General features: G+C 38.7%; 14 protein-coding genes, 1 long non-coding RNA gene and 1 other non-coding gene across 43 annotated transcripts; 7 read left to right on the plus strand and 9 right to left on the minus strand.

The window, feature by feature from the left end:
* The first annotated feature begins 9,440 nt into the window (after positions 1–9,440).
* LOC103443277 (probable L-type lectin-domain containing receptor kinase S.5) lies at positions 9,441–11,698 on the plus strand. The gene has a single exon (XM_008382095.3). The coding sequence runs from the start codon at positions 9,572–9,574 to the stop codon at positions 11,552–11,554; it is 1,983 nt and encodes a 660-aa protein (XP_008380317.2). The 5' UTR covers positions 9,441–9,571; the 3' UTR covers positions 11,555–11,698.
* A 9,864-nt stretch (positions 11,699–21,562) lies between these two features.
* Positions 21,563–22,080, minus strand: LOC139189789 (uncharacterized). The gene is made up of 2 exons (XM_070809014.1): positions 21,675–22,080; positions 21,563–21,579 (listed from the first exon to the last, which is right to left on the minus strand). Exons 1-2 carry the CDS (start codon positions 22,078–22,080, stop codon positions 21,563–21,565), a joined length of 423 nt encoding a protein of 140 aa, XP_070665115.1.
* A 4,140-nt stretch (positions 22,081–26,220) lies between these two features.
* On the plus strand, positions 26,221–27,279 carry LOC139189790 (uncharacterized). Its single transcript, XM_070809015.1, has 3 exons — positions 26,221–26,423; positions 26,583–26,701; positions 26,744–27,279. Exons 1-3 carry the CDS (start codon positions 26,221–26,223, stop codon positions 27,277–27,279), a joined length of 858 nt encoding a protein of 285 aa, XP_070665116.1.
* Positions 27,280–36,423: 9,144 nt separating this feature from the next.
* Positions 36,424–40,507, minus strand: LOC103443135 (metal tolerance protein C2). Of its 2 annotated transcripts, none has more exons than XR_003767577.2 (10): positions 39,947–40,507; positions 39,744–39,852; positions 39,604–39,643; positions 39,024–39,100; positions 38,257–38,345; positions 37,523–37,592; positions 37,228–37,261; positions 36,981–37,131; positions 36,799–36,888; positions 36,424–36,687 (listed from the first exon to the last, which is right to left on the minus strand). XR_003767577.2 is itself a non-coding variant. In XM_008381922.4 (10 exons), the coding sequence occupies exons 1-10, from the start codon at positions 40,362–40,364 to the stop codon at positions 36,586–36,588; spliced, it is 1,185 nt and encodes a 394-aa protein (XP_008380144.2). In that variant the 5' UTR covers positions 40,365–40,506; the 3' UTR covers positions 36,424–36,585. The 2 variants fall into 2 exon arrangements, 1 of the variants encoding a protein (XP_008380144.2); XM_008381922.4 differs by having other exon boundaries at positions 37,228–37,266; positions 39,947–40,506.
* A 1,684-nt stretch (positions 40,508–42,191) lies between these two features.
* Positions 42,192–46,290, minus strand: LOC103411488 (nudix hydrolase 23, chloroplastic). Of its 16 annotated transcripts, none has more exons than XR_011574275.1 (9): positions 45,802–46,257; positions 44,977–45,108; positions 44,240–44,389; positions 43,746–43,822; positions 43,465–43,600; positions 43,222–43,313; positions 43,075–43,133; positions 42,790–42,857; positions 42,192–42,571 (listed from the first exon to the last, which is right to left on the minus strand). XR_011574275.1 is itself a non-coding variant. In XM_008350118.4 (9 exons), exons 1-8 carry the CDS (start codon positions 46,087–46,089, stop codon positions 42,797–42,799), a joined length of 1,044 nt encoding a protein of 347 aa, XP_008348340.1. In that variant the 5' UTR covers positions 46,090–46,264; the 3' UTR covers positions 42,192–42,571; positions 42,790–42,796. The 16 variants fall into 16 exon arrangements, 11 of the variants coding, with proteins under 11 accessions (XP_008348340.1, XP_070666227.1, XP_070666226.1 ...); XR_011574274.1 differs by having other exon boundaries at positions 42,192–42,565; positions 44,213–44,389; XR_011574273.1 differs by having other exon boundaries at positions 44,213–44,389.
* Positions 46,291–46,523: 233 nt separating this feature from the next.
* LOC139190200 (uncharacterized) lies at positions 46,524–57,133 on the minus strand. 6 transcript variants are annotated; one of them, XM_070810133.1, is made up of 5 exons: positions 57,008–57,133; positions 55,138–55,230; positions 47,197–47,326; positions 46,767–46,851; positions 46,524–46,659 (listed from the first exon to the last, which is right to left on the minus strand). In XM_070810133.1, the coding sequence occupies exons 1-5, from the start codon at positions 57,062–57,064 to the stop codon at positions 46,605–46,607; spliced, it is 420 nt and encodes a 139-aa protein (XP_070666234.1). In that variant the 5' UTR covers positions 57,065–57,133; the 3' UTR covers positions 46,524–46,604. The 6 variants fall into 6 exon arrangements, 4 of the variants coding, with proteins under 4 accessions (XP_070666234.1, XP_070666232.1, XP_070666231.1 ...); XM_070810131.1 differs by having other exon boundaries at positions 55,138–55,253; positions 56,968–57,127; XM_070810130.1 differs by having other exon boundaries at positions 56,942–57,127.
* Positions 57,134–60,958: 3,825 nt separating this feature from the next.
* Positions 60,959–63,843, plus strand: LOC103443130 (actin-like). Its single transcript, XM_008381915.4, has 5 exons — positions 60,959–61,082; positions 61,610–61,682; positions 61,793–62,186; positions 62,740–63,353; positions 63,503–63,843. The coding sequence occupies exons 2-5, from the start codon at positions 61,623–61,625 to the stop codon at positions 63,566–63,568; spliced, it is 1,134 nt and encodes a 377-aa protein (XP_008380137.1). The 5' UTR covers positions 60,959–61,082; positions 61,610–61,622; the 3' UTR covers positions 63,569–63,843.
* Positions 63,844–65,087: 1,244 nt separating this feature from the next.
* On the minus strand, positions 65,088–68,801 carry LOC103443131 (probable protein phosphatase 2C 68). The gene is made up of 4 exons (XM_008381916.4): positions 67,843–68,801; positions 66,595–66,959; positions 65,891–66,127; positions 65,088–65,793 (listed from the first exon to the last, which is right to left on the minus strand). Exons 1-4 carry the CDS (start codon positions 68,141–68,143, stop codon positions 65,551–65,553), a joined length of 1,146 nt encoding a protein of 381 aa, XP_008380138.1. The 5' UTR covers positions 68,144–68,801; the 3' UTR covers positions 65,088–65,550.
* Positions 68,802–72,087: 3,286 nt separating this feature from the next.
* LOC103411487 (uncharacterized) lies at positions 72,088–74,000 on the minus strand. Its single transcript, XR_011574280.1, has 2 exons — positions 73,436–74,000; positions 72,088–72,361 (listed from the first exon to the last, which is right to left on the minus strand). It is a non-coding gene; the product is annotated as an uncharacterized lncRNA (long non-coding RNA).
* Positions 74,001–75,288: 1,288 nt separating this feature from the next.
* Positions 75,289–84,623, minus strand: LOC103429235 (DNA polymerase delta small subunit-like). Of its 3 annotated transcripts, none has more exons than XM_008367381.4 (15): positions 84,482–84,623; positions 84,091–84,220; positions 79,246–79,352; positions 79,040–79,166; positions 78,469–78,576; positions 77,767–77,882; positions 77,595–77,678; positions 77,250–77,318; positions 77,096–77,167; positions 76,917–77,008; positions 76,679–76,806; positions 76,365–76,466; positions 76,179–76,246; positions 75,972–76,035; positions 75,289–75,560 (listed from the first exon to the last, which is right to left on the minus strand). In XM_008367381.4, exons 1-14 carry the CDS (start codon positions 84,545–84,547, stop codon positions 75,976–75,978), a joined length of 1,329 nt encoding a protein of 442 aa, XP_008365603.2. In that variant the 5' UTR covers positions 84,548–84,623; the 3' UTR covers positions 75,289–75,560; positions 75,972–75,975. The 3 variants fall into 3 exon arrangements, with proteins under 3 accessions (XP_008365603.2, XP_028946258.1, XP_028946259.1); XM_029090425.2 differs by having other exon boundaries at positions 75,289–75,579; XM_029090426.2 differs by having other exon boundaries at positions 75,289–75,880.
* Positions 84,624–84,661: 38 nt separating this feature from the next.
* Positions 84,662–84,734, plus strand: TRNAA-UGC (transfer RNA alanine (anticodon UGC)). The gene has a single exon. It is a non-coding gene; the product is annotated as a tRNA-Ala (tRNA).
* LOC103443129 (probable plastid-lipid-associated protein 13, chloroplastic) lies at positions 84,711–97,715 on the plus strand. Of its 2 annotated transcripts, XM_029090427.2 has the most exons (7): positions 84,711–85,204; positions 86,056–86,177; positions 86,262–86,345; positions 86,489–86,585; positions 87,198–87,414; positions 96,273–96,325; positions 97,395–97,715. In XM_029090427.2, exons 1-7 carry the CDS (start codon positions 84,923–84,925, stop codon positions 97,479–97,481), a joined length of 942 nt encoding a protein of 313 aa, XP_028946260.1. In that variant the 5' UTR covers positions 84,711–84,922; the 3' UTR covers positions 97,482–97,715. The 2 variants fall into 2 exon arrangements, with proteins under 2 accessions (XP_028946260.1, XP_008380136.2); XM_008381914.4 differs by lacking the exons at positions 96,273–96,325; positions 97,395–97,715 and adding an exon at positions 87,694–87,869 and having other exon boundaries at positions 84,800–85,204.
* A 3,889-nt stretch (positions 97,716–101,604) lies between these two features.
* LOC139189791 (uncharacterized) lies at positions 101,605–103,621 on the plus strand. The gene is made up of 3 exons (XM_070809016.1): positions 101,605–101,724; positions 101,836–102,321; positions 103,436–103,621. The coding sequence occupies exons 1-3, from the start codon at positions 101,605–101,607 to the stop codon at positions 103,619–103,621; spliced, it is 792 nt and encodes a 263-aa protein (XP_070665117.1).
* Positions 103,622–104,540: 919 nt separating this feature from the next.
* On the minus strand, positions 104,541–105,549 carry LOC103443128 (VQ motif-containing protein 17-like). The gene has a single exon (XM_008381913.4). The coding sequence runs from the start codon at positions 105,327–105,329 to the stop codon at positions 104,811–104,813; it is 519 nt and encodes a 172-aa protein (XP_008380135.2). The 5' UTR covers positions 105,330–105,549; the 3' UTR covers positions 104,541–104,810.
* A 12,860-nt stretch (positions 105,550–118,409) lies between these two features.
* Positions 118,410–122,261, minus strand: LOC103443127 (delta(12)-fatty-acid desaturase FAD2). 4 transcript variants are annotated; one of them, XM_008381911.4, is made up of 2 exons: positions 121,952–122,261; positions 118,410–119,709 (listed from the first exon to the last, which is right to left on the minus strand). In XM_008381911.4, the coding sequence occupies exon 2, from the start codon at positions 119,696–119,698 to the stop codon at positions 118,550–118,552; it is 1,149 nt and encodes a 382-aa protein (XP_008380133.2). In that variant the 5' UTR covers positions 119,699–119,709; positions 121,952–122,261; the 3' UTR covers positions 118,410–118,549. The 4 variants fall into 4 exon arrangements, with proteins under 4 accessions (XP_008380133.2, XP_008380134.2, XP_070666290.1 ...); XM_008381912.4 differs by having other exon boundaries at positions 118,410–119,734; positions 121,952–122,057; XM_070810189.1 differs by having other exon boundaries at positions 121,712–122,035.
* A 16,623-nt stretch (positions 122,262–138,884) lies between these two features.
* On the plus strand, positions 138,885–139,875 carry LOC103449704 (late embryogenesis abundant protein 46). The gene is made up of 2 exons (XM_008389034.4): positions 138,885–139,066; positions 139,278–139,875. The coding sequence occupies exons 1-2, from the start codon at positions 138,968–138,970 to the stop codon at positions 139,674–139,676; spliced, it is 498 nt and encodes a 165-aa protein (XP_008387256.2). The 5' UTR covers positions 138,885–138,967; the 3' UTR covers positions 139,677–139,875.
* Positions 139,876–140,998: the final 1,123 nt, after the last annotated feature.

The raw sequence follows: 140,998 nt of genomic DNA on the forward strand, positions 1-140,998 counted from the left end.
TCTTGGTGGGAGTCTAGCTCTCGAGATTTGGAGAGCGGTGCCTCTTCAATTTTTGAGAAAGCAATCCTGGTGGGAGTCTGGCTCTCAAGATTCGGAGAGCGGTGCCTCTTCGATTTTTAAGAAAGCAATCCTGGTGGGAGTCTAGCTCTCGAGATTCGAATGACGGTGCCTCTTCGTTGAGCAAGTAATCATGTTGGGAGTGTTTTCTCGATGTGAGTAAAGGTTGGGCATTTTTGTGAGTCTGCCTTGCCACGGAGCACAGAGGTTGACACGCATAGGGACTTTCTAGTTATCAAGCAGTGGTGCTGTTCCTTTACCCTTGTGGGTAATGGTAGGGTAGCTGGACCTTCAAAATTTATGTGTCTAAACTTTGTCAGAGATCTTTGGCAAAGTTATCTGTGGTACCCGAAGAGCTGATGTTGCGTGTGGGGATTGTTGACATATTTTACTCAGGAAAATCTGCTTCTCGAAATCCGGAGAGTGGTGCCTCTTCAATTTTTGAACAAATGGCCCTGCTGCCCTTTCTTTTATAGGGGCACCAATTGTATGCAAAAAGTACATTCAGAGAGTTATTGTTTATAGGAATTTTCCCTTTATTTTCGTACTTCAGAGATTTATTAGACCTTATTTCTCCTTCATCATTTCTGAAAATGTCTGGCCCATCTGACCGTCGTTTTGACTTGAACTTTGGTGAATAGGCATCCATGCCTCCTTAAGACAACATATGGCGCCCATCCTTCTTACCCCCTACTGGTCATCTTACCGTTGGGGACTCTGTGATGAAGAATGATATGACCGATGCGGTAGTGGCCAGGAACCTTCTCACTCCCAAAGATAACAGACTACTTTCCAAACGGTTTGATGAGTTGCCTGTTAAGGATTCTCTGGCTCTCAGTGTTCAGTGTGCAAGTTCTGTGTCTAATATGGCCCAACACCTATTTGCTCGAACCCGCCAAGTTGAATCATTGGCGGCTGAAGTGATAAGTCTCAAACAGAAGATTAGAGGGCTCAAGCATGAGAATAAACAGTTGCACAGGCTCGTTCATGACTATGCTACAAACATTAAGAAGAAGCTTGATCAGTTGCAAGAATCTGATGGTCGGATTTTACTTGATCATCAGAGGTTTGTGGGTTTGTTCCAAAGGCATTTATTACCTTCGTCTTCTAGGGTTGTACCGCGTAATGAAGCTCTAAATGATCAACCTCTGGTGCCTCCTCCTTTTGGGGTTCTGCCCAGTACTGAGGCTCCGAATGATCACCCTCTGGTGCCTTCTCTTTCTGGGGCTCTACCGACTGCTGAGACTTCTCCTTAGCAACCTTTGTGAAGACTCCCTCTTGTTTGTTTATTTTGATTCATGTATATGTACATAATTGTAACTTATCGGAGATATCAATAAATAAGCTTTGCTTCATTTCAACGTATTGTGTTAAACACACCAAAGCCTTCTTCACTAAGTTCTTTGAATTTTTTCTTTTGTTGAAGCTTGTATGTTGAAGCTTTATGAGTGAAGCATGTAGGTTGAGGTAGTGCTCCCTTAATTTCCCAAGTGAGGAAAACTTCTCGGTTAGAGACTTGAAAAATCCAAGTTACTGAGTGGTTGTGAAACTTCCGAGTATCAAGGTGCAGTAGCATATGGTAGGAGTCCCCCAAGTCTCCGGTCGAGGGAGTTGACGAAGGAGGTGTCGTCTTGCTAGTAGCCAAGTTTCCAAAGTAACAAAACTTCACCATTTTCCTTTCTAAGTGGTAGCCCAAAACTCCTCATTCATATATATTTGTTATTAAAGTTGTTAGGCCCAAAGAAGAGAAAGCCTAAGCAATTTTTTTTTTTTAATTTTCGATTTTTCGAATTTCAGAAAAAAAAAAAATATATATATATATATATTTTTTATTTTATTTTATTTTAAGCTTTATAGGTGAAGCTTTGTAGGTGAAGCTTTGGTGTTGAAGCTTTGTAGGTGAAGCTTTGAGGTTGAAGCTTTGTTGGGTACTATGAATTGATTTTGCTTCACACTATCTTGATCAAGAGTGTGTGAAGCTTTTGTAGGTGAAGCTTTTGTGTTGAAGCTTTGTAGGTGAAGCTTTTGTAGGTGAAGTTTTAGTGTTGAAGCTTTGTAGGTGAAGCTTTTGTAGGTGAAGCTTTAGTGTTGAAGCTTTTGTAGGTGAAGCTTTTGGGTTGAAGCTTTATAGGTGAAGCTTTTGTAGGTGAAGCTTTTGTGTTGAAGCTTTTGTAGGTGAAGCTTTTGGGTTGAAGCTTTGCAGGTGAAGCTTTTGTAGGTGAAGCTTTTGTGTTGAAGCTTTGTAGGTGAAGCTTTAGTGTTGAAGTTTTGTAGGTTAAGCTTTGGAGTTGAAGCTTTTGTAGGTGAAGCTTTGGAGTTGAAGCTTTGTAGGTGAAGCTTTTGTGTTGAAGCTTTGTAGGTGAAGCTTTTGTGCTGAAGCTTTGTAGGTGAAGCTTTGGAGTTGAAGCTTTTGTAGGTGAAGCTTTGGAGTTGAAGCTTTGTAGGTGAAGCTTTGGAGTTGAAGCTTTGTAGGTGAAGCTTTTGCAGGTGAACCTTTTGTGTTTAAGCTTTGTAGGTGAAGCTTTGGAGTTGAAGCTTTTGTAGGTGAAGCTTTGGAGTTGAAGCTTTTGTAGGTGAAGCTTTGGAGTTGAAGCTTTGGAGTTGAAGCTTTTGTAGGTGAAACTTTGGAGTAGAAGCTTTGTAGGTGAAGTTTTTGTGTTGAAGCTTTGTTGGTGAAGCTTTGGAGTTGAAGCTTTTGTAGGTGAAGCTTTGGAGTTGAAGCTTTTGTAGGTAAAGCTTTGGAGTTGAAGCTTTGTAGGTGAAGCTTTTGTGTTGAAGCTTTGTAGGTGAAGCTTTGGAGTTGAAGCTTTGTAGGTGAAGCTTTTGTGTTGAAGCTTTTGTTGGCACCATAAATTGGTTTTGCTTTACACTGTCTTGATCAAGAGTGTGTGAAGTTTTTGAGAATTGTAGTTGCCCTCCATTGATGAAGCTTTGTTGAATTTCCCAATTTCCCTTTTTTGATTTTTTTGTTTTTGGGAAAACTGGAAATTTGAAAATGTAGGAGAGACAACATATACAAGCCACACCTTGTAGTAGTCGAAGGTTTGGATGAACCATATAAATTGAATTTGCTTCGAACAGTCTTGATGAAGAGTGTGTGAAGCTTTCTACGAGTTGTAGTGTTTGCATAAGTGCTCCCCTAGTTGAGTTGTAAAGCTTGAGGGTTTTTTATTATTTGTGAATGCTAGGAGTTCACATGTATAAGTTGTACAACTCGTCTTCTAGTTGTTGGAATGAATGGTGAGTTGCTTTCATCACCTGGTTGATGGTACGAAGGTGAGTTCCTTCATCACATTTCATCACCAGGTTGGTGGCACGAAGATCAATTCCTTCTTCATCTAGTTGGTGCTAAGAGTGGCATGTTGCCAAATAATATTAGAGTACAGGCTGTACATTTCATCACCTGATTGGTGGCACAAAGGTGAGTTCCTTCTTCACCTGGTTGGTGATAAGAGTGGCAAGTTGCCAAATAATATTAGAGTACGGGTTGTACATTTCATCACCTGGTTGGTGGCACGAAGGTAAGTTCCTTCATCACCTAGTTGGTGAGAATAAGGGCAAGGTGCCAAGGCACATTGGAAGCATTTATGTTGAAGCTTTGACCCCGAGTGTTTCATTGCTAAGAATGTAAGAGGATTAAGACCGAGTTGTCTAAATCACCTCTTTATTGAATTCATGCCAAATGGTCTTTGTTACATAGGATGCTGAACGGCTGAAGCTTAACACTTGTACAATGTGAGTTTACTTGTAATAGTACTTCAAGTGATCAGCGTTCCATGGATGGCTAAGGGTCTTGCCATTGGAGCTTTTAAGCTTGTAGGAGTTAGGGCGACTGATGCCAATAACTTCAAACGGTCCATCCCAGTTTGGACTAAGTGTTCATTCACTCAGGACTCTGTCGCAGAGTAATCTTTTCTTCAATACCCAATCCCCCACTTTGAAATAACGAGGTTTGACCCTTGAGTCATAGTAGTTGGAGATTCGCTGCTTGTAGGCGACATCCCTTAAGTGAGCCTAGATGTCTTTTGAAGTTACTGGTTCCTTCATGTCGAGGATTGTTTGGATCTTCTCGGGATTAGCTTCAATGCCTCGTTGGCTAATCATGAAGCCCAAGATTTTGCCAGAGCCTACGCCGAAGGCACATTTGTTGGAGTTCAATCTTCATTCGATACCTCTTCAGAATGGTGAAAGTTTCAGATAGGTTGGTGATGTGTTGGTCAACATGTTTGATCTTGACTAGCATATCATCAACGTAAACTTTCATGCTCTTCCGAATCTGTTCAGTGAACATTGAATTGACAGTCTCTAATAAGTCGTCCCTGCATTCTTTAGGCCGAAGGGCATGACTTTATAGCAATATAGTCCCCTGTCAGTAGTAAAGGCTGTGTGTTCTTGGTCCGGAAGGTTCATGAGGATTTGGTTGTATCCTGAGTAAGCATCCATGAAGCTCAGGATTTCACACCCTGTTGTAGAGTCTATAAGTCTGTCAATGAGAGGAAGAGGAAAGCTATCATTCGGGCATCATTTGTTTAGGTCAGTGTAGTCGACACACATTCTCCACAAGACCTTTTGGAGCATGAGACTTTCTTTGGTCTGACTTTTTTTAACAATGACCACATTTACTACCAATGTTGGGTAATTGACTTCGCAGACGAAGCCTATGCCTTTGAGTTTTTCAACTTCTACCTTCATTGCCTTGTACCGTTCAGTGTCATAAGATCTTCGCTTTTGTCTCATTGCTTGGTCTTGGGGTCAATGCTTAAGCGATGACAAATGATATTGGGAGAGATGTCTGGCATGTCCTTGTATGACCAGGCAAAGACCTTAGTGTTCTATTGTAAAAAAGAGATCAATGCCAACCGAATGGGTGGTGACAAAGTGGTGTCAATCTTCACCATTCGATCCGGATAATCTTTTGAGATAGAGACCTTCTCCAACTCTTCAGCAGGTTGTGCTTGCTGGGTGAAAGAGTCATCTCGAGGATCGTCAGGTTGACTGTTGCCACCGTGAAGATCCAAGTTGGCTTCGTTTGGGCTGGTCTTTATGACTTAGTCATGTATAGAAAGGGTTTCCTTGGGCACAGGCAGATGTTGTTGCTCGACCGAAGTGTTGTAACATGATCGTGCACTAAGTTGCTCTCCTCTGATGTAACCATTGCCATAGGGGGTTAGAAATTTCATCAACAACATATGTGTGGATACCGTTGGGCAATCAACCACCAGGAAGTTAGTGGTAATGGTAGCTGTGTAAGGGCATGTACCAATGGTGAAAGGTAAGTGTATGCTTCCTAAAGGTTGCACGATATCACCAGAGAAGCTTATCAGAGGAGAAATCGAGCGATCGAGTAAGTGTTCAACTACATTAAGTGCCCTGAAAGCTTCAGCAAACATGATATTGACCAAAGCCCCCGTGTCTATCAAGATTCGTCGTACTTCAAAGTTCGCTATGTGAGCTTCCACGATCAGTCGGTCATTGTGAGGGTAGATGATACCTTTTTCTTTCTCAGGGTAGAAACATATTGGATCCTAGTTAGGCTTTTGAAACTTGCCTCCCCTGATGTCTTCCACGTGAAACACTTGGTGGCCAGGCCTTAAAGCTCGTTCGCTATTTTTCATGGCCCTGTTGGAAGATTTAGATATGGGTGTGCCGCCACTTATGGAATATATCACATTCACCTGGCATTGGTTACGGTTACCCTTTTGAGGGTGAAGGAGGAATTGATCAATTTTTCCTTCACGTGCCAAAGCTTCAATATGATCACGAAGGGTGATACACTTCTCGCCGTCATGACCGTTATGCTCGTGGTAGCAGCAAAATGTGCCCGTGTTTTTAGTGGGCTTGTAATCTGGGTGCCTCGACTTTGGCTTCGGTACCAGGTGTGCTATGCTGGGGTAAATGGCCACGCATGTGGCGTTCAAAGGTGTGTATGCCTCATACCTCGAGGTAGGGCTTGTCCTGACACGTGCTTGACCCGCTGTGTTGACTGCCTGGGGTCGGGGATTATCGTGGCGATACCTTTAGTTATCGCAGTAATGTCCCTTACTCCTTTTACTAAAATGAGACTGCTGAGGATGGAAATCTTTCCTTTTGCCCTGAGATTGATATGTCTGTTGACTTGGCAAAGTATTAAGTAAGGCAGGGGGAGGCACCGCTGCCGTTTGGAAGGTTGAGGTTTTCTCATTTTGGTGGGTCTGGCTTCCACTCCCCACTTGCTGATAGGGGATGGTTGTTGGGGGTTTCTCTTGGTATGTCCTTGCCTCGACAGAGGCATGGTTATAAGCCTGCGCCATCACCTCAGAGTAAGTCTTCCAAGTGTTGGCTTTGAGGGCTTTGAGGGCAGTCTTGTCGTCTGCCTCAGCACATCGGGAATACTCATGGCTAAAACAGCCAGCATACATACGTAATGACTCGTCTGGATTCTAGCGAATAGTGTATAAGTCATCCGTAGAGTGTAAGCGATCGGTCTGGAAAATATGTTGAGAAACAAACAGTTTCCTCAATTCCTCAAATGAGTTTACCATCTCAGGTGGAAGACGGCAATACCAGTTTAGAGTTTCGCCAGAGAGGGTGGAAGGGAAAAGAAGACATCGCTCTTCGTCGGTGTGCATCTGGTATGCCATGGTGAACTCAAAGAGGTTAAGGTGTTCAATCGGGTCCTCCTTTCCAGTATAGAGTTGCAAGCCAAGCTTCTTCTTTGTCTTTGCTTGGAGGGGGTGTTGAGGATCCTCCTTGTAAGAGGGCCAGGCCTAGGTTGGTTCCAATCAGGTATCTCAGCTTGTCGTTCAGCCTTCAACTTGTTTACTTCCTTACGGAGCTGTAGGACAAAGGGGTCCTGAGTGGAGTCATGTACCACTGGAGCTTTCTTTTGTAAATCTCCATCTCCTCTTGGAAGTAGGAAGGTTTGATCAAGAGCATGTGATTTTTCCCTGGACTCGCCGTACTGACTTCCAAGGTATGTCTGTCAGAACATCTCTGAGTCCCCTATACTTTCGTGTTTCTCTACGACTTGTTGCCCTTTCCCCAAATTGGTAGCCGGCCTAGGACATGGAAGGGGACCGAGTCTTTCAGAGACCTTAGGGTCATTGATCTTTGAGCTTACATGGATGAGATTGTCTCGACGTTGCTTTAGGAAGTCTCGACAGTCGCGAAAGACGGTTTTCGATCCTTCCACTCCTTCTGTAAGGAGGTGCATTCTTCCACTCATCATGCTTCGGGTCAAAGCAGTTAGGTTAAGAGAAGTATCATGTTGGTCGCCATTTCGATGAGTAGCTCGCTCCTCAACAGGAATACCCATGTCGAGGGCAAATGACCCTCCGTGTTGTAGGGCACCCAATTGATGGTTAACTTCCACAAGGGTGTTGAGTTCGTGTGTTTTAGTATATCTAGCCTCGTGGAGCATCTCGAAGACTTTCTCATACTGCTTTTGGAGGATCTCATTCTTCATCGCTATCTTGTTGTTCTGAGCAGCCAGCTCATCGACTTTAACCTGAAGAGCAAACTTCTTTTGTTCCTTCTTTCGTTGCTTCGCACCAGGTGCAAGAGGGGTGTCATTCTGCGTGTTGTGGCTTCCTTGGCTCCCCATGTTGGAGAGGGATGCCTGGTTAAAAGAGAGTGTACGAATGGTGGAAACCAGCTTGACAAAGCTGAAGATAGTGGGAATAAGTGTCGTTCCCACAGACGGCGCCAAATGTTGATGCACAAAATCAGTGAGGACTTTGGTACAACAGAAAGTGTTAAGTTTGTGACCTTCGCTAGATTGCTCCGGTCACTAGTGTGGATAAGTATGTAAATGGATAGAGACAGGGAAGCAAACATAAGATGTACGTGGTTCACCCAGATTGGCAACGTCCACGAAGTAGAGGAGTTCTCATTAATTGTGAAGGGTTTACCAAGTACACAGGTTCAAGCTCTGCTTTTGTGAGTACTAGTGAATGATTTAGTACAAATGACATTAGGAAATATTGTGGGAGAATGATCTCCTTTTATAGAAGAGAGTTTCTAGCTTTGTTCTGATATTGACATGTGTTGTGTTGTGATTGGCTTCTGATGTTGACACGTGTCGTGCTATGATTGGCTTCTGATGTCGACATGTGTCGCGCTGTGATTGGCCTCCTGGTTGGAGGGAAACTTTTATGGGTCCTTAACGGTATAACGTTGATCGGTGCTCAGTAGTTTCGGGATTGGTCAAGTACGGTACAAACAAAGCTAATACGTTATTCAAACTCAAACCGTTAAATTAATGGGTCACCCGTTAACACCCGTTCACACAAATCTACTGTTTAAATTAATGGGTCACCCGTTCACACAAATCTACTGTTTCACTTTGACAAACAAAAATCATAAAAATAGGTGAAACAACAAGAGGGGAAAGCATCGGGCTGGATTACTCTGTTTCTCTGACCATATGACATGATGACTTAAATAAAGTAGTCATAACAAGATTAGTATGTTTTAACCAACAAAGTGGAGATTGTGTGCTGCTAAACCAAATGATCGTGAGTAAGAGTACTTTGTCTAGTTGTTAGTCTGTTACAAGATCACTGTCATTGTGGCATCCTGGTAAACATAAGTCTTTTTCCTGTTACATTTACATGATTAACATTCATCTTGACTTTACTTTTTCCTCTAAATTTTTTTTTTCACCTTCTTCCTTATGAGTGAACTTTCCTTGTAAATTTCGTTAGGATAAAAAACAGGTTCATAAGTATAAAAAATGAAGAGAGCTGTTATTCCCACTCCAATGTCTTATCTTCTCACTCACCTTTTAATAAATTTTTTAATTACAAATTTGTCAATTTGTAATATGACTAATAAGGACCTTAGTTACCCCCTTTTGCATTACTTTTTTTTAATTAAAAAGAAAAAAGAAAAGTTTGGGCGTGATAACTCTCACGCTATGTTTAGACAATTTGTCTCCCTTAAACCCTAACTCATCATTCTCATCTCCTTTCATTCTGAGAAAGCAAAAGAATGAACTTAGAAGATGATGTTTCTATGGACGAAGTAGATGATTATGTTTCCGTCGAAGAGGTAAAAGAAGAGGTAAAAGATAATTTTATGTGGGTCATCTTGATTTGTCGACATCGTATAATTGAAGCATAGCTCTGTGACTTTTTATCTCTAAGTATATATATATATATATAAAGGGTTATTTTAGGAATAATAGTGGGTGAGAAAATAACATTTTAATTTTTTAACTTTTTATGGTGGGTGTAAATATAACGTGGGTGAGAAAATAAGACAAGGAGGTGGATCTAGCAGCTCTCAAAATGAATTCAGTTACCCCAGTTCTGTTGACTTTTCAATCCTCAAGTAACCATCATGATGCTAAATAATATGAGCAAAATACAATTCTCGATCGACGTCTCTTTCTAGTACAGGTCATTAAACTGACCTCAATCAGCTTAAATATATTGCAAAACTGTGTCCTCCTCCTACTTGAATTTTGAAATTAACCCTCACCTTCTTCCTTGGATTTCTTTCGATCTCTCGAACTCTGTACCAGAAAACCTTCATGAGTAGGATGCAAGTTTCTTCGATGCGAAGGTCTGCAGTCCTACTAGCCCTCTTGCACTTTTGTGCTGTTAATCCAGCAAGAAGCTTGAATTTTAGCTATACCCCATTTCGAGACCACATTAATGATAAGGATTTTCTATTCGAAAACTCTCGTATATATTTAAACGCCGTCCAGGTAACTCCTGATGTTAGTAACGAGGCCTCCATCATGAACCAAGCTGGAAGGTTTTTGTATAAAAAACGATTCAAACTTTGGGGGAAAGGCAAAGCTTCTTTCAATTCTACCTTTGTACTTAAAATCGATCCCAAAACCAATCCAAGTGGTGAAGGCTTGGCGTTTATCTTAACTGAAAGCCCCACTCTTCCGGAGAACAGCGAGGGTGAATGGCTTGGAATTGTAAATGCAACGTCAAACGGATCTGCTAAAGCTAAAATAGTTGCAGTAGAATTCGACACAAGAAAGAGCTACGCAGAAGATGTGGATGACAACCATGTGGGGTTGGACATAAACAGCGTTTACTCGATTCAACAAGTGCCTTTGCTTGGCTATGGTGTTAATCTATCAAGCGGAACAAATTACACAGTGAGAATTGAGTATGCCAACCAGAACATCACAGTCTTTGTTTCCCAGACCAATGAAACTAGGGAAGGAATGGAGAATGCTCTAGTTTTGTTTTACACTGTAAATCTCTCTGCCTATCTTTCGCAGGAGGTCTATGTCGGATTCTCAGCTTCCACAGGCAATAAGACTCAGCTAAATTGCATCCGGTCGTGGGAGTTCAACTCTTCGCATATAGATGAAGATTCAAACCTGCTGTGGGTTTGGATTATGGTCCCAGTAGTAGTACTACTTTTGGTAACTGGAGTTTCTTGTTACTTCTTCTGGACAAGGCGAGGTGAAAAGGAGGATGTGCTTCCGAGGATTCAAGATGAGATCCAAACAACTTCCATGGCTCCAACAAAATTCAAACTGAAAGAACTTCAAAGAGCAGCAGGCAGATTCAATCCCAAGAACGAGCTCGGAAAAGGTGGCTTCGGAACCGTCTATAAGGGACTCCTGGGAGATAAAGAGATAGCAGTCAAGCGAGTCTCAAAGAATTCGCGTCAAGGCAAGCAAGAATTCATAGCAGAAGTCACCACAATCGGCAGCCTTCGTCACAAAAATCTGGTCAAACTAATTGGATGGTGCTACGAAAGCCATGAGCTTCTTATCGTTTATGAGTTCATGCCAAATGGAAGCCTAGACAGATTTGTATACAGGGACGAGAGTCTTGGCACGGAGATGGGCAAACCAACACTGAGCTGGGAAAGAAGGCGCAGCATAATATTTGGAGTTGCTCAGGCGCTAGATTATCTTCACAATGGATGCGAGAAGAGAGTGCTTCACAGAGACATCAAAGCCAGCAATATCATGTTGGACTCAGATTTCATCGCGAGGCTGGGAGACTTTGGGCTTGCGCGTACCATTCAGCAGAGTAACTTGACTCACCACTCCACTAATGAGATTGCAGGAACGCCAGGCTACATGGCTCCGGAGACATTTCTTACTGGAAGGGCCACTGTTGAGACCGATGTTTATGCATTTGGTGTTCTTATGCTAGAAGTTGTCTGTGGACGAAGGCCTGGTAATCAAAACGAACAGAACAACTACAACAACAGCATAGTGTATTGGCTGTGGGATCTTTATAGCAGAGGAAGGATCCTTGAAGCTGTTGATTCAAGAATGGATGGAGACATTGACGAGGATGATATGGCATGCGTGCTGATGCTAGGGTTATCGTGTTGCCACCCTAACCCACATGAGAGGCCATCTATGAGAACCGTCCTTACGGTTCTTACAAGGGAAGATGATCCGCCAGCTTTGCCCCAAGAACGACCTGCTTTTGTGTGGCCAGCCATGCCTCCATCATTCAAAGACGATACAGAATCTAATGTGGCTGAAGGTCAAATGAGTCCACTCACAGACCTCAGCGGAAGATGATAAATTAATATAAACAGATCAGAAATCAAGAAAAGCCTTGGTCTTCTGGAAGTGTAAATCTGTAACAGAAATAAATAGTGTGTGTATGTGTTATGCTTGTTCATTTGTATCGTATCACGCAAGTTAATTAGTCATAGAAGTTTTACTGAAGCACTTGATTTACCCAAAACCCCTCAGATTTACGCTTCGTTCTTGTATTTATATCCGCTTACGAGAAGCCAAGGGCTCCTTTCCCTGCAGGCTGCAGACAATGCTACACTAATTATAACCTTCGCATGCATGGCATATATAAGAAACTTGATCTATGCAAAAAGGGAGGAACACATATCTGAGCTCTGTTGCAAAGCACATGTAGGTTTCCGAAGGCAGCTTCGAAAACCTTCCTCATATTTTTAGAGTTACCTCTAAATTGATGCAGTACAATACAACACGATAATATGTTTCAAAGTGAATGCTCAGAAAAGAGAAGTTATCAGGGTTCAATTCGTGGCGTACTATACTATGAGAACGCAAGCACTCCACTTGATGAGAAATTAACATGTATAACCAAGAAGGCATACAAAATTTAAAAAAAAAAAAAAAAAAAGGCAAATTCTTGGTTGAAGGTTGCATAAAAGATTACGAGATTAAGACAATTTTACATGAAATAAAAAAACATCCATATACTGCAAGTGTACAAACACAAACACCAACGAAATTTTCAACCTGCCATTGAACTGCAATGAGATCGAAACTTATTAAGCTATCCCGGACACCTCATCTGTTATCAAGGATGCTAAAAGCCTAAAAGCCCGTACGTTAAACTAAAATTCATCCCAAACTGGCTACAATTTCAGTGGCATGATCGACTGATAAAAAACGAACGACCAGCAAGGTAGGCACCAACACTGCAGATTTAGATTAGGGAACTTTAACGAAAAGCTCCCGGTACTGTTTACTTTAACGAAAAACCACATTTTTACACTAAAAAGTCAATCCTGGTACTATTCACTTTACCTTTTATTTTGTCTTTATCGTTAAAACTCAAAGTTTTCAAATCATTTTCATTAGTTTTCCTTTTAGATTATCCTCGGGGACAAAAGTTATGTCGTTCAATTAGCATTTAAACAGTACAAGATGAACTGATAAAATACGGAATAATGAACTATGCAGAAGGTAAAAATTCAGCAAGATATTATTTGGTAGTTTTAAGAAACTGAATGTAAACTACTTGATAGTTGTAAGAAAGAAACCAAAAGTTAAAATGCATGTAAAATTTAGTTGGAGAGAACTTTTTTACCCAACACCTTGGTGCCCCTAGAAGCTGTACCAAACGCAGCCTATGTTAATATTTTTTTTTGTGAAAGTAAAGAATTGCTTAGGACGTTATCGGTAAATTACATCATTTTTATAATGAATTACATGTAAGTTTATCATTTTTATAATAAAAATTAGTAATTGATTTAGAGCTTTAATACTCACACCCTTATTAAATTCCTAATTAATTTTCAATTCAAACATTTCCAAAATATAAATAAAACTACAATAAGTTTGTATAATCTTATATGCACCAATTCAATTTTTCACTATTCCATTTTTTAAACTTATATAGGTACATTCTATTTTATTGATTTACTATCATTTGTATCATTTCTATCCACCAACAAATGTGGATAAAAATAATATTTTTGTTGTAGAAATTGGAAGAGGGAGTGGGTTGATGTGGGCCCAGTTTGAAAATTTTGTTTTATTAGTATTGTTTTATCAAGTTCAAATGACACACCCCGATCCTAGAATCAAGGCGTGCTGGCCGTCACGTGAGTGTGACGTAACCAAAAGTGCGATGCGGAAGCAAAGGATATGAGAAATACGAAGGAATATAAACTAACTACTAGCAGTAATATCCAACTAGCATGCTAGAGTGAGTTTAAGTGTGCAGTACACAATTTCAGAGCATAAAAACTAGGTGCAATCAAGTAGGACTATAATTAAATTACAACACCCGCAGGTGAGTCCTACATGCAGGAAGTCTGTCAGAACGCCGAAGAAAACTTCGTGAGCCACCAACTGCTAACTAGAACCTGGAGGGGCGTAAAAACAAAATTGAGTGGGTCAGTAAAACCAAAGTTTTCCAAAACATTTCATTTAAAACATTTCTAACCCCTCACTGTAAAACCTGTATACTTTCCCATAAAATAACATAATAGTATATAAAACCTCATACGTCACAAATCACCAATCTATCACAAATCCAGGAATATGCCATGCCATAAATGTCAATAACAAAACATGGATGCATCAAAATAACATGTGACATAATGAATCAACCGGAGACCCTGCAGTTGGTCCTGTACGGTTAATTCCATAGCTCAATATCCAACCCAGCCGGAGTCACCACGGTGACCTGTACGGCACTACTCTGCACATAAGTCGGAACTACCTGAAGTAGTCTGTACGACAAGAATGGTGTAATGATACGCTCTAGTGCTTCTCTCATCAATCATCTGCGCGCATAATCTAAGGTCACCCACTAGTCGGAACCACCTCTAGTGATCTGTACAACTAGCATGTCGGAACCCTCTCATGGTCTGTACGACATGCACCTAATTGGATCCAAGGTGAGCGTGCGGTGCGGTGAATAATATAAGCACTAACACCATGGGTGCAGGTTATGAGCTCCCAACACAATTCACATCATCAATGATTCACATGAGTAACATAAAACTCACCTAATACTCACCTGTGCGTCCACAGCACCAATTCACATATATATATGCATCAATATCAATTCATATAATTCATAATATGCATGCATGGCATTTGAAAACATACTTTCATATAAATTCAATTTCTGGGAAAATCAATAGTATATAGGTATATACTGAAAACAAAACTGCCCACTCACTGGTAAGTCGATGGGTCGTAACCCCCGTGACGTCCCTAGATGCGCTCGTCCTCAGGATAGGTGTCACTTATATGCGAAACAATTATAACAACGTTAATTAAAGCACATAACCGACAATTTGAAATAACTTCTCATACGGTGCTCAATTTGGGTATATGAATATACCACATCGACCTACTCGACGTCACGGACGTCGAGAAATTTTTAGAAGAATTTTCTGAAGCCGCACGCGCCCCCACGCGCCGGGAGGGGTACGGACCCACGCCCGTCTCCTACCTCGGCTCGCCGGACTGGTTTTTCCGGTGGCCAAAAAACTGGAGATTTTTCAATCTCCTTGTTCTCAGTCATTTATCAACCATTTTCTTCGTATTTTATATCAAAATGAAGCCCTAAGCATGTAGTTTCACGTTATACTACTTTAAGGCTCTAAAAACTACAAAATCTCACCGGAGAAATTCCAAGAAAACCGGCCAAATTTGAACCCAGTGATCCCGACGTCCAAAACCTTCAAACGAAGCACTCTGAGCTTCCTTGGGACCTCACTAGGCTCACTATAAGCTTAGAATTCGACATATTACGATTGCATGAATAGTGACATAAAATGGGGGTTCGGGTTTCACGTGATTTCGAAGGTTTGACGTCCTAAAACTAGTACCAAACGATTTAGGAGGTCGAAAGGATGACAAACCATACCTTTTTAAGCGTCGATCCATTATTTCAATGAGAATAGTGCGGTACAATTAGGGCTGGGTTCGGTTCTTATCGGTTCGGTTTTTTGCCAAAACCGAAACCAAACCGAAATTTCGGTTCGGTTCGGTTCGGCCCAAATTTTTTTCGGTTTTTTTCGGTTCGGTTTTTTCGGTTCGGTTTCGGTTTTTTTTCGGTTTTTTTTTTTTTTTTTCTCAATTCAGCAAAACTTAGTTACTTTTCCTGCAGCAGCTATTCGTACTTCAGCCTCATTATCCCGAAGAAGCCGAACGTATGCAGGCACTAGGTCCGACCTAATATATTGCAAACATCACCACACTCATCAATTAGAACCCAACTAAGTAGGTAGAGAGAGAGAGAGAGAGAGAAACAACTGATTCACAGTTACAGAATTACAATATCCTAATCCAAGTAAAACAGTATTCACGATAGGAGCCATGCTTTTCTCAAATCGAAAAGACTTTCAGATATCATGTATCATTCAGCACTTTCCAAACTAGTTGTGCTATTCTTTAAAAGCATTGAGAGGACAATACTCAATAATTCAGCACTTCCTTCACTTTCCCACAGTTTCTCTGTACTCATGCACAACAGAAAAAAAAATCCAACGAAATCCGAAATAAGCATACAAAGATCGATTAACCCTTACAATCAACTTCTTATTAAACGGTAATTCCCATTTCAATTCCTTACACTTTCCTAGCAACCAAGCATACGCTGATAAACTAACTAATCCCGCAACAATTCTAAATAAAGCATAATTCAAATCCCCTAATCACTAATCAAAAAGAACAAAACACAAATTAAAGCTAAGAACTTTCAAACAAAAATCATCAAAAACACGAAGCAGTACCCTCTTCTCCAAAACGACGGTGGACTGGGACCCATCAAGCAGCTGCTGCTGGGACTGACTCAATCCTTCCCTCATTTTCTTGAGCAAACTATCCTCCCGCTTATTCTTCTTGATCTCCACCAAGTTGTCTTCCCTCCTCCGCCGCGCTTCCTCCGCGTCGACCCACCCCCGTCTTATACGATTTCTTCTGCACATCGGTCTTCGTGCCTGGCCGCAGAGTCAATACCTGGAGGACTTTGGGGCCGAGGAGGTGAGAGGACTTTCGGAGGGTATGCGGGTCGGGCAAGGACCTGGAGGAGATGGATTTGAGGTCCATGTCGGTGAGCTCCAACTCCACCGAATCCACCACAGTACGCGTGTCATCGGACAAGGCGGAGTTGATCAGGATCATCGCCTTCACTTGCAGCGTCGGAAGCAGCGCAGGAACTCCCCCCATCCATTTTTCAGCGCCTGTTTGCCGCGGCGTTTGATTTTTGGGGAGCGAGAGACTGAGGAAGCGCAGCGGATGAGAGAAAGAGATGAGAGATTTGAGAATGAAAAGAAAATGAATGACGGCTAGGGTTTGTGAACTTTATAAATTTTATAAAACATTAAGATTAGAATACCTATAAATATTATACTGGTACAATTATAGCAATACAAAGCCTACAGTCAAGTTGGTTTGAATGAAGCTATCCCCAACCTGGACGGAAGGGGTTCGAATCTCCTCTCCAGCAGGTTTTGAGTATTTATATTTTATTTTCATATTTCGGTTCGGTTCGGTCCGGTCCAGTTTTCATACCTCAAAAACCGAAACTGAACCAACTAAATTCGGTTCGGTTCGGTTCAACAGATTCGGTTCGGTTTTTTTTTCGGTTCGGTTTTTTTTGGTCTCGGTTCGGTTCGGTTGTCGGTTTTTTTCGGTTTTCGGTTTTTCCAACCCACCCCTAGGTACAATCGTCCTCCTCATTCATCTTGAAAATCTTGAGCCTGAAGTTTTGAGTGCTTATCATTTTGGCTTGAAGATCAAAATGAAAAATTCGTAAGAACCAGAAGTTCTAACTGAAGGGAAATAATGAGATTTATGTGGGATTTCTAGTGACTAGCATGCATATACAATTCAAAAGTTATATACATATGCAACGGAAGTATGTTATCACATAATATCAAAGCTATAGTCATGCAAATCCCCTTCAAGAAGCATAGGTTCATATATGATGCATCTAAGAAAATATTGAAGAACAAAGTGAAGGTATAGTTTTATACCTCTTGATCTAGACTTGAGACCAATGATGGACCACCTCCAAGCTCTTTGTTCTTGGAACTCCTTGAGTCTAGCCTCCCTCCTAGCTTCCTCCACCTTGAAAGATTTAGAGCTCCTTTCTCCTTTAGTCTCCAAAGTAGAAGACCTCTAAAAGATCCACACCCACTAGTGTAGTGAGATGGATAATGGAATAACCAAAAAGGGAGAGAAGATGATTAGCTATTTCTCCCTTATGGTGGCCGGCCTTTAAATGTTGAGAGAGAGAGACTTGTTTTCTTCTTTTGTGAAAAAGAACACTCAAAAACCCTAATGAAACTTTTCACTAAACTTCCTTTATAAATGTCTAAGAAGTGAGTCAACAACTTGACTCTCTCTCTCCCTCCTTGGCCGGCCCTTTTTGTGTTGTTTGGGCTTTGGGCTTTTATCATTTCAAGTCATCCTATGCTTAAATAAAAGCCCAATGGGTTTGGGCTTAATGGGCCCAAATGAACCCGAACTTTTCTTTAAGTCCAAAACGATCTTTCATCGCTTCTATGATTTCTTTAGATGTTCTAATTAATCATAACACTTAATTAATCCAATTAATTTATTCCATCATCCTTTAGTTGTCTCACTACAAGAGTGTTTCGGTGTACAATCATTTTATATTCTAATTAGCAAGGCAGTGAGGTGATTGGCACCAATCCAATTGATTTGTATTAATCTAATCACTTAGTGAATTAAAACTTACTTTCAATTCTCCTTCTTCTTTGATGACTACTTATTTAATCATCTAGAAGAACCCACAAGCCATGAGTGACATCTAACCATATATCATGGCTACCCAAGCTAATGTAGAATTTGTTCGAAGAACCTATTCAATTGGAATTACAATGTAATTCGATCATTCTCTAATACAATACTCACAATCATATTACTAGGGTATGGATATTTAATGTCAAACCCCTAATGTGATTATATCAAGTTATATGATTCTATTGAGTCATATAGGAACGCTTTCCATCATTACGCTCGATACTTCGGCCGAATATTCCTGAATCATATCTTAGAGTATTCATCCTCTCATAACGAGGATTAGAGATCCCTTGTTGATCATTCACATGCCTCTGAGAATAAATCACTGACCCCAACAATGCATATAACACATCCAAGATGAGATGTGGTCACGTCTCATTATCAAATGATCAGCAACGTATCCCCAAGACAACTATGATGTCTCAGGTCAAAGGATTACTTACATTATTCCAACCAGTAGAGTTACTTGCTTGACATGTGAGTAGACCTTCATGCAAGTACTCTCGTTTGATTGTGTTCAGTGAACTCATTCCCATAATAAGCACCTACATACTTGTCTTAGTGTCACTACACGAATGGCATGAGACTTTCCATCCTTCCCATTGGAATGGGACATAGTATGTACTAGTCTATGTATTGTCAGTGTCCCTCCGACAATCCTATGACCAGGAACTCTTTTAGACATCATGGTTATGAGAAGAAGGTCTCTGTCGTCTAACATCATTAGATTACTTCTTCCATCGATCCATTGTCCATGGATTCACCTTTTAGGACCTATATCGATTATTGAGATAGTCCTAATGAGAGACTTTGCCTTTTTGATGTATTAGAGTTTTTCCATACATATAGACATTGTCCTGAAAGGTTTCTTCCAAAGATTGACTTTCAGGGCATATCTCCAACAATCTCCCACTTGCACTAAAGTCAATCAGTATTGCATCTTATAGATGCTAGTCGAGTGAACTTGAGCTCGTAGGTTAACTAGGTTATGCATTAATCCTTTTAACTTAAAAGGATTTACTTATTAAATGTTTCCAAAACATTTAATGTTGTCTCTTCTTTGTGTTCAAATATTTTGATGAGACCTTGATTCCATGGCTTGAGCTATCGCCCCATTATGTCGTAGTATCCTACTAACGACCTTATGGTTTAGATTCAATCATTGGTTCTTAATGAACCCTGTCTATTCGAAACACCTTTTGAAGCAGTTTCTAAAACTTTAATATATATATATCGACATATATTTCGTTTGTATACCTTATACACACTTTGCTCCAACCTTGAGACCATTGTAGTACCATACTAACAATACTTTCATATGATTAGTACTTCATCCACCATGAAGTCCCATTTGTTAAAATGGGTTATTGTCACTTTGGTTTATAACCTAAGTGAATGCACGCTTCCAGAGTCTCACTCTGATATTCCTTTCTCAAAGGTAATAATCCTTTATCAGTTGCTACGGTTCTGATCCTGGGCTACAACAATATCTCAAAGTGACAACCCTGATGGTTATTCACCTTTGGATATCATCTCACAAGTCCATACATGTGTCCCTTTTGTGATTTTGTGACATGTTCTTTATAAGGGTCGTGAAAGCAATTTTTCTATAATATGTAGAAATACTTTCTCAAATCTTCAACGTTTGAGATTCAATTTCCTTATACAACTTTCTTGAGATAGCCTTGCTGTATCAATAAGTCCATTTTAAGTCTGTACTTCAAAATTGACCTTGTCACAATTTGTCATTTTGAGTAACATCAATTTTTTATTACGTCTATCAAATAGACTTCATTCAAAATATGTTGCTCAAAAGTATGACATCACTCCCACTGACCTTGTTGTAACTAAGCATTCAATTGAAACCTTAAGAAAAACATAACACTTATATTTTCTTGATTTGAATGCATATAGCTCCCACTAACTTGTCTTGGATCTATTGACAATCTTTAAGATCCATTAGCTTATTGATGATGTCTCAACAGTTTTGGACAATCAACAATTCAAGCTAACACAAGTTATTTAAACGAACATACACAAAAGAATTCCTTCTTAAGTAATTCCATTTGAAATGTGTGACTTGTTTTATCAAGTCCATTCATTTAAATTATATGGTGTCAAACATCATATTTCAAGTTTTATTCATACTAAAACCTTTTAAAGTAGTCATATAAGAATTATCCAAATTATTAGTGGAAGCATGGCTCTTACTAAGGATATAGGAGTTCAACCATACCTTCTAGGTGGTTGATTTAATTCCTTATTAAGACTACACAGAGCATTATAGTTACATGAGGTGTCGAAATCGGATTGTCTAGTTGTTAAACTATATGTTGTGACTCATTTTGAAACTATTCCCTTTTGTTTCATCAACTTGTCCATTTGCTTTGTACTTAGCATGTTCTCATAAAAGAGAATGATGGACAACTCCCAACACATAACGATTTTGTGCTAGGTTGGTGAAACCAACATTCATAGGTTATTCTTAGAATGTTACACAACATAGAATTTTAACGCTTCAAAGAGCTTGAGGCCTTTTAGCAATTAAAATTACAAGCTCATTAATAGTAGTAAAGTACTATTAATTTTAGACAACTATAAACCAATCATATTCAAGTTTATATCCTTTTCTCACCTCCCACTGTTTCTCATGACCTTAATGAGAAATCGCATTATACATTCATAGTGTATAATTATGAAGTATACGGGTAGAGGACATTGTGGAGTAGCTTAGAACCTTTTAAGCTTATTATTCCAACTCCACTAAGTTCATGTCTTGTTATTAAGTGACTAAAGTCTTTAAACCTTTTATAGATTTAGACACTTCATCATTGGTTTGATCACTAACATATTTGACATTTCTTAAAACAATTTAAGAATGTCCAATTAGTTGTTCAAAACTTACTAATTGAACCAAGAGTGATCTTGGTTATTGTGGTTAAGTAAGTGATAACCATATAAGAAACGTTTTTCTTATGTATTACTTATGTCATTATAATGTGATCTTCCTTTTCTTCAAGAAAGGAATCTCTAGACTTTCTCAATTCATATAGAACTCATATGTAGAAAATTGGAACCAAATCTAAAGATTCATTGTATCCATCTATGGCCAACATGTAAGATCTATCCTTAATTGATAAATCCAAGGTTTGGATATCGCATTATATAAGTGATACATTTCTTGTATCTCAACTAGAATACAACAAGACAATTTTCAATTCATAATACTACTTTGAGGAACAAATTTAGTAGAAGGCATTCATCACATTACATTGATATGATAAGTTAAACATTCATAATGTTTTAATACAAAAGAATTAGCTCCTACATTAGAGACTAATTATATACCTTCATATAGGCACCAAAAGTGGGTCTTCCATCATATGAAGCCACATAATAAGTTCTTAGCAAAATAAGAAAGTTTAAAGACTATCTTTAATGTGCCTAACAAACTTCCTAAGTAGTTAGCAAAAAAAAATAATGGCCGAACCCTTCATTCCATTCTTTTCTTTGCTCGTCCATCTTCTACTTGGCTCCATCACCTACATACAATTGCATAAGTGATTAGCATTTTATATCAAATATAAAGATTAGAAGATCGAACAATTAAAATTGAAGATAAGAACAAAAGCCATACCTTGTGGCTTGTCCTTCAGAGATGCTAGGTATAACCTGCAATTCCTCTTCCAATGCTTGTCCTTTCCACAGTGGTGGCAAGTCCCCTTGGGCTCCTTTGCCTTCTTTTTCTTCACTCCTCCTTGTGCCTTAGGAGTGGGTGACTTCTTATCCTTTCCTTTGCCTTTGCCTTTCGGCTTAGCTTTGGAAGTGGACGGCTTGTTGTAGGCTACTGCAGCAGTCCCCACAACGTTCTCTTTCTTCATAGTCTTCTCAGCGGTTACTAACATGTTTAGTAACTCAGAGAGAGTGTTATCCATCTTGTTCATATTGTAGTTCATAACGAACTGCGAGAACGAATCAGAAAGAAAAGCCAAGATGAAGTCCTGGGCCAATTCCCTATCAAGTGGAGTACCTAGGTTCTCCATTGTTCAATGAGTCCAATCATCTTCAGTACATGTTGATGTACTGGGGCTCCCTTGACCATTTTGGTCTTCACAAGTTCACTGACAGTGCTGAAGCGACGGTTGCGCGTCCCTTCACCATATAACTCCGTAAGATGGAGTATGATAGAGGATGCATTGTCCATACCCTCGTGTTGTCTCTGTAACTCCTCATTCATGGAAGCCAACAGATAGCACTGGGCTTGTGTATCATCCTCAGCGTGCTTGTCATACTTAGCACGTTCATCCTCAGTGGCCTCAGGGCCAAGAGGTATGTGAGGTGGAGCCTTGTCTAGTACGTAAACAATTTTCTCCAAGGTTAGGAGAATCTTGACATTACGATACTAAGATGGGAAATTGTGCCCCTCAAGGCAATGCTTGTCGAGTATCTTTGCAAGTGTGCTTCCAACCATATCTAAATACATAACAATAAAATAAATTAGTTTGATTGTTAATTAAGTCAAACGATTCGGGTCTTTAAACTAAATGACACCACCCACTATTTTTGGCAAATTCCATATCCCTCAAGATGGAATCCGAGAGATTTCAATGAAAGCTCCTAGCGGGTTATGGGAGGCTCATTATTACCAAGCCCACCTCATGATGATACGATGTCGGCTAGCAAAAATAATAATGAGACGGTAGAACTACCCATTCACAACAACCTCTTGTGATTACCCATCTAGTTGGCCTCTAGAGAACAATGCCTCACAATGATATGATGTTGGCACCATTTCTCTTAGTTAAGTTTTGACCCACCATGCCGGTTTAGATAGGGGTTCAAGTACGACCTCACGATGATACGATGTTGGCCATACTCGTTGCCTACCTTCACCACATCAAATGTTTGAAATAGACTCCTCCTGAGTATAAGCACATACTTTGAACTCCCCCATGATAGGGTGAAGGCGGTGTATGAGTCATAAACAATTGGAGCCTACTATGGTGGAAGGCCACGAAGAAGTGTTCAAAGCACCTCTCCGCTTTCAACTTAATATTGGATGTTGGTTGAGGGATTTTAAGGTCTCATCATTTTATTTATTTAATCACATTAAAATAAATTGTGTCCTATTATAACTACTAGTCCAAAGTAAATGAAATTAGTAGCATATGATATCTCCACTATTCGTTTTGGCAAAACAAATCAATATCAAAACAATTTTCAAAATATTGGAAATATATATTACTACTAATTGTGTTCATTTTAGTTTAGTAGCGTATGATACTCCCACTATTTGTTTTTGAGAAAAACAAATCAATATCAAAACGAATTTTTCAAATATTGGAAGTAACTACTACTACCAAGGTTTTTGCATTCCTTTAAATTTGGACTTTATAGTTATCTTAGGCTTTTTGGATGACTATGGACTTGTTAGGTTGATTCAACAACGAGCCAACATTGTTGAATAAGATCTAGGGAGGAATGTAACATTTTAATTACGCGCTTTCAATCCAATTAAAACATTTTTCATTGAGCCATTAGAAACGAAAGACAATCATTCATTGCTAATTAGGGCGTTGGACCCAACAAATCTTTAATCTCATGAAAAACCCCTTTTAATATGTCTCTTTACCAATAGTTAAAGAAACTCTGGTCTAGTACTAGAGGGAATCAACTAATTGAAAGAGATAAAGAAGTAATAAGAATTACAAACCGATTTGTACAAATTCCTACAAATTACATATACTAAGAGGGAGAGAAAGATTAATGTCTAACATGTTGAGGTCCAATTGAAATAGCAATTAAAACACATTCCCAAGGTTCAAACCATTTGAATTTAGTGGCCTTTCTCATAGCTCAATTATCGTTTAAGGCACAAGTTCATAGTCAACCATTTTACTAACTACTTAATCACATTAAATAATTAAATTGGAATGCAACATAATCAATTAGACTTAGTACATATGGGCATAATTATATGATGAGTTTAAGCTACAAACAAAATTAAAATCAAAACATTTTAATCTCATAAAGAGGTGGGGCCGAAATGCAATTATGAAAAGTTAGGGGTCAAACCGCAAATACTAGAAAGTATAATCAACTTTTAAAATTGCAAAATAGCCCATAGAGGATCCATCAATAGGGTGGCCGGTTATGTGATGGGGGGAGAGGGAGTGTGTCATACATGTTCCCTAAATTTCAAAATAAAGCAAAGGCCTAGCTATCCTTGTCACCCACTTGTGCAAGTTGGCTTAAAAAAGGGGATGATGGGTGTACTGTCTCCTAGTCAAGTCTAGGATTGAGTCAATCAAATGAAAGGCTATTGATGGCAAGTTTATCACCCAAATTCAAATAACAAAGTATGAACACAAAACCAAAACCTTTTACACCAAAATCAAAACCATGAACACCAAGAATAAAACCGTGAAAACAATTTCAAGATTTGTACTTTCTTGGTGATTTTTCAAACCAAAAAACAAAAGTGACAAGGCCTCTACTTTCTAGCTTCAAAGTGTGTGTGTGTGACTTAAAAGAAAACACAAACACAAGACAAAAAATCCCCCCAAAACCGTGCCCTCCCCTATGGTACATAAGCCCCAAATTTTGTTCAAAAATTCACTCTTCATTCATGCATCCAAAACACTTTTTGCATACATATCTTTTTCAACTCTTGAAACACATTTTTCAAAATTTGAAAAACAAAAGATAAACATATTTTGAATGAAGAAATAATATGTCAAACATAAAATTAAAACCCATATGCATAAAATCCAAAAGGACACATCAAATATAAACCTTTGGCTCTTGATACCACTTGAAGGGAAATAATGAGATTTATGTGGGATTTCTAGTGACTAGCATGCATATACAATTCAAAAGTTATATACATATACAACGGAAGCATGTTATCACATAATATCAAAGCTATAGTCATGCAAATCCCCTTCAAGAAGCATAGGTTCATATATGATGCATCTAAGAAAATATTGAAGAACAAAGTGAAGGTATAGTTTTATACCTCTTGATCTAGACTTGAGACCAAGGATGGACCACCTCCAAGCTCTTTGTTCTTGGAACTCCTTGATTGGCACCAATCCAATTGATTTGTATTAATCCAATCACTTAGTGAATTAAAACTTACTTTCAATTCTCCTTCTTCTTTGATGACTACTTATTTAATCATCTAGAAGAACCCACAAGCCATGAGTGACATCTAACCATATATCATGGCTACCCAAGCTAATGTAGAATTTGTTCGGAGAAGCTATTCAGTTGGAATTACAATGTAATTCGATCCTTCTCTAATACAATACTCACAATCATATTACTAGGGTATGGATATTTAATGTCAAACCCCTAATGTGATTATATCAAGTTATATGATTCTATTGAGTCGTATAGGAACGTTTTCCATCATTACGCTGGATACTTCAGCCGAAGATTCCTGAATCATATCTTAGAGTATTCATCCTCTCATAACGTGGATTAGAGATCCCTTGTTGATCATTCACATGCCTCTGAGAATAAATCACTGACCCCAACAATGCATAGAACACATCCAAGATGAGATGTGGTCACGTCTCATTATCAAATGATCAGCAACGTATCCCCAAGACAACTATGATGTCTCAGGTCAAAGGATTACTTACATTATTCCAACCAGTAGAGTTACTTGTTTGACATGTGAGTAGGCCTCCATGCAAGTACTCTCGTTTGATTGTGTTCAGTGAACTCATTCCCATAATGAGCACCTACATACTTGTCTTAGTATCACTACACGAATGGCATGAGACTTTCCATCCTTCCCATTGAAATGGGACATAGTATGTACTGGTCTATGTATTGTTAGTGTCCCTCCGACAATCTTATGACCAAGAACTCTTTTGGACATCATGGTTATGAGAAGAAGATCTCTGTAGTCTAACATCATTAGATTACTTCTTCCATCGATCCATTGTCCATGGATTCACCTTTTAGGACCTATATCGATTATTGAGATAGTCCTAATGAGTGACTTTGCCTTTTTGATGTATTGGAGTTTTTCCATACATATAGACATTGTCCTGAAAGGTTTCTTCCAAAGATTGACTTTCAGGGCATATCTCCAACACTAACACTATATTCCTCCAGGAATACATATTATTGCAAGTTCTTACACATCTCATTTTCTTTCAGAAAAGAAAATGGCGAACTTGGCGAAGCTTGATTATGATGCCGTGGACATTACCGGGAAAAATTACCTTACCTGGGTACTGGATACCAAGATCCATCTGGAAGCAGGGAATCTTGGAGATACCATCAGGGAAGAGAGCAGCTCATCCTTTCAAGAGCTGGCGAAGGCTATGATTTTTATTCGTCGCCATCTTGATGAGGCACTAAAGAGCGAGTACTTAACGGTTGAAGATCCGTTAACTATTTGAAATTCATTGAGAAGCAGATACAATCACCAGACAACGATGACTCTTCCAAGAGCTCGCTATGAATGGACTCACCTAAGGATCTAGGATTTCAAGTCAGTGGCAGAGTACAATTCTGTGTTGTTCAGAATTACCTCTCAGCTGAAGCTCTGTGGGGATACTATTACTGAGGAAAATTTGCTGGAAAAGACTTTCAGCACATTTCATGCCTCTAACATGCTCATACAGCAGCAGTATAGAGCACGAGGCTTCACTGAATACAACTAACTGATATCTGTGCTCCTGGTAGCTGAACAGAACAATGAGCTCCTGATGAAAAACCATCATTCCCGACCTACTAGATCTGCACCATTCCCAGAAGTGAATGTTACTTCCCTCGAAATGAACTCCACATCCTCTGGTGGCGATAATCATAAACAAGGACGTGGCCACAAGCGAGGTCGGTGGAACAGGAAAGGCAAGAACCATGGTGGTCAGTTTCACAACCAGGTTCCAAGGCATAATTCAGGCCCGAGCTTCAAACATATGAATCGCCACAAAGGCAAAGCTCACATGAACAATGCTCCCAGGAACTCTGAAGGAGCCTACCATAGGTGTGGTGGCAATGGGCATTGGTCGCGTACTTGTCGTACCCCAAAACATCTGGTGGATCTGTATCAAGCCTCCCTCAAGGAGAAGGGTGTCGAGACCAATTTTCTCGACCAGGCTAAACCAATGGATATACCTAATCAAGTGTGTGACTTATCAGGACAGTTGAACACAACCCACCTGGATGTTTCAGACTTCATTATGGAAAGAGGGAATGAAGTATACCGGTCCGACTGAATCGTTTATGTTTGATGTACTTTTATTATGTTAAACTTATAGTTTAAAACTGGCATTTCAGATTCAATAAAAGTGGCATGTAAATTTCCTGTTATAACTTGCTTCTAACTCTGATTCCCTTACTCAGAGAGCATGGATAAAAACTATGGTCATTCTCAAAACATGAGAAATGGCAGAGACATTTGTCTTGCAGACTGCGCAACAACGCATACAATACTTCGAGATCGAAAGTATTTCTTAAGCTTGATGCTTACAAAAGTAAAGGTAACAACAATATCAGGCCAATCAGATGTGATTGAACGCTCAGGGAAAGCCCAGATTATGTTACCAAATGGAACAATATTGTCCATACAGAATGCGTTGTACGTTACTCGATCTACTCGAAACTTGTTGAGTTTCAAAGACATACATTTCAATGGATACCACATTGAAACGAAAAGTGCAGAAAATGTGGAGTATCTATGCATTACCTCCAATGATACCCAGAAGCGTATATTGGAGAAGTTGTGTGGTTTGTCGAGTGGATTGTATTATACATACATAAAGACAGTTGAATCACATACTGTCATGAACTAGAAGTTCATTGATTCAAAAGTTTACATGCTTTGGCATGATCGTCTGGGTCACCCAGGATCTACCATGATGCGTAGGATCATTACCAACTCTAATGGACATCCATTATTGAGCAAACATATTGCTATCTCAAATGATAACCCTTGCAAGGCTTGTTCTCAAGGGAAGTTGGTAATCAGACCATCACAACTAAAGGTTGATGCTGAATCCCCATCATTTTTGCAAAGAATTCAAGGGGATATTTGTGTACCTATTCAACCATCATGTGGACCATTTCGATATTTTATGGTTTTGGTTGATGCATCTACCCAATGGTCACATGTTTGTCTCTTGTCTACTCGGAATGTAGCTTTTGCGAGACTTCTTGCTCAGATAACTAAGTTACGAGCACAGTTCCCAGATTATCCCATTAAGTCAATCCGACTTGATAACGCTAGTGAATTTACGTCATAAACCTTTGATGATTACTACATGACATTGGGCATCGATGTTGAACACCCTGTTCCTCATGTCCATACTCAAAATGGTCCAGCATAAGCATTGATCAAGCGACTTCAATTAATAGCTCGCACTCTGCTTATGAAAACAAAATTGCCAGTTTCTGCATGGGGACATGCCATCTTACATGCTGCATCATTGGTTCGATTGAGACCTATAGCCAACCACCAATACTCCTCAGTACAACTCGTGTTTGGGCATCAGCCAAACATTTCACATTTACGAGTTTTTAGTTGTGCTGTTTATGTGTCTATTGCACCCTCGCAACGCACTAAAATGGGACATCAGCGTAGACTGGGAATTTATATGGGTTTTGATTCACCATCTATCATTAGATATTTGGAACCCTTAACTGGTGATATATTTATAGCTCGTTTTGCTGATTGTCACTTTGATGAAACAGGACTTTGGTACAACAGAAAGTGTCAAGTTTGTGACCTTCGCTAGATTGCTCCGGTCACTAGTGTGGATAAGTATGTAAATCGATAGAGACAGGGAAGCAAACACAAGATGTATGTGGTTCACCCAGATTAGCCACGTCCACGGAGTAGAGGAGTTCTCATTAATTGTGAAGGGCTTACACAAATACATAGGTTCAAGCTCTCCTTTAGTGAGTACTAGTGAATGATTTAGTACAAATGACATTAGGAAATATTGTGGGAGAATGATCTCCTTTTATAGAAGAGAGTTTCTAGCTTTGTTCTGACATTGACACGTGTCGTGTTGTGATTGGCTTCTAATGTTGACACGCGTCGCGTTATGATTGGCTTCTGATGTCGACACATGTCGTGCTGTGATTGGCCTCCTGATTGGAGGGAAACTCTTCTGGGTCCTTCATTAGGGGAAGAAAAGACTGTTCCAGAAGAACGGAAAGAGCTGACATGGGTTGTTCCCCCATTGTCTCATTTTGATCCACGTAGCACTTAATGTGAAAATGAAGTGAAAAGAATCATTCATCTTCAAAGCATTGCCAATCAAATGCCAAATGCATTTAATGATGCTATAAAAGTGACAAAATCACATATACCAGCTGCAAATGCACCTGCAATAATTGATGACCCTATTGGACAAAATAAAGTGGCAGCGAATGATTCATCTCGTGCACGCCTGAAGCGTGGTAGACACCTATGTTCAAAAGATTCAGCCCCTCGAAAGAGAAAGACAAGGGCACAGCTGACTCCAAATGAAATCATTCAAGAAGAGAGAATGAATGACAAATCTACAATTCATGATTCTGGACTTCCAGAATAAGAAAATGTCTTTGATGAGACACATGTCCCTGAAGAGACAGCAGTACATAAGAGCAGAGAAATCTCCATAAATTATGCATGTACTAATGAATTGTGGGATCGGAATGAAATAATCATTGACAATATGTTTGCATTCGCAGTAGCCACTGAAATCATATTAAGTGATGATATTGAGCCCCGCTCTATTGATGAATGTAAACAGAGACAAGATTGGCCTAAGTGGAAAGATGCAATCCAGGCAGAATTAAATTCCTTGGAAAGGCGAAATGTTTTTGGACTAGTAGTCCAAACCTCGCCTGGTGTAAACCTCGTGGGTTACAAATGGGTATTTACAAGGAAACGCAATGAGAAAAATAAGATTGCAAGATATAAAGCACGACTCGTTGCACAAGGTTTTTCACAAAGACATGGAATTGATTATGAGGAGACATACTCTCTTGTAATGGACACAATTACGTTCCGTAACTTAATAAGTTTAGTGGTTTCAGAAAAGCTTGACATTCGACTTATGGATGTCATCACTGCGTATCTATATAGAGAATTAGATACTAACATATATATGAAAGTCCCAGAAGGACTTCATTCTCTGGACATTAAGAAAGATCCATTCTGTCCAAAAGAAGATGAAATGGTCCTAGGTCCAAAAGTACCATATCTGAGTGCAATAGGTGCTTTGTTGTATTTAGCACAACGTACTAGACCAGATATAGCCTTTTCATTCAACTTGTTAGCAAGGTATAGCTCTGCTCCAACAATTCGTCATTGGAAGGGTGTTAAAGATGTATTGCGATACCTTCGTGGGACAACAAACATGGGTCTCTTCAACTTAAAGAACTCCACAAATTACCAGGTCCTTGTTGGATCATGGGGAAATATTTTCATGCTTCATGGTCTATTCAAATATCTTACTTTATTTTAAGCGTACCTGATTCGCAGAAAACAATAAAAGCCTTTGAATTTGTAGAAGATCCTTCGCAGAAGGCCGGAATTGCATCTCCAATGCGTTGTATCACGTTCAACAAAGAAAAATTAAAATTGAATCAATAGCATGTAGATCAATTCAATAAAATAATAAATTAATCATAAAAAGAATGATTAAAACGTAATACTCCCCTGATTGAAGAATAAACTCTCTTTAGCGTAGCGTTCTTTAGTGTAGCTTTAAGAGCGTGCTGATACCGTGTTGTAGGCATAATTTATTCAACAATTATGGAAACCATAGAGGGAGGGAAGGTGCGGCAATAGTAGAGAGAAAGAGAGATGTGTAATTGTAGGTGTGTTCTATTCTACCCCATTGTGCCTTTATTTATAGTAGTAGGGAAGGTTAATTCCTTACCCTTTAGGATTACAACATTTAATAGGTAATCTATTCCTAATAGGAATATAAGAGATATTCCAAGATATAATAGGATTTACACAATCACATTCCTAAGCTAACAGAACTGCAACAATTTCAGATTTTTTTTTTGTGGCCCTTTTTTTTTTGGGGTGTGCTATCTACACACCCCTTTTTACTTCTCACACACCCTTTTTAATTTATGTCCATTGATCTTCTTCACTTCATTCGATCAAACGGCCGAAAAATAAAAGAGTGTGTGAGAAGTAAAAATGGGTGTGTGGATATCACACCCCTTTTTTTTTTTTTGCCTCTTTTCTTTTTTGAACTAGGGACAAGAAAATGTGGGAGAGACCACATATATAGGTTTTGCTTCCACACTCTTAAGCAAGAGAGTATGAGGCAAACCATATATTGTAGTAGTTGAAGGTTCGGAGAAACAATATAAATTGATTTTGCTTCGCACAGTCTTGATCAAGAGTGTGTGAAGTTTTTTACGAGTTGTAGTGTTTGCCTTGTTACAACTTATAGAGGGGAAATGTCTGAAACAGATGCAAAAGGGCTGAAGAGCTTGGTTTTTGTATACCATGCACTGAAGCCTTTGTTGGCTTGTAATAAGACTTTGTTGGTGACTATAACCCTTGTTGGGCATAAGTGCTCCCCCAATTGAGTTCAGTTAAGCTTGCTTATCCCCCTTTTTGAGTTCTAAGGCTTGAGAGATATTGATTATTTGTGAATGTTAAGAGTTTGCATGTTTAAGTTGTACCGCTCCTCACTTAGTTGGTGGGAAGAATGGTGAGTTGCCGAGGCAAAAATGTTTATTTACTGTACTAGTTGTACCTTTCATCGCCTGGTTGGTGATACGAAGGTGAGTTTCTTCATCACCTAGTTGGTGGCAAGAGTGGCAGGTTGCCGAATGATAAAATTGTATATTAGAGTACGAGTTGTACCCTTCATCACTTGGTTAGTGATACGAAGGTGAGAATAATAGCAAGTTGCCAAGGCACATTGTAGCAAGTGTTGAAGGGGAAAATGTATGTTGACACCCCTTCGAAACTCATTTGGCTTATGTATGAATGTGTTGATAGGTATGATGTTTATGTTAATTGACATGAGTGATGCTTATGAATGTTTTGCAATGGATGAAAGAATCCATTGTTTGGATATGTGAACCATGTTGGTTGTAACACTTAGTTTCACTTACTTTGTGTCAAAGTATGCATGTTGAAGCTCTGAGTTAAAGTATAGAGGTAGGTCAATGTAGACCAAGTGTTCCAATGCTAGGAATGTAAAAGACTTAGAAGAAGTTGTTTGAATTCCCTCTTCATTAAATATAATCGAATCACTTGTATTATAAAGGATCTCAAACGGTTGAAGGTCAAAACATTTGTATTGTGTATGCCTTCTTATAATAGCATTTCCTTCAGCACCTAGTCCTCTTACTTTGAAAGAGTGAGGCTTAACCCCCTGGTCATAATAGTTGAAGGTACGTTCACCCCTGGTTGTCTTGATACGAACATTTATCCTTCTTGTTGTAATGAGCTTGCTGAAAGTAAAAATCCTTCTTATTGCCAAGAGACGAATATGTTTGGTGACTTAACGGGTAGCTAAGTAAGGCAGAAGAGGATGCAATAGGTGTCTAAATGGTCAAAACCTCCTCACTTGGTAGAACTTGATTTCCAATCCCCACTTGTTGATGGGGTTAACCATATGAGGGTTCCCTTGGCATGTCCTTGCCTCGGTAAAGGCATGATTATAAGCTTCAATCATCACCTCAGAGTAAGTCTTTCAAGTGTTAACATTGATCATGTATTAGAAGCATTCACGCATGCATACCGTGAAGACCATGAGTGTTGTTTTATCATCTGCAACAGCGCAACGAAAGTACTCGTGGCTGAAGCAATCAACATATTCACGCAATGACTTGTCCGATTTCTAACGAATGGTGCATAACTTATCAGCAGAGTGTAAGCGATCGACTTGGAAGATATGTTGAGCCACAAAGAGTCTTCTTAGCTAAATGAATGAATCCACAGTATAAGGTTGAAGATGACAATACTAATTGAGAGCTCCACCAGAGAGAGTTGAGGGGGAAATGAGACATCGTTCCTCATCATTATGTCTTTGATATGCCATAATGGATTCAATGACGTGGATATGCTCAACTAGATCTTCATTCCCAGTATACGATTGTAAGCTTTTCTATTTTGTTTTTCCTTATAGAGGGGTGAAAAGGATTCTCCTTTTTAGAGGGTCTGGCCTTGGCTGATTCCAGTCAGGTATATTGGCTTGACGCTCGGCCTTCAGCATGTTCACTTCCTCTAGGAGTTGCAGGATAAGGGGTCCTGAGTATGCACCATTGGAACCCTCTTTCATAAGTTTTCATTATTTCTTGAAAGTAAGGAAGCTTGGTCAAAGGCATGTTGCCTTTCCTTAGATTAGCGTACTGCCTGTTAGGATGTGACTATTGAAAGTCCCTCGAGTCTCTTATGCCCTATTGTTTCCTCAAGGCTTGTCATTCTTCCTGAATTTGGGGCTAGCATGGGTTTTGGTAAGGGACCAAGTCCTTCGATGATCCTTGGGTTGTTGATCCTTAAGCCTATGTGGATAGGTTTTTCTCGACACTGCCTCAAGAAGTCTTGACAATTGCGAGAAACAGCTTTTGGTCCTTCCATTCCTTCTGCGAATAGATATCTACTTCCACATTTCATGTTTCAATTTGAAGCAGCTGAGTTAAGATAAGTCTTATGTTGATCAATATCTGGGTGAGAATGTCACTCCTCATTAAGAACGCCCATGCTGGAGACATGTAAACCTTCACGCTAGTGGGTACCCATGGAGTGATCAACATTCACGAAAGCGATGGGCTCATGAAACTGGGCACATGAAACTGAGTTTGTCTAGCCTCGTGGAGCATCTTAAAGAGCTTCTTGTATTGTTCTTCGAAGATTTCCCGCCTGATTGCTATTTTGTTGTTTTGAGCTACCAGCTCTTCGATTTTAGCTTAAAGAGAAACCTTCTTACTTTCCCTCATTCGTTGCCTCACACCAGGCATATGGGGGTTTCATTTTTCGTGTTGTGACTTCCTTCGCTTCCCATGTTGGAGAGGGATGCCTAATCAAGGGAGAATGTACGAACGATGGAAACCAACTTGGAGAGATTAGGAATAAGTGTCGTTCCTATAGAGGGCGCCAAATGATGCATAAAATCGGTGAGACATTGGAACAACGTAAAGTGTCGAGTTTGTAACCTTCACACGGTTGTTCCAGTCACCTAGTGATGATAATATGTAAAGAGATAGAGATAAGGAAGCAAGCACAAGATGTATGTGGTTCACCCTAAAATTGGCTACGTCCACGGAGTAGAGGAGTTCTCATTAATATTGAAGGGTTTACACAAATACATAAGTTCAAGCATAATCATCATTAGTGGGTTCTAATGATGAGTTTAAGTACAATAATGATATTATTTCTTAATTGTAAGAGAATGGTCTTCTTTTATAGTTGAGGAGAGTCACCAGCTTTCGTCCATAGTCGATGTGGGATTCTAGGAGCTTTATTCTAACATTAACACATGTCGTGTTGTGATTGGCCTTCTGGGTGGAGAGAAACTATTGTACTTCGGCAGGAGTGCCTCAGCATGAACCCCTCAGTGGGTCTTTGAAGGTATAAAGTTGACTGGTGCTTGGTAATTTCGGATTAGTCAAATATGGCACAAACAAATTACAAAAATTTTGTGACGTTAGTCACTGAACAAGTAGAATATGACCATTGCATTTCACCATCACTTGCCCTATCTGATTCGATGGCTTTACAACCTTAACTTTTAATATACCAATCACCTAATATGTTATTTGTGCTAAACTTGGTCACTGCCAAGCCGAACAAAAGATTAAAATCAAGATCACTGCCCCCAAACTAGAAAATTCAATCTCAAGTCCAATCCCCTCTCCTTCATCCACACCGTCAGGTTTTCCTTTTGAAGAAGCAATGTTGCCAAGCTCAACTAAAATGACGGCTCTTAGAGCATCTCCAATGAAAGTCCCTATTTAGGAACTTCCACCACCATTTTTGAGTACTCATTTAAGGACCTTATAGTAGAACCCCTAAATTTGAAATTTTTATGATTTTATGTGATAATTTGATTAGGTGCACATTTTTTGTTTATGTTAACCTTTTTTAATTAATTAAAAGCACTAAAATTAAAATCACTAAAAGCATTAAAATCTTAAATCAAGAGTGTGCCCCATTTTTCACTCAAGATGCACATTTTTTATTTATGTTAACCTTTTTTAATTAATTAAAAGCATTCAAAGTTTCCATCAAGATTGTGAGCTCCGTTGTACACACAAAATTGTCCCTATACAATCTCTATATATGATAACATACACTATATATCCGGTGAATTTAAGGGTGCGTTTGTTGCACCGGACTATCTTGGACTGGACTAAGCTAGACTGTCTTGGCTTTGACTAATATGGATAAGAGTAGTGAAGTATTTTGTGTACTACCAGACTAAATCACGGACTAAAATATTTTTAGAGTTCAAATACTTTTTTTGTCATTCTTTAATTCATTTTACTATTATTAATACACCTTTTTTATCTTTAAAAAAAACAAAATACAACTATTTTTATTTGACTCTCTCTCCCCTATCTCTCTATTTTCTCCGTTCATTTGCTTTGGTACTTCACGCCCAGATTTACTCGCAGTAAAACTCAAACCAAAAAAAATAAAACTCATATTTTCTCTTCTTTTCATTTGCTTTCTCTTGAATTCAAACCCATATTTATCTTCTTTTAATTTACTTTTCTCTTCAAATCAAACCTAGAAAAATCCCCATTTTTTTTTCAATTTGTAGAAGCTTCGTCGAATCATCGAATCTGCAAATTCATTTCAATCAACCTCTACAAATCGACATCAATCAATCTTGCAGAAGAAAGAGACAAACTTGCAGGCACATTTCCTGGCAGAGCCCTTGGCGGCCTCGAGTAGTACGCGACTATTGGTGCGGGATTTGGAAGAAGAAGCAAGCTGATGAAGACAAAGACAAAGTGAGCTAAGGAAGACGAAGACCAAGCAGACAAAGCAAAGCGATGGTCTTAGTAATCCCATCCTTTTTGGGCGGTGTCGCTAAGACCAATTAGTGAAGAGTTTAGTCGGCACGAGTCTAACGCAGTCCCATTAAACACAATCCTGGCTCGCACCTAACATGGGATTCATAATTTTAGTAAGCCAGTCCAGTCCATTGAGACTTAGTGAGTGCAAACAAACACGCCTTAAGAACTCACTTTCCTATCTATTAGAGATTTATTTGATCCCTATATTTGTTTTATACTCATTTTATACGATGGTTATCCCTATTTAAAGTGGAGATGCTCTTAATCTTTTCATAATTGGGTCGGCTGTTACCGTTTAGTGTTTGTGGTTTCATATTTTATTCACCGTCGTTTAACCGAAAAAATTAAAAATTAAAAAATTAAGTTCGTTTAAAACACAAATGTATAATTATATTAGACATTTTATTTTCACCCACTGGTAACACCACGGCTTCAAATGAAAAAAGTTGGTACAAATCCAAATCTTAGACTCGGATCCAATACTATCATTCACCAACTACCAAACAATGCAGAAACCCGAACAAAAATTCTCAGACACTGTCAGCTTGCACTGTCAAGTCCTGTATTCCCAAATCATGGTACAAACCGTGAACACATCGAAGAATGGGGCGATCATCTATCCCCTTCTTCACCTGTTAGCAACATCGACTAACATCAGACCCTCGAAATGTAGAATATCCTTATCGACAATTGACTGCATCAAAATGCACGTAGTCCAGAAGTTGATTTACAATAATTGTTACCTGTACTGAGAGCGACCCAACAACGTGACCAGGAACCAATTCCCAAAACCGTGCTTGTGAAACTTCAGAAACATCTTCGCGGGCAGTAACCTATCGAAATATATTGTCAATCAAACATCAATAACTCCATTACTAACAAAACATTAGTATTGCGCCATACTTCAACAATAAATATATACCACCTGTCGCCAGCATTTGCTCAATGCTGAAGGTGGAACATTCGGTGGTGCCATTTGGAGTAGAATACCACCACTCGCTCTAAATAGTGGCATTACGAGCATAAAAACTGCAACTGAAACTAATCCAAAACACAAAACCTCTGCATTCTGAACCCTACATAGTTGAAGACGGATCTCAAAATGGGAAACAAAAAACAAGGCAAACAAAATAGAAGAAAAATAGACAGAAAATCAAGCATTATTTACGCACCCAATTGACAGAAACCAGGATGCCAATATCAACCCTGCACTGGGAAACAAATTTCCATATACAAGCTTCAGATAGAAGTTCAAATGATAAATATATATAGTCACATAGGGTCTCGCTCGACTTATGTTGGCAGACCGATTCTGGAACAGAATTTTAATAAGAATAAACTGATTAACTGTCTAGATTCAGTGTCTGGCAGTATAATCATCTTATGCTGCCAGACAGACTGGGAAGACAATATTTCTGTTGTTACATGTATTCACAAAAAGAGATAACGAGAGGGAGAATATTGTACCTGCGAATTGAATCTGCAAGAACATGGAGGCAAACAGAGTGATTGTTCATATCTTCTGCATTTCTGTAAACTGCATGACATACGTGCACCACATAAAACAGAAGTAAAGGATGGAAACCAAAAGATATCATTCCCAATGCTCATACACAGAAGTAAAGCAAGGGGCATGAGTCATTGATACAGTGTGCATACATTAATCATATCCCACACATTTACCAATAGCCTCTATATTTGTTTTGTGATGATCTGAAGTAACTAAATTAGGATGCACAAAGATCATAAAGGCTAAACGGAACACTGATGGATACACCAATACCAGTGGTCTCCAGAAATACAACAACATATCATGAGGCTAATGTATGTGTAAGGAACGTGACCGCACCATTCCGATGTGTCATGGAAAACTTTACTTTCCGATTGTAGGCCAAAATCTTTCTACTAATCGTGTACTACTGTAAATATTTAGGTTAGGGCAAAAACCAGGATGATTTCTCTGGCCTTTGATGCCAAGTTAACTAAGTTGCACACCAAGTTATATACTAACTCCACTATCCTGAACTTTCAAAAGAATGCAAAAGAGCAGTGACAAAATTTCTAATTAGACTAACCCTGGGGAATTTTTCGGTAGTTAAAGGGGAAGTCCCAAAAACAAATACCATGGTGAATTTCATAGATGGTCAAGTCAATCACAAATGGTCTCAATGACAAAACATAAAATACAGCTCAAAACTTACCAAGATTTACACGAGCATAATTTCTGAAGAACCAAACACCAATAAGGTTCACCAGTAGATTTGTCACAGCCGAAACAATCAAGTAATGCCTAAAACCAGATAATTGGCAGACAACAAAATCCATCAGAATAAAAACTACAACAAGAAAAGCAGTAACCAAAAATTTTCTACCACAGTAGTTTGCCTAATGATGAATAGAACAGTGGAAATCTGGGTCCAATTATTTGAAAAATACATAAGTATCTACAATGTACCAAATCATGAGACCACTTTCAAATAAAATCATCTGATACCCTTGCTAACTGCCCATTTTAAGTCAGAGATACTTATTAAACATGTGACCTATAAAAAATTTGGTAAAGATACAGCAGAGCTTTAAACTACAAAGCTTACTGAAGACAATATTAGAATTATACTTTAATGTTACACCAAAATGAACTTTCTTAGAATTAGTCTTCAACAGTAATTTCTTAGCAAGTTAATGAACCACACTAGCCTAGGAGATTTCTCACATGCATGATGCCTAGCACATATAATAATAGACCACAAAGACAACCATCGTAAGACACAAGAAATAATATAAATATATATAACATGTTTTGGAACAACAATGAAAGAAAGCAAATGAAATAGTGATCCCAGAAGTGAAAAGTGTATATGGCAAAATACATAATATGATGAAAAGTTAAGTTCAAATGACACAATCATTGGAAAAGGACCCTGAATTGTCAAATGTCAGATCATTGTAGTTTGCATAACCAACTTACTTGTGTTCAGATTCATCCTGTATGAAAGCATGAAGTGCTTCGACGGCCAAGGAGAATGACATAAACAAAAGAAACAGCTGTCTACATGTGCAGCAGAATCAAAACAAAGTCCATATATTAGCCAAGCAGAAACATGGAAGGAACTAATTCAATAGTTAGGATCAAATGAAAAGAAAAGGGATGGCAATCTCATCCAATGCAACAAGTTGAGCTACATAAAAGATGTAAAAGTGAAACCATATATACATCATCAGAAGGGCAACATCTAAAAGTGTCTATAACTGAATAAAACAAAGGCATTTGGATTGCAACCAAGAAAATCTGTACTAAAATTTCACAAAAATTTGAGTTTTTAACAATATGGATTGTTCCCAGTGCCAAGAATACTGCAAGACACAAGTAATGTTTAACAAGACACAAAAAGTAATAGAATCAAAGTGTTTCAAAATACTAATGCTCTACGCAAACATTGTCGCCTAAAAATAGAGAAACTACATATCTTAAAATGCATAAAGAAAGCTTCCTAATTTACCACGAAAGGCTGTAAATTGCCATGATATGGGAAATGTGAAATACTTACAGCATTGGTAAAAGCAGACAGAACTTCTAGCCTTTTATACCTGATTTACAGAATAAAAGGAACTCATTACACACATCATTCTCAATCCAAATTATGCCCAAAGACATTAATCTTCCAACTCATCTTACTAACAATCTTACCCATAAGTGTAAATTTCATCCGGTTTCTTTCGAGAAGCCGCCATAGCGAATAACGAAAACGTTAATAAGCCACAACCAAAACTTAAATGAAAAGAATCCGACACCAAACCTGAAAACAAACCAAAACAACAATTCAACCAAATTTCGAACGATAACATCGAAAATTTCATATAAATTTAGGTAATCAGTGACTTTTTTCGAACCTATACGTCCAGTGAAGAGTCCAATAAATAACTCCACTGTCGAATACGCCACATTAAGCGAAATCAACAAGAACAACCTCTTCATATACCGGTTTCCGGACCTCAATATCCGAAACACCGATTCAAAAACCACCAAAACCGATAACTTCTCGGCAGAAACGCTCCGGCCCCCGAAAATCTTGTCGCTTTCCTCCGTCAAATACGCCCCCGGCGGAACGTCGATGTTGGACACGCTCCGGAAGAGAAACGGCGTCGCCTCGGAGTCGTTGAGATTGATGGAGACCGGCGTGTGCGGAGGTTCGCGGTACTGCTGGAACGAGGCTTGGCGGGAAAATGCCAATCTCCGATCGGTGGCGCCGAGTCCGAAATCGGCGCTCCATGGATTCTGAGAGGCTTTGAAGGAATTAGATTTGTCCATGAAGACTGATCGGAAATCTGATTTGAATAGTTAGGGTTTGGATTGAAATGATCGAAGTCTGAGATTCATACTTACTTGGAAACTCCTAACATGAGGGACAGGCGAAGACTGAAAGTCAAGTAAACGGAGCTCCAGCCTGCAGAACTCGACTTGTTCAAAAATGTGGGGTCCGGTTTTTGTGGAATTTGCCTGCCGTCTGATTTCGGATCAACGGAGTACATTTGAGAATCAGATGATTTTTATTGTGATTATTTTTAAGGAAAATTAATAAAAATGATTTGAAAATTTTGAATTTTAATTATAACGATAAAATAAATAAATAGTAGAGTGAAAAATACCAGGATTGACTTTTTAATGTAAAAATATAGTTTTTCTTTAGAATGAACATTACTAAAAGTTTTTCGTTAAAGTTCATTCTTTTTATGCTACTATGCCCACCGGGTTTTCCCTCTCAATTTTTAATGAAAATTTATGTTTTTATCACAAATGGTGTCTTGACTCACCATCAAAATAATTTTTTAAATTGAAAATCGATCAATATTGTAGTTACTGAAAATTGGTGTCGCAAATCAATTTGATACTTTCATCCCAATTTTTATATGTGCTGGTTATAGATAACTAGATCCCACAAATCTAATCAAGTATCGCTGTGTAGATAAAATCAAATAATATATATTTTTTTTTACGTCTAATTCACTTCTTTTGGGTTCCCTAAGACTCCCCTGAACTTCCCAAGGGTCGAGTTAAGCCTTATGGCTGCTATTGTAATCTATCGTTCAAGAATTATTCAAATAAACTTTTCGGTTTTCTCCCATAATTTTCTGGATTCCAGAACGTTGTTCTTCAGGGGCTTACGTTGGTATCCCTTCTACGCGTCAATTTCTCAAATTAATGTATTGTTTGCCCACATCATAACACATGTATGTGTGACCTTGCACCACAATCTTCAATGGAGAGGATTAAAGATCTAAAAGCTAAAAAATAGCTTGACTTACAAAAAAACTCATCTTCAACAGATGGTTGGGTTATAATGTTATGGAGCCTACCAAACCATTATTTGGCCAAATGTCATCAGGCTGGTCAAATGTAATCCGGATGCAGATTGTCTGCACTCCTGTTTGGATGCCCTTCTCATCCCCTCCTATTTTGTGCGGTCACGATTAAGTCACGTCAACATTTTATATTAATTTTTTTATAGAGATAATAAGACAAAAAGCAATAAGAATATAAAATGTTGACATGACTTAACCGTGACCGCATAGATAGAAGAGGATGAGAAAACCACCCAAACAGGAGTGCAGACAATCCGCCTCCAATGTAACCCCCTAGCCTTTTTTTGGGACTCAACTCCTTGGTTGCTATAATTAATTCAAATTCAACGAATATACAACAACAACAACAACAAAGCCTTTTCCCACTAAGTGGGGTCGGCTATATGAATCCTAGAACGCCATTGCGCTTGGTTTTGACACAGCGCGCCACTTACGGGTGACGCCCTAGCTTTAGCGCGATTTCGTTCTGGATTCATTTTCATAAGGATTCGACGTGATCATGGAGTGCCGGCTGTCGACTACCTGACGCCCTCCAAATTCAACGAATATATTTGAAAAAAATCAACGGTAGTTTAACTAAATTACCAATAAATTTAAAGTATAAATTAAAACTAATAAATTATTAAAAGGGGCAATGTTTATCCCCTTCGATCAAAAATGGTACATGAGTATGACCCGATATTGTTCATTAAAAAAATAATTTGTTGTAGGGCTATAATTCTGGACGGGGCTATGCTAAGCCATTCCAGTTGGAGATGGCCTCAGTACCCAAAAATTCTTCAAAGAGGAATATTGATTATCACCGGTAAACAAAGAAATCTTTGTTCCAACATAAACATCAGATGGAGAAAAAAAAATTCATTAGTTTTAGAATCTCTGTTTCAAGCTTTACAGAGTCTGGTTCTCTACAGGAGAAGTGGGCATTTTGAGACACGGCTCCAGAATTATGCACATCTACTGACTGTACGGCTGAATATTTTGACATTATGCAGAGTGCCAAGTAGTAGAGCCAACATCAAATTTCGATCGGTACAGCGGGTTCTGAAGTTGGAGAAGATATACCGGCTCCATTTTTCTACGAAGATACACTCCCTGCGTCACCGATGCGCTTAAAGGTTTCAACTCCAATTTTCAGACACCAACTGGGTTCTGCAACTGGCAAGCAACAAGATTAGATAACAAAGCTTAAACAAACATATAGATTAAGACTTAAGGACATTGTAGATGCTGGAAAATTTTAATACATGGCTCGGGTCTATAATTTATGTATAAATGGAACGGACTGACCCATTACTCCATGAATTAGTGCCACAAACATCACACTTGTAGGTGGGGAAGGAAATGTCAAACGATAAAGATATTATGACACTCACCATCTTGTCATGACTGTAGATGATATTCTAAAGTATACGCATGAATGTCAGAAGGACTTGTGCCGGGCCTGAAAACAAACACCAAGCGTGTAGTATCATTTAGAATATATTCGATACTGGAAACATTCAACAGAAACCAAATTTGAAGAACTCGACAATGGAATAATTCAAATTTAGAAGTGGTTGAATTATTTTTATCATTAAAACAGCAGAAATTGCACTCATTCCAGTATGGGAGTTCAACTATTCTTTTGTAATTGGAAGATCATAATAAACCGAACCTACCTTTTATTAATGGTACCATAGTGGAAATTAAGCTTTCCGGCCTTTACGTCTTCAATATACTGCAGCCAAAAGAGATAAGAAACTGTGGTGTAAGATAAATTTCTACAGGAAATCGAATAGATGTTAGCATCTGAAAGACGTCCATACCAATTTTAAGGTAACAACCATTGACGAGAATGACAGAGAATCAAAAGGTATCTCATCAAGTGCAAAAAGCTGGCATTCTGATGATTCTGGACCTGGTGAAAAGTGGGGTGTCTTGAGCCTTGCTAAGAAAATTACATAAGTCTGCTCCGAAAAACACAACGCAAGCACAAATACATATTTATCAACCGTATATGAATTTGTTTATCTTGAAGAAAAAAGGTAAACTAAAGATTTCTCGCTTACCTGGCCAATTAATGGGATGTCCAATTGAGAAAAAGGTGACACCACTTCCACTTCTGCGCATGCTTCTTCCCAAGTTTCCCTGATGGCTCCTTCTGCAGCTGATTCCCCAATTTCCATGTAACCTGCGGGAAGAGTCCTAAATGACAACACCAAACAATTAAATATACATCAAAGATACAAGATTGTACTTTCAACACGATGAAATCTACTACCCCAGTTGCTGAGACATTACGACTAGTCAGATGACCCTTCCCAAATACAAACTGTATCCATTAGCATACCAAAGGCCATATGATGGTTGAATCTTCCTTTTGCAAAGTAGGACCTTGTTATCATGCTCAATCAGACAACCTACAACCTGTAAGCATCATTTGAACAACACGTAAATTAATCACATTTGAAATAAAACAATTACTCCAAATATGCATAGTACATATCATAAGGAGGACCAAACATAGACAATCAAAATCCTGTGTCCATAGGCTCTGGAACTTCAAAATCAAATCCTGAGCACATAATATTTGTAAGGCTTCCTCCCTTCCAAATTCGACCATAGCATTTATTCCAGATTTACAATTATAGAAACTGACTCCAGTTAATGAAAAGAGGAAAAAAGTGAGCAGGACAAACTGGTGAATACTGAATAGTAGAAGCAGAGTTACAATTAGAGGAAATTGGAGAACTGGTTCTTGAACAAATTGTATCTGAATTTAAAATCCATAAGATTTGGTATCTGAATGTAAATAACCGTGGAGCATTGGTCCTCGACTCTCACATTGGGAGGAGGCAAGTTGCAGATATGACTTTTAACACCGTTTTGACCAAAATGTATCCACTGGTCAACAATATGATTTCGTGGAGCGAAGCCAAGTTGGCTTTCAGAGTCTGGCCAATGGGGCTGCAGGGTATCCAATCTGGTTTGAGTCTAAAACAACAGGTGAAGAAATAACATAGTTAAACTTATTTTTCATTACAATCAAAATCAGATTTTGGAATCAACAAAAACTCCTAGAACCCAGTTGTGAAAAATTATCCCCAACGTCGCAGAGTTACAAAGGGAAAAAGGAATATACAACTAATGCCAGTTTGGAAGCATCATGTGATCTAGATTTTAAGCATAAGTGAGAGGAACACCTAGCTGGAATTGGGACAAATATCAAAGTTGCCCATTTGTCATAAATACTACATTTATGGGTATCATACATTTTAGACTAACCATGAAAACTTCATACTGTCATACAAAGGAAAGGCAATAATCTACAAGATATTATGTATGAGATTGCTAAATTGCTATGTACTTACCCAATGTAAATCTTAATAAACAGACTGATGATGTATTAACAACTAAGGGAATGCATTCAGTCTATTTCGACTAATACTCAAAGTTGCAAACTCACTGTTATAACCTACATTATATTGAAAAACTTGGAATCATTTTTTCACGGATTGGCACATGCACAGCACAAATCAACAATTTGAACTGGAAAACAAACTCTAACTTGAATAGCATACCATTTTTGGGTTCTCATAGGCAATCCTCTCACAAACTGTGCATATTGCTCTTATCTTCTCCTCACCATCGGGTATCTCATGCTTTGTTGGACCACCACACGACTGGCAGAAATTAATCTTATGAGCATTGCCCTTCACAGTAATAGAAACTAAATTTGTAAAGAAAATATGAAATAACCAATGAAAAGAAAATGTAGACAAGTAAACACGAAACCCTCAACATGGGTTATAATCTGTAATGTATAACATCGTCTACTTATCGTAGAAAACATAGATGATGACTACACGAAACCCTCAATATGGGTGGTAATCTGTAATGTCTAACATCGAGTACTTATCATAGAAAGCATAGATGATGATTTGTTAAAGATATGCAAGCAGGCAAATGAAAAAGCTGCAATCTTTAATCAATCTGAAATGCACTATACGCCCCCACTTTGAATCTATGACTTATTTACTTGGTACAATACATTGTCCTTATGAGTTCAAGCTATGCCCATGTCTACCAACTTTTCTTGCAAATACAACAAATGATAAAGGGATGCCGAAAGAAACTTCTAATTACCCAATATACTCAAATTAAGAGGTCAACCAAATCTGTCCTCAATTATAAACTAGATACAAACAAGTGCTTTAACTTCAAATTTTCAATATTTAACCAAAAAAAAAAAAAAAAAAAACCCACAACGCCAGCATCAAAAGACAACCAAAATTCTCCAGAACCCACCAAATAAATTGAACATCCAATTCCCAAAAATCCATATCAAACCCATCATTACAAAAAGGGAAAAAAAAGAAAAAGAAAAAAAAAAAACAGAGGCTTACAGCAGACTGAACCGCAACTGAAGACGAAGGGCCATCTGGGTTGGACCCAGAAGGAGCTGAGGACATGCTGAAAGCTCCAAAACGAGGGCGGTGAGTGGAAGACAACCAAGTGGTGGTAGTTGTGGGCAATAACGTTGACGACGAAGAAGAAAAGGAATAAGATAATGATGGGTTGGAGCAGGTGGAGATAGAAAGGAAGGAGAGGCTACCACTTGTAGTAGAATATGGCTTCCAGCGATGAGAAACGAAGCCTGATGAACAACCCAAGATCTGTCTGTTCTTTAGCATTATATATACATATATATATATATATATATGTTTCTCCTGAATTTTTTGACCCAGAAGATTATCAAAACCCGATAGACTCAATCAACCCCAAAAAAATTATACAGACGCTGGTTTCCAGAAACGAGAGTTACAACAACAGTATCAATATCCTTTTTCTTTTTCATTTTTTTCTTATATCAGGCTTTTTTTGTTTTGTAGACTATTTACGGTTGGGAAGTCAACTTCAATTAACATCAGGCTTTTTTGTTCTTTTAAAATGCTATTTGTTTTGTGAGCTAATTACGCTTGACAAGTTCACTTAATAATACAGTTTAGTAATATTACTCTCTTGCCAAGAAGTCTTAGATTCGATTTTCATGAAATTTGAATTTGATTTACATTACTGTTAGCCTATTGTGAGGTTTAGCCTTAGTACTAGTTTGGTATTGAGGTGCTTTTATAAAAAGTGGGTATTAAAAAGAAACTTAGCTCAAAAAAGTGTTTGTAAACACTTAAAAACAGCTTATTTTTACAGTTTACAGTATAATGATTGATGTGCTGCACTGCAAAGCTTGAACTTTTCCTCTGCAGCTGCCTGCAACAATGTAAACTAATCATCAGTCTCTGTACAACTACATTTGCATATACGAGTCTGCTAAAATTGCAAAATAGGCCGCGCGTTGGATCATCTTAACCACTTGCAATAATAAAATTTGTTTCCACCAAACATGGATCGGAAAATGGTCTCCACATCTTCATCTTCTTCACAAAACCGGAAATCATCTGAAATGGCAATGGACTGAGATCATATGAAAATGAACTAAAAAAATCAGGATATAACATCAATCATGCAAGGAATATGTAAGGTGCCCTGATGCACAATTTACGCTCAAAAGGTAAACTATATACCACAGACTTACACCCAATAATCTCTGTTGAACAAAGGGAACACTTGAGCCCACAAGAAAGGCTCCAATGAAAATTCTACCAAGAATACAGGCAGAATATTTCCTGAATGAAGAAACTAAAATACATGCCCACCCTGACCCGGGTTAACATATGCGCCGGTTATATATCTAATTCAACAAGATCTACTACATGTCCTTTTCTGCATAACTACTTTCTTACTTCTTCCGTATTTCCAGGCTCCTTGATTGCCTGCCTTCTTTTTGGACCCCTTGGCGGAGTATTGCTTTTTAAACCATGAGGTGCCTCTACCTGAAGATGGCTCCTCATCATCATACTCATTCTGCCAACTCTGCAACATTCAAAAGATATATAATTGCGATTAAAAAATAAGATATATAAATATATAATTCCAAGATAATTAAAAAATTTCGCAACAGAACAAAAATAGAATGACAATAAAAAGTTCAAAAGTTCACCCATGCATAAATTAAAGGTGCCAACAAAATTACAAAGATGAGGAATCCATGAGAAAGAGAAATATATCAAACCATTATTAGGATAAAAAGAAAGTCGTCAGACAATATAAGAACAACAACAACAACAACAACAACAACAAAGCCTTTTCCCACTAAGTGGGGTCGGCTATATGAATCCTAGAACGCCATTGCGCTCGGTTTTGTGTCATGTCCTCCGTTAGATCCAAGTACTCTAAGTCTTTTCTTAGAGTCTCTTCCAAAGTTTTCCTAGGTCTTCCTCTACCCCTTCGGCCCTGAACCTCTGTCCCGTAGTCACATCTTCGAACCGGAGCGTCAGTCGGCCTTCTTTGCACATGTCCAAATCACCGGAGCCGATTTTCTCTCATCTTTCCTACAATTTCGGCTACTCCTACTTTACCTCGGATATCCTCATTCCCAATCTTATCCTTTCTCGTGTGCCCACACATCCCACGAAGCATCCTCATCTCCGCTACACCCATTTTGTGTACGTGTTGATGCTTCACCGCCCAACATTCTGTGCCATACAACATTGCTGGCCTTATTGCCGTCCTATAAAATTTTCCCTTGAGCTTCAGTGGCCTACGACGGTCACACAACACGCCGGATGCACTCTTACACTTCATCCATCCAGCTCGTATTCCATGGTTGAGATCTCCATCTAATTCTCCGTTCTCTTGCAAGATAGATCCTAGGTAGCGAAAACGGTCGCTTTTTGTGATCTTCGCTAGATTGCTCCGGTCATTAGTGTGGATAAGTATATAAATGGATAGAGATAGGAAAGCAAACACAAGATGTACGTGGTTCACCCAGATTGGCTACGTCCACGGAATAGAAGAGTTCTCATTAATTGTGAAGGGTTTACACAAGTACATAGGTTCAAGCTCTCCTTTAGTGAGTACAAGTGAATGATTTAGTACAAATGACATTAGGAAATATTGTGGGAGAATGATCTCGTAATCACGAAACTTCTAAGTATCGGAGTGTGGTGTCGTCTTAACTTGCTTTATCTGTCTCATAGGTAGATGTGGCATCTTCTCTGGAAGTACTCTTCCTCCATCCAGGGGTGGTATCTTCAACTGGTGGAGATGCACAAGGTAATGTATCAATTTCACTTGAAGCTTACTTGTAGTTTCAGGCTTGGTCAAGCGCGATACAAACCATGTAGTAGGAGTCCCCCAAGTCGCCGAGCTAGGGGGTCTGCTGAAAGAGGTGACAGACAAGGTAAGCAATCAGAGCTCCGACTGATTGTTCACCTTCTCCCCATCTTGCAGCAGCATGAAGGATAAAGAGAAGAAAAATGAGAAGAGATGATATGAGATACTTTTGCTTTTGAAGAAGTAACTTTCCACAGGCTTATTCTTGAACTGAGCTGGAGGGTTTTCTGGTTTCCTCCAGAGTATAAGGCCGACTGAAGAATTTGAGGGTCAAAACAAGTCCATCAAATCTAGAGTACGTTCCACCCTGCTGATATGGGATACTTTTGCTTTTGACAGAGTAATGGATGTATCGGCACGTGTGTTGTTACGCTTGCCTCCACATGCTTCCTTGTATCCTTCGCACTTGCCCTATCTGTTCCTCAAGCAGATGCGGAATCTTCCCTGGAAACATAAGATGTTGAAGATGAGTACTCGAGAGCAATGCCAGGTAAGTAATCAGGTAAGGGGTTCCAGGCAGTCAGTTCCTGGCTGGAAGCTTGATTCCAAGTGCTGACTGATTGCTCTCTTTCTCCTTGTCTTGCAGGTAAAAACAAGGCCAAAGGAAAAGACAGGGAAAAAGCATGATATGGGATACTCTTGCTTTTAACCCTGATGATATGAGACATTCTTGCTCTAGTATAGCTTGTTTGCAGAGGTATTATCGGGGGGAAAGAAAGCTGAATATTTCGAAAGGCTTCGTTGGGAGTGCCCTCTCAGATATGATGAAGGGTTGAGCATTTTTGCAGGTCTGCCTGTCCGTTGGGGATGGAGGTCGACATATATAGGAGTCTCCCTAACAACAAGTAGTAATGCTATTCCTTTACCCTGCTTGGTCATAGCACGGTAGTGGGAGCTGCCAGTTTCACATGTTTTAACTCTGTCAGAGCACTTTGAAATAGTGGTCTGTGGTATCTGGCTCTCGAGATTCGGAGAACGATGCCTCTTCGATTTTTGAGAAAGCAATCATGCTGGGGGTCTGGCTCTCGAGATTCGGAGAGCAGTGTCTCTTCGATTTTTGAGGAAGTAATCATGTTGGGAGTCTGACTCTCGAGATTCGGAGGGCGGTGCCTCTTCGATTTTGGAGCAAGCAATCCTGTTGGGAGTGTTGTCTCGAATGTGAGTAAAGGTTGGGCATGTTTGCTAGTCTACCTTGCCACGAAGCACAAAGGTTGACACACAGGGACTTTCCAATTATCCAGCAATGGTACTGTTCCTTTACCCTCTCTTCGCTTTTGAGAAAGTAGTCATGTTGGGAGTCTGGCTCTCGAGATTCGGAGGACGGTGCCTCTTCGATTTTGGAGCAAGCAATCTTGTTGGGAGTGTTTTCTCGAATGTGAGTAAAGGTTGGGCATGTTTGCTAGTCTACCTTGCCACGAAGCACAGAGGTTGACACACAGGGACTTTCCAATTATCCAGCAGTGGTACTGTTCCTTTACCCTTGTGGGTAATAATATGGTAGCTAGACCTTCAAAATTTATGTGTCTAAACTTTGTTAGTGCTGTTTCTTTGCTATTCTTTTACCTTTCTTGGTCAGAGCGATGTAGTGGGAGCTGCAAGCTTCACGTGCTCAACTTTGGCAAAGAACTTTGGCAAAGTTATCTGTGGTACCCATGAGCTATTGTTGCGTGTGGGAAGTGGGTGATTGAACAGTAAGATTCATGTGCTTTCTACTTCACCAAAAGTCTTCGACAGAATGCCCATAATTTCTGCAAAGCTGAGTGTGCGTAAGACAGGTGCTGACAAGGCTAGAAAAGTAGGTGCCTCTTCGATTTCTGAGATCGGCCCTCGTGGTCTCTGAGCAGCCCAGCTTTTGAGAAAGCGAGCCCCTCTTCGATTGATTCGGAGAACGATGCCTCATCGATTTTTGAGAAAGCAATCATGCTGGGGGTTTGGCTCTCGAAGATTCGGGGAGTAGTGTCTCTTCGATTTTTGAGAAAGTAATCATGTTGAGAGTCTGGCTCTCGAGATTCGGAGGGCGGTGCCTCTTCGATTTTGGAGCAAGCAATCTTGTTGGGAGTGTTTTCTCGAATGTGAGTAAAGGTTGGGCATGTTTGCTAGTCTACCTTGCCACGAAGCACAGAGGTTGACACACAGGGACTTTCCAATTATCCAGCAATGGTACTGTTCCTTTACCCTCTCTTCGATTTTTAAGAAAGTAGTCATGTTGGGAGTCTGGCTCTCGAGATTCGGAGGACGGTGCCTCTTCGATTTTGGAGCAAGCAATCTTATTGGGAGTGTTTTCTCGAATGTGAGTAAAGGTTGGGCATGTTTGCTAGTCTACCTTGCCACGAAGCACAGAGGTTGACACACAGGGACTTTCCAATTATCCAGCAGTGGTACTGTTCCTTTACCCTTATGGGTAATAATATGGTAGCTAGACCTTCAAAATTTATGGGTCTAAACTTTGTTAGTGCTGTTTCTTTGCTATTCTTTTACCTTTCTTGGTCAGAGCGATGTAGTGGGAGCTGCAAGCTTCACGTGCTCAACTTTGGCAGAGAACTTTGGCAAAATTATCTGTGGTACCCATGAGCTATTGTTGCGTGTGGGAAGTGGGTGATTGAACAGTAAGATTCATGTGTTTTCTACTTCCCCAGAAGTCTTCGACAGAATGCCCATAATTTCCGCAAAGCTGAGTGTGCGTGTGACAGGTGCTGACAAGGCTGGAAAAGTAGGTGCCTCTTCGATTTATGAGATCGGCCCTCGTGGTCTCTGGGGAGCCCAGCTTTTGAGAAAGCGAGCGCCTCTTCGATTTCTGAGATCGGCCTTCGTGGTCTTTGAGCAGCCCAACTTTTGAGAAAGCAAACGCCTCTTCGATTTCTGAGCAGGCACCTCTTCGATTTCTGAAGCTCCGTCGAGTGCAGATTTTTATAGGGGCTGGCATTAAGTTCCAAAGCACACTTGAATCTCTACCAGTAGAAGCTTCATTCTTGCACTTCTAAGATCTTGATTTGTCCGACCTCTTCTCTCTTCAACACCTTTGAAAATGTCTGGCCCCTCCGACCGTCGTTTTGACTTGAACCTTGTTGAAGAGGCAGCCCCGCCTTCTCCAGACAACATATGGCGCCCATCCTTCGTCTCCCCTACTGGTCCTCTTACCGTTGGGGATTCCGTGATGAAGAATGATATGACCGCTGCGGTGGTGGCCAGGAACCTTCTCACTCCCAAAGATAACAGACTACTTTCCAAACGGTCTGATGAGTTAGCTATTAAGGATTCGCTGGCTCTCAGTGTTCAGTGTGCAGGTTCTGTGTCTAATATGGCCCAACGCCTATTTGCTCGAACCCGCCAAGTTGAATCATTGGCGGCTGAAGTGATGAGTCTCAAACAGGAGATTAGAGGGCTCAAGCATGAGAATAAACAGTTGCACCGGCTCGCACATGACTATGCTACAAACATGAAGAGGAAGCTTGACCAAATGAAGGAAACTGATGGTCAGGTTTTACTTGATCATCAGAGATTTGTGGGTTTGTTCCAAAGGCATTTATTGCCTTCGTCTTCTGGGGCTGTACCGCGTAATGAAGCTCCGAATGATCAACCTCTGATGCCTCCTCCTTCTAGGGTTCTGTCCAGTACTGAGGCTCCAAATGATCCCCCTCCGGTGCCTTCTCTTTCTGGGGCTCTACCGACTGCTGAGACTTCTCCTAAGCAACCTTTGTGAAGGCTCCCTCTTGTGTGTTTATTGACTCATGTATATGTACATATTTATAGCTTATCGGGGATATCAATAAATAAGCTTTCCTTCATTTCAACGTATTGTGTTAAATACACCAAAGCCTTCTTCGCTAAGGTCTTTGAATTTTCTTTTGTTGAAGCTTGTATGTTGAAGCTTTCTGAGTGGAGCATGTAGGTTGGGGTAGTGTTCCCTTAATTTCCCGAGTGAGGAAAACTTCTCGGTTGGAGACTTGGAAAATCCAAGTCACTGAGTGGGATCGGCTATATGAATCTTAGAACGCCATTGTGCTCGATCCTGTGTCATGTCCTTCGTTAGATCCAAGTACTCTAAGTCTTTTCTTAGAGTCTCTTCCAAAGTTTTCCTAGGTCTTCCTCTACCCCTTCGGCCCTGAACCTCTGTCCCATAGTCGCATCTTCTAATCGGAGCGTCAGTAGGCCTTCTTTGCACATGTCCAAACCACCGTAACCGATTTTCTCTCATCTTTCCTTCAATTTCGGCTACTCCTACTTTACCCCGGATATCCTCATTCCTAATCTTATCCTTTCTCGTGTGCCCACACATCCAACGAAGCATCCTCATCTCCGCTACACTCATTTTGTGTACGTGTTGATGTTTCACCGCCCAACATTCTGTGCCATACAGCATCGCCGGCCTTATTGCCGTCCTATAAAATTTTCCCTTGAGCTTCAGTGGCATACGGCGATCACACAACACGCCGGATGCACTCTTCCACTTCATCCATCCAGCTTGTATTCTATGGTTGAGATCTCCATCTAATTCTCCGTTCTTTTGCAAGATAGATCGTAGGTAACGAAAACGGTCGCTCTTTGGTATTTCTTGATCTCCGATCCTCACCCCTAACTCGTTTTGGCCTCCATTTGCACTGAACTTGCACTCCATATATTCTGTCTTTGATCGGCTTAGGCGAAGACCTTTAGATTCCAACACTTCTCTCCAAAGGTTAAGCTTTGCATTTACCCCTTCCTGAGTTTCATCTATCAACACTATATCGTCTGCGAAAAGCATACACCAAGGAATATCATCTTGAATATGTCTTGTTAACTCATCCATTACCAACGCAAAAAGGTAAGGACTTAAGGATGAGCCTTGATGTAATCCTACAGTTATGGGAAAGCTTTCGGTTTGTCCTTCATGAGTTCTTACGGCAGTCTTTGCTCCTTCATACATATCCTTTATAGCTTGGATATATGCTACTCGTACTCCTTTCTTCTCTAAAATCCTCCAAAGAATGTCTCTTGGGACCCTATCATACGCTTTTTCCAAATCTATAAAGACCATGTGTAAATCCTTTTTCCCATCTCTATATCTTTCCATCAATCTTCGTAAGAGATAGATTGCCTCCATGGTTGAGCGCCTTGGCATGAACCCGAATTGGTTGTCCGAAACCCGTGTCTCTTGCCTCAATCTATGCTCAATGACTCTCTCCCAAAGCTTCATTGTATGACTCATTAGCTTAATACCCCTATAGTTCATGCAATTTTGTACGTCGCCCTTATTCTTGTAGATAGGCACCAAAGTGCTCGTTCGCCACTCATTTGGCATCTTCTTCGTTTTCAAAATCCTATTGAAAAGGTCAGTGAGCCATGTTATACCTGTCTCTCCCAAAAGTTTCCACACTTCGATTGGTATATTGTCTGGGCCTATTGCTTTTTTATGCTTCATCTTCTTCAAAGCTACAACCACTTCTTCCTTCCGGATTCGACGATAAAAAGAGTAGTTTCTACACTCTTCTGAGTTACTCAACTCCCCTAAAGAAGCACTCATTTCATGTCCTTCATTGAAAAGATTATGAAAATAACCTCTCCATCTGTCTTTAACCGCGTTCTCTGTAGCAAGAACCTTTCCATCCTCATCCTTGATGCACCTCACTTGGTTTAGGTCCCTTGTCTTCTTTTCCCTTGCTCTAGATAGTTTATAGATATCCAACTCTCCTTCTTTGGTATCTAGTCGTTTATACATATCGTCGTAAGCCGCTAACTTAGCTTCTCTGACAGCTTTCTTCGCCTCTTGCTTCGCTTTTCTATACCTTTCACCATTTTCATCGGTCCTCTCCTTGTATAAGGCTTTACAACATTCCTTCTTAGCCTTCACCTTTGTTTGTACCTCTTCATTCCACCACCAAGATTCCTTTTGGTGTGGGGCAAAGCCCTTGGACTCTCCTAATACCTCTTTTGCTACTTTTCGGAAAAAAGGCTGTTGCTGGAAATCATAATCATCAAAAGTGGGAAACCGAGAAAAGGTGTTCTATATCGGTGAGATTCATTTCTGTACAAGTATTTTACAAAGGAAAAGGGCGAAAAAGGTTAAAAAAGACAGTGCTCTTTCCTGAAACTTTACGAATCATCCACACATTTGACACTTAAGGTGTGTTTGGATAACAGACTTTAACATCCCATGGAATATAGGTAAAATATGTTAGGAATGCAAAATAAAAATTTGATAGAGGGATTTTTTTTTCCCAAAATTTGATAGGAGGACTGGAAAATGACTAGATGCAATACATTTGAAAGTCCTTTATTTAGTGTCTTTGTTGTAATCAGTAGTGTTTTAGTAGTAGCTTTGTAGTGCTTGAGTAATTCATTGGTAGTGTTCTTGTAGTGCATTTATAACAACAATTGGTATAAAGTTCCTTGGTACTTCAAGTTTAAGGTCCCGCCAAACAGAGCATTTGGAAATTTCCAGCAGAAGATTATTAACAGGTGAAAGTTAAATGTGACGACAAACACCAATTTCATATTATAATATGAATCAAGTTACAACAAGAATGGAGAACCTGAAATAAGAAATCTGCATAAGCATTGACATTGCGCGTTAAAGTTTGCTTTCCACAGAACCTTCTGGACCTTCTTCCATAGTTGTTAAATCTCTGCAAATAAACAGATGCATTCCCTGTCAGAATTAAGAAACAGAATATAAGGTCTTATGACTCAAAAGGAGAAAGAATGGGGATAAGGAGACAAAGAACGCAAATGAACAAAAAAATTTGACACGTCCTACATATCTAGTGCAGTAAAGAAATGTACAGCATCACATTAGATGGAAACAGAACTTTGAATAAATTCATTTGGTTAACATAGAAAAAAAATTGAAATGCAGAAACGTAGACAAAATTAACAAAGCTACAACCTAAGGACGATTACATGGTCCTTCTTCGTGCCACAAACTGGCCACTTACTAGACAACGAGAAAAGAAAACATATGCTTGAAATTGTTTTAACACTTTGATATAACCCTGTGCAGGCATTAATGACTTACTAATCAAAGAAAAGGTAAGCATTATGGCAAAGACGACTATTTATTTATTTTTCAGAGGAGTATGGTTCCTAAAATACTCTAATGGTATAACACATACATCACATACATATGTAATACATTTGGTTCCAAAAATTCCTGTTTTTTCCACATAATTGAGAAGAGTACGGGACACAGAAGTAATTTTAGAAACTATTACGCGAATTTACTGACTGGGCAGAGGATTGAGGCATGTGTATGCTCAGCCAGGGCTACATAAAAAGGGGGGAGTGTTACAGTGTGCTGTTAACACTATCCATCTTTAAAGTAATGTGTGTTCTCTCTTTATATTGCGGCAAAGATATAAGGACAGCTTTCAATCTGTAACATTTTCCAATCATTTGTTAAAACCTAATGTCTATGGACTCATATCCAAATTCAATAATTTGCAAACAAGTTTGGAGATACATATTTAGTGGAAAAAACCAGAATCAGGGATGAAAATACAGCACATAATTGGTATGGTTTAGATACTCATAAAAGAATACTATGCAAGGAATATTCCCAAAATATGGACTGAATTTGAGTAGAGAAGATGGATGGTGATAGAACATAACAATTTGAATTGCCATTGACTTATCAAGAAAAGGTAGAAATGCAACACACACATATGTCGAGATGATAAGGGTCAACTCCTTGAACCAACGTTCCTATCAGTTCCGGAGAAAATATATGACATCTCATTTCAATTTCCATACATGAGTTCTTATGCGTTTCTACAGCCCTTCAAGTGATGAATAGCATCTCATTGAACCTTACTAAATTCTGAACAGCATTTCAAAGGTCCCTTTGCATTCAAGGTTAAAATTCTCACAATTTCCAAACAATTAAAAGTGAGTACCCTGCAGGATGCAATAAGAGACAGTTGTGGCCTAGTTTATCGTTCGAAAGCTTGAATTTTTACTGCAATGCACTGCCTAATTGGTGAGGAAACTCAAAATTCAATCCATCAACTTCAGCCCAGAAGTCCCAACTACGCATTTTTTCAGACAACGATAACAAAATTCTTTCTTTTATCAAATCACCAGAACAAGATGAAACATAACCCACAAAATTCCATCGATTTCTCACTTCCACTAAGTTTTCACAGCCAAACCAAGCACAGAAGCAAAAGGCAAACATTAAGCGTAAGAAAAAAAAACCAAAATTACCAATTTTTCTGGATTCTTAATTATCTTATATCAACACATGGTGGGCATCCCCAATAACCCAAAAACATATACACTTAGCTGATGAATATGTGTGTGTGTGTATATATATATATATAGAGAGAGAGAGAGAACTACAGGTCCCGAGTAGGATCGTCGCTTACGATCCAAGACAGGGGTGGAATGAAAGAGGGCGGCCCTCACATAAATGCAGTAGTTGGGACTGGAGTTTGTGAGAGCCGCTTTCATGGCGGTGTTCATTTTGCTTGAATATGACTGTCGCAGAAAGGCAGAGGCAGCTCACCAAAAAGGAAGAAGCAGAGGGGAAGCATTTCAATGTCTACCCATCTTATTGGGTTGGCAACGGGGCGGGGCTGGGCCTGGGCTGCCCCTCCTCCATCCGATTTTTCTTCGGGGCGTTTCTAGGCCCACGGGACCTAAACCCATTAGGCTTCTACAGTTTCCAACGGGTGATCGAATCCGCTATGATGCCATGTTACCAATTAAGGATGTAAAAAGAAGGAAAACTTATTGCAAACTGTGATTCTTAATTAGTTTACAAAGATAAGGTGTATGTATAAAGACCTGAAAGGTATAAATTGCCAAGATTGCTACATAACGGAAGGACTAAACTTGTCAAGACTTACCCTTCCACCTAGTTACAATGTGTATACATAAAGACCTAACTCTACACAAACATGTTACTTAGTACTACGGTCTGGTGATATTTCTTTTCACTTTGAAGTGAAAGGTCTTAGGTTCGAATATCGTGAATGACAAATTCGATACCAAATTAATTTGTCAATTGTGTAGCTTAGCCGAACTCATCCTCCCCCTAGTGTAAAACTATCGATGTACTAAAAAATAAATTCTAAACAAACAGAAAATAATAAAAAATCTATTATGTAAAATATCAAAATTATCAACTTAAATTATACCAAATCGAGGAATATAAGAGGAGGTATGATGACGTTCTGAACTTGAGTTCATGCATGTAATAGAGGGTCAGAGACCTATTATGTGTGTCCTTTTCGAGATTGCGAACAAAATTGTATTGTTTTTATGGGTGTGAAGAAGAGTAACTACCCTATAAATCAGGGAGTTTCTATTGAATTATTGAGATAATTATCCTTAATTTTTGTGTTATTATGTCATCATTTATGAAATGACTTATTCACTTTCTAAATGTCGGTCAGCACGTCACTATCCCAATGTTCACGACATTTGGATCGAAGTTTAAAGGGAAGTTGGATACTTCCAATTTATATGTGGACCCATGAAATTTTCAAAAGTAAGTAGAAAAATAAGAATGAGGATCATTTTCGGATCCTTTTTGTGAGGATCTCGGAGATTCTCCAATCACATCCGTTCATCGTACATCATGTGATCAATTTCGTCAAGTACTGTTTATATTTATTTTAAATAAAAAGATTTATAATGATTTATGATCGCACGATATGCAATGAACATATGTAATTGGAGGATTTTCAGAATCCTCACAAAGAGAACGCGAAGAGGATCCTCAATAAAAAAATAACGAAACAAAATAAGTAGGGAATGTATGAAAAGAAAATTTTCTAAATAAAGAAAGCATACCTTGTCCTAATGAACTTGACCCATGAAATTCATTTGTGCATGGCATAGTTTGATGAGTAGGTGTCTAGGTGACCATGCCCAAAAGAAGACTATTAAAAAGAAAGTAGTTTCTTTAGCGTACATGCGGGACCAAAGTAGCCATGATAGCCAACTCCAAAAGATGTTCTTCACATGGATAAAGATGTGCAATTAGATCCCATTTCCAACTAAACAATGCCTTTATCATACATCACTATACCAAAAAGTATACCTCTTAACTCATCATATGACAATGGGGTAATTCTCAGCTCTGGTGTTAATTACCAATTAACGATACTATCTTCTTGACCGTTAGATCATAAATTTATTTCACAAAGGCGAGATAAATAATAATGCTCAAATAAATTTGAACTCCAAATTATTACATTGCTTCTTATTTTGTTTACGAACTTATTGTCACTCAAGTACTTCATCGAACGCGTTGTTTCCTCTCCATTTCTTAAGCAAACATAGTCAATAACTAAATGAGGCAATATTTGTCATTTCTTGCTCTTTGATTACTCCACCCTTGTTCATTTGACAATAAAATTTAGTAACAAATTGTTATTCGTTGTATGTAACCACAATTAACTATTTACATGTTGGTCAAATGATCAATTATTATGATGATAACGTCGCGTTCTATATAAAATTAATTCTCTAACATCCATTGTGCTAACACCCTTTACAATCCATTCAAGATACATTGGATTACTCATAAATTATTAAAAGGATTAATTGGATTATAAAATTTAAAAAGAAAACTAAAGAATGTTTAGGAAATTTTTAAAGGGAAAAAAAAGGGAGAACTTTTGTAGAATGATTTGGATCCCATTCAGATTCAAATTGTGAAATCTTAAGGATCCTCACATCTTAATCATTTATCGTGTATCGTGTAGTCAAAAATTATTTTTTTATATTTAAAATTAAACACAAATAATATCTGACGAAAACTGATTACATAATGTACGATAAACAAAAATCTCCACAAAATAAATCAAGAGGAGATCCTCTTCCTTTGTAGAAGACTGGCTCAAAGATGTGTAACCACGTTGTGAGCTCCGCCGGTAGTTACGCGTTTCACGTTTCCGTTAAGAGGGAGTCTTATTACATGTGTTTGATCGACCGTTAGTTTAGCAGTTGACGAACTCCACGTTTCCGTTAAGCTAGGAGGAGCGATAAGATAGGCGAAACGAGCGAGCGTCCGTGGAAGCGGCCGTACGGGAAAACACCACGCGGACATGACCTCCAATCAGTTGGAAACTGAATTGCTGAGTTGGCTATTTGCTGTTTTCGCAAAACGCACCGTCCCATGGATGATTACAGCCACCCAACCCCACATACCTCCCACCCACTTGGATAAAGCGATTCAAGGGGCATCCTATTTGGCTGAATAAAATGTTCTCCTTTGCATGACCAATTTGCCCTCCTCTCCTTTATAATTTGACAACCATACAAGTACAAGGGTATTCCTGGAAACCAGGGTTGGTAGTGCCTATTTGCCATTTTTATTATTATTATTTTATTTCTTTTTTCTCTAAAAAAATGATCAAATGCAGCAGTTCAATCTTTCAAGAACTGAAAAAACTAATAGATGCATTTTAGACTACTCTAACATTATCGTGTGATTCACCCAATCGCCAGAAATTGAACTCAGAGCATGTCATATGGAATACAAGCTTGAAATTCATTTCCAATCATTGACAATATATTTCTTGTATGATCAACTAACTATGCCATACTTGTACTCTACAAATTGTTACTACTATACCTATCCAATGGTTGTTCATATTGAGATAATTAGCAACATAATTAATGATGTAAAGTTTGTTCTTTTTGTAAGTGCTCTTATTTACTTTATTAAAATATTGCAGATGTTTTATTGCTTTGGGCATAGTGGCATAACCAAATAGACTAGAGCAGATGTGATCTTCTTATGCATAGAAAAAAGATGTATGATATTAAACATAAATCCTCTTCAATCTATCTTGCAATTAAAGGAAGTGCTCGCCACTTAGGTGTCACACCTCAAAACAAATATTTACTAATGAAGCTCCTACAATAGTTTAACTCACATAGACATAATTACAATCAACAAGACATATAACAATCGACAACATAATTCGGAATATCATTTGAAATTTGAAGGACAAAGTCATGTTAAACGTTTTTGAGTAAAACTACAATTACCAAAGCTAAGTCCTAAAAAAAAAAAAACTTATCAATATGCTCTCTCTATTCGATTTGTTAGTGATTCAAATTTAAAAAGAAATAAATAAGTAACGATTTTAGTAATTAACTTGGGAAAGGGGGTTACGAAATTAACCATGATTCCCGATATACCCTCGGTCACAAAACTAAAGGACAGGTGGGCCATTAGCGGTAATGGCAGGGGCACATCCGTCCTCACAATCACAAAGACCGAAAGCGAAGCCAGCTGTTTCCACCATCAACGTGACTTGTCATGGGGTCCGTTGATCAGATATTCCCAGCCGACGGTCAGGATCTGAAGATGGCGAATTTGGGGTTCATTTAAGTTGAATTTCATTTGGGAGAGCTTCCTTTTTTAAAACAAGAGGGCGGGTACCTCAGCCAGTCTCTTAACAAAGAGAGAAAAGAAACTCACAACCCAAGTACTTTCTTCCATTTCCATTCCCATTCAAAGGTACAACCTTTTTTCATTTTCCCTTTGTTTTTTGCATTGATTTCGTTTTGTTTGATGGATTTTTATCTGGGTTTTGCTTCATTATCGTTTCTTCGAGCGATATTCTAATCTAATTTAAACTACGAGAATGGGGATTCGAAGTTGAGTATGGTTCTTGAAAAATTTGATGGGTTTTGCTTGATCATCTGAAATATTACCGGCATTTGTGATTTGGGAAGGCATGTTATGTGTTTGTAGTTTGGTCTCTGTGGTGGGTTTAGGTTCACAAACTTGGTTAGGCATTGGATTGATGTTGCCTTTCAATTTTTCGTGTTTCTGTGATGGTCTGCACAACTTGATTGCTTTTATGGAATAAAGGAATGTGGCAACAATGGTGCTGTTTATGTCATCGTTTGATGCTGATTTCGATATGTTGATTTCCCATCATTTATAAATTGCCGGCATTTGTAGATGCAAATGAATCTGATCTGAGGGATGAACTATTGTTTTGCAATAATTTGATCCAATTGCTTGGTTTCTTTCTGCAGAAAGAAATAGAAAATGGCAGATTCCGAAGACATCCAGCCCCTTGTTTGTGACAATGGTACTGGAATGGTCAAGGTACATGTCCCGGAACACCATTCTTTTGTGATCCTGTGATGGCTTTCTCTTTTAAATTTATGGAGGGCTTTTTTAAGTACTGAATGTTTGAGCTGATCTTGGTGATGCAGGCAGGATTTGCCGGAGATGATGCTCCAAGGGCTGTATTTCCCAGCATTGTAGGTCGCCCTCGTCACACTGGTGTGATGGTTGGTATGGGCCAAAAGGATGCCTATGTAGGGGATGAGGCTCAATCAAAGAGAGGTATCTTGACCTTGAAATATCCAATTGAGCACGGTATTGTTAGCAATTGGGATGACATGGAGAAGATCTGGCATCACACATTCTACAATGAGCTCCGTGTGGCTCCAGAAGAGCATCCAGTCCTCCTGACAGAAGCACCCCTTAACCCCAAGGCCAATCGTGAAAAAATGACTCAAATTATGTTTGAGACATTCAACACCCCGGCTATGTACGTTGCAATTCAGGCTGTCCTTTCCCTATATGCTAGTGGACGTACAACTGGTGAGCAATTCAATTGAGTAATTGTTATGCTTTCTCTGTATGATGCATCATGTATTATCATCATTATCAGAAATGTTTTGGAACCAAAAATAGTTCCGTTGGATCCCATAGAAGAAGAAATACAGGTGAAGTAATCAAACATTTTATCTTTTTATGCTTGCTTTATAAAAGCGCGGACAACCATATGCACCTCATTATTAAAACATGTCCTTATAATGAAAAAAAGAATCAAATGCATGCTCAGAACATGAGCTCTTCTACGTCATGTGTTGCTCTCTGATGGGCAACCCGTTCAAGCAGTCTATCAAATATATCATCTAATTTCCATTTCCCTTAATCTATTGCACGATTGCATTCATGGTTTTGCTTAGGGAACAAAATGTCTCTGTGCCAAGGTTCATTATTTATGCTTAGGAGTAAGTTAGTAACAGATGATATTTGTGAAACTAGTGCTCTAGAATTCTTGAAAGAAAAAACAATGTTGGTTTTTAGAGTCTCAAAGATAGTGGTAAAACTTGCATTCTAATGCGGTCATGTATGTTTTTCTGTTTAGGTATTGTTCTCGACTCAGGAGATGGTGTGAGCCACACAGTTCCAATTTATGAAGGGTATGCCCTCCCACATGCCATCCTTCGTTTGGACCTGGCGGGTCGTGATCTTACAGATGCTCTCATGAAAATTTTGACTGAACGTGGTTACTCTTTCACCACTACTGCTGAGCGGGAAATTGTGAGGGACATGAAGGAGAAATTGGCCTATATTGCTCTCGACTATGAACAAGAGCTAGAGACATCAAAGACCAGCTCATCTGTGGAGAAGAGTTATGAGCTACCTGATGGGCAGGTAATCACCATTGGAGCTGAAAGATTCCGCTGCCCTGAAGTCCTCTTCCAGCCATCCATGATTGGAATGGAAGCTGCTGGTATCCATGAAACGACATACAACTCTATTATGAAGTGTGATGTTGATATTAGGAAGGATCTGTATGGAAATATTGTCCTCAGTGGAGGCTCCACTATGTTCCCTGGAATTGCTGATAGGATGAGCAAGGAGATTACAGCCTTGGCTCCAAGTAGCATGAAGATTAAGGTTGTAGCACCGCCGGAGAGGAAATACAGTGTCTGGATTGGAGGATCCATTTTGGCATCCCTCAGCACCTTCCAACAGGTAATTTGTCGTGTGTGTGTCTTTTCAACCGAAAACAGCTAAAACACAATCCTTTTGTTCCTTTTCTTCTCTGTCAAAATACTAATATGACAATTCACGTGGTAACTTAACGTATTTATACTGAACGATATTTCGATTTCTGAGTGTAGATGTGGATTGCAAAGGCAGAGTACGATGAGTCTGGTCCCTCAATTGTTCACAGGAAATGCTTCTAATCGCGCAAAGCAAGCAGCGGACAAAGAATTTACACATAACAGATTTTGTATTACAGAAAGGCTTCTTCTATTTAAGTGGTTGCAGAATTTCTTTTTCTATTCATTGTCGAATTTCATTCATGTCGATTTCTCTGTGTTTGTTATGTTGGGACATGAGCATGGAGGCGAGCAAATTATGATTACGATTCAATTTTTTCATTACTACTGTTTTGTTGTAGAGAAATTATGTATTGTTACTGATTTGGTATGGTTGAAATCAAAAATCCCCTTCACTACTCCTTTTGGTTTCTACTTTGTACCATGATTTGCGAATACAGGAGTTGACACTGCAAGCTGACAGTGTCTGAGAATTTTTGCTGTTAAGGCGCAAACAACATAGGACATAGGAGGTGTTTGGTTTATTAAAAGTTCAGGTGGTAAAGCTATGGTAATCGAATGGGGCAAGTGTGGTGAAATGCAATGGTCATAAACCACTTTTTCAGTGACTAACGTAACAAAATTGTCGTCATGTTTGTAAGTAATATGAATTCTTCGCCGACATGAAATTCTTTTGATGAAGCCCACTCATTGTAATCAACTGCGCCACTAGATTTTTTGACAATTCAATTTTATTATAACAAGGCCGAAATCTCAATTTTCTTGCGTTTTGTTGGCAATTTTGCTACCACTTTTACCGATGCCCACTGCTGCCGGCGTTCTCTCAAGCCATGCCTCCCTCCGGGGTTCAGAAGAAGTAGAGAGAGAGAGAGAGAGAGCAGTGAAAAAAGTAATGAACCATGGAAGTGCAGGTAATTCTTTAACTTTGAACGCTTGTTTATTAGAATTAAATTTAGTGATACAAGATTAACATCAGTAGAGATTTGCTGGAAGATTTGTAGAATTGACAACTGCTTTTGCTTTTGCTTTAACTTTCAACTTCTTTCATGTATGATGTTTTTTTTCAATAAATCTTTAGATTACGGCGAATTATGTAAAAGAGAGAAAACATTTTAAAAATATTGTAAGCGACAATTACGGAAGCCAGAATGGAATTCAGGGCATAAAAAGCTTCCAAATTCTTATTGGCTTTTGTTAATCTTTGTTGCTGTCTTTATGTCATGGCCAAAGACAAGACTTGTTGACTTTTTGCCTGATTTCGAGAGAAAGGTCAGTGCCTTGGTGTCACTGGCCGTGACAAGAGAGATGGGACGAGGGGGGCAATGACACCAGATAACGAAGCACTTCTCCCAATGGTGAGGCCTCGAATTCAAGGTAGTGATTGCCCCCTATGTGATGAGAGATAGGAGGAGGGGGCCAGTGACGCCGGACAGAGAAATATGTAATTTTTTCCATTAGTGAGGTTCACGCCACCAACTTTGAGCCGCCAAAAGGTGGGTGACACTTTTATGGTGGGAATAGTTGAATAACTAATGATGGTAGCCAACAAAGTATACGATAAAGATGTCTTGACTTGCAACCCAAGTAATCATTCTTTCTGATAAAGCAAACAAGAACAAAAGAGATCACAACAAATTGAAAATATTTCAAAATAATGGCTTTGCATTGTAAAAGAAGATAGCATAAGAATTCTGCATTTCGGAATTACACCACTGGTTTTCCAGCAACTTGAGGACCAATAAGGTTTCAAGTCACTTCACTAGCTCCACAGTCTCAAAACACTAACAGTAACTTATAAGGCGTAACAAGAACGGATTTATTAAAACGAAATACATTGCACAGCTTTTGGGTGTATACAGACTCCAACTTATGAACCCTGAAAAAAATCTGAAGCTTTACCCATAACCTTTGCCTAGGGTGCATAGTTTTACGGAAAGAAATGAGTTTATATAAGAAAAGTCAAAGGGAGCAAAGAAAAAACACTAGAAGAAAACAACCCAATGTTAGAAAATTGTTTAAGGAGAATAAAACTTACTGAAACCGGTTGCTTAAGACCAGGCTCAGCCAATCAAGTTACTGGATGTTATACCAACTTCAAATTTATGTCAATCCTTGAACATGTTAAACCTTGACGGTCCAACAGTGTCAATGAACCCTCTTACTGACAGCTCAGGCGCGGGTTGGTTCTTCCCCAGTAAATCGTGATCTATAAAAATGACAACAATCGTAATGTCATCGTGAAAGAACCGCCTAACTCCCTTTTCAACCTTCTTAAGGTCATCGTGTCTCATCTCCCTTTTTCTAGCTGCCTCACTCAGAGCTGTTTTAAGAAGTCTTTTCGCAATTCCCTGACAATTTGTGAAAAAAATAGAGAAGAAAGAACTATTGGTATCTAGATAGTAACGGGGAAAAAGGACCAAAAAGGCATTCGAAGAAAAAACATACTGCTCGAGGATTATTGTGTACAATCTCCACAGCTTCCTGATTTGTCATGTGCTCCCATAGCCCATCGGATGCGAATATTACAAATTTATCATTGGGCTGTAGAACTCTAGCACATACAGATGGTTCTGCTGTTAGCACAGGCCGGCCAAGAGGTTCAGGAAGGTGGAACCTTGGAAACGTGGGATCAAGAGAAAATTCTGGCCTCTTTAAGTATGCATCACCGATAGATCTGGATACCTGATAGCAAGCAAGGAAACACACAAAAGCAGAAATAACTTGTCAATGATTATCTCAACAGAGGACTTTAGATTCCCAAATTCCAGTGTGCATAATAATTAATTTTAAGCAATTGGAGGGAGGGGGTAAAAAATCTAGTCCTCAACAGTCTACAAGATACATGACTGATGCAACAACCACTGAAAACTTGGAACCGAAAACAGGCGGGGAGAAGACCGTCAGAGTGTCAAATTGACACAAAAAATTTGCAAACCATAACTGCAAATGTATGCATTTGTGTTGGCCAACATACATACATGCGCAGATACTACAGCAATCCTTAAGCATCACAGACATTTATAGTAAGGTTATTACAAAAGTCACAAATCACAAATGGGCTCATTTCAATAAATTGGGCATCCTTCCCAGAAAGAAGTTGAAAAGGTACATCAAATATCTTCAGTTAAAGAGACGGAAAGTGAGTAAACCTGTATGATGCCTTTGATACGCCAAACTCCCTGCTTCATAACTACAATATGTGAATCATTTGGATGCAAAGACCTGAGTTCTTGTCTAACCTCCTCCATACTTGCATTGTGCTCCCTATTTAGCTGTTCGGCACCTATCTTATTCGATCTACCTACAGAACCAATGACTGCTCGGGAGTCTCCTAGATTAGCAACATACAATGTCCCCCTCCAGATAACTCCAACCAGACAACAAGACCCAATTGCTGCCATTAATGGCTTTATTCCACATGTCCTACGCACAAGAGTAAGGAACCCATCCTCAGTTGAAGAAAAGGCACTTCTAAGGGTATCTTCAGATATGGTTCCCTTTTCTCGAGCATGTCCTGTAACAAAAACACTTAAATCAGTTGGAATTCGAAAAATCCAGAAGTACTTGCTGTATGCAACAATTGCAATTGGAGGGTGAAGCCTAGAATACAAAAAATAAGCAGTATTCCAACAGAAGCGCGGCAATCAAATATAGCTAAAAGGCTCTCGTTACTGGGACACCAAAAATAGTCTTCGACTCTGGAGTGGAAGAGGCAATGCATCAAAGAAACAAAAAATTTCTTTGCATACACCAGTAGAGAAAGATATATTAAACCACATTAAAGAAACAAAATTTTCAAATTTCAGATTGAACATTCAACTCTACTCCAACTACACAGAACAAAATAGATGAACAACATAGCTCAACCTCCAATGAGTCCATTAATGGAACGGATTCTTTCTTCCGCCTTTTCTTTAAGATAAATAAATTAAACTTCTGCAAATAACATCGCGATGTATATTTCAGCACCATCAAGGCAAACCCAACTGACAAGGTGAGTCTAGGATACAGAGAAGGCCAAAAGAGAAAAAAAAAAAAAAAAAGAAGAAAAAATTTACCCAAAAGAGAAAAAACCAAGATGCTGCTTGAAACCAATTGACCATCAAATATAACACACTTCACATTCAAAATCAAAAGAAGCATAAAAATAAAACAAGATCACTCCTTTCTAAAACACACAAATCCACAAATCACAAACACTCCATCAAAAACGCACACCTCCAACAATCCCAACAAAAAAAGCACTCCCTACGCACGCAAAGTTGACTAGAGCAGTATGCATACAAGTTCAAATCTCCGTATTTAGATTAAATTAGAATATCGCTCGAATGAAAACAAGAAAGACAACAATCCCAATAAAGAACAAAAATCCAAAAACCAAGATATGGCTCACTCACTCATGAGATGAAGAAAGAGATGGTCATTAATGAAGCGAGAAGCATCAGGTCCACCATGTCCGTCATAAACACCGACGAAGGTGGCGTCACGGCCGGTCTCCACTTGGCTGTGATCCTCAATAACTTCATTGGCCTGCACGACAGCGAAGGAGAATTCTCCATAGCTGTGCCTGTCGAGGCTTCTGCACCACAGCAAAGGGTCCTCCAACGACGAGTCCTCGACATCATCCTTGTTCATACGGGCATATCTCCTCAATGGCCTCCAACACGTACACGCTATCCTTGCCAGCCACGAAAACATCCCTCATTTCCCAACAACAACCCCAACAACTGATACTTTTCTCTGTAATCCGACAACCCTTTCGTGGATTTCTGGTGTTCTTTGAGAAAATTAAAGATTTGGGGTCGCTTGTTAATAAAGTTTCAAAATTTGGGAAGATTTTGGAGGTTCGGATTGGAAATCCAAAAGGGGTTGTTGACAAAAGGTTCAAAGGGTCCGTGGGTTTTTTGAGTCTTCCTCTGTCCTTCTCCGTGTGTGTGTGTAGAGAGAGAGAGAGAGAGGGGTGTTGCAGGGTGGAAAAGGAAGGGGAAAGTTGACGAAAGCGTGTGAGAGGCACTCTAATGTTTTTTCTTTTCTTTTTAGGAATTTGCGCAAATACCACCTTAGTTTTCAGGGTGTGGCATTTGCCACCTAAAGAATTTTTTTTGACAATTACCCACCTAGACTTTAGCATTGGTGTTAATCTACCACCTCCTTTTAATTCCGTCAAACTTGCAGTTAAATTCAAGGGTATGTTTAACTAATCAAAACAAAGAAATAATAAACTAATAAAAATTTAGAAAAAATAAAAAGTTGCGGATGAAACAGAGACAGAGAGAGAGATGAAGTAGGAGAATGAGGCCATATGGGCTGCCATGGAGGTTTAAGGGCATATGGAGTCAGCGGTTGCACTGCATGGGAGGGGGAGCTAGTTAAGAGGAGCCGCAATGGAGGGGTTAAATAGGGTTGAAAAGTTTGAGCTTCGAGAATCGGATCAGGCGTTTAGGGTCGCAAATTCTTCTAAAACGAAAATCTGAGGGAGATTGGACTAGAGAGATTCCAGGGTGAAAGCCAATTGCAAAGGTGGAGAATATTAAAATTTGAAAAGTGATACATTGTTTGACAAAATGTTAGCACCAAACTTAAAGTCTAAGTGGATAATTGACAAAACTGTCTCTCTCGGTGGCAAATTTACACACCTTTGAAAATTCAGGTGGTATCTACACAAATTTCCCATTTTTGGGTTTTTTCGATTGGTTTTTGTAAACTGACGTAAATGCCATTGGTGTAGTGATTAAACTACAGGTATGCCACTACACTGGGATGATAACCGGCCCGCGGATCTGGCAAAACTTTGTTTTCAAATTGTTTTCTTTCCTTTTTTTTATTTTGTTAGAAAAAATATATTTTTTTCGTGGGGTCTCACCTCTCACATGATTCATCTCCCTATCAACAAATTGTCCTTTTTTATTTGGTCAAAATATTAAAAAAACAATTGTCTTTTTCTAAATTTCTCTAATTTCTTTTTGAAATTAAAAAATAATAATAATTAAAAATGATTGAAGGCTTTTTAGTGATGACGACTTCATTTAGTAATATGAATTTAAAATGTGATAGGGGCATTGAGCGATGTGAAGGGTGCAATTAGAACCGCTCTTTACGCGCACTGTGAAAATCAAAGTATTCTATATGGAGTTAAGGCAGGTTACACCAGTAAATTGAAGCAGTGTAAAGTCTTTTTATACTTAAATTTTAATTAGAGTAGTTTAAAATATTCAATTTCACTTTGTCAATACAAAAGTTTTACAAGCCACTGGGGTTAGCCTAATGGTGAGGGTGGATATTTTGATGATTAAGAATAAGCTAGGTTCAGACTTTGAATAAGTACTTGACAAATTTTAATTATTATAAAAATTTATATCAAACTTGAAGATGAAATTGTTAAAACATCAAAAGTTTTTACAACCCCAATTTCTATTCATGATCAACTCTTGCATAGTATGTACGCTATTGTTCATAAGTTCATTTGGAAGTACTTTTATAATAGTTGAAAGCGCTTTTGATGAAAATGTTTTTGGAATGAATATATAATAAAAATGTAAGTGCTTTTGGAACTCAAAATATTTTTTTCTAAGAGCTCTTTCAGTCATTCTAAAAGCACTTCTAAACGATGTTAAAGAGAGCACAATCGATTAGCCACTATAAATTTCAAAAGTGCGATTTTTTCTTTTCCTTACAATATTATAAATTGGGTGGAGCAGATCGCATGTTGACCTTAAACTTTAATAAGGGGTTGTATGAAGCTTCCTTTGAGCATTGTAAAGTCTTCAGATTCATGCAAATTGAAATGTATTATATCCCTCATCATGTGCAATGTGGAATGTGCAATGCAAGTGCAAACCTTTTTCTTTTCTTTTTCTTTACAACTTTATAAAATTTATGCATCTAATAATAATAAGCCATACCACTTATCTTCTCCAATTATATCCAACTATTTCAAACTAGTCACAATTATTTATTTTTTTAACTTAAATATATATAATTATATATATTAATCTTTAAAGAAAGGGATTTCTATTTTTTTTTAAATGGGGATTAGTGATGAGGTTCACACTACATCGAACTTCAACGCTCTAAACCACTTATTTTTCAAGTTGCACCTCATAAATCATCTTTACAAAATATTGGCCAAATCGGAAATATTTGAGGCATCTAATTGAGTTCAAAGAAATTGACGAACACTATGGTCTAAGAAACATTGAAATTTTATCTTAACAATCAAATAGGCAAATGATTTTGGATTAAATTGAATTTTTGTAAGGATAATCTATAAATCGAGACTTATAAAATAAACGGTTCAGATAGTTAAAGTCGATGTGGTTTAGCCCCTACAACTAATCCCTATTTTTTGAGAAATATGAAATCTCTCTCTAGTTAAGGGGCTCACTCTACATGGAATTTCAACCATCTGAATCATCTATTTTGTATTCACAGATCATCCTTGCAAAAAGTCAATTCAATCTGAAATCATTTGTCTATTTAATTACCAAGATAAAATTTCATTGTTTCTTATATAACAAAGTATTCATTAATTTTTTTGAATCTAAATTAGATGTATTAAATATTTTCGATTTGGCTAATATTTTGTAAGGATGATCTATGAGATGCAACTTAAAAAATAGACAGTTCGGATCGTTAAAATTCGATGTGTTGGACTCCACAACTAATCCCTATTTAAAAAAAAATTATGAAAATCCCTTCCCAACTTCCTCTATATATATATTTGAGTACACTTTTTTGGACAAATATATTCGATCATATCAGATGATGATATGAGATCCAACCCTAGAGAACACGTGTGAGTGATGTGGGTAGGTGTAACCATGAAATGTAAAGTTAATCAAAAAACCCTTTTTTTATGAACGGAGGAAATGCAGCAGAGGTAGGAGGGAGGGACGGCATCGGCATGTTGCTTTCCAAGAAACTAAAAAAAATTAAAGGGTCTGAAAACACATGCCGCATGTGAGCAACCGTGGCTTTTGCCTTTCTGTCACAGCATTCGCTGTTCAGGTTGCCTGTTGCCTCTCCATCTCTCTCTCTCTCTCTGTCTAACATAATCTAGAAAGATGATGAATCCCCATTACAACACAGGGAGGCATTCATGGGATGGATGATGGTACAGTTGCAAATTAAAAGATGATGCTGTTGCCACGGATGGGATCAGATTTGACTCCATCAATCCCATCAGACGGTTGGGCTGTCTCCTTGTGGCCAATGTCTCATGTCCAAGTGCTGTTTTTTTATTTGGCCAACAAATTGGGTTGGAAACTCCATTTTTGCTTTATAGAGGAGGTGGAGAATTTTACTAGTAGGGTTGGACACAGTTCGGATTGAGTATTGGCTTTATTGGAAATTATTTGGGTCGGCTAGTTGTTTGGGTTGAAACAAGACTGATCCAATTGTGTCAGGAAACTAAAACCACATACCAAACGAGTAAAATTTGTGAAGCATATTTTATGTGTGTCGATATGAATTGTGATTTTTTTATATGGATCCATTTGATTCGTTTGATTTGTGCTCGCGCTGGATGATGAAAAATTATCATGTTCGGTTCTTTCGAGAGATGGATCTAGAATAATTCATCTATCCTAATAACAAAAAACAACCGGAAATGTTTAAAAAAAAGTAGGATTTTAAATAACACATTCTGAAAATGGACGATTAGATTAATAGCTCCGACTGATAATCTAACAACAAAAGCACTTATGACTCCTTATACATAAATAATAAATTAGAAAAAGAATAAAGAATACAAATTGGATGCAAAAATTTGGGGTTTCAACATAGAAATTTCTGCAATTTGAAGTAAGAGAGTGTTTGTGTGTTGAGCTAGACAATGTCATTGATCAAACGCTTGTGCCTATTGTAATGCTTTTCCATGAAAACCTTTGAAGCTCCTTCAATGGTCCTTCTCCATGTCTGCACAATAACATCATCACAACACAGAAAAACTAGTAACATCAATATAAGTTGACTTTTCATTTCCACTTGTAATAAACAATGTATTAAAAATATTCACAAATCTTTATCAACCGTGTATTAACTACTCAAAAAACGACCAAAGTTACTATTTTACTCAAATTATAACACGTAGATTTATTTTTGTATTGATATACTCTAGAAGTAGAACATATCAACTATGAGTCTATTCTAATTATAACACGTGAAAAAAAATACTCCCGTGACTTGTGTTTCAGTACCAATACAAATTTATCTTGTCAATCAATGAAAATTAACACTAAGTTTACCCTCTCAGTACCAATAAAATTTGGTTAGCTGGTAGATTGGACCAAGCTAGTGACAGCTTTACCAACAGGTCCAAAACGCTGCAACACAGGGTTGCTGCAACCCTAAACCCTAGTGAACAAGCTACAGATGATGGGGTTGGGGGATATTGGACCCTCCTCTACTATTGCTGTCTATATGCCTCAGATCACAAAAGAACTGGTGCAGTAATTTTTCGGGTTTTGGGTTTACGATTTAGGATAAAAGGACTAATGACGTATTAGTTTTTCACAAGCGATATTGGAGAAAGGACAATCAATGCAGGACTTCAAAATCTCTTATGTAGTTGTGAGTGAGTGTGCTCCAAGGACAGGGCCAGAATTTTTCAGTTGGGTGGGCTACCTAATTCGTTACTAGGTTTAGTTTGGGTGGGCTACAAGGTTTAATTTGAGTCACGACCCATAATAGTTTTGTATGTCGTTATGCTCTTTATAATTATGATTCTTATTTACTTAAGTTACAAGTCTCGACAATATTTTGTTGTTGTTAATGTTTGATTTTTTTTTTTATAAAAGTTTTGGACTATTTTGAGCATTCAGTTCAACAGATTAAATAGATAATTATAAACTGATACCTTAGAAAGCATTTAACTTTACATTTGAGATCCCAAGTTCGAAACCCTTTCTCCTCTATAGATTGCATCTCGACATATTTTATAGAAATAAACATTTGATGTAATGTATCAATAAAAAATAAAAAGAATCTAACCTTGTGAATTGAACGGAAGAGGGACTTGTTCCTGATATCCCTCGCCCTGAGGTGTGAACCCCTGCCGCCATGAATCCCAATTTTCCTAAACAAGGCCTTGTTTTTAGTCCCAGCAGGAAGCAGAGACCTCCTCTCCACCAATCCAGTAGTCTTCCCATTCGACGGACTCTCACACTGATGATCCCCTTCCCCGTTCACCCGGCTTCTTTTCCGGCGCTTCGACACCCTCACCACCATCCGTTTGCTCGCCGGAGCATCGGCCTCGTCCCCAGAATCGGCAAATTTCCTCAGCAGCTCGTCTGAAGACTTCTTGGTCACATGTTGGACACTAGCACAAGTAGTAGGAGTTGCAGTAGTGAGAGATTCCATTGTAAATTTGTAAAATTGTAAAATTAGAGAGAGAAAGAGAGAGAGAGAGAGAGAGAGCATGCAAAATTGCAATGTGGATTATAATGCATGTTTTTGGGTTGGAGTAATCTGGTGATTAATAATGTACGTACACTGTATGTGTGAGAAAATGGAAATGGACCGTTGGAGTTAGTGAATTATTATTATTTGAATAACTGGGGGAGTGAGGGGAATATAGCCGTTATAAGAGACAAAGAGGAGCCTGGAGGTGCAGTCTATGTATGTTATTATCTGATGAGATATATATGGCAGATTCACTGCCCTTCCACTTTCCGTGCGCTCTTATTTGTGTGATTACAGTTAAGTCACGTCAATATTTTATATTACTATTTATTTTTATCTTATTATATTTATAAAAAAAATAATATAAAATGTTGACGTGGCTTAACCGTGACCACACAAAACAGGAGGCAGATTCTCTGCCCTCCCACTTCCCGTGCCCTCCTGTTTTGTGTGGTCACGGTTAAACCACGTCAACATTTATATTATTTTTTTTATAAAGATAATAAGACAAAAATGAATAGTAATATAAAATATTAACGTGACTTAGGGCAGAGAATCTGCCTCCATATTTCCTTGACAAAAATTCCACATTCAATCCTGACATGCATTTGCAGTGTTGGTTGCAGATGCGGATGATGTGGTGACGACAAAGTTGGATCTGGTTCTGGGTTTTGGACAAGCAGCGGTAATAATCTGGGTTTGGTGAGAAATTAGGCCACAACCTGTCGTTTTGATCGATCTGTTTTGAGTCTAAACAGATTTTAATCCAATTTTTGCACCACTCTCATCCCCTAGAACGAACTTGTTCAACCTCATGGATCACAAAATTATAATTTTTCAGACAAAATTCCCTTCTCTTTTTAAGGGATGGTAGTTGACTCTGCATGTAAGGAATCGTTCCTCTTTAGATGACGGTGTGTCATTATTTTATTGTACAAATCTTGTAGTACAAACCAATTTTCTTTATCCTTATCTAAAGATCGTCTCTAGCAAAATATATTGAATTTGAAAATTGTTTAACCATCCATGTGTCGAACAAATCAACTTTCGTTTAGGTTAACAAAAAACATCCTCGTGATTAGCCATCACCTGGTTTGATTCATATAACGATGGTTTGATTCATATAACTAAGGGAGGTTTGTGATGATTTTGAAAATCTTTTACACTAGGTAATTTAGTATCTATATGCATGAAGATAATCAATTCCGTCGTTGTGGTATGACTCTATAATTGATTTTTGACCACATTCTCCACAAGGCCTTCTTATCTTTTCCTTCTCCAAGCTCAAGATTATGGAAGAAGGAATTGGGATCAAAATAACAACTGTTTCTAAACCAAATGAAATTTTCTAGAGATGATTTGCAAACGATGATAAAGAGAATGAACTGTTTAAATTATGACGTTTGTACAGTGAAATCATTTGCACAATGAAGATAGAGAAGTAACTAAAGAAATCTAATGCCTGAATAATATTTAACACCATCAAAAATTGTATCAGTTGATAAAATTTACATCCCATGTTTGAAACTTGAAAGCCTACTTGAAAATAAATACCATAAAGATTACACCAAAAGCCATTTGTAGAACACATAAGATATTCAACAAGCAAATGTTACAATAAGAAACAAATCCACTCTGGCTCCGCAGATTCCATCCATTCGGATTTCTTTTCAATGGATCTCCACAAACGCTGTTAGAGGATGTCTTCGGAAGTCTAAAAATTCGAATTTTAACTGAGAAAATTTCAGTAAGCATCCTAATGTTGGTTTCGGGACATGCATTTCCATATGTTCAAGAAATTCCGTACATGACAACATTTCGACAACACATCAATAGTATAGACTTCTTTCAAGCAAGTTGGATGAGTTAAAAATCCATAAACGAGTTTTGAGTCATCAGCGCTTCTATGACATTACTCCCAGATGTTTCAACTAAAATCAATTAGCATGTCGTGCCATAAAGCATCGTAATTTCGCCTTCTTTCAGAGTTTGTATAACTTGATCTTACAGGAAGAGCCGTCTTTCTAATCTAAACTGAAAGTTTAATAAAATATACTTCTACATCTCAACATTGACCGGAGGCAAATTACGAAGAAGTCAGAACCGTAATTGATGAACTTCGTACCTTGTTATGAGCTGAATTGAGTCCCAAAACTGAGTGTATGGCATTCAAGATTCCCCAAGTTTAACTGTATAATTGGGAAACACCGACATAAGCATGAATGTGAGAAATTATCCAACAGATAGACACGAAAACTCGTCTAACATCATGATGACATCAAAATTTATTCCTCGAGAAGTTTTCAGCATGCTCAAATATCAAACAGCTTACCACAACAGCAATTCCCGTCTCACAGAATTTAGGAATGCTAATGAGTCTCACCATCTGCCCTTCAGATCCTGCAATTGCAAGTTTGTAGACCATTCAAGTGATGAACATAAAAAAATTAAAAAAAAATTCCATTTTTGGCATGAAAAATATTTTTATTAAATGATGACTGAAGTTACAAGAAAATACCATTTACTAAGCGACTATCATATTTATCCTGATTACCAACAAAGTAAACGTGAGGACAACTCTCGATCAGGAATGGATCCCTGTCCGTGAAAGGATAACACCCTGAAACACGACGATAACAGGAGAAACTCAAACAAAAACTCATGGGAAGATCAAAATTATAAAAGATTGTCCTAATTATTTTCATTGTTTATTCTCAAATTGGAGACGAATTACAGCCAAGCTGAAAATTTCCAAACCAGACAACCACTTTAACATAGCAAATTGATTTGGATGACCAACAAAACTATACAAGCAAAAGATATAATTCATACCAAGGGTATTAGGTGCTGTTGGTGCCAGATGCCTCCACCTCAATGTCCTTTCAATAAAATCAAGTTTATCCTTCGCTTCTGAATACTTATCAAGATCATCTATATTTTGCCCCGATGTTCCAAGAAACCTGAAAACCACAATACGAGTAAGTCAAAATAATTACCCCACAAGTAATGCCAAAACAGAAATTTTGATCAACAATGCCAAAGTCAAATTAGATCTACAATTTTATTTTACCTGACATCGTCAAGATCAAAGCAATGAGGATTGGTACATGATCTAAACGTGTTATAAGCCGATGACCCAGGGAAAAGGCATCTGTTCAAAGGCTGAAAGGAAAAGCATATCAGCAAAAAACAAACCTGCTGGGCATGGAAAAGTTGATGTATGTATACTTTCCAGGACATAGATCAAACCTGCTGTGGCAAGGCAAAATTAGCAGGGTCATCGAGACCAGGCATGATATCCAAAGGCAAACCTGCAGCAATCTAGAACAAGTAGATTAAAGCAGTGTGGTTCATGATAGGAGCACAGATGAGGTATATTGATTAATTAAATGACTAAACAAACCTGAGTCAACAAGATATCCAACTCCTTAATTGGCTCAGACAACCTTGATTGGTCCTTTAACGCTAAATTCTAGCAACAATGAACAAAACAACTATTAAAAAGAAAACTACTAAGTTTTGCTTGTAGCAAATAAACCTATCAGGCATCTCAATTAAAAATTTAAGAAACTAAACTACAAAAGGTTTAGGGTTTCCATTTTATTATTTCAATGGAGATTAAAAAACTTCAAAACTATATTCTTTCACATTGCCCTCTCCACCTACAGTTTACCTACAGTTTATAAGAAATCATTAAAGTTAAACAATTATATTCATCCTTATTATCAGAAAGATCTAAATGGTTTACCTGTCCATTAAGAAGTCCATGAGGAACCTCAATAGAATTTCCAGCAATTACAACATGAACTATTTGTGCTGCAATACCTTGTTCCTATTCAATGTTATACAAAGTTAGCATGTTAAGACACTTCCATATATAATGCACAACACACAATAATGAAGGATAAGACGGCACGAACCTTCTCATCTCCTAAATGTCCAGTTATATGATCAACAAGAAGCTGAAACTGCAGAGGGTTTAAAGAGCTGCTTCCAACACGAAGTCCAGATACAAAAACAACATATTTGCCTTCTCCTGTGTCAAACAAATTAAAATTAGTATAAAATGGTTGAGGTAAAGGTAATAGTGGAAGAACAAGAATACTAGAGGAAATGAGAAACTAAATACAAGACAAACATTGTATAAAAAATAGAAATACAAACAGTAACTTCCTTTTTCCTTTTTACTTGTAATGAAAATGGCATTGTAACTTCCTAGAACTGAGAAAACTTGAAGAAAGTTCAAAGGGGACTAAAAGCCAAGACTCTCCACTTAACAAGCAAAGGTTTTAAGTTGCACTTTCTGTGAATTTAGCTCCTCCTTAAACATATTTTTTTATAGAGAATATTGTCGAACATACTTTTGCATAAATTCGACTTTATTTCAAATGTACATTTCTCACCTATATTATAATTCTAGCATTACTCTCTTTCAATCTCTACATCAGTTTGTAGTATTCAACTTGCATGAATTGGTTTTGATTCCAAAAGTTATTAGACCCTTCTATAATAATATTAAACTATAAGGTGAAAGTCTAAAGAAACAAATGGCCAAGCACAAACATTTCTGCAATGAAGAAAATTTGCAAAGTGAAAAGAGAGGGAGAAAATTCAGATTATACTTGATTTCAGTGGCAATTCTATCTGGGGTGGTAAGCCAGCTTCAAGGACATCTAGGACTAAGAAGTCACCGGCATCAGTCTCCTTTCCATGTAAACCAACAACAGTCCCTATCAACACGTTAATGTAGAATGAGCCATGATGCAGGAGCCAAGTCGGAAATTAGAGTATTTCTAGTTTCTTATGCAGTTTACACATGCTGTTCATTGACTTTGAGTCCCTGTATGTTACAAAAATAATGCATTAAGTGTCATATATTAGTCTTTAGAATTTCTAACTATGTGGACCCTTCCATATTCATGTACCAATTAGCCTATAAAACTGGCTAACTTTCAAAAAAGGAATGGATACACCATTGGTGGGAGTGACTCCAATACAGCTTTGGTTTGATGCTGAAGGCCAGAGTGACTCCGGATATCTTCTATGTTCCTAGCTATTCCTATTGTCCTACATTACCATGCTTCAAATATATTGATTCATAGTAGAATGTTAAACAATTTGGACTCTTCCCGACCATAATCAAAACAGTTCAAATAACTATTTTTCTTTGTTGTAGTATCTTTTTACACGGACCTGTTACATACACAGTAGGTGAAAGCACATTCCCGGAAAGATTAACTCTTCCACTTTCATCTTCCAAAATCAGATTGTCATCTGGGTGCACAAAATTATGAGGCTTGACAAGTGGTGTCACAGATCTCTGTAAAATTTACAGTATTATAAACAAGTAAAGTAGAAAATCTCAGAACTTAGTAATTAACATTGCACAAGTACACTACCGTCTTAGAGTACTCATCAAGAACACAAGGCTTGAGTTTCATGTGCTTGTAGAGGGTTCCAACAATGATGCATTCCTTGTCCCTTTCCAATCCCAAAACTGTGCGAACTACAACACCATACAGAACACCCTATATTTCAGATTGCCATTTTAACAGAAACACAAAACACTGATACTTCACACTTAACATCAATGAAAAAAAAATCCCAATAAGTAGCCAAAAGAAAATCCTGCCTTCATTCTAACCAAATGACACGTACGAAAAGTTGACCCCCATTCTTCCTATCAAAATTATAACTTTCTGCAAACCCCTATTTCAGTAAGAAGAGATTTTGATATGCAGATATCATAAAAAAAAATTAAAAAAAATAAAAAAAAGAAGAAAATAACATGACAATCAATGCAAAAGATTGAAACAACAACAACAACAACAACAACAAAGCCTTTTCCCACTAAGTGGGGTCGGCTATATGAATCCTAGAACGCCATTGCGCTCGGTTTTGTGTCATGTCCTCCGTTAGAACCAAGTACTCTAAGTCTTTTCTTAGAGTCTCTTCCAAAGTTTTCCTAGGTCTTCCTCTACCCCTTTGGCCCTGAACCTCTGTCCCGTAGTCACATCTTCGAACCGGAGCGTCAGTAGGCCTTCTTTGCACATGTCCAAATCACCGGAACCGATTTTCTCTCATCTTTCCTTCAATTTCGGCCACTCCTACTTTACCTCGAATATCCTCATTTCCAATCTTATCATTTCTTGTGTGCTCACACATCCCACGAAGCATCCTCGTCTCCGCCACACCCATTTTGTGTACGTGTTGATGCTTCACCGCCCAACATTCTGTGCCATACAACATCGCTGGCCTTATTGCCGTCCTATAAATTTTCCCTTGAGCTTCAGTGGCCTACGACGGTCACACAACCCGCCGGATGCACTCTTACACTTCATCTATCCAACTTCTATTCTATGGTTGAGATCTCTCTCTAATTCTCCGTTCTCTTGCACGATATATCCTAGGTAGCGAAAACGGTCGCTTTTTGTGATCTTCGCTAGATTGCTTCGATCATTAGTGTGGATAAGTATATAAATGGATATAGATAGGAAAGCAAACACAAGATGTACGTGGTTCACCCAGATTGGCTACGTCCACGGAATAGAGGAGTTCTCATTAATTGTGAAGGGTTTACACAAGTACATAGGTTCAAGCTTTCCTTTAGTGAGTACAGGTGAATGATTTAGTACAAATGACATTAGGAAATATTGTGGGAGAATGATCTCGTAATCACGAAACTTCTAAGTATCGGAATGTGGTATCGTCTTGACTTGCCTTATCTGTCTCATAGGTAGATGTGGCATCTTCTCTGGAAGTACTCTTCCTCCATCCAGGGGTGGTATCTTTAACTGGTGGAGATGCACAAGGTAATGTATCAATTTCACTTGAAGCTTACTTGTAGTTTCAGGCTTGGTCAAGCGCGATACAAACCATGTAGTAGGAGTCCCTCAAGTTACCGAGCTAGGGGATTTGCTGAAAGAGGTGACAGACAAGGTAAGCAATCAGAGCTCCGGCTGATTGTTCACATTCTCCCTATCTTGCAGGCAGCATGAAGGATAAAGAGAAGAAAAATGAGAAGAGATGATATGGGATACTTTTGCTTTTGAAGAAGTAACTTTCCACAGACTTATTCTTGAACTGAGCTGGAGGGTTTTCTGGTTTCCTCCAGAGTATAAGGCCGACTGAAGAATTTGAGGGTCAAAACAAGTCCATCAAATCTAGAGTACGTTCGACCCTACTGATATGGGATACTTTTGCTTTGACAGAGTAATGGATGTATCGGCACGTGTGCTGTTACGCTTGTCTCCACATGCTTCCTTGTATCCTTCTCACTTGCCCTATCTGTTCCTCAGGCAGATGCGGTATCTTCCCTGGAAGCATAAGATGTTGAAGATGAGTACTCGAGAGCAATGCCAGGTAAGTAAGTTCCAGGCAGTCAGTTCCTGGCTGGAAGCTTGATTCCAAGTGCTGACTGATTGCTCTCTTTCTCCTTGTCTTGCAGGTAAGAACAAGGCCAAAGGAAAAGACAGGGAAAAAGCATGATATGGGATACTCTTGCTTTTAACCCTGATGATATGAGATATTCTTGCTCTAGTATAACTTGTTTGCAGAGGTATTATCGGGGGGAAAGAAAGCTGAATATTTCGAAAGGCTTCGTTGAGAGTGCCCTCTCATATATGAGGAAGGGTTGAGCATTTTTGCAGGTCTGTCTGTCCGTTGGGGATGGAGGTTGACATATATAGGAGTCTCCTTAACAACAAGTAGTAATGCTATTCCTTTACCCTGTCAGAGCACTTTGAAAAAGTGGTCTGTGGTATGTGGAAAGCTGATGTTGCGTGTGAAGATTACAGACAGCTTTATCCAAGGAGATCCGGCTCTTGTAGTTGGGAAAGTGTTGCCTCTTCGGTTTTCAAACAAGCAATCCTATCAGGGATCTGGCTCTCGAGATTCGGAGAACGATGTCTCTTCGATTTTTGAGAAAGTAATCATGTTGGGAGTCTGGCTCTCGAGATTCGGAGGGCGGTGCCTCTTCGATTTTGGAGCAAGCAATCTTGTTGGGAGTGTTTTCTCGAATGTGAGTAAAGGTTGGGCATGTTTGCTAGTCTACCTTGCCACGAAGCACAGAGGTTGACACACAGGGACTTTCCAATTATCCAGCAATGGTACTGTTTCTTTACCCTCTCTTCGATTTTTGAGAAAGTAGTCATGTTGGGAGTCTGGCTCTCGAGATTCGGAGGACGGTGCCTCTTCGATTTTGGAGCAAGCAATCTTGTTGGGAGTGTTTTCTCGAATGTGAGTAAAGGTTGGGCATGTTTGCTAGTCTACCTTGCCACGAAGCACAGAGGTTGACACACAAAGACTTTCCAATTATCCAGCAGTGATACTGTTCCTTTACCCTTGTGGGTAATAATATGGGGTAGCTAGACCTTCAAAATTTATGTGTCTAAACTTTGTTAGTGCTGTTTCTTTGCTATTCTTTTACCCGTCTTGGTCAGAGCGATGTAGTGGAAGCTGCAAGCTTCACGTGCTCAACTTTGGCAGAGAACTTTGGCAAAGTTATCTGTGATACACATGAACTACTATTGCGTGTGGGAAGTGGGTGATTGAACAGTAAGACTCATGTGCTTTCTACTTCACCAGAAGTCTTCGACAGAATGCCCATAATTTCCGCAAAGCTGAGTGTGCGTGTGACAGGTGCTGCCAAGGCTGGAAAAGTAGGTGCCTCTTCGATTTCTGAGATCGGCCCTCGTGGTCTCTGAGCAGCCCAACTTTTGAGAAAGCAAGCGCCTCTTCGATTTCTGAGATCGGCCTTCGTGGTCTTTGAGCAGCCCAACTTTTGAGAAAGCAGATGCCTCTTCGATTTCTGAGATCGACCCTCGTGGTCTCTGAGCAGCCCAGCTTTTGAGAAAGCAAACGCCTCTTCGATTTCTGAAGCTCCGTCGAGTGCAGATTTTTATAGGGGCTGGCATTAAGTTCCAAAGCACACTTGAATCTCCACCAGTAGAAGCTCCATTCTTACACTTCTAAGATCTTGATTTGTTCGACCTCTTCTCTCTTCAACACCTTTGAAAATGTCTGGCCCCTCCGACCGTCGTTTTGACTTGAACCTTGTTGAAGAGGCAGCCCCGCCTTCTCCAGACAACATATGGCGCCCATCCTTCGTCTCCCCTACTGGTCCTCTTACCGTTGGGGATTCCGTTATGAAGAATGATATGACCGCTGCGGTGGTGGCCAGGAACCTTCTCACTCCCAAAGATAACAGACTACTTTCCAAACGATCTGATGAGTTAGCTGTTAAGGATTCTCTGGCTCTCAGTGTTCAGTGTGCAGGTTCTGTGTCTAATATGGCCCAACGCCTATTTGCTCGAACCCGCCAAGTTGAATCATTGGCGGCTGAAGTGATGAGTCTCAAACAGGAGATTAGAGGGCTCAAGCATGAGAATAAACAGTTGCACCGTCTCGCACATGACTATGCTACAAACATGAAGAGGAAGCTGGACCAGATGAAGGAATCTGATGGTCAGGTTTTACTTGATCATCAGAGATTTGTGGGTTTGTTCCAAAGGCATTTATTGCCTTCGTCTTCTGGGGCTGTACCGCGTAATGAAGCTCCAAATGATCAACCTCTGATGCCTCCTCCTTCTAGGGTTCTGTCCAGTACTGAGGCTCCGAATGATCCCCATCCGGTGCCTTCTCTTTCTAGGGCTCTACCGACTGCTGCGACTTCTCCTAAGCAACCTTTGTGAAGGCTCTCTCTTGTTTGTTTATTTTGACTCATGTATATGTACATATTTGTAGCTTATCGGGGATATCAATAAATAAGTTTTCCTTCATTTCAACGTATTGTGTTAAATACACCAAAGCCTTCTTCGCTAAGTTCTTTGAATTTTCTTTTGTTGGAGCTTTGTGAGTGGAGCATGTAGGTTGAGGTAGTGTTCCCTTAATTTCCTAAGTGAGGAAAACTTCTCGGTTGGAGACTTGGAAAATCCAAGTCACTGAGTGGGATCGGCTACATGAATCTTAGAACGCCATTGTGCTCGGTTCTGTGTCATGTCCTTCGTTAGATCCAAGTACTCTAAGTCTTTTCTTAGAGTCTCTTCCAAAGTTTTCCTAGGTCTTCCTCTACCCCTTCGTTAGATCCAAGTACTTTAAATTAATTTATACAAAGCCGATTATCTTCCACAGGTGGCCAATTCAAAGACAAATTTACAGGCAACGTGCCATGAACTCCGTCGAGAACGCCATTTAACAAGAAAACCGAAATCTAAAATTTAGAATAAATACAAAAAATTGAGAACCTGGCAAATGGGGTTTCCAGTTAGGGACAAGGGAATAGAGGAGCGTCCTCATCATATGTAGACGGACGAAGTATATTTGGCTGTACTGTTGACCCCTGTACATTTCCTTCTGAATCTCAAACCTCTCGTCCTACAATTAAGTTAATTAACACATAATCTCAAAGAAAATAAAAACCCAATAACCAAAATTTGAAATTAAGAAGTAATTTCATGATAGTTGCTCTGAAAATGTCAGTTGTGGCTCGTAATTTGGGAACGGTTGCTGAGAAACCCTAGAAAAAGAACTGAAATTTCGGATTGAGCAAGAAAAAATTTATACTTTCTCGGCAAACAAACAAGTTGATGTAAGAAGTAAAATTTCTTGACAGAGAGAGAGAGAGAGAGTATAGACCAGCAAGGTGTAGGCGGAATGCTTTCTGTGGAGGTTCTTCTCCGAATCGATTTCCATGGCTTCCATGGCGGGAAAATAAGAAAGAGCAGCAGAGAATTTCACCTGCCAAAGCTAAGTAGGGCAAACTAAACACTGTTTATTCTCGATAAATGTGCAAATATCATGTTGAAAAGTGAAGATGGGGATGTAGCTCACATGGTAGAGCGCTCGCTTTGCATGCGAGAGGTACGGGGTTCGATACCCCGCATCTCCATATTCCACTTTTTTGTCAACCTCGAATTTATCCAATGACGAAAGTACCCCTCTCTCGGACGCACACGAGCTTCCCTCTCACCCTTCAACCACGCACCTGTCTCCCCTCCTCTCGCTGTAGTATCTGACTATTCAACACCACTCCGCTTCTCCTCTCTCAGCTCTCTCCCTAGGGTTTCCCTCTCTCCAATGGCGTCCGTGCAGAGCCAGCTCTCTGCCGTTTCTTCGATTGCCTCGCGCTGTTCGTCTCCGTCTTCACCGCCGTCGTCGTCCTTCTCTTCGACCGCTGCCACTTCGCTGGTCCCCGTTGGCAGGTCGCCGCAGCGTCGCCGGAAATGCTCCGGAGTGGGGATGATTCGGCTCCGGCGGTCCGTGTGCCGAGCGATGGTTCAGCAGGCCGTGCCCGGCGCTTCTGCTGCGTATGCTAAGGAAATGGAGAGGCTTTCCGCCAAAGAATCGCTGCTTCTCGCTGTGAGCCTGTGCAATTTTACATAGAATTCTGTTAATTAGAAGAGAAATAGTTAGCTTTTTGCACTATTGGTTGTTTAGGAAGTTGAAATGAGAGTCATGGCAATTGTAAGGCACTGTTTGGTTGCTATTTTCAAATTACAAAAGTGCTTAAGTATTAAGACCATGCAGCGGCGGAGCAGTTTTATCCCAATGGGGGAATGATAAAACTATTTCATATATTGATTATTGGCTAGCTATATATTCATGTGCGATTGTTCATATTTGTACTAAAACCTTTCACAATGGCTTATGTGAGTTTGATTCTCAGATGCAGGTTCAAAATGATCGGGATTACTGAGTTTCATATATGTGTCCCACTATTTTATAGGAACGAAACTCATGAGACCCATATAGTAACAATTAAACTCTCGTTTTCGATCAAATTTTCTACTTCATTGTGTGATGTTGATTTCAATTTTTAGGAACCAAACATTTCAGGTTAATATCGTGGAAGACCTAAGCAAAAGTACCCACTTATTTTTACTCTATCAAACACATGTGATTCATATGTATATGCATATATCTTGGTCCTAGTGCACTACAGTATCTGGTGCAAGCCTTACTTAGCGAGAAGATATCAATCGAATATGGTATTTTCTATTTCTTGAGTTTCTTTGGGGTCAAGAGTGATAACTAGTGGTAGAAACATGATGTTGTTGGGGTCAACAACACCCTAGTGGGACCATGGCAATATAGCTCCATTCAATTTATCTGGAAATTGTATATATATTTTTGTGTTAAGGTATTAATAGTTTAGGTCTTGTTGTAGAATTTCTATGTCAAAACGTTAATGTGAAAACCTTTTGTTTCAGTTTAGGGATGCTGGGGGTTTTGAGGCTTTAGTCACAGGGAAGACAACAGACATGGAGCGGATTGATGTGAATGAGAGGATAACTGCTTTGGAACGAGTCAATCCAACACAACGTCCTACAACGTAAGCGCATATCTGAACAATGCATGACAACACCTTTTCTTTTTGGTTTGGATGAGATGTTCAATGGTTTGTTCAGCTACCCAGGTCGCCTTTTTTGGAAGGTCGATGGAATTTCGAGTGGTTTGGATCTGGAAGCCCAGGTCTATTTGCTGCCAGATTTTTGTTTGAGTAAGTGCTGCACATGTTTATCTATTTCATTGTTTGATTGGTCTAGAATATTTTCTGGGTTTTTATGTGTAATTAATTTGAAGTTTGAATTAAAAGGTAGCTTACTGTATTGTTGCATTTAAGCAATGTTTCTATTGCTGCAGGAGGTTTCCTTCAACTTTGGCTAGTTTGACAAAAATGGAGGTGGTCATCAAGGATGAGAATGCAAAGATTATGGCAAAATTGAAAGTGTTGAACTCGGTATATATTTTTACTTTAAAAGTCCTCAGTCCATTGTATATGTCCAATTATATGATGAAGCACTCAGGGTAAATACCGCACTTGTCACATATCCATGTGAAATCCCAGCTCTAGCACAATTTTAAGGACATTGAACTGACATGAATCATGTTTATGCTATAACAACAGCGTTTGATTAGGGCAAGTTGGTTTATGCTATAACAACAGTGTTTGGTTAGGGCAAGTTGGTTGTGTTTGCACCAGAACCTTGGCTTGCATGTGTAATTTATTGAGGTACCACATCACAAGAGCAGCCAGTAGATCTGTGTAAACCAAATTTTGCAACTTGTTTTCATCCTTTTTCCTGGAAACTTAGGAAAAGTAGCAAATAGCCCATCTAATTAAATTCATGTAATATGGTTGTTAGATACAAATGAAAGTGAGAAAGGGAGAGAGAAACAAGTAAAAGTTTTAGTCTGCTAGTATTTTCTAAGATAAGAAATAGTCAAGCCATACTTTTGATTTAGACATGATGTTACCTATCATTTCTTCTATTTGTCTGTTCTGTTTGCATTCTGATATAATTTTTTTTTTCTGAGCATTCACTATGAAATTCGCGCTGGTGCTGTGCAGATAGAAGGCGAGTTTACTTTGTCAACGAAGTTAACTGTGGAGGGACCAGTTCGAATGAAAGAGGAATATGTTGAGGGGGTTCTTGAGACACCAAAAGTAATTGAAGAGGCAATACCAGACCAGCTAAAAGGTGCACTTGGTCAGGCCATAAACATAGTGCAACAACTTCCTCTGCCTATTAGGGGTGCCTTTTCCAGCGGGCTGAAAGTTCCTTTAAGTAAGTGTGATGCTTTTCTAAACCAGTTATTTCTTTATCTTAATTGCATAGTTGAGTCTCAAGCTCCAGTAAACTCCTTTAAACGTGTTGTCAGAATAATATCTGCCATGTTTTGGGCTTGTAATACACAATGAAACAGTACTTGTATATGAAATTATGGATATCCAACTATTGGGATAGAAGATGCTTGCGAATTTCTTTGCAGTCTATGAAATTTGAATCACTTCAATCATCCTTTAAATGCCATAGTCAGAAGAATATGTGCTCTTTTGTGGTCAGGTACTATTTAGTATTTACTAAGACAGTATATGAACGTTGGAAACTGGCTATTTGGGATAAAGATGCTAAGATGCTGGGGAGTTCTTTTATCCTATGAATCCTAACCCTCCCTGCATGTTAATCAGCCGTTACGTCTCCTCTCTGTAAATCCAAGGGTGCCAATTGTCTTCTGTGAGGTACTGTTGGCACTTGGTCAAACGTCATAGGCCTACCTTAAAATTTCTGAAAATGTTGTTGCTGTTCTTTAAGTCGTTTAATTTATTTAATTTTTTTATAAATGTACAAAAAGTTTTTTTTTTCTTTTGAACAAACGATATTATCTACACTAGGGGTGGGGGAGTGGGCTAAGCCTCACACTGGGCTATCAGTAATGTGATTCAAACTTGCCTTTAGCGAGAATCGAACCTAAGACCTCTCACTTATAAGTGAGGGGGAATACCACTAGACCGTAGTTAATCTTTCGTTTTACTGTAGAAGTTTTCCCTTTATTTCCCTGTTAATTGAATTTAGTTGGAGTTAAGAGAGCTATAAAACATTTGCTTTCCTTGAAAGATGAGCTGCTTTTTCTTCCCTCTCAAATTGATAAATACCTAAGTCTGAAGGGGGACAGTCATTGATGGTAACTATGGGTAGTGGTACGATATCTTGAAGGAGATTTTTCTATCTGTAAATGTAAGTCTCATGTTACTCTCTACAACAACAACAACAAAGCCTTTTCCCATTAAGTGGGGTCGGCTATATGAATCCTAGAACGCCATTGCGCTTGGTTTTGTGTCATGTCCTCCGTTAGATCCAAGTACTCTAAGTCTTTTCTTAGGGTCTCTTCCAAAGTTTTTCTAGGTCTTCCTCTACCCCTTCGGCCTTGAACCTCTGTCCCGTAGTCACATATTCGAACCGGAGCGTCAGTAGGCATTCTTTGCACATGTCCAAACCACCGTAACCGATTTTCTCTCATCTTTCCTTCAATTTTGGCTACTCCTACTTTACCTCGGATATCCTCATTCCCAATCTTATATTTTCTCGTGTGCCCACACATCCCACGAAGCATCCTCATCTCTGCTACACCAATTTTGTGTACGTGTTGATGCTTCACCGCCCAACATTCTGTGCCATACAGCATCGCTGGCTTTATTGCCGTCCTATAAAATTTTCCCTTGAGCTTCAGTGGCCTACGACGATCCCACAACACGCCGGATGCACTCTTCCACTTCATCCATCCAGCTTGTATTCTATGGTTGAGATCTCCATCTAATTCTCCGTTCTTTTGCAAGATAGATCCTAGGTAGCGAAAATGGTCGCTTTTTGTGATCTTGGCTAGATTGCTCCGGTCATTAGTGTGGATAAGTATATAAATGGATAGAGACATGAAAGCAAACACAAGATGTACGTGGTTCACCCAGATTGGCTACGTCTACAGAATATAGGAGTTCTCATTAATTGCGAAGGGTTTACACAAGTACATAGGTTCAAGCTCTCCTTTAGTGAGTACAAGTGAATGATTTAGTACAAATGACATTAGGAAATATTGTGGGAGAATGATATCGTAATCACGAAACTTCTAAGTACCGAAGTGTGGTATCGTCTTCACTTGCCTTATCTGTCTCATAGGTAGATGTGGCATCTTCTCTGGAAGTACTCTTCCTCCATCCAGGGGTGGTATCTTTAACTGGTGGAGATGCACAAGGTAATGTATCAATTTCACTTGAAGCTTACTTGTAGTTTCATGCTTGGTCAAGCGCGATACAAACCATGTAGTAGGAGTCCCCCAAGTCGCCGAGCTAGGAGATCTGCTGAAAGAGACGACAGACAAGGTAAGCAATCAGAGCTCCAAGCAATCAGTCCCAGATCAGAAGTTTGATTTCAAGTTCCGGCTGATTGTTCTCATTCTCCCTATCTTGCAGGCAGCATGAAGGATAAAGAGAAGAAAAATGAGAAGAGATGATATGAGATACTTTTGCTTTTGAAGAAGTAACTTTCCACAGGCTTATTCTTGAACTGGGCTGGAGGGTTTTTTGGTTTCCTCCAGAGTATAAGGCCGACTGAAGAATTTGAGGGTCAAAACAAGTCCATCAAATCTAGAGTACGTTCGACCCTGCTGATATGGGATACTTTTGCTTTTGACAAAGTAGTGGATGTATCGGCACGTGTGCTGTCACGCTTGTCTCCACATGCTTCCTTGTATCCTTCTCACTTGCCCTATCTGTTCCTCAGGCAGATGCGGTATCTTCCCTGGAAGCATAAGATGTTGAAGATGAGTACTCGAGAGCAATGCTAGGTAAGTAATCAGGTAAGGGGTTCCAGGCAGTCAGTTCCTGACTGGAAGCTTGATTCCAAGTGCTGACTGATTGCTCTCTTTCTCCTTGTCTTGTAGGTAAGAACAAGGCCAAATGAGAAGACAGGGAAAAAGCATGATATGGGATACTCTTGCTTTTAACCCTGATGATATGAGATATTATTGCTCTAGTATAGCTTGTTTGCAGAGGTATTATCGAGGGGAAAGAAAGCTGAATATTTCGAAAGACTTCGTTGGGAGTGCACTCTCAGATATGAGGAAGGGTTGAGCATTTTTGCAGGTCTGCCTGTCCGTTGGGGATGGAGGTCGACATATATAGGAGTCTCCCTAACAACAAGTAGTAATGCTATTCATTTACCCTGCTTGGTCATAGCACGGTAGTGGGAGCTGCCAGCTTCACATGTTTTAACTCTGTCAGAGCACTTTGAAAAAGTGGTCTGTGGTGTCTGGAAAGCTGATTTTGCGTGTGAAGATTACAGACAAGCTTTATCCAAGGAGGTCTGGCTCTCGAAGTTGAGAAAGTGGTGCCTCTTCGGTTTTCGAACAAGCAATCTTGTCGGGGATCTGGCTCTCGAGATTCGGAGAATGATGCCTCTTTGATTTTTGAGAAAGCAATCCTGCTGGGGGTCTGGCTTTCGAGATTCGGAGAGCGGTGTCTCTTCGATTTTTGAGAAAGTAATCATGTTGGGAGTCTGGCTCTCGAGATTCGGAGGGCGGTGCCTCTTCGATTTTGGAGCAAGCAATCTTGTTGGGAGTGTTTTCTCGAATGTGGGTAAAAGTTGGGCATGTTTGCTAGTCTACCTTGCCACAGAGCACAGAGGTTGACACACAGGGACTTTCCAATTATTCAGCAGTTGTACTGTTCCTTTACCCTTGTGGGTAATAATATGGTAGCTAGACCTTCAAAATTTATGTGTCTAAACTTTGTTAGTGTTGTTTCTTTGTTATTCTTTTACCCTTCTTGGTCAGAGCGATGTAGTGGGAGCTGCAAGTTTCACGTGTCTCAACTTTGTCAGAGAACTTTGGCAAAGTTATCTGTGGTACCCATGAACTAATGTTGCGTGTGGAAAATGGGTGATTGAACAGTAAGATTCATATGCTTTCTACTTCACCAGAAATCTTCGACAGAATGCCCGTAATTCCCACAAAGCTGAGTGTGCGTGTGACAGGTGCTGACAAGGCTGAAAAAGTAGGTGCCTCTTCGATTTCTGATATCGGCCCTCGTGGTCTCTGAGTAGCTCAGCTTTTGAAAAAGCAAGCGCCTCTTCGATTTTTGAGATCGGCCTTCGTGGTCTTTGAGCAGCCCAGCTTTTGAGAAAGCAAACGCCTCTTCGATTTCTGAGATCAACCCTCGTGGTCTCTGAGCAACCCAGCTTTTGAGAAAGCAAACGCCTCTTCGATTTCTGAGCAGGCGCCTCTTCGATTTCTGAAGCTCCGTCGAGTGCAGATTTTTATAGAGGTTGGCATTAAGTTCCAAAGCACACTTGAATCTCCACCAGTAGAAGCTCCATTCTTGCACTTCTAAGATCTTGATTTGTCCGACCTCTTCTCTTCAACACCTTTGAAAATGTCTGGCCCCTCCGACCGTCGTTTTGACTTGAACCTTGTTGAAGAGGCAGCCACGCCTTCTCCAGACAACATATGGCGCCCATCCTTCGTCTTCCCTACTGGTCTTCTTACCGTTGGGGATTCCGTGATGAAGAATGATATGACCGCTGCAGTGGTGGCCAAGAACCTTCTCACTCCCAAAGATAACAGACTACTTTCCAAACGATCTGATGAGTTGGCTATTAAGGATTCTCTGGCTCTCAGTGTTCAGTGTGCAGGTTCTGTGTCTAATATGGCCCAACGCCTATTTGCTCGAACCCGCCAAGTTGAATCATTGGCGGCTGAAGTGATGAGTCTCAAACAGGAGATTAGAGGGCTCAAGCATGAGAATAAATAGTTGCACCGGCTCGCACATGACTATGCTACAAACATGAAGAGGAAGCTTGACCAGATGAAGGAATCTGATGGTCAGGTTTTACTTGATCATCAGAGGTTTGTGGGTTTGTTCCAAAGGCATTTATTGCCTTCGTCTTCTGGGGCTGTACCGCGTAATGAAGCTCCAAATGATCAACCTTTGATGCCTCCTCCTTCTAGGGTTCTGTCCAGTACTGAGGCTCCGAATGATCCCCCTCCGGTGCCTTCTCTTTCTGGGGCTCTACCGACTGCTGAGACTTCTCCTAAGCAACCTTTGTGAAGGCTCCCTCTTGTTTGTTTATTTTGACTCATGTATATGTACATATTTGTAACTTATTGGGGATATCAATAAATAAGCTTTGCTTCATTTCAACGTATTGTGTTAAATACACCAAATCCTTCTTCGCTAAGTTCTTTGAATTTTTCTTTTGTTGAAGCTTGTATGTTGAAGCTTTGTGAGTGGAGCATGTAGGTTGAGGTAGTGTTCCCTTAATTTCCCGAGTGAGGAAAACTTCTCGGTTGGAAACTTGGAAAATCCAAGTCACTGAGTGGGATCGGCTATATGAATCTTAGAACGCCATTGTGCTCGGTCCTGTGTCATGTCCTCTGTTAGATCCAAGTACTCTAAGTCTTTTCTTAGAGTCTCTTCCAAAGTTTTCCTAGGTCTTCCTCTACCACTTCGGCCCTGAACCTCTGTCCCATAGTCGCATCTTCTAATCGGAGCGTCAGTAGGCCTTCTTTGCACATGTCCAAACCACCATAACCGATTTTCTCTCATCTTTCCTTCAATTTCGGCTACTCCTACTTTTCCCCGGATATCCTCATTCCTAATCTTATCATTTCTCGTGTGCCCACACATCCAACGAAGCATCCTCATCTCTGCTACACCTATTTTGTGTACGTGTTGATGCTTCACTGCCCAACATTCTGTGCCATACAGCATCGCCGGCCTTATTGTCGTCCTATAAAATTTTCCCTTGAGCTTCAGTGGCAGACGGCGGTCACACAACACGCCGAATGCACTCTTCCACTTCATCCATACAGCTTGTATTCTATGGTTGAGATCTCCAACTAATTCTTCGTTCTTTTGCAAGATAGATCGTAGGTAACGAAAACGGTCGCTCTTTGGTATTTCTTGATCTCCGATCCTCACCCCTAACTCGTTTTGGCCTTCATTTGCACTGAACTTGCACTCCATATATTCTGTCTTTGATCGGCTTAGGCGAAGACCTTTAGATTCCAACACTTCTCTCCAAAGGTTAAGCTTTGCATTTACCCCTTCATGAGTTTCATCTATCAACACTATATCGTCTGCGAAAAGCATACACCAAGGAATATCATCTTGAATATGTCTTGTTAACTCATCCATTACCAACGCAAAAAGGTAAGGACTTAAGGATGAGCCTTGGTGTAATCCTACAGTTATGGGAAAGTTTTCGGTTTGTCCTTCATGAGTTCTTACGGCAGTCTTTGCTCCTTCATACATATCCTTTATAGCTTGGATATATGCTACTCGTACTCCTTTCTTCTCTAAAATCCTCCAAAGAATGTCTCTTGGGACCCTATCATACACTTTTTCCAAATCTATAAAGACCATGTATAAATCCTTTTTCCCATCTCTATATCTTTCCATCAATCTTCGTAAGAAATAGATTGCCTCTATGGTTGAGCGCCCTGGCATGAAACCGAATTGGTTGTCCGAAACCCGTGTCTCTTGCCTCAATCTATGCTCAATGACTCTCTCCCAGAGCTTCATTGTATGACTCATTAGCTTAATACCCCTATAGTTCATGCAATTTTGTACGTCGCCCTTATTCTTGTAGATAGGCACCAAAGTGCTCGTTCGCCACTCATTTGGCATCTTCTTCGTTTTCAAAATCCTATTGAAAAGGTCAGTTAGCCATGTTATACCTGTCTCTCCCAAAACTTTCCACACTTCGATCGGTTTATCGTCTGGGCCTACTGCTTTTCTATGCTTCATCTTCTTTAAAGCTACAACCACTTCTTCCTTCCGGATTCGACGATAAAATGAGTAGTTTCTATACTCTTCTGAGTTACTCAACTCCCCTAAAGAAGCACTCCTTTCATGTCCTTCATTGAAAAGATTATGAAAATAACCTCTCCATCTGTCTTTGACCGCGTTCTCTGTAGCAAGAACCTTTCCATCCTCATCCTTGATGCACCTCACTTGGTTTAGGTCCCTTGTCTTCTTTTCCCTTGCTCTAGCTAGTTTATAGATATCAAACTCTCCTTCTTTGGTATCTAGTCGCTTATACATATCATCATAAGCCGCTAACTTAGCTTCTCTCACAGCTTTCTTCGCCTCTTGCTTCGCTTTTCTATACCTTTCACCATTTTCATCGGTCCTATCCTTGTATAAGGCTTTACAACATTCCTTCTTAGCCTTCACCTTTGTTTATACCTCCTCATTCCACCACCAAGATTCCTTTTGGTGTGGAGCAAAGCCCTTGGACTCTCCTAATACCTCTTTTGCTACTTTTCGGATACAACTAACCATGGAATCCCACCTTTGGCTAGCTTCCTCCTCTCTATTCCACACACACTGGGTGATTACTTTCTCTTTGAAAATGGCTTGTTTTTCTTCTTTTAGATTCCACCATCTAGTCCTTGGGCACTTCCAAGTCTTGTTCTTTTTTCTCACTCTTTTGATATGTACATCCATCACCAACAAGCGATGTTGATTAGCCAAGCTCTCTCCCGGTATAACTTTGCAATCCTTACAAGTTATACGATCCCCTTTCCTCATTAGAAGAAAATCTATTTGTGTTTTTGACGACCCACTCTTGTAGGTGATCACATGTTCTTCTCTCTTCTTAAAGAAGGTGTTGGCTAAGAAAAGATCATATGCCATTGCAAAATCCAAGATAGCTTCCCCATCCTCGTTTCTCTCCCCAAAACCATGGCCACCATGAAAACCTCCATAGTTGCCTGTCTCCCTGCCCACGTGTCCATTTAAATCTCCTCCTATAAATAACTTCTCCGTCTGAGCAATTCCTTGCACCAAGTCTCCAAGGTCTTCCCAAAATTTCTCATTCGAACTCGTATCCAACCCTACTTGAGGTGCGTACGCACTAATCACATTGATAAGTTCTTGTCCTATTACAATCTTGATTGCCATGATTCTATCTCCTACCCTCTTGACATCTACAACATCTTGTGTCAAGGTCTTGTCCACGATAATGCCAACACCGTTTCTCGTTCTATTTGTGCCCCGAATACCAAAGTTTAAACCCTGAGTTTTCTAGATCCTTTGCCTTACGACCAACCCACTTAGTTTCTTGTAGGCACATAATATTTATCCTTCTCCTCACCATAACTTCCACTACTTCCATAGATTTTCCCGTTAAGGTTCCTATATTTCACGTTCCTAAACGCATTCTGCTCTCTTGAACTCTACCCTTCTGTCCTAGCTTCTTCACCCTCCCCCGTCTAATAGGATCAAAGTACTTATTTTGTGTGTCCCGTGTAAAGTTGATAGGAGCATATGCTCCCAAACAACTTTGAGTAGAGTCGTTCGAAAAGAAGTTTCTATGGCCCCTTTGCTCATTTAACACTGCATCCGGGTGCCGATGGAGATACAGCGACCCTTGCTCATTTATCACTGTGCTCGGGCCACATAGCGCGCCACTTACGGGTGACGTCCTAGCTTTAGCACGATTTCGTTCTAGATTCATTTTCATAAGGATTCGACGTAACCATGGAGTGCCGGCTGTCGACTACCTGACGCCCTTCTCATGTTACTCTCTGTCAGTTAAAATTTTTTTCTTGGTTGTCCTAAATACTAAGGTGCTCTAAAGCATGGCCATAACCAGAGAATAAATCTTTTGACTGAGATTCAAACATTGTGGCATCAACTGCTGAATATGCTTGATCTGTTTGCAGCCTAGAATCCAGAATATTAAGGGGATGTTTGGTATCCTTCTTGGATCCAATTTTTAGTTTTAAAATGATGAATGTAGCTAAATTGCTTAGTACTTCTTAGTTTCAAAAACAAAAAAATTGGATCCAATAACCCTCATTCAATTTTGTAGTCGCATATGTCGCACCTTGCTAATGCTCAATCCGATAACCCTCACCCAGTTTTGCCTTATCTCATTTTTTGCCTATATGCTAACCTAGTTCCATATTAAGTGTTTATGTGCTCATGTGTTATTTGTGTTAGTATGTGCTGCTCCCTGCTAATGCTCCATCCAAGATGATAAATTAAAGCATAACTTTCTACCCTCATCCCATACTGATTTCTCTCTATGTTCACCCAGTTCTTATTATGAATCCATGCTGATCATTTACTTTGTGCATGCAGCTGGAGCTTTTGAGAGACTCTTCATGATCTCCTATCTTGATTCGGAGATACTTGTAAGCATTATACTGCGTATTAATCTTGTGGTTCAGTTTCAATTTGTTTCACATGTGTTTCACTTCGTAAAAATATGACCCTTATCTCACTATGATTAAGAGAATTGCAGGGCTACAAAAAAATAATTAATCTGCTTAGTTTGACATATCAAAACTTGGTGAAACTTAAAACGGGTGGTCCATTTATGCTTTAAATAGTTTTAAAATATAGCTAAATTAATGGTAAAACATCTGCATGAGGAAGTTAATTTGTAGAGGAAGATAAAGTTATTTCCCTTGTCTTGGTGGCAACTGGAATAAACTTTCCTTTCCTTGCCATGGGAAAGAATTGAGTCCTCAAGTTTTTCCAAAAATATTTAATCTGGTGCATTTTCATGTGTGTGGTAGAAAGTTTTCTAAATTTTAAAATACATTCGTAAAGAGGGTGTGCAATGGCGTTCTAGGATTCATATAGCCGACCCCACTTAGTGGGAAAAGGCTTTGTTGTTGTTGTTGTTGTTATTCGTAAAGAGGGTGAAACTTATAAATGCATCATGTATGCTGTGTTTTTTTCTTTGTATTCAGAATCCTCTGTTTTCACTAGATACTAGATAGCGACCTTGACTAATTTCATTAGTCTGTGCTGTTTTATTATATGAACTATCTCTGGATATTGCTATAAATAAATCTTACTTAGCATGTAAGATTTTCTGACCGTTAATAAAGTCTATTTCAACTGACGAACGATTGAACACTATTTTCACAAACCCCGCACACAAGTTTTGTAGAGTCAAACTTGGACATTTGAATTTTGAAGGGTTTACCTCATCCAACAGCTTTGCTCATACAGTTGATAGTGAGAGGAGTGATGCATACGTTAGGGGCTATATGTGATACGCTGTTCGTTACTTATAATTGTAGGTGGTAAAGTATTTGGTCTGTGAGTAATGTATGTGCATTAGAAACATTTTCACTCGTCATCACCATATAAGATCGTTTTAATGTTCGATATATTGAAGTTGCTATCGAACTTGCTATGTAGCACGTTGTACCTTATCACGTTTTGGGTTGTTCAACTGGGTTGGTACAGATAATACGAGATGCTGCTGGAGTTCCTGAAGTTCTTACAAGGTTGGAGTCTCCGCTGGAAGAAAGCGTCATAGAGTATGAAAGCTAAAAGGTGCTTTTTATGTAAGATAACTCAAACTTTTCTACTTTTTCCACATATTTTAGTTAAAAAAAACTTCTATATTTACCACTTCCTCTCTTACTATTTCCTTTTTATGTCCCGAAATTCTTCCAAATAATCGGCGACGAAGATATTAAAATTAGTTGAAATGTTTCCGTCTTTATAAAATACTAAAAGTCAAGTCAATGAACCAAACTTTGAGTTGGGTTCGGGTTTGTTGTCCTCGGGAAGTGTTGAGCATTTTTAATATGTTTTATTTTTAGTTGTGTGATTAATTACTAATTAGAGATTAACGGGATAAGAAGAGGGATTATATTTTCTAAATTAAAGGTTGGTGTCAAGTGTGAGCATGTTTGACTAAATTGCACCACGTTGTTTGACTTAGATGTTCTCTCTGCTGTCATGTTAATTTCACATCAAGGCTCGCAGCCTCCCAGGCTTGACCTTACATCACCTGGAAGGGCATTCCATTATTTAATTCGGAAAATGATTTTCACGCTCCCGTTTTACTCCTCGTGCACTCTTCTCCTTGTTTCTGCACCTTAATCCACCGTTAATTGATTCAATCTTGTGACTAGAAACCCACGGACGGTGCAGACGATGAAAGAGAGTGAAAATCGCTTCCTTTGTTCTTTAGGAAAACTATTGAAAATAGCTTGAAAACTTTGAGTTTTAACGATAAGGGCAAAATAAAGGGTAAAGTGAATAGTAACATTATTGATTTTTTAGAGTAAAAATGTGATTTTTCGTTAAAATGAATAGTATCAGGAACTTTTCATTAAAGTTCCCTTTTTCTTTTTGGTTTGATTAGTCTGTTTTGTTTTCCTTGGCCTGTCACTTTTGATGAGATTTTTTTTTTTTTTTTAATCCTGACTAGATTGACTTAAAACTTAAGGAACCTTGGAGGTGTATAATATGTAGTGTAGCTCCAACTTCAATTCAATTTCTATAGGATGGTATGTTATTTTCTTCCTATACCATATACTCAGAAATACGCATTCAAATATGATTCTACTTGATTAGTGGTAGGCTTTTTAGCCGAAATGGTATCTGAGATTGACATAACTTCTTACTCTGGTCTCTAAGATTTAAAATTGATAGAAGGGGTTTTTGAGATTGTTCGTCGTTAATTATTTTGATTGTGAATTTCTATTAAATTGAAGGTATTTTTGTCAAATCAACCCCTTCACTTGAATTTGTGATTTCTTTAATTTAATAGAGATCTTTCACAGAATAACCAAAATGATCACTGACGGAGAATTTCAGGGATCACTTTTATCAATTTAAATCTTAAGGACCAGAATTAGGAGTTCTAACAATTTTAGGGATCATTTCGGTTAAAAAATCTTTGTGGTATGAGGATGTGGGCTTGTAACACCTTCACTAGATATCGATTTTAAACCGTTCTTCATTAGGGTCTGAAGCCTCCCCAATCTACCACTACCTCGGTTTTCCATGATTCTCCTTCTGAATCCGGTCTAATACATTACCGGAAGAATATAAGATAAAAATTAGAGGTAACAAAGTCGCATAAGCAAATTTATATGGGATTAGTGGGAATTGAGCACACTATTCAGTTGTAATAGTAAATGCTTTGAACTACTTGAGGGACAAGGATTGTCTGCCCTCCTTGTTTTCTTGCCCTTCTGTTTTGTGTGGTCACGGTTAAGCCACATCAACATTTTATATTGTTTTTTTATAGAGATAATAAGACAAAAATGAATAGTAATCTAAAATATTGACGTGGTTTAACCGTGACCACACAAATAGGAGGATATGGAAGGGCACAGGAACAAGGAGGGCAGACAATCCTTGTCCCTACTTGAGAGTAAGGTTAACGGGGCTTGCTGCTCAACCATCAAGAGAAATCATCCTTGTACTTGCGGAGGTCTTATGTTGTTTGACTCTACCTCTCCCACAACCACATAACAATTAGCAGAGATAGGAATCGAAGACAAGATTTTGTCGTAAATGCTCTCTAACTACTTACAAATTTTGGAAATATGTTTAATGGTATGGATGGACGACAAGTTATCTTGGAGGGGGAGGGGGTTGACTCTTGGTGTACGGTCGTTGTGTGATGACACTATTAAAGCACAAATGGTGCTTTGAGTAATCCCAGTCCCACCGCCATCTTAATTATTTGCAAATAATAAATTCAACAAAAATGTTGACTTTCCGCCGCTGTTTCTTAAGTCAACCATTAAAATAAACTGTGAAATTGGTTTTTTTTAGTTCTTATAATTTAAGTTTATCTAACCCAATTTGTTCGCTCGCACAATTATAGACGATCAAACTGATTCGTATATGGAGAATATTTTTTTAGATAAACAGTATTATCAACACTAAGCGGATGGAAGAGTAGGTTAATGGAGAATTTTTCTTGTTAAGAACAACATTGAAGGATGACTTAAAATACAAATGGTTGCGATCAAATAAATGCATTTTGGAGTAGCCATAAGAAGAAATTGTGCAACTTTTTATGCAGACGAAATGATAGCATTAGCAATTTTATTAAATATCAATGAGGACATTCGAGATAACATTAAGAGGATCTCAATCCAAATAAATTTCAACAAAACATAAAGGCCAATTTGGCCAAACAAGTTGCCACTTCTTTTAATGACATTGTTGACATAGAGTAGGTCGATAATCCATATCGCTTACACACACACATTTGAAGGATGACTTGAAATATAGATAGTTCTAATCCAATAACCGCATTTTGGGGAAGCCCTAAGAAGGAACCGTGCACCTTTTCCTACGATAAGGACATATGTACAGTGTCCATACACTTGCAGATGGGATATTTATATAAAGGAGAAATTAGGTTCACATCATTCTTTTTACTACTTCATTGATTAAAATCTTATTCATTTTTAATTTTTGATCAAAGTCCTTGGGTATTAATAACATCATTAATTATTTGAATAATAAAATATTTTTATTTGTAAATATATTCCTTTAGTGCTAAAAATGTTACAATTAGTATATTTATATTTATGGCTAAATTTTTTATCATATATTAGTTTCATTTTGTGCCCATATTTTTTAAAGTTTTATTTGTATTTGTATCCATGTGTATACCGTCATGTGACATTGTATATTTAATCAATGATAGAAAAATACATACGGTATATTTATGTTTTATGCCTAAACTTTGTATCATATATTTATATTTTTAGTTTGTACCCACTTTTAATTTGCAACATTTTTTTAAAATTTGTAGTATTTTCTTTTTAGTTTTATTTTGTACCCATGTATTAAATTTGTAGTATTTGCCTACATACTTTGTGTGTATGAACACATTTTTTTAGAAAATGCGAAGGAGAGAGGGAGAGAGAGAGAGAGAGAGAGAGAGAGAGAGAGAGAGAGAGAGAGAGAGAGAGAAAACGTGGGGGAAGTGGGAGGTTTTCGTTTTTGGTTATTTTTTTTAATTTTAAATATTAGAGATATTTTAACATCACCTGTAGGCGATGCTTCAATAAAAAACAGTAAAATTTGAACATGTGAAATTACATTATTGCCCATCATTTTTTTTGTGTAATAGAAGATTAAGTTGTCTTTTCAACCTCTTTTGGTTGACAAAGAGGGTTTCATTAATTAATAGAGATTAGAAAATAGATAAACACAATCATCTAAATTACGGCAAAAAAAGAAAAACGAATGCAATCCGAATGTATCGAACCTGACCCTAAAAAACTGAACTCATAATCCCGAACTGTTAGGTAATCAAAACCAAATGCAATCATCTTTTGGTTGATGAGGAAATACTGGGATGTGGTTGGTAAGGATATCGTGGATATGGTGAAGGCGTTTTGGTTCTCTGGGAAACTTCTACGGAAATTGAATCATACTCATCTTGTTCTAATTCCGAAAATTTATAGCCCTCGAAGTATGTCTCAGTTACGACGATATCCTTATAAAGTGTGGTTATAAGGTGATTGCTAAGCTATTGACCAATCGTATGAAGATGGTTATGCTACATCTTATTATTGCAAATCAATCGGCTTTTGTGGCTGGGAGACATATTTAGGATAATATCTTGGTGGTGCATGAGATATTGCATTCTCTCAATCAACAATGTGATGGGGATGAGGTTTTTGTGGCAATGAAGCTGGATATGGCGAAGGCTTATGACCGAGTTGAATGGACTTTTTTATTGGCAATGATGGAAGCCATGGGGTTTCCGACTAAGTTTTGTCATCGAATTGCGGAGTGTATCACTACGGTAACTTATAGTGTGCTAATTAATGGAGCGTCCACTGAGTTTATTCAACCATAAAGAGGGTTGCGGCAATGGGATCCTATGTCTCCGTTTCTGTTCTTAATTTGTGTCAAGGGTTTCTCGGCATTACTACGACAGAGGGAGGAACATGGATCTCTACATGGGGTGCGAGTGGCACCTGGTGAGATTTCATTATCACACTTATTCTTTGCATATGATGCTGTAATTTTCTATAAGGCTATGAAGGAAGAGGTTCAGGAGGTTATGGATGTGTTACAGTGTTATGCGGAAACTTTCGGGCAAGCTATTAATAGGGAGAATAGCTCCTTGTATTTTGGGGCTAATTGTTCGCGGAAACAACATAAACGACTTGCTATTTGTACTAATATTAAGGGTCGAGAAGACTTTGGTAAGTATTTGGGGATAAATGCTGATTTTGGCTCATTTAAGAAGGCAGTGTTTGAAGGGGTTCGTGAGGCTTTGGAAGGGATAATCAAAGGGTGGGCCAAGCAGTTTCTGTCCCCCGCTGGAAAAGAAGTTTTCATTAAAGCGGTGGCTATAGCGTTGCCAAACTATGCGATGTCTTATTTTAAGCTTCTGGTAGGCCTTTGTAAGGAATTGGAATCTGCTATATCTAAGTTTTGGTGGAAGGGGCATAAGGATAAAGGCGGCATGCACTGGATTTCTTGGCAGAAAATGAAACGAAGAAATAAGATAGGAAGGCTAGGGTTTAGGGACTTATTGTCTTTTAACCTAGCTTATTTAGCAAAGAATGGGTGGAGAAATTTTGCATAATCCGAGAACGTTGTTGGGACAAATTCTTAAAGCAAAATAATTTCTGGATCGATCGTTTGTGGAGGCTAAGCTGGGGAGAATATCCTTTTAGGGGTGGAAGGGTATCATTCAGAGGAGGCGGATTTTGAAGAGAGGTATAAGATGGCGGGTTGGTGATGGTAGGAGTATTTGTATTAGTCATGACCCTTGGCTTCCACGGCCTCATACTTATAAAGTTTGATCGAAACATATTGAAATGTCATTGATGGTGAAAGAACTGATTGGCTCAGAGGGGGACTTGGAAGGTTGACCTGATTCAGAGGTGTTTTGATGAGGAGAAGGGTAATCTCATCCTTGGGTTGTCAGTTAGCTTAGCCGGGTGCACAGACAGAGTCAAATAAATTGAAGTTTTTATTTGGCATTGCTGCAACAATTCCTTAGCAGTGCGGGTTAATCTACTTCAACACCAAATGCATGTGGATAATATATGTGTTATGTGTAGAGCAGCGGAGGAGACGGAGCAACACTTGTTCTTTGAATGTGAGTTTAGCCATGTGCTATGGTATTGCTGCTCATTGCAGCTGGACATGGTGTCTATTGCAGGACGGGACTTCCGATAGTATTGGCTGGGACTATGTGCTCGTTTTCATGACAACAATAGACAACATGAGCTATTGCATGAGTGTGTTTTTGTTATGTGGAGAATTTGGAAGAATTGAAATGAAATGGTATTTAAAGGATTTTTGGTTAATCCCATGGAGATGGTTAATTTGGTCAGGCATCAAATTCTTGATTTCGAGCATGCCAATGCTCGAAGAGGATAGAAGATGGCTGCTGTGAGGCTAGGAATGGAGCAAGCTTTGCGGGTCAACTGGTTCGATGGAATAGACCACCTTATGGGGTGCTAAAGATTAATTGCGATGGGGCTTGGTGTGGGAAGACTCGCAAAGGTGGCTATGGGTGGGTAGTGAGGGATTTTGCTGGTTTGTTGCAAACAGCTAGTGGGGAAGGAGGGTTGTTTTTCAATACTGAGGCAATGGCGAAGCTGCTGCAATTCGTGTGGCGTTACTGGTATGTATTGAGTTGGAATGTGAGGAAGTGGAGGTTGAATCGGATTCTCAGGTGATCATTCAAATGCTTAATGGGGAGTATGTGATCGATGCTACTTTGGAATGTTTTATTCATGCTATTGGTCTTTTGGTATCTCAATTAGGAAGGGTGAAGTTTGTGTTTTTTAAGTGGAATGGAAGTGCCGCTGCTCACGCTGTCGCCTCATATGTTGCCTCACATAGAGGTGCTTTCCGTTGGAATGCTTTTGGTCCTGAGTTTTTATTTAATATTCTTACTAAAGATATAAATGTATCTATTAGAATCTAGTAAAGTTTACCTTTTGACAAAAACAAAAAAACAAAAAAAAACAAAGACAAGTGGCTTATGCAGAATCAAGAAATGTGTTTAATAACTTTAATTTCATATGGGCAATAAAAGAATTGGAAGTTTCTGGGAAGGACTAACTATAACTAAACTTAGGAGGAGCGAGCATGTGCAATTCATTTCCAAAAGACGACTTGTGGTAATTATAATTAATCAGGAAATAATTAATTAATTAGTTGCAACAAGACTCTTGCAAGAAAAGTAATACGTATATCAAAAGAGAAGTATTATGAGTACTCTAAAAATCTCATTTTACACTTTTTATAATTTTTCCTAATATACAAAGTTTGGAGTGTAAAATGAGATTTTTAGAGTGCTAATAACAATTCTCTTATCGAATCCCTATAATTTTCCTTTTAGCACGTTCCTATTTTTTAAGGAAATTGTTATTAGCACTTCAAAAATCTCATTTGGCACTCCAAACTTTCTATAATTAGAAAGAAAAATACACTTATAAAGAGTGTATAATGAGATTTTTGGAATGCTAATAACATTTCTCTTTTTTAATCCAAACCCTAATTGTCCATTGCATCCAGACAAACAAGTGGACCCCACATACATAAGACAAGTAGCAACTCCAGCATCCAAAAAGTTAAATATTAATTATTCAATTAAAAAACAAAAAACAAATAAATTATTTATTAAAGTAACATTATAATCTTTACACAAGAAATTAATAGAGACAGATAAGAACATCAGAAAAATTGGAAAAATGCAGAGACAGATGAATAGACAAGTAATTTCACTAGAATTAAGTTAAAACCCGCTAAAATCCCAAGAAAATTAAACAAATGTTTCAGACTACTCTAATGAAAACCTTAGATTTTTCTTGAATTACACAGAAAATATTAATTTTTTTGACCTAGACAAGTTGAGTTCCTTCAAATTAAGCCATGCAGGAGGTGAGAATTTGGAGCGTCCATAGTGGGTATCAAAGGAAATTCACCACCAAATTCCTGAATAAACCCCTCCAAATCTGCAAATCTCTCAAGAAACCCACCAGAGTTTTCTGCATTCCACATCAGCCCTTCTTCTCCCTTAATTCTGTCTCTCGATTGGTCCACAAATCCCTTGCACCCAGCTCTCATCTTGTCAGCCATGATCAATGCATTCTTTTTGCTGGGTTTGGGTCCTTCTCTGCTGGGTATACTTGTTGGGTTTTTCTTGTTGTTCCTCCTGTTGCTGCAGCCGCCGTTTTCCGATGGTTTTCCGGTGAGTCTCTGAACCAGCTCCCTGAAGTTTGCCACGTCAGTCTTGATGATCTCTGGGGCATATATGTGAATAATTCGGATTTTGGGCTTTGGTTTTGATATTGTTTGTGAGTGTCTGTGGATTGCAAGTGCTTCTGGCATATTTAAGCAGAAAGTTTGCTTCTTGGTTAGTGTCTGAGCCTCCTCCATGGGAAATATTTAGAGAGAGAAACAAGAGAGAGAGGGGTCTGGGTTCTTTGGGAGAGATGGGGGGATTGAGGAATTTGGTGTAATATTTGTTCAGAATTGTGGTGAAGGTGAGGTTTATATAAGTAAGGGGAAAAGAATAATAGAAGGGGTGGTTAGTTGTTAATTAATTTAAATTGGGAGGACAAATGGAAAAAAACTAAGAAAAAGAACAAGAGGGGAGAAAAAGCTGGCTTTTGGAGTGAGGGGTTGGATGAATCCTTGTGTGGCAAAATGTTAAGAGTCAATGGAGAAATTAATGGAACTCATTGGTCCCCTCTTCTCCAATTGGGATTTCATTATAATTTGTATGTGTATATTATATATATGTTATGTTTTGATAGAAGATGTGCAAAGTTGTACAATGTATCTTTATCATACATGGCATGCCCCAAATCATCCCAATTTTCCATTCAACTTGTAACTAATAAGCCAATGGTCTCATGTTTGAATCGCCCTCCCTCGTAAAATAAAGTTTGTGTAGATTGTTCTATCGTTTGTCCAAAAAAAATGTCAATTGCAAAATTGTAATGCATGTAGTTTGTTACTTAGTGTTAAATCACTTAATACGCTATTTAAACACACAAAACTGACATACTTTCATAAAATTCACATGTAACGCATTTGGCATAGTCTAGTTTGGTCTAGTGTGGTAATGTAACATAGTAATAATAGTGATAACCAATAAGAAGATGCAAGGGCCACAAAATAAGAAAATTAATGTAGTCGGAGTGGTTCTTTTTAAGAAGTATGTGTATATTTGATATCACTAGATCGTAGTAATAATAACCAATCTCTGTATCTACAAACTTTTTATGAGGAAAAAGTTCACTTATCCACTCCATCTCCATATATGGGTAATATGCCATTATGCATAGATTATATATGGATCATTACACAAAACCGTGTAGGTAGAAGAAAAACAAAGTCATGGCCGGTTCATGGCTTGCACAAGCGTACGACAGCGGTACCTAATCCCGCGTTTCAGGCCAACACAAATTCAACAAGATCTAAAACTTGCTATGGGAAGCACACCGACGAACAATCATATTTTTTAGGTTAAAGTAATCTAAATAAACTGTGTACAATCCAGCAAAGCATGCGGCAATAGTTGAGTGCATGATGCCTGTAGCTGGGTAGAATCGAAGAAAATAATTCAATTAGCTGTGTATACTAGTATGTGTGTGTATATACAGTTCTTCTATATGTTGCAGTTAACTACACTTGAGGAACAATAATATCGACCATATATTGACAACTTTCACAACATCGATATCTATAGTATCAACAATAAAGACAGCATACCTATAGCATAATGACTACATATCTGCATTTTCTTTAAATGCAGTTAACTGTAACCTAGGAGGGTAAGCACATATCATGAGTTCAAATCATGCATGTAACTAAGGAAAGACCATGTTAATTTTGAAAGCTACCTCATCCAAAAGTTTGACAATAATTAAACTAATTAATTTTGAGACGATATCTATTTTGATAAGGGCAACACTATTCCATCGTATTCAGATCAATCTACCCACAAATAGTGAGATTCTATCGATATGAACCAGTAATATAACATGGACGTTGTTAAATATTGGTCTAATTAAGTTGAGTACTTAAACAATGGAAGATTATTTACGTAAGAGAATCTAATTATCTTTCATAGTTATGTGTATAAAAGCAAATTTGTACGGATGCATGAGGTATATCTCACTTGCTAAATTGCAAAACCGACTTGGATGTCGATCTCTTAACCATTAATTTTGTCAATATGCTTTCACCTCATAGCTACACGTACAGCGAGTACCTACCATGCAAGGCCGGTTCTAAGTATTGTCACTACTCACTTACGGAGCTTTCGATCCCAAACACTTAGGCAAAACCCAAACAAACTCATTTGTTTAAGTCTTAATTATCTTACAAATTCATAAGATAATTATATTGACTGTGTCTTTGCACTGGATTTAAGAATGGGTCTCGCACTAGGCATTATGTATAAAATGATGAAAGCAAAACGATATAATAGCATGTAATGGACAAATGAAAACATTCAGTAGATTTTTGTGACTTGGCATAAGTGAGATTAAGATAGGTCTAGATATTAGGTTAATTAGCAGTATTTTCTTAACAGAGGTCTCGTTTTACTGTAACAAAACAAAATAGGTATATGATTCGTTGTAGGATTTAGTATATAAAATCTTTTTGATATTTAACTGTTTCTCTTTGCTTTGCTCAAGAATACGAGATTCATATACGATAAATCATCCTCGTTTGACTAGAGTAAACCAAAATTCCTGCTAAGAAATGTTGATAATGCTACTAGAAGGTATGCATGAATGCATGGCATATAAACAAAATGTTTAGGTTAGAATTTTGCTCAGTGGCGTGGTCACATGGCAGATGACTGCTTGCAGAACAATTTGTTCAACTGCTTAAACTTTATGACCTTTTTACACGTTCATGCATGCAGAGAAAGGAAGTCATGCCAATGAGAACGCAACCCTTAAATGGCAAGTGATGATTAATAACTTTCAATTTTTTTTCCTTTTTTTGTTTTACTTTTTAATTTTACTATTAAAAGGGAAAAAGTTTAAAATTATTACAATAATTCAAATGAGAGAGAGTTTCGAACCTGGGGAAACATGATAGAAATTCAACAACCTATTCTACTAGAATACTGCACCACATGTAAAGCAGAAAAGAGTTTTTTAATGGCGTCTAACGTCCAGTCAGAAACACTTTTTTTTTAAGTCTCTATGCTCTATTCTCAAAATAATGTTGTTGCATAAAACCGATACTAAATGCACATTTTCGTGTCTATATAGCAAACTACGTATATGCATCAACAAGATGCATGAAAGATCTCTCATTCATCAAAGATTAATAATTTGTACAATAAAAGAAATTAGGAATTTAATTAGAGATTTTTTTTTTCTTGGTGGAGAGCATGATAAATAATTTGATAGCCGGCAGATAAAATATTTATTCGATATTTGAGTGTACGGGTGAAGATCTTCCGGTTTTGATTCGGCGAATAATAACCGTCGGATGTGCACGTGATGAACTGACACCCTTGAATCCATGATGATGGTGTTTGCGTCACCTGGGAGAGCACACGAGTCTCGTGCGTGCAGGCTTGGGCCGGCCCACTGCCCAACTCCTACGCATGATATGGTACGATATTATGTGATGGCATCTTTTCACTCACAGCGAAGACTCAATCTCAACTGCCACGTGGCGACGTGAGTGCTGTGGCTGTTTCCCAAGTGGGAGCCAATCCAACGAGTAAGAGTGCGAGGCCACTCTTTTGAATTTTGAACTTTTTTTTTTGTATTTTGTTTTTATTTATTTTTTTATTTTAATAAAATCTTGACATCCTTCTTAATTAGGTAAAAGGTTATATTGTAGCAGAAGTTTTTAAACGGAGAAGGATTGTCTGCCCTCCTAGTTTCAGTGCCCTCCTATGCCCTCCTGATTGTGTGGTCACGGTTAAACCACGTTAATATTTTATATTACTATTCATTTTTGTCTTATTATATCTATAAAAAAATAATATAAAATAATGATGTGGCTTAACCGTGACCACACAAAACAGGAGGGCATGGAAGAGCACTGAAACTAGGAGGGCAGACAATCCTCCTCCTTTTAAACTATGAGTAATGTTATTCATACATATTTTTATATTATCTTAGGTGACATTTGATGTGGATAGTCACATCATTTCAAAAATTTGCAAAATCCAAAGAAATAAATGAGAAAGACTCATCGTATACCACAATAATCATTTAATTAACTAATTTTTCTTAATTATTACTTTATTAAATAATGAACTAAATTAAAAAATCTGATTAATTCAAATAATGTGGCTGTCCACATCAAATATCATCTAAGATGGTATAAAAATGTGGTACAAACTGATATTAAACTATACCATAAGGTTAGTTTTGGTTTCTGAACTTTTTAATAGTTGCTCTCGTCTTCATATTTTGTACTGTGTTGCACGTGTGTCCCTTTCGTAATTCCGTCAAATTTTCTATGAAGTTATGGGGTAAGATGAGTATTTTATCAAAGATGAAAACAAAATAATAACATGAGAAAAATGGAGCAATTAGAATTTTTTTATCTCAACTTTTATAAATTCTTTATAGTTAACTGAATTGATTTTTTTTTTCATGAATATAAAACCTAATTTATTCTAAAAAGAGAAGAGTATTTTTTCTGGTTGAATAAAAGGGAAGAGTTTGACTCCTTAAAGTTAAGGAGGAGTTTATCCTCAGAATACTTTGTGGCCTATTCACCATATTTCTTATTTATGATCAAAACCGTTCATATTTTGTTTTTGTTTTTTTGACAAAAAATCATTCATATTATAAATCACTATGTAAAGATCGTCTCTGCAAAAAAATATTTTGAGGAGTTCTTCCTCAATCCTTGAAGAGCCAGGTATTTCTCTTTAAAAAAAATTTTATTTTCTTATTTTTTTTATGAAATTCTTATTTTATCCTCTCAACTTAACGAATTAGTTGACAAGGTCAACAAAAATGACTACTAGTGCAACAAAATGACATAATTTGAGGACGAGATAAATTATTAGTATTTAAGGACAAAAAATAAACTCATGGTATCAATCAAGGACCTTTGCTACAATTTAGTCTTAGGTAAAATTAGAACTTGGGTTGCACAACATGCCTCTTCTCTTGTAAAGCTTAGCTGGATGATCTTGTTCAAAGATCGTATAAAAAATGCTCTTTGAAGCCTTGAGTAGGTTTTTAGGCTCTTTCAAATGAGTTAGGGTTTTTTATTTTTTATTTTTTATTTTTTTATTTTTTTTATCTAGCGTGCCATCGTTGGCTTAGACGAATGGAATGATTTGTATGTTGTTATTGTTAGATTGTTAATTTGTGTCACAAGTAAATCAATTTTTTTTTATTAACAGAATGTACCATAGGAATAAATCTATATTAAGTTCTTTTTTGTGCCTTGTTACCAAGGCTTTCATATATTTTCTTTGTGTTATACCAAGTGATAATCACAAATTGATCGAATCTTGTTTCACCTCAATTTGCAATTCTCATGTAAACATTAGACAAAATGTAAAGCAAGCTATATGAGAAAGAAAAGACGGTCAGTAAAGTAAGTTAAATATATATTAATTAATAAAATATATAAATAAATGGACCTATTCATCTTTCTACATATTTCTACATAAAATAAATATATACGATAATCCACCATTTTATTATTCGTATTAGTACTTATTATCTTTTCTTGTCTTATAAATTTCATTAATTTAATAAAATTTTAATGTATTTCCTAAAAACTCTCAAAGAATTTGTTATAATACGATCCAACAAAAAGGATTCTTAGTGGGGGATTATTTTTTGGAGATATAGAAAGATGCAAGACTTTATTAACTAATTTCACGGAAGAAAGTGAAAGAATTCACTCTTTTATTTTGTTTAATAAAGATTTCCCAAAAAGTAGGTTGCAGAATTTTTGAAGTCTTTATGTATGTTGAGTTGAATGTTATTGTCTTCTACCTTTCTGTTGCCTTTATAGAACAAGTTTTCCCTTGAGTTTGAGCTTTTCCTCTTAGATCATTCCTTTCTGATCCCAGTTGCTAATGTGACTACTATCAGAGAATAAGTTTTCAACTTTATCCCTCTGAAACTACCAAACTGTCATCTGAAAGCATCTTCCTTTTGTAAAAAAACCGGCTGAGTTGCCATCATTAGTGCGAAAGAGGGCTTCTTTGTCCCCCATGTTACCACGTCATTATGTACTCTTGAAATAGGCTTAAATGTCGAAGTGATCCCTATGTTATAGTCATATGGCCAATTTAATTCCCGTGTTTTTTATTTGGCTAATTTAGTCCTTGTATTTGTCTATGTTAGCCAATTAAGGACATTTCATTCAATCTCTTTTAAAAAATTCATAAGTAAAATTATATGATATATAATTACCGTTTCTCTATACAGAAAAATGAAAGTCAATGAGAAATAACTCATAAAAGAGATAAAACTTCCAATCTGAAAAATGATTAAGGTTGTGACATAGAAAAAGGGGGTAATGTTAGGGAGAAGGTCGAAGAGTTGGGAGGAGATTTTTTTTTTTAATTTTTAAATATTTTAAATCAAATAAATAATTTTATAATCATTTATAAAATAAAATTTTCATAAATTAGATGGAATGTACTTGATTGGCTAATGGAGGTAAACACAAAGATCAAATTGGCTAAATTGGGCATCAAATAGACCCAATGCAAAATTCAGTCCAAACAGCCTGTATATGTATATATTAAATTTGAAATAAAGGAGTTCTTCCATGTGATCATGAGTATGAATCTGACGATTCCATCTTACTGCATGCATTTTGAGAGTGTAGTGTCTATGGTACTACTACTGGACTGATAATTTTCTTATTTTCGCTAATATCATATGGGAAATGATGATTACACACCTTTTTTATTTTTTATTTTCTTTCCTTACGTCTGTAGCCCCAGAAGTTAATTACTACATAAGGTATGTAAATGATAACTACACACCTTCTCTTTTCTTCTTATATGTATGTATATCTCTTTTTATTTCTAGCTATCAAATTAGAAAAAACAAATAAAAACAACCGACATAATTAAATAGAGTATGTACTTCCTACCAAGGTAATTTGACTGAAGCCCTAGGTTTTTATAGCATAATCAGGAAAAAAAAAATATTGCGCGCGTATCTATGTAAAATAAAACATGACTAACAATTTAACAAATCAAAAGATTTAGGCCATTAAGTTATTAGAGAAAATCCAAACCCTTTAATAAGGCTACGTGAGCATGCATGCGCCATCTAATGTATAATTAATTAGTCATATAGTTCGTATATTACTGACCCACTCAACATTTTCTCTAATCTTAATAGTTAACGATCAACAATATCTAATCAGTTACTTTTATAGACCAGTTCATGGCATGTTTTTATATTATCTGTCAAACATTTGCAGCAGCAAATCAAGTCCTACGTAACTGCCTACACTTTCAACAACTCACTTGAGATTTTAATATATATATATATATATATATATATATATATATTCTAATTATTTTACTTTTACTGTTTCGTTTTTATGTGCCGTGTGTCAATAGTCGTCGACTGCTTCAGTAAAGAAGTATTGCATTCACACAGTAAACCGTTTGCATGTCTGTTACCAGTTGCTTTCATGGTTGATTTGCGGTCCTGCAGGATTACCCAAATGTTCTCGTCAAGGCAAATCATTGACATGCATGGCAGCAACTCCCCTGTGTATGCTACCAACTTAATTATACGACTTAATTAACAAGTAATAACTAATTAACTAACGTCTGCGATCATATATGGACTCATTGAGATTTGATGTTGATTTGTTTTTACTGAAAATATGAGTACATCCTTTGAAATTTAATTTTCTTTAATTAAAACCCATCATGATAAATTTCTCTAACAAAAACCCAATGACTAGGCTCCAACTAAGCAATATCCATAATTAAGTTTGACTTGGCACAATTTGTATTTTTGGATGTCTAAATTACCCCTAATAACACTTAGGTTGTGTCTCTCACTTATTATCTACATTTATTTTACCTTAGTTCATTCAATTAAATGTTCAAATACCTTAAGGGGATTTGGAAAAAAATTTAAATGTCATGATTCCTATGTATTTAATAGCAAAAATTTACATGATACCAATGTTCCTTGTATAGTTGTTTTCACATGATGCTAACAGGTAAATTAGTATATCCTACAATATAAAAAAGTTATTTTATTCAAAATTATCAATATTTTATATGTAACTTAGGTAAATTATTTTGCACAACATATATAACAATATAAGTTCCTAGTAAATTATGTAATGATCCATGCAAAATAATTTACCTACAAAATAAATAAATATTTTTTATTCAAAATTAATTAAATACCAATATTTTGCATATATATATATATATATATATAAAACAATTTACCTACATGCAAAATAATTTACCTACAAAATAAAAGAATGTCGATTGATTGCACACTCTATATAATAATAAAAAAAATGTGGCTAGTATATATGTAATATCACATGAAAAATAATTTACCTACAAAATAAATAAATGTTTTTAGCCAATTGATTCAAATTAATTAATTACATATTATTTTACATAAAAACATAGATAAATTATTTGTCCGCATATATATAATTTAAAAAAAATGTGTCTAATACATACATGCAAAATAATTTACCTACAATGATTGTCAAACAAATAAAAGAAATTAAAACAAAAGAAATTAAACATATGATGGTAAGAGAAGTATAAAAAGTAGATAATTCCATAATAATAAGGCACTTATTTCTCACAATTATGGTGAATAATTAAATTCATTAACATAATTAGAGTGTTGTGGCATAATTGTAAATAGTTTGAAAATAATATGACACATCCCGACCCAGAGGATCAAGGCGTGTTGGCCGTCACGTGAGCGTGACGTAACCAAAAGTGCGACACGGAAGCAAGATATAACAGAATATGAAGGAATTCAAACCAATCTCTAGTAGAACCACCTACTAGAGTAAAAGGATGAGTTATAAGGTAAACACATAAATTCAGAGCATAGGTTTAAGTGCAGTCAAGTAGGACCAAAATAGAAGTACAACACCCGCAGGTGGGTCCTACATGTAGAGCGTCTGTCAGAATGCCGGAAAAAGACCTCGAGAGCCACCAACTGCTAACTAGAACCTGGAGGGGTGCAAAACAAAGATGAGTGGGTCAGTAAAATCAAAGATTTTCCAAAACATTTCATTTAAAACATTTCTAACCCCTCATCGTAAAACCTGTATACTTTCCCAGAAAAATAGTATATAAACATATATATACACATATCATCAAAACTTAGCTCATATCCATCAACATAACATCTCAGAAATAAAATGCCACACCATGCCAAATATAATTAGAAATGCATCAATATCAATCAGGTGAAATAATAAATCAACCGGAGACCCTACAATGGTCCTGTACGGCTGATTCTAAAGCTCAACATCCTACTCAGCCGGAGTCACCACAGTGACCTATACGGCCCTGCCGGAGTCACCAACTGTGACCTGTACGACACTACACTGCACATCACTCGAAACTACGTATAGTAGTCTGTACGATGAAAGATGTATAAATACGCTCTAGTGCTTCTCTCATCAATCATCAGCGCGCATAACTAAGGTCACCCACTAGTCAGAATCACATCTAGTGATCTATACGACTAGCATGTCGGAACTCTCACATGGTCTGTACGACATCCACCTACTTGGATCCAAGACGAGCGTGCGGTGTGGTGAATAATAATATAAGCACTAACACCTAGGGTGCAGGTTATGAGCTTTCAATGCAATTCTCATAAAATAACTCATCTGAATAATATAAAAACTCACATGTGCGTCCACCGCGTTAATTAACATATATATGCATCAATTATCAAACTAAATATCTCAACATTTGCATGCATGGCAATTTAAATCATAATTTTCATATAAATGCATTTTCTAGGAAAACAGTTGTATATAGGTAATACGAAAACAAAACTGCCCACTCACTGATAAGTCGATGGGTCGTAACCCCCGCGACGTGCCTGGATGCGCTCGTCCTCGGGATAGGTGTCACCTATATGTGAAACAACTATAAAAACGTTAATTTAAACACATAACCAACAATTCGAAATAACTTCTCATACGATGCTCAATTTGGGTATATGAATATATCACATCGACCTACTCGACGTCACGGACGTCGAGAAATTTTTAAATAAATTTTTTGGTGTCGCACGCGCCCCCACGCGCCAGGGAACGCACGGACACACGCGCCCCCCACGCGTGTCATCTTCCCCAGCCAGTCGCCGGACTGGTTTTTCCGGTGGCCGGATTCCGGCGAGTTTTAAAACTTCTTGTTCTCCTTCGTTTCTCAACCATTTTCTTCGTATTTTATACCAAAATGAAGCCCTAAACATGTAGAATCACGATACACTATTTTTAAGCTCCAAAAACAACTAAATCTCACCGGAAAAATCCAAGCAAAATCGGCCAAACTCAACCCTCGTGATCCCGACGTCCAAATCCTTTAAACAAAGCACTCCGAGCTTCCTTGGGACCTCACTAAGCTCACTATAAGCTTAGAATTCCCTGAAACACAACATTTCACGTGTGCATGAACAGTGACCAAAAATGGGGGATTCGGGTTCACGTGAAATTGAAGGTTCCATGTCCTAAAACTAGCACCAATCAACTCAAAACATCACGAGGATGAAGATTCATACCTTGGTTGCTTCGATCCACTGAGTTTTGGGGGATTTTGGGTGTGAGCCGTACGTTTTGGGTGAGAGAGAGTGAGAGAGGGTCGTGAGGGAGGAGAGAGAGAGACACGGGAAAGAGGGGGAGGAAAAGGGAAATGTCCCGAGGGTGTGTGTGTGGTCTCCAAACAAACCCAACATCAAACCCTAACCATACAAATTTACAAAACCATTAATTTTAATCCATCCCAATTTAAATATATTTTTCCAAAACTTATATAAAGTTAATCCAAATAATGTCACACACACACATACCTTAATTCCCGCTATGGGTAAATCCGTCATTTCACGTCCTTAATAAGAAAATCTCGGAACGGGCTGTGACATAATAGGTATTTATTTGTTTACATAGCAGTCTACTTCAAATTTGGGTTTTATTTGGATATTTAAAATGAGATGGGTTTTTGTCAAGAGAATAAGTGTTGCATGGGTTTATATCTAAAGACATCATCAGTTTGTTCGAAAAGTTAACAATTTGATTCGATTTTGTGTTGGGATATTTCTAAAGATATTACATAGGCTTAGGGTTTTCTAGTAATTAAAAATTAGAAATTCTTTTCTCATTTTCTACTAGCGTTTCCTGTTTGATTGATAATATTTGTAACTCAGTAGATGAGAATGTTCCATTTGTCTTGGCTCTTCCTCCCTCCTCTCTCGTCTCTCAAATATCACCTACATTCTCCGGCGATTAATGGTGCTCAACCCCCTCATCATCCCCCACTCTACAACCACATGATGGTGCTTCCAACCCCTCCTTCGGCGATCACATGGTGATTGTTCTGCTATGCCACCTAATTATCATCTGTTTCACAGGGAAGGTGAAAGAAGGGTTTAAGAAAAAAATATTAATAAAATAAATACAAATTACCGTTAAGATGTACACTTGAGCTACCACATCATGTGGTACCCTATATGTAGTATAAATTATAATAAGATGGTAATAATAACATTATTGGACTAAAACAGGTAAAATGATTGAGGGGTTAAATATATGGGAACTTTAACGAAAAGCTCCCGGTATTGTTCACTTTAACGAAAAACCACATTTTTACACTAAAAAGTCAATCATAGTACTATTCACTTTACCCTTTATTTTGTCCTTATCATTAAAACTCAAAGTTTCCAAACCATTTTCATTAGTTTTCCTTAAATATATAACAAATTTTTATTGTTTTCCAATGAAGCATTATCTAGAAAATTGCTTTCCGGGAAGCGCTTTCAATTGAAATTTTAATCAAAATTCATCTAGTTCTAATAAAAGCAGTGCTTATCGAAGCATTCCAAAACGAGGCCTTGAAATTTCACTTATCACTTGCTACTTTCTTTTCATACAAATTACAGTTAGAGGGGAAAATCAAATGTGGAAACTCGGTGTGCAAGCCTAAATGATTTTAGGCAACTAAATTACAAACTCCTTGCGTCAATTACTACATTTAAACAAAACTAACTGATATGCAATATTGTGAGGGACTTTATTGGTTCTTATCATTTGGAAAGTGGAAATATAGAGAGTGAATTAGGGCCGTTCTAGACCAGCAAAAAAGATAAAGCTCCGTCTAAATGTGATTTCGGGAGGGCCATAATCACTTCTCTGAAAAAGCACGTAATAGGTGATTCTCCATAAGATCAAATTCACTTCCAACAGGTCCTTAGTTATGCAAATCAATGGGTCGGGCTAGTGTTTGAAGCTTGTTTTTAACAGTAACAGCCCTAGAACATTCAACTGCCTGAACTAACCCACTCAATTTCGTTTTTAGTTTTCCTTGTTGGGCTTGAACTTTTTTTTTGTTCACTTAATCACAATATTTACCTACCAATTCCAGCTTTTCTGTTCAAGTCTTGGCTTCCTCTTTTTTCATGTCTGTTGAATGTCTTGATATGGGAAGGGAGAGAATGAACTCATGGCCTTGAATGCAGACAATACTCTGAAGCAACTAGATTACAAGCTCCTTACATATTTCTTCACTTCAATATTCCCCTTTCCATTTCTCCTCGATCCCTCCTTTTATTATTGCAACCACTAATCTTCTCGAAGAATTTTCGCAATTCTCCCGGAAAGTGCGTAGAACTCTGGCTTGGGTGTTCACACCACCTCGTTCCATGTGTGTGCCCTCTTTGGCACTGTTACTTGTGGGTTGCTTCTTGCGGGCTTCCTTAGTTTGGTCCTTAGATTGGTGGCTGCAATTTGTTGGGTGCTCTTTGGAGGATGATCAAGTCTTTTGTTCTTCCACTTCTGGGGCGTTGCTTGGCTTGATTTCAAGCGGTTGTTGGGGTCTTGGTTTGCAGCGTCGGATACAGCCTTCTACGGTGTGTCTTATTATTTATTTATTTTCTGATTTGGGCTCAAAAATGTACTTTTGGGGTTCATTTTTGGTTGTGTGCTTATCTTGTATTTAGGCCCCTTTTTTTTTGGTAAACATATTTAGGCCTCTTTATATAATTATGTTTTATGTTTGTTGGTAATGAAGTTACTTTGTCAAAAAAAAAATCTTTTGTCGACCAGAAAAAAATCAAGATGTTGTTTAACTCTCAAATGCTCCAAAAAAGCCACCCTTCAGTGGCAGCCTAATTTGGGCAAGCATCTTATGTTTTGGATTTGGCTTTTAGATTAAGCACTTTGCAGGCTTTGTGCTTAAGAGAAAAGAACACAACAGAGATCACCCTTGTGTTTCAATTTCAACGATAACTAGAGATGTAAAAATTATTGAAAAAGCACTTCAATTAATAATTTGGTAGTTCCAAAAAACCAAGACACCTACAACATAAGTTAAGGGAACCTCAGATCCATTACAAAGAACCTAAAACTCCCAAAATGCTCACCGACTTCGGCAACTTTCAGAATCACAGCTTTTTATTGTACCAGAAGACACCTTTCTTGGCACCCTCATCGGGCTCGACGTAGATACACTCCTTCGCCTCTCTAAACATTGCCTTGTAAACCGGAGTCCCGTCAAACTGATAGTACTCGCCCAATATCGGCTTGATTGCCTTGGTCGCCTCCATTGCGTGATAGTGAGGCATGGTTGAGAACAAATGGTGCGCAACGTGAGTGTCTGTGATGTTGTGGAAAACCTTGTTCAGGATTCCGTAGTCTCTGTCAACGGTGGCCAAAGCTCCCCTAAACCAGTCCCATTCAGAGGCATCATAGTGCGGCAATGCGGGGTGGGTGTGCTGCAAGTACGTGATCAGTACCAAAAATCCATTCACCACCATTAGAGGACCTCCGTAGAAGCATATAACCCAAGCAAGTCCCTTTGCAACGGCAAGACGGTAAAGCCCATAGAAGACAGCAAGAACACCAGCATCGGACACAAATATCTGCAATCGTTCGCGATCAGAGTAGATTGGCCCATACGGATGAAAGTGGCAAGCAAATCCTTTGTAGGGCCTTCCAGAAACATTGAACGCAAGATACAAAGGCCAGCCTAGAGTGAGTTGGATGAGGAGTGTGAGGAATCTGCCTGGCGGATTGTTGAGATATTTGGCATGCCATCCAATTTCGAACTTCTGCTTGGGGACAAAGACTTCATCTCGCTCAAGGGAACCTGTGTTGGAATGGTGGCGGCGATGGCTATACTTCCATGAGAAGTACGGGACAAGGAGGCAAGAGTGGAGGATCAAACCAACAGTGTCATCCAGCCATTGATAATCACTGAAAGCATGGTGACCGCACTCATGTGCTATGACCCAAACACCGGTGAGAACACAGCCCTGAACGTACCAGAAAATCGGCCATGCCAAGAAGGATAGAGGTTGAGACAGATTCTGAATGTAGGTGGAAGCAATGTAGTAAAGGATAGAGGCAATGGTGAGGTCATAAAAGACATAGGAGAAGGAGCGGATAACAGAGCGCTGAAAACAATGAGGTGGGATGGCTTTCTTGACCTCACCGAGGCTGAACGGAGGCTTAGAGTACGGAACTCTCTTGTGGGTGTCAGCATCCGCATTTTTGCGCACAGGGGGCGCAACCATTCTTCCACCGGCACCCATTGTTCCCAAATCTGCCAAGAACAAAGAGTCAAACAGCTGAAAATAATGTAAAATTACAGATTTCAGATCTCAAATATTCCTCCCTTTAAGCACTTGAAAGTTAATAATACAGAAAAAAAAAGACAGAACAAAAGTTACTTGAAAAAATATGACCAACCAATCAAGATTTATAATATATTGCAGTTTGAAGCCTGACACGACAACCACTCAAAATTAGAACACAAACATGGACGGACCAAAACAAACGTTGACAGGCAAGTGGAATATTCCAAAAAATCCAACGTTACAACTTGAAGAACAGTAAGAAGCCCACGACAAGATCGCTTCTCACTGGCAAAGACAGAGACGGCAAGACCAACAAGTTGATACAAGTTCCGGAGGGCTTAAACTCCTTGATTAAGTCGTAATTGGCAATTTGACTACCACATTAAACCAAATCAAACGACCCAAACACATAATCCAAAACGACAACTCCATCTATTTTTTAGTATATAGCTACTGAAAAACGCATATTTCGTTTTCTTGTTATAGGTTTAATCACTATTTGAGGCACTTCTTCTGTCTCCTTGCATCAGTACAACTGATGCAGATCGTCTGCCTCCTGTTTGATGCCTTTCTCGTCCTCTTTTATTTTATGCGATCACGGTTAAACCACGTCAACATTTTATATTAATTTTTTATAAAGATAATAAGATAAAAAATAATAAGAATATAAAATATTGACGTAACTTAACTGTAACGGCACGAATAAGAGAAAATGAAAAGGACACCTAAATCGGGCAGACAATCTGCCTCCCAGTACAACAAGGAATCACTTGTGGAAATGCAACGCTCAAAACTTAAAACAACAACAAAGCACTGTTAATAAAAGGGAAAATTAGACTATATACAAAAGCACCTTTTGACTTGTTCGGTTGTGATTAGGACCCACATCTTTAATTAATCAAAATCATAAGCATCAAAGCTGCTGCGTCTGAAAGCAATCCACCGTACTAGAAAATATCAAAGTTTACAATTGACAAGGAATTCAAACGAAAAATCTTTGAACAAAATCAAGTACACGTAACCTGCAGAAAATGTATTTGATTCGCGTCCCAATATCGTGGCCTTAAACACGATTAACTAAATAATAATCTTAATATATGTATATATAAAAAGTGAGAAAGTTTGAAACTTTAAATTGAAAAAAAGACCATTACCACAGAAGCTATTTTCTAAGCATGATTCGCTTTACAATTAGGCTTTGATTTTGACTAATTATACCTCATTCACCTTGTCAATTACCAAAACACCCAGATTGTTTTGTTGCCAACGAATTTTAATTTGGTAAAATCACATCGTTTTCAGAGTATTCCCCAAAAAACTGTTGCAATACATGGTGTTTCTCGTTGGTTTTTTTCCTAATTTTCAACCCAAAAGCCGCCCAACTTTTCCAAATTTACAGCAAATAAAACTAAAGCTTGTCAGAAAATGTGCACACATGCCGGGACTCGGTCGCAACCCATTTAACGAATTGTTAAACGCGGCGTTGCAGGCGGAACGAAGACGGAAGGGCCAGAAAAAGCGTGCCCAAAAAGAACCGACCCGCATAGCACAAAAAAACTGAGTCCGTATCAACAAATAATATTTCTTTATAAGAAAATTAATAAACAACTAAAAAAATTCAGATATTTGGAATTTATTATAAAGTCGACCCAAACACAAACCAATCAGACTTTCCGCTTTGCAAGAATTACGTAAACAAGAATAATCTTTCCGTGGCGCTAAAAGCTCCACCTCATATTTGTAATTTATCAAATGAAAAAAATGAAATGATGAAATAGCGAGAGATCACGTGGACGCCATGGAAGGACCAAATCAAAGAACGCGACAAAAGATCCAGACTGTTAGGCTCGGATGACCCAGATCGGACTCCGAACAACTCAATTACTTTAATAAAAAAAAATAACCCAAAGAATCAAAGGGATTATAATATTTTTTAATCTAGGCTCAAAAAATCTTAGCCGTCCATACCGGAAAGAAAAATCGATCGAACAGGAGGATCTGAATCTCAGGAGAAACGAACGGTCAAAATATTTTCGCCATTAACGGCTAGATCTAACCTATATTACGCCATTGAAGCAGAAAACGGAGCTCGAGCATACATATCTCCAATCACATTCGATCACAAAACGCGAAATGCAAGTGAAAATCTCAGAAATTCAAACCAGAAGCAAAATGTATCAGGAAAATAAAATAAGAGAGAGAAACTACCTGAAACGAGAGGCTCTTCTACCTTCTCCCTCCCTCTCTGTCTCTCTGTCTCTCTATCTCTCTCGGGGCCTCCTGTTCGATCAGGAATCTCCGGCCCTTTTGAAGTGGTTACGAGCCCTGCGGACACGACTATATAAGCTTAGGTTCTTACTGTTTCATCGGTGAACACGTGGCGGCCGATTATTGGATCCTTTTTGTTACTTTTGCTCGCTTTTCGTGACTCTATCAATGCTCTGCCTCAGGCTACTAACTGATTTTTATCTGCGATAGTGGCCGTTGATTGAGCTGAGGAAGTGAGTTTTTCCTACCACTTTCAACGGTGTAGATGGGATGTATCTACCCATGCAAAGTGAAAAATATCTAAGGAATCTGTCCACTTGGAAAACAAAATAAAATTTGACGGTTTCACGTGCGAGTGGGACCATCGTGGGGATGGTGAACTTTTTTAATCACGAAAATAACCCCCTTTGAAGTTCATGAATACGTAGCGGAAGAAGAAAATTTAAATTTTGAATGTCTTGTAACAGTGGCTTCGTGTCGTGGGCAATGCCAGCCAGCGATGAAGGTGATTTGTTTGGATGCTCTTTTCATCCAATTTTTTTTTTGTGGTCACGATTAAGTTATTTTAATTTTTTATATTAATTTTTTTTATAAAGATAATAAGACAAAAAGTAATAAAAATATAAAATATTAACGTGACTTAACCGTAACCTCACAAATAGAAATGAATGGAAAGGGCACTCAAACAGGAGCAGACAATCTGCCTCCTTCTCTTTTAACACCTACATATGAAAACAAGAATACAATAATCACAGCATCCCTGGTTCGACAACAACTTTGATGTTTGTGTACTTATTTAGTGTAAGTTATTTTTCTCTAATTCGTATTAAGCAAATGCTAGGTAAACTAACATTTTTAATTAAATTTGTAAATTATGTGATCTGTCATTCATAAGAAATAAATACGTTAATCAACATTTAAATAATAATTCAAATTAATCCTCCAACAGAAGAAATGTTAATCCGAACAGTATGAAAAGTCCAATTCATCCAACATTTTTAATTACACAACATTCAAGTTGTCCATCCCTCTCTCATTTCCTAAATGACTTGAATCGGGGACAACAGTTGTGAATACAAGCTTGCCTACAAACTCAAACCATGCAACGTTTGGTGCACATGGCTCGGCGATTCCACCTGCGCCAACTTGGCCCATTCCTCATTTCCCCTTCAACCTGGGAAGTTTCATAGTTTCCAAATTGAGGTCATACCTCCATCTCTAACTCTGCGCTCGAGCTCTTCTTTTTTACAAGACCTGCGTTTTCCTCTTCCTCTTCGCCCCTTCCTTCGGCGTGGGAAGCTTTCATAGACTCCAAATCCATGCCTCAACTCCATCACCAACTCCGCGCTCAAGCTCTTCTTTTCAACAAGGCTTGCATTTCCCTTTCTCCCACTCCAATTCCTTATTTCTCAAATGAAGGGAGGTATAAAAGTGACTTTATATTATTTCCTCCATTAGGTTCTTTTAAGAGAAAGTTTGGAGGCACAAGCCTCCCACTCTCTATCTATGACCGGCCACTTGGGTGAAGATTAGCTAGCAATCTTTCATCATCCAAGTCATTCCATTTTCTCTTCACACCTCATCCTTGGTGTGGATACTTAGAAGCTTAAAACCTTGCAACCTTTGCAGATTCTTTCCTCAAATCTTCAAGGAGCAAAGGGAAAGCAAAAGAGTAGAAATTTAAGGAGAGAATATCAACCATAAGGAAGCATCCAAGGAGCTTGGAAAGAACTTGAAGGCCCTCCACTTGGGATAACCACTTGTGAACACAAGGATGAGCTTCAAGGGTATCTCTCATTTTTTAAATTTAAAGAGCCATGATTGATTCACTGCGTTGAAAGTTATGGGTTATACAACTTTTGTTAGTACTAGCTTACTTAAAGAGTTATTATGCATGGTTGTATGCTCAAATGTTCTTAATTTACAAAAAAATTCCTTCAGATTAATGAGGGCAAATATGTTGGATTTTTAGATCGCCAAGCCCGCCCTCACTCTAACGATACCGATATTGTCCCTAACTTTACCACCTGCCCAATCAGTCAGGTGTGGGGTTTTACCACAAAATGCCTTGGTATTAGTTAGAGTAGGGTAATTCTATTTAAACCCATTGGGTTTCTTTGAACACACCGATGTGGAACATTTAACACTCCCCCTCCCATGTAATCTCATTTAGTGGTTCACATATGAAGATCCACATCGGTAATTGAAACTCAGAGGTCGGCTCCCATTGGGCCTACTTGTTTTCAATGAAACTCAGCGGTCGTCTCTATATTAAGAGTTCATACTTGTTTCCTTATGCATGACAAGCTCGTTGGCTTGCACACAAGCTCATTGGTCTGCACGGGCCCACACCGTGCCTCTGATACCATGTTAGATTTTTAGATCGCCATACCCACCCCCACTCTAAAGACACCAATATTGTCCCCAACTTTACCACATGCCCAATCCGTCAGGTATGAGGTTTTACCACGAAAGGCCTCAATATTAGGCCACCTCCAACCGAAGGAACCAGAGGGCTAAGCCAGAGGTCTCGTGGAATCTAAGAGGTCCCCACGAAATCTGAAAAGGCCAAAGGGCTGGCTGCATGCAGTTAGCCAGTTAGCTAGGGGTTAGCCAGAAAAAACATTAATCCCGTCAGTTATAATCGACAGGAATGCTTAAGCTAAAATTCAAATGCAATGGCTAGCTAACATCAGCTAGCCGTTGCATTTGATATTTTTTTTTTACAGTTTTATTATTATTTTTTATTTACAAAATTTTTCCTATAACTTCTATTTTTCATATTTTTTTTAATTCTATTTTTTTTCGTATAATTTTATTTTACAAAATTTGTTTAATATTTTTTTTAAATTCTATTTTTTTCCTATAACTTCTATTTCACAAAATTTGTTTCATTTTATTTTTAAATTCTATTTGTTCCTATAACTTCTATTTCCCAAAATTTGTTTCATATTATTTTTTAAATTATATTTTTTTTCTATAACTTCCTAATCCATTATACAGCATTAAATTAAATTAAGTAACATGAAACAACATTAAACAATATGAAACAACATTAAATAACATTAACCAACATACAAATTATACAACATAAAAAAAACATTAAACAACATGAAACTTAAACAACATTTTTAAAAACATTTAACAACATAAAACTTAAACGCCTACTCCATGCTTCTTTTGGCCCAAAGATGTGCAACAAGATCCTGTTGCAGGTACTTGTTTGTGGTACTGTTGACCCTAAAAACTATCAAGCCTACGTGGCGCGCAGGCCAAGTAATCTATAAGCTAACTACGTCCTTCGGTGAATGCGGGGCGTGCCAACTCGTCGGCCGAGCTCGGCCGAGGAGTAAATTTGTTGATGTTGCGTTGGGTGCGCGGCTGACTTCTGCGTCTTGCGATTGCAACCGAGGAAGGAACACGTCTCGGCTTCTTAGGTTCTCGAACCTGAAGACAAGGCTACTATTCTTACGAAGTTCAATATCAAATTCGGCTTTCAATGTACCGAATGTAATAACTTGTAACACCTCACTTCGCCGAGAATGCTAATGAGATGACCTCGACCAATTCAGAAATCCTTCTCGACCGAGACTTGGATAGGTAACCAACCGTCCTCGCCGCAGTGCTGTTGATGCCAACGGAAGATGCTGCGAGATCGGCTGATTCTGCGGTGACAGAGCTATCTATGCCGACTTAAGATATCATCGGTTGCTTTCACAGTGCTGTTGATGCCAACGGAAGATGTGTCAGCGAAAAGAGAAAATAAAAATCTCAAAGTTGTTGAGAGAGTTTGCGCAGGGCAGTTGTGTGTTAAATTGCAGGCCCCATTTGAATGGTCTGCCGCTTAGTATTTATAGAGATCTGCATGCTCAAGTCGTGGAAACCAATCCCAATTGTACTGTGACTCTAAGTCTTTATCTGTTGCTAATCCCACACCTTATCACATCAACCAAAACCTGTCGTCATCTTGAGAACCTGACCTTCCATCAAATTCGGCTTTCAAATATTTATCCTGATGCAATCTTGGCAATATTCAATGCACTTTGTTGTTTTGATTATGTAGAAAATAAAAGAATATTATTTTATTCTCTACCACATCTGATCTTTCGCATGCCCCAAGAGAGACCATCAAATGCATGCAAGCTAACATTCTGTCACATCACGTCACCAGTTCCTTATCCTATAGGCCAGTGATAAGAATCCCAACTCGAACTGTGTTGTTTGCTTCCAGATGACAAATATAGTTTGCATCCCATAACCAAGATAATTCACGTTAAAAGATAATTATTATAATAAAAATTATAATATTATCTCTTAACAATAATAAAATTATCTTCACTCTTCTATCCGACGGTTGGGAGCTATGCTCACTCAACGGCCTTGATTGCACAGGCCGATAATGTAAATTTGGGTCCACACATTGCCCCACAGTTTCCTTGAGCTTCGGCTTGTAAGCCGAATGGTTAAGGAAATTAATTTGCTCTTCGGAGTCAACGACTTCAAGCCCCTTAATAGACCACCTCGACCACCCCTCAGTCCAAATAACATTCCAATGCCAAAAAAACAATCTCAACAAAGGAAACTACTTGCTCGAAGTCGAGGTACACTCATAAAACCCGATTGTGCATATACAATTAATTTGAGCGACGAAACTACGGTTTGGCTCATGCATCTTCAAGCTTGACTGCTTGTAGAATCTAATTGCGCAGATTCTACGACCATGCACCCCTGATGATACTCACCCACCGAGCCACGCATAACAACATATATTTACCATATGCATTTCAACCACGCATGCTGTCGACTCGGCTGATTCTTCGGCTGCCACCATTTTACCCTTAACGATCCTCACGTTAGTCATTCTTGGTAAACAGTTGGCCATATATATATAGATACACTTGCCCATCAAGCTGCGAGCACTCGTCTAATAGCTCGGCCTAAAAATCCACCATAACATCGTTCTGATTCTCTCGGCCTCGGCCTAGACAGCCGAAAATTGTTTCCTCCCATAGTATGCGTCGAATGGCTCGGCCGAATAAGAGGGTGTGCCCACATGGAAGCCTACAACCTAAAATAAGTGACTTTTCATCAAACTTTTGAACCTGTTGTTTGCTTTTGCATGCCATCTTTCTTTTGGCTTATTTTGATGTGATGTCCTAGGCTATATATATATATATATATTCAACGATGATTCACGCCACAACATCTCACAATGTACCCCAATTTCAAAAGTTATGTCTACATAACTTAGAAAATATTTCTCGACAAGTTGGCCGAGCTTGGCCTAAAGTTATGTCTACATAACTTAGAAAATATTTCTCGACAAGTTGGCCGAGCTCGGCCTAAGAAAAAAAAAAACCCTATCGGCAAGCAACAGCTCCTTTATATATTGGTTGATGCACAAAACTAGAGGTCTTGGAACAACGTAAATCCGACCGTGAATCTGCAAGTAATGTAAATAACACAAGATGTATCGTGGTTCACCCCAAGGTTTGGGCTACGTCCACACTGATTGTATTGTATTTCTCTGAGAAGTGAGAGAGAGAGAGAGAGAGAGAGAGAGAGAGAGGGCTCTGAGAGTGAGAGCGTTGAGAGGGTGAGGAGCCTTAGGAATTGGCCTCCTTCAATTGTGAGGGTGAGGGGTCCTTTTATAGAATAAGGACTCCTCACTTATTACATATTTACCTTTTTCTTTACCACATAATTACATTTAAGTCCCTCAAGTATTTATATGAGGTCTAAATACGAGGCCCTAAATATGGTATAAACAGTCACAAAATCAGCGAGGACTTTGGTACAACAGAAAGTGTCAGGTTTTGTAACCTTCGCTTGGTTGCTTCGGTCACTAGTGAGGATAAGTATGTAAATGAATAGAAACAGAGAAGCAAACACAAGATATACGTGGTTCACCCAGATTGGCTACGTCCACAGAGTAGAGGAGTTCTCATTAATTGTGAAAGGTTTACACAAATACATAGGTTCAAGCTCTCCTTTTGTGAGTTCTAGTGAATAGTTTAGTACAAAATGGCATTAGAGGTTATTGTGGGAGAATGATCCCTATTTATAGAAGAGAGTTTCTAGTTTTGTTCTGACATTGATACATGTTGTGTTGTGATTGGCTTCTGATGTTGACACGTGTCGCGTTATGATTGGCTTTTGATGTCGACACGTGTCGCATTGTGATTGGCCTCCTGGTTGAAGGGAAGCTCTTCTGGGTCCTTGACGGTATAACGTTGACTGGTGCTCAGTAGTTTCGGGATTGGTCAAGTATGGTACAAACAGTGCTCCCATAAGTTCCCGAGTGAGGGAAGCTCCTCGGTTGGGGACTTGCAAGATCCAAGCCACTGAGTAATCACGAAACTTCTAAGTACCGAAGTGTGGTATCATATTCACGTGCCTTATCTGTCTCATATGTAGATGTGGCATCTTCTCTGGAAGTACTTTTCCTCCATCCATGGGTGGTATCTTTAACCGATGAAGATGCACAAGGTAATGTATCAATTTCACTTGAAGCTTACTTGTAGTTTCAGGCTTGGTCAAGTGCGATACAAACCCTATAGTAGGAGTCCCCCAAGTCGCCGAGCTAGGAGATTTGTAGAAGGAGGTAACAGACAAGGTAAGCAATCAGACTTCCAAGCAAGCAACCTGGATTGGAGGTTCGACCTCGGCTTCCTGTTGATTGTTCTCCTTCTCCTTGTGTCGTAAATAGCACCAAGGATAAGGAGAAGCAAATGGAGAAGAGATGATATGAAATACTTTTGCTTTTGAAGAAGTAACTTTCCACAAGCTTATTCTTGAACTAGGCTGGAGGGTTTTCTGGTTCCCTCCAGAGTATAAGGCCGACTCAAGAATTTGAGGGTCAAAACAAGTCCATCAAATCTAGAGTACATTCGACCTTGATGATATGGGATACTTTTGTTATTGACAGAATAGTGAATGTGGTATGGAAATGTGTCGTGCTGTAGTGATATGTTTCAGCTCACCATTGAACCTTCTGCTTCAATCTTTTGCATGGCAGAAGTGGTGTGCAACCTTTGCATTTAAATGGTCATTCAGAACATTCCTTCATAGTGACTCATCCACGCTTGGCAGCTTCAGTGTAAAGAGCCAATATCTGATCAACTGTCATGAGGTATTTTCCGGTGGAATTCATGACCTTGACAGCAGTTGAGGAGGAGTACTCGAGAGCAATGCTAAGTAAGCAACCAGGCAAAGGTCTCAGGCAGTCAGTTCCAGATTTGAGGTTTGATTTCAAGTTCCGACTGACTGCTCTCTTTCTCCTTGTCCTGCAGGTGTGGACAAGGACAAAGACAAGGACAGGGAGAAAGCATGATATGGGATACTCTTGCTTTCGACCCTGATGATATGAGATACTCTTGTTCTTGGCGTGGCTTATTTGCTGAGGTATTATCGGGGGGAAATAAAGCTGAGTATTTCGAGAGGTTATGTTGAGGGTGCCTTCTCGAATGCGAGAAAGGGTTGAGCATTTTTGCAGGTTTGCATGTTCGTGGAGGAGGGAGGTCGACGTATATAAGGATTTCCCAATAGCAAGTAGTAATGCTATTCCTTTACCCTTCTTGGTCACAGCAATGTAGTGGAAGCTGCCAGCTTCACGTGTTTTAACTTTGTCAGAGCACTTTGAAAAAGTGGTATGTGGTATCTGGAAAGCTGATGTTGCGTGTGAAGATTACAGACAAGCTTTATCTAAGGAAATCTGGCTCTCAAAGTTCTGAGAGCTGTGCCTCTTCGGTTTTCGAACAAGCAAACCCGTCGGGGATTTGGCTCTCGAGATTTAGAAAGCGATGCCGCTTCGGTTTTTGAGAAAGTAATTATGTTGGGAGTTTTTTCTCGAATGTGAGTAAAGGTTGGACGTTCTTGCCAGCCTGTCTTGCCACGGAACACGGAGGTCGACACACATAGGGACTTTCCAGTTGTCAAGCAATGATGATGTTCCTTTACCCTTATGGGTAATAGTAGGGTAGCTGGAACTTCGAAATTCTCGTGCCTAAACTTTGTCAGAGATCTTTGGCAAAGTTATATGTGGTACCCGAGGAGTTGATGGTGCATGTGGAGAAGGGTGATTGAACAGCAAGATTCGCGTGCTTTCTACTTTACCAGAAATCTTCGACAGATTGCCCGTAATTTCCGCAAAGCTGAGTGTGCATGTGACAGGTGCTGACAAGGCTGAAAAAGCAAGTGCTTCTTCGATTTCTAAGATCGGCCCTCGTGGTCTCTGAGTAGCCCAGCTTTTGAGAAAGGAAGCACCTCTTCGATTTTTGAGATCGGCCCTCATGGTCTCTGAGCAGCCCAGCTTTTGAGAAAGCAAACGCCTCTTCGATTTCTGAAGCTCCGTCGAGTGCAGATTTTTATAGAGGCTGGCATTAAGTTCCACAGCACACTTGAATCTCCACCAGTAGAAGCTCCCTTCTTACACTTCTAAGATCTTGATTTGTCTGACTTCTTCTCTCTTCAACACCTTTGAAAATGTCTGGCCCCTCCGACCGTCGTTTTGACTTGAACCTTGGAGAAGAGGCAGTCACACCTTCTCCAGACAACATATGGCGTCCATCATTCATATCCTCTATTGGTCATCTTACCGTTAGGGATTCTGTGATGAAGAATGATATGACCGCTGCGGTGGTGGCCAGGAACCTTCTCACTCCCAGAGATAACAGACTACTTTCCAAACGGTCTGATGAGTTGGCTGTTAAGGATTCTCTGACTCTTAGTGTTCAGTGTGCAGCTTCTGTGTCTAATATGGCCCAACGCCTATTTGCTAGAACCCGCTAAGTTGAATCATTGGCTGCTGAAGTGATAAGTCTCAAACAGGAGATTAGAGGGCTCAAGCATGAGAATAAACAGTTGCACAGGCTCGCGCATGACTATGCTACAAACATGAAGAGGAAACTTAACCAGATGCAGGAATCTGATGGTCAGGCTTTACTTGATCATAAAAGGCTTGTGGGTTTGTTCCAAAGGCATTTATTGCCTTCGTCTTCTAGGGCTGTACCGCATAATGAAGCTCCAAATGATCAACCTCTAATGCCTCCTCCTTCTGGGGTTCTGTCCAGTACTGAGGCTCCGGATAACCACCCTCCGGTGCTTTCTCTTTATGGGGCTCTACCGACTGCTAAGACTTCCCCTAAGCAACCTCTGTGAAGACTCCCTTTTGTTTGTTTATTTTGACTCATGTATATGTACATATTTGTGGCTTATCGGAAATATTAATAAATAAGCTTTGCTTCATTTCAACATATTGTGTTAAATACACCAAAGCCTTCTTCAGAAACCCAGTAACCTTTCTCTTTCTCCCTCTCTTCAAAATCCCAGAACAGTCTTGAAGTTGGAAGCTTTTCCTCTGTTGGGTTTTCCTTCAGTAATTCAAAGGGCCAAAAGGGGTTCACCATGAACAACCTCTCTTCTTTGAGAGCCCTGGACTCCAGTCCACTCACCAGCCCCCGCTTCTTTGGGCCCCACCACCACATGCCGATTCTCCTCCCAGGTTATCACGTGGCACAGCCGGAGCAATCAAAGTATCATCTGACCGGAGAAAAGTTAAGCACAATAGAAATGGATCTGAGAGAAAGCATCATCAACCAACTGCTTCAGACTGAAGGCAAGCAATCGAACCTCGTGTACTCGCCGCTGTCTATCTTCGTGCTGTTGAGCCTGATCGCAGCTGGGTCAAAGGGTCAAAGGATTATATAAGATCTGCCCGTTTCCGCATTATCGTTCCCAAGTTGTATGCCGAATGAAAAGCTAGCCGCTGTGCAGGTAGGAACTGAGCGAGAAGGCAACCATGGACGCCGTGACCTCCACAACGCCACCACCAAGACTAAGAAGCAGAACAAGCCCGCCAGTCTGTTTCACAAGTCTACTTGCAGAAAGTCTTGGGCATTTTCTCTCTCTCCTCTCTCCCATGACGTCGGCCTCAATGGAAGAGAAGCAGAAGTAGGCATACGAGGGATTGGGTGTGGGCGGAAAGGCCCGGAAGATGCCGAGTAACCTAAATATGGAAATATATAAATCTGGTCTTATTGGGTTTTCATTATCTTCAAGATCTAGCATCGGAAACCTGTGATTTTCCTGGAAAATCGGTCTGGGATTTCTCGTTTCCTGAGAAAAAATCCGGTCGGAAGTTTTTTCAACTCACCCATTTCATCGGTTTTTCAGTAAAAGCTTCAACCTTTGAAGCCTGAGAGTTTGATTAAAGTTTTAAGGATCCTTCCAAATCTTCAAAATCATCATTCTTTATTGATTCATCTCTTCTGTTTGATTTGAAGCGCAACCTTGGTAATCCAGGGTGTCTGAGCCAAAGCTTCAATCTTCACCGTCCACCTGGCGATCAAACTTGGTTCTCATCATTTGGGTTTTGCTATAAATCCTCCCTCCAATGTTTGATTTCTTCAGATTCACACGCCCACTCACTCTGGTTTGTTTCTCGGTCCTCCAATTTCTTTGTTTTTACAAAAATGGCCAACTTTCTGGGGATTTTCACAGTGAAGAACTTGCTTGGGCTATCACTGGCTCTTAATCTGAGCTTGGTTCTGAGGGCGATTTACGAGAGCGTGAAGGATGAGGCCCACATGGGTTCTCTGTGGAGGAGCAGAGAGGGCCGTCAATGGCGGACGTAGCGAACAACCTCCCATTTCCGTCGCGAGTGGCCGTCCTCCTCCAATCCCTCAACGTCAGCTGCATTAAACTTTACGACGCAGATCCGAACTTCCTCCAAACCTTCAGTAGATGCTGATGGAGATACCAAGAAAAGCAAAAGATAAGATCACCGTCTGTTGCCAATAATGAAAGTAGAGATACAGATAAGCTGTCTTACAACAATACCATTATTATCCCACTTTGGCGTTGTCTGCCATGCCAAAAGAGAAAAGAGAAAGAAAAGCAAAAGAAGAAAGCAGAAAAAAAAAAACAATCAAGTGAGTTATGGCACAAAAGCAAAAGACAGAGACATAGTGGAGAGAAAGAAGAAAAACAAAAGATCTTCCTATTATGATGATTTCTTCTGTCTGCCAGATGAAGAGATAGAGAGAGTGCAGCAGGAAAACACAAGCAAAAGTAAGGAATAAACATTCCACCAGAATGATGTGGTTTATTTTCCTTATTTTTTAATGATGTAATTTATTTTTCGTATCTTTCGGAGATATCTGTATAAACCCCATAAGATGGTAAAAAAAAAAAAAAAAAAAAAAAAAAAAAAAAACCCATAAGCCCAAAATAGCACCAACCAGGTCATTAAAAGTACGTTCAGTACTCCACAATTATTCAACAACCCGCCGTTATTACTATCAACCAGGTGACTAAAAGTACGCCCAGTACTCCAAAATTATTCGGCAACCCGTCGCTATTACCACCAACCAGGTGATGAAATGTACAACCCGTACTCTAATATCGTTTGGCAAATAGCCATTCATGCCACCAACCAAGTGATGAGATGTACAACCTGTACTCTCATTTGGCAACTAGCCATTCATGCCACCAACCAGGAGATCAAAAGTACGCCTAGTACTTCATATTATATATGAGCATTACTCATATCAATCATATATAAACATTCATGAGCATCACTCATATCAGTCATACATAAACATTCATGAGCATCACTCATGTTAACATCCATGAGCATCACTCATGTCAATCAAACGTTCATGAGTATCACTTATGTCAATCAACTTCAAAAGCTTCATTTACAGAGCTACAGCTTCAAAAGCTTCATTTACAAAAGCTCTAGCTTCAAAAGCTTCATTTACAGAGCTCCAGCTTCAAAGCTTCACTTACAAAGCTTCAGTGCAGAGTATACAAATACTGCCTCCAAACAACCGTCACTTCGGCCCATACATAGATTCAATTTGAAGTCTCCAGCCAACAGACTCTATTGACCGAAGACTTGGGGGACTACATTATGTACCATATATTAGGCCTCAACTGGGCCTCATGAAAAATACTTGGGGGACTTAGCCCACTACTTATGTATTGAGGAGCGATCCTTTATTCTATAAAAGAGACTCCCTCACTTTCATTAGAGATCACCCATTATTCATGTACTGAAGAGCGAGCCCTTATTTTATAAAAGGGACTCCCTCACATTCATTAGAGAGCAACACCGCCTACTGAGCAACCGCCTCGCCGCGAGCATCAACTCTAGCCCATCATTTATGTATTGAGGAACGAGCCCTTATTCTATAAAAGGGACTCCCTCATCATCATTAGATAGCATCAACTTTAGCTCATCATTCATGTATGGAGGAGCGAGCCCTTATTTTATAAAAGGGACTCCCTCACTTTCAAAACGCCGAAAGCCGAGCCAACCAAGGCAACATAAGCTACGAGCCGAGCAGCCTCGCAGCGTGTGCTACTTCTGGTTAAGCATCATCTCAGATTGAGCACTGCCTCATATCGAGTATCAGTTCAAGACAACATCTAGTTACTTCGGCCCACACATGGACTGAATTTCAAGTCTCCAGCCAAAAGACTCTTTTGACTGAAGACTTGGGGGACTACTGTTTATACCATATTTAGGAACTCGTATTTAGACCTCATATAAATACTTGAGGGACTTAAATGTAATTATGTGGTAAAGAAAAGGGTAAATATGTAATAAGTGAAGAGTCCTTATTCTATAAAAGGACCCCTCACCCTCACAATTGAAGGAGGCCAATTCCTAAGGCTCCTCACCCTCTCAACGCTCTCTCTCTCACTTCTCAGAGAAATACAATACAATCAGTGTGGACGTAGCCCAAACCTTGGGGTGAACCACGATACATCTTATGTTATTTACATTACTTGCAGATTCACGGTCGGATTTACGTTGTTCCAAGACCTCCGGTTTTGTGCATCAACATATGTACTTACTTTCGACAAGTTTAAATCTGATCCGCTGATTATATCACCCGTATCACCCGTGCCCCTTTTATTTTCTTAAGCATCGGCTAGGTAGCCGAATGGTTTAAGGAAATAATTTATTCTTTTTTTTTTTTCAGCAAAAGAAAACAAAAGTGGCCGAACTATAAAGTGGAGGAGGCTAACGATGCTTTATTCCAAGTCGAGATTTTTGTATATCAACACAGCCAATCAACTTTTGCATTGAGCCGAATAAAAAATGATCTCCAAATATATTTAACTTGGAAAAATATTTTTTATCGGCCGCCAAATGTGTTGAACAATTATTATGCCCCCCCAGGCACAATAATTTCGCAAATTTCAGTTTTTAACTCGAACAACTTAGCCGAACGGGATTTCTCCATATCAGCTTTATCACCAATAATCATATCAATTGACGTAGTTTTGCCATCTAAACCCATGTCTTGGCCTTGTTCGTCATTGGAGCACTTATCCGACGAATCATTTTCTAAGTTGATTTGTAACTCAGAAACTTGAACTGTTTCTTCTAGGCCTACCATAATTTCAGTCTCGACCGACAAAACAGGTGGCCTAGGTTTTTCTTCGGCCATCTTGACAGTCTTCTTAAGCCGAATTTTAATTGTGGCTGGAGTGGAAAATTGCCCCCCGGTCTTTTCAACCAACCATTCACCAAATGGGATTGATTTGTAATCGAAAACGTAAGGAAAATGATCTCCATTTAGCCAGGCATTAAATCGAGCCCTGTCTTCATCTACCCATTTCTCTTGCAGGGTAACAGGAGCTTTTATTCGCAACATGTAAGCAAATGATTTTTGCATCTCTCTAAGGCCACAAAGAACTTTTTCCACTTCCAAAGATCTTTTACGTTCCTCGTCGTGTTTTTCCAATTGCTCTAGGAGCTCGTGCAATCGGCTACGTGGAGCTGGATTGGGATCTTGATATATCATATGAACTTCGTAGTTTTAACACTCTGTCCCACTAGGCGTGCCAACATGTTGACCCTAAAAACTACCAAGCCTACGTGGCGCGCAGGCCAAGTAATCTATAAGCTAACTACGTCCTTCGGTGAATGCGGGGTGTGCCAACTCGTCGGCCGAGCTCGGCCGAGGAGTAAATTTGTTGATGTTGCGTTGGGTGGGCGGCTAACTTCTGCGTCTTGCGATTGCGACCGAGGAAAGAACACGTCTCGGCCTCTTGGGTTCTCGAACCTGAAGACAAGGCTACTATTCTTACGAAGTTCAATATCAAATTCGGCTTTCAATGTGCCGAATGTAATAACTTGTAACACCTCACTTCGCCGAGAAGGCTAATGAGATGACCTCGACCAATAAGGATTCGGAAATCCTTCTCGACCGAGACTTGGATAGGTAACCAACCGTCCTCGCCGCAGTGCTGTTGATGCCAACGGAAGATGTTGCGAGATCGGTTGATTCTGCGGTGACAGAGCTATCTATGCCGACTTAAGATATCACCGGTTGCTTTCACAGTGTTGTTGATGCCAACGGAAGATGTGTCAGCGAAAAGAGAAAATAAAAATCTCAAAGTTGTTGAGAGAGTTTGCGCAGGGCAGTTGTATGTTGAATTGCAGGCCCCATTTGAATGGTCTGCCGCTTAGTATTTATAGAGATCTGCATGCTCAAGTCGTGGAAACCAATCCCAATTGTACTGTGACTCTAAGTCTTTATATGTTGCTAATCCCACACCTTATCACATCAACCAAAACCTGTCGTCATCTTGCGAACCTGACCTTCCATCAAATTCGGCTTTCAAATATTTATCGTAATGCAATCTTGGCAATATTCAATGCACTTTGTTGTTTTGATTATGTAGAAAATAAAAGAATATTATTTTATTCTCTACCACATATGATCTTTCGCATGCCCCAAGAGAGACCATCAAATGCATGCAAGCTAACCTTCTGTCACATCACGTCACCATTTCCTTATCCTATAGGCCAGTGATAAGAATCCCAACTCGAACTGTGTTGTTTGCTTCCAGATGACAGATATAGTTTGCATCCCATAACCAAGATAATTCACGTTAAAAGATAATTATTATAATAAAAATTATAATATTATCTCTTAACAATAATAAAATTATTATCACTCTTCTATCCGACGGTTGGGAGCTATGCTCACTCAACGGCCTTGATTGCACGGGCCGATAATGTAAATTTGGGTCCAAACAGGTACGAGAACGTATCATTCTATAATGCTAAAACGAGCCCTTTGGCCCTCGGTTGGAGACGGAGATAAATATGGTCATGTACTGTTCATTAAAATATTAAGGTCATCTCCAATCGAGGGCTGGCCAGAGGGCTCGTTTTGGCCCCTGGCCCTCCAAGATATTAATATTTGAATGAACAGTACATGACCATATTTGCCTCCGTCTCCAACCGAGGGCCAAAGGGTCATAGGGTCAAACATAATTTATTATTTAAATTTAAAAACTACAACAACTTAAATTCAAATCTAACAACAACTTAAATTTAAAAACTACAACGATAACTGGCCCAAAAAATCAAAAAAATTAGAACTTAAATTTAATGAATGGTTTAGGTATTTATAGGGAAAAAAATTAGAAGAATTAAAAAAAAAAAATTGGGCCAAAAAACCAAAAAAAAATTTGAATACAACGGCTATAATCGACATGATTGCTCTATTTTCTGGCTAGCCCTCCAGCCCTTGGGCTCATTCTGATTTCGTGGGGCCCTCTCAGATTCCACGAGCCCTCAATCCTAACCCTCGGTTGGAGACGATTTTCGGACTATTTTCGGCCCTCTGGCCCTTTGGACCATTTGGTTGGAGATGACCTAATATCTTAGGGGGTCAGAGGGTTAAAACGAGTCATCTGACCATCCCTCAGTTAGAGATGACCTTAGTTAGAGTATGGTAATTCTATTTAAACCCATTAAGTTTCTTTGAACCTACCGATGTGGAACATTTAAAAAAATAAACGCGCCCAAATAGTTTATTAAATTTAGAGAGATATAAAGAGATAGGAAACCCAAGTGTGATCCAAAAAGATTTTCGAGTGGCTAAATATAGACCACGTGAAAGCTAGTCAGTTCAGCTAGCTAACTAGAAAATATAGGCTTCTTCGTAGAGACATGCTTTAAATATTAGGAAAATTAACAAAAAAAAGTTTGAAAACTTTGAGTTTTAGTAATAAAAATAAAATAAAATGTAGAGTGAATAATATCATGATTGATTTTTTAGTGTAAAAATGTGGTTTATCGTTAAAATGAACAGTACTAGAATCTTTTCGTTACAATTCCTTTAAATATTTCGAGCTAAAAGTAGCATATATAAGATGCCCTTAAGGCAAATAAAACTTACGTAAAAAGATATGTTTTAAGTCTACTTGCATGTCAAATTTAATGCTACTGCCTTGTTAGTTAAAAATTAATAACAATATATCATGTAAAGAAGTGAAAACGTAAAAAATAGTGCAAAAATTGCTAACATTTCTCATAAGTTTTGGAATTAAAGAAAAAGAAAGGCTAAACATGTCGGCGACCCAATAAAAGTATAAGTAAAATAAAATCCGGACGTAACGCAGCCATAAACGCAGCAGTCGCTCCATGTCGGTTTCATACACCAAGGGCAACGGTACTAATCTACTCCCGTCACCGCTTGGCCACGGGAAAGAGATATTCTTTGGAATCTCTTCTACTTAAGTTTAGGGATCAAGATATTCAAATTCTTAAAATTTAATTCAACGATTATAATTATTATAAATTTTTAAAATTTTTTTTATTTATAACCGTCAAATCAAATTTCAAAACTTTAGATTATCCGATCCTATGTTTAGGTGGAAGAGATCCGGAACTCCCCTTTGCCACGTAACTGATTAAGCTTCCAAAACTGCTGCATCACACACACTGTCAGCGTCTGTACGACACGTGTGCACACGTGTCCACACAGAAACCGTTATACTTCTCCCCAGGTCCACCTCAGCTTTCTAGTACTACACGCGTCGTTTACCCTGAACTTGCTCAAAAGTTATATGAAGCTACTCCCACCACGATATAGGGTTGCTTTTGTAAAAATTTCGAAGAAAAAGGAAAGAAGAGAGTGAAAAATGCAGAGTGGGAAGAACGCAATGAAAGAAGCAGCTGCTAACGTAGCAGCCTCTGCCATGTCTGGCATGGAAAAGACCAAAGCCACCGTGCAAGAAAAGGTTATATATATATAATATATGTAGTAATTTTTTCCTTGTTTTAACGAGTTTTTTTAACTTTTAAGTGAATCACTTTCTTCGCTACTATGGGATTTGAACATAATATCGAGAAAAAAACTGCATCAGTGGCGATGATGGGAAGTCACTCAACGCGTTAGTCTTTTTTTTATTATTTTTATTTTTTTTTGTAAGATGATGTGGTTTTGCGTAGGTGGAGAAGATGAAGTCCAGTGACCCAGTTGAAAAGGACATGGCGGCCCGAAAGAAAGAGGAGAGAATAGTCGAGGCCGAGGTCAACAAGCATGAAGCGATGGAGCAAAACGCGGCGGCTAGGCGGGATGTGGCAGTGGCTACCGGCTATACTGCGACCGGTGCTGGCACTGGGACCCACACGTATTCCACGACTGGGGCCGCAGGGCAGCCGACTGGAACTCACCAGATGTCCGCACTTCCCGGTCACGGCACCGGGCAGCCCGCTGGCCAAGTGACGGAGGGTGTGGCGGAGGCGCACCCTATTGGGACCAACACGGGTACGGGTCGGACAACAGCCCATAATACTAATGTAGGTGGGAATGCGACCAAGTACGGGACCGGTGGGACCTACAGTTGAGACGGACCCTTTATTTTCAAGTTCTTGGCCATGGTGTGGGCCTGAGTTAGGCCGTGTGTGGACCCTTTCTTTGGGGGTCATTATGTAACATGCCTTGTTTTTATGGTTATTTTTTAATGGCCTTAGTGGGTTGAGTTGAAATTGCTTTTTCTTGATATTTGTAAGTTTGAATTGAATAAAATTTGGTACCAGTATGTAATATTTGGACTCCCATGACTTTTTAGATTTAGATTGTGTGGGTACTGGGTAGTAGATTGGATCTCTGCCCGACTATGTGGCTAATTATGGTTCATTTTTATTTTCTAATTGGATAATAAATAAAAATTCCAATTTAAATAGAGATTATCGGTTACTTACTACTACTGTTTAGTGATATTTTTTTTTAGAGTAAATTGTACAAATGGTCCTTCAACTTTAATCAAATTAGAGTAATGGTCCATCAACTAAAAACTCATTACCTTTGGTCCCTCAACTTATCAAAACGTGCAGCTATGGTCCCTCAACTAAAAATCCATTACCATTGGTCCCTGAACTTTAATTCAAGTGGAGAAATGATATTTTAACTTTAACCCAATTGTAGCAATGGTCCTTCCAATATAACTCGTTTTGACAAATTTTTGTTAATAAGAGGTTTTATGTTTAGTGATATTTTTTTTATTTGTAAATAAGAGGTTTTATGTTTGATTTTTGTTAAAAGAGAATTTGAATTAAATTATTGTTAGTTTATTATGAGATCGAGTCTAGCCCTTTCATTAGTGTATAATATAATTTCTTTACAATAATATTATTTGGTCATAAAGAGAGATATTTCTATAATCTTGGATTGGAAGGATTAGACAAGTTCAAATGTTTTGCGCTAATTTTGTCCGTAGATTTTTGTGGTCTCTATATTAATAGACATTTAATTCTTTTAACTATATTATAAATTTAATACGTGTGTCAATCAATAATAAAATTTACAAAAAAATTTTTTTAGCTGTTGTTATAAATTTAATACCTGTCAATTAATAATAAAGATCACAAAATACACTCATAATGAGTGAAAAAGACTTAAACCAGAAATTAGACTAGACAAACTATGAATATGATCATCAGACTAATTGCTTTGCATAGCGCAAGGTCATGAAACCAAAAGAAATTTACTCTCTCTGCTTTGAGCGATTGCAAATTATAAAACTCTTGATGGAGCTCCCATCAACCACAAACTTAAATGGAAACCCGTGTCCTGCATGAACTCCCTCCGACAAGAAGCTTAAAAATTCAGATCTAAATTAGGGCTGGGCACGGGCCGGGCCGGGCCCATTTTTGAAGGGACCGGACCG

This window comes from Malus domestica, chromosome 12, assembly GCF_042453785.1.
Source record: "Malus domestica chromosome 12, GDT2T_hap1".
NCBI classification, from domain to species: Eukaryota; Viridiplantae; Streptophyta; class Magnoliopsida; order Rosales; family Rosaceae; genus Malus; species Malus domestica.

Coding starts and splice junctions, on each gene's coding strand:
- LOC139189790 (XM_070809015.1), top strand. CDS start 26,221: ATGGCGAACTTGGCGAAGCTTGATTATGATGCCGTGGACATTACCGGG. Junction 26,424..26,582: donor GATGAGGCACTAAAGAGCGA/GTACTTAACGGT, acceptor TGTGTTGTTCAG/AATTACCTCTCAGCTGAAGC. Junction 26,702..26,743: donor GCAGCAGTATAGAGCACGAG/GCTTCACTGAAT, acceptor TGCTCCTGGTAG/CTGAACAGAACAATGAGCTC.
- LOC103429235 (XM_008367381.4), bottom strand. CDS start 84,547: ATGGAAGCCATGGAAATCGATTCGGAGAAGAACCTCCACAGAAAGCAT. Junction 78,577..79,039: donor ACCTACTGTGTATGTAACAG/GTCCGTGTAAAA, acceptor ACGTGTTGATAG/GGACTGTTGTTGGTTTACAT. Junction 76,807..76,916: donor TTTGATCTTGACGATGTCAG/GTAAAATAAAAT, acceptor TGTGGTTTTCAG/GTTTCTTGGAACATCGGGGC.
- LOC103443128 (XM_008381913.4), bottom strand. CDS start 105,329: ATGGAGGAGGCTCAGACACTAACCAAGAAGCAAACTTTCTGCTTAAAT.
- LOC139189789 (XM_070809014.1), bottom strand. CDS start 22,080: ATGGAGAACCTAGGTACTCCACTTGATAGGGAATTGGCCCAGGACTTC.
- LOC139189791 (XM_070809016.1), top strand. CDS start 101,605: ATGAAGCTGGATATGGCGAAGGCTTATGACCGAGTTGAATGGACTTTT. Junction 101,725..101,835: donor TTGCGGAGTGTATCACTACG/GTAACTTATAGT, acceptor ATTTGTGTCAAG/GGTTTCTCGGCATTACTACG. Junction 102,322..103,435: donor TGTCTTATTTTAAGCTTCTG/GTAGGCCTTTGT, acceptor TGGTGTGGGAAG/ACTCGCAAAGGTGGCTATGG.
- LOC103443131 (XM_008381916.4), bottom strand. CDS start 68,143: ATGTTTTCGTGGCTGGCAAGGATAGCGTGTACGTGTTGGAGGCCATTG. Junction 66,960..67,842: donor TCTCTTTCTTCATCTCATGA/GTGAGTGAGCCA, acceptor TTTTTGTTACAG/GACATGCTCGAGAAAAGGGA. Junction 66,128..66,594: donor GTATCAAAGGCATCATACAG/GTTTACTCACTT, acceptor GCTTGCTATCAG/GTATCCAGATCTATCGGTGA.
- LOC139190200 (XM_070810130.1), bottom strand. CDS start 57,064: ATGAACACCGCCATGAAAGCGGCTCTCACAAACTCCAGTCCCAACTAC. Junction 47,327..55,137: donor ATGCAGATTTCTTATTTCAG/GTTCTCCATTCT, acceptor TGAATGTTGCAG/AGTTGGCAGAATGAGTATGA. Junction 46,852..47,196: donor AGCCTGGAAATACGGAAGAA/GTAAGAAAGTAG, acceptor TTGCCATTTCAG/ATGATTTCCGGTTTTGTGAA.
- LOC103443129 (XM_029090427.2), top strand. CDS start 84,923: ATGGCGTCCGTGCAGAGCCAGCTCTCTGCCGTTTCTTCGATTGCCTCG. Junction 86,178..86,261: donor CCAACACAACGTCCTACAAC/GTAAGCGCATAT, acceptor TCAGCTACCCAG/GTCGCCTTTTTTGGAAGGTC. Junction 87,415..96,272: donor CGGGCTGAAAGTTCCTTTAA/GTAAGTGTGATG, acceptor TTGTGCATGCAG/CTGGAGCTTTTGAGAGACTC.
- LOC103443130 (XM_008381915.4), top strand. CDS start 61,623: ATGGCAGATTCCGAAGACATCCAGCCCCTTGTTTGTGACAATGGTACT. Junction 61,683..61,792: donor ATGGTACTGGAATGGTCAAG/GTACATGTCCCG, acceptor TTGGTGATGCAG/GCAGGATTTGCCGGAGATGA. Junction 63,354..63,502: donor CCCTCAGCACCTTCCAACAG/GTAATTTGTCGT, acceptor TTCTGAGTGTAG/ATGTGGATTGCAAAGGCAGA.
- LOC103411488 (XM_017325820.3), bottom strand. CDS start 46,089: ATGCTAAAGAACAGACAGATCTTGGGTTGTTCATCAGGCTTCGTTTCT. Junction 43,823..44,212: donor TCGAGGACCAATGCTCCACG/GTTATTTACATT, acceptor TGATGCTTACAG/GTTGTAGGTTGTCTGATTGA. Junction 43,601..43,745: donor CAACCATCATATGGCCTTTG/GTATGCTAATGG, acceptor GTTGTCATTTAG/GACTCTTCCCGCAGGTTACA.
- LOC103443277 (XM_008382095.3), top strand. CDS start 9,572: ATGAGTAGGATGCAAGTTTCTTCGATGCGAAGGTCTGCAGTCCTACTA.
- LOC103443127 (XM_008381911.4), bottom strand. CDS start 119,698: ATGGGTGCCGGTGGAAGAATGGTTGCGCCCCCTGTGCGCAAAAATGCG.
- LOC103449704 (XM_008389034.4), top strand. CDS start 138,968: ATGCAGAGTGGGAAGAACGCAATGAAAGAAGCAGCTGCTAACGTAGCA. Junction 139,067..139,277: donor AAGCCACCGTGCAAGAAAAG/GTTATATATATA, acceptor GGTTTTGCGTAG/GTGGAGAAGATGAAGTCCAG.
- LOC103443135 (XM_008381922.4), bottom strand. CDS start 40,364: ATGGACAAATCTAATTCCTTCAAAGCCTCTCAGAATCCATGGAGCGCC. Junction 39,853..39,946: donor ACTCTTCACTGGACGTATAG/GTTCGAAAAAAG, acceptor GTTTGTTTTCAG/GTTTGGTGTCGGATTCTTTT. Junction 37,593..38,256: donor TTATGCTCGTGTAAATCTTG/GTAAGTTTTGAG, acceptor TATGTCATGCAG/TTTACAGAAATGCAGAAGAT.